Source organism: Akebia trifoliata, chromosome 16 (assembly GCF_017979445.1).
Source record: "Akebia trifoliata isolate Shusen 1 chromosome 16, ASM1797944v1, whole genome shotgun sequence".
Classification (NCBI taxonomy): Eukaryota; Viridiplantae; Streptophyta; class Magnoliopsida; order Ranunculales; family Lardizabalaceae; genus Akebia; species Akebia trifoliata.
This window is the reverse complement of record NC_141390.1, coordinates 30,948,034-31,091,368: the sequence shown is the minus strand read 5'-3', so window position 1 is coordinate 31,091,368 and position 143,335 is coordinate 30,948,034. Positions and strand designations below refer to the sequence as shown.

At 35.2% G+C, this 143,335-nt stretch overlaps 13 protein-coding genes, 1 non-coding gene and 1 pseudogene across 17 annotated transcripts in view; 7 read left to right on the top strand and 8 right to left on the bottom strand.

Moving 5' to 3' along the window:
• The window catches only part of LOC147383533 (homeobox protein knotted-1-like 1), an 11,108-nt gene extending 926 nt beyond the window's left edge, over positions 1–10,182 (top strand). The window contains exons 2-5 of the mRNA XM_086428211.1: positions 1–26; positions 115–271; positions 8,923–9,176; positions 9,751–10,182. The exon at positions 1–26 is cut by the window's left edge and continues 85 nt beyond it. Coding sequence (XP_086284337.1) covers positions 1–26; positions 115–271; positions 8,923–9,176; positions 9,751–9,915 — 602 coding nt within the window. The 3' untranslated portion in view covers positions 9,916–10,182. The remainder of the gene's footprint in view (positions 27–114; positions 272–8,922; positions 9,177–9,750) is intronic.
• A 6,398-nt stretch (positions 10,183–16,580) lies between these two features.
• Positions 16,581–17,782, bottom strand: LOC147383532 (nicotianamine synthase-like). Its single transcript, XM_086429377.1, has one exon. It carries the CDS (start codon positions 17,700–17,702, stop codon positions 16,749–16,751), a length of 954 nt encoding a protein of 317 aa, XP_086285503.1. The 5' UTR covers positions 17,703–17,782; the 3' UTR covers positions 16,581–16,748.
• Positions 17,783–27,429: 9,647 nt separating this feature from the next.
• On the bottom strand, positions 27,430–29,755 carry LOC147383531 (uncharacterized). The gene is made up of 2 exons (XM_086427304.1): positions 27,591–29,755; positions 27,430–27,499 (listed from the first exon to the last, which is right to left on the bottom strand). The coding sequence occupies exons 1-2, from the start codon at positions 29,753–29,755 to the stop codon at positions 27,430–27,432; spliced, it is 2,235 nt and encodes a 744-aa protein (XP_086283430.1).
• Positions 29,756–32,551: 2,796 nt separating this feature from the next.
• LOC147383530 (Prolyl oligopeptidase family protein) lies at positions 32,552–41,528 on the bottom strand. Its single transcript, XM_086427757.1, has 15 exons — positions 41,225–41,528; positions 39,861–40,077; positions 39,613–39,723; positions 38,610–38,655; positions 38,232–38,341; positions 37,633–38,136; positions 37,365–37,493; positions 36,166–36,465; positions 35,628–36,086; positions 35,456–35,521; positions 34,432–34,492; positions 34,187–34,336; positions 33,904–34,041; positions 33,216–33,511; positions 32,552–32,876 (listed from the first exon to the last, which is right to left on the bottom strand). Coding segments are annotated over exons 1-15 (2,877 nt in total). The 5' UTR covers positions 41,514–41,528; the 3' UTR covers positions 32,552–32,875.
• Positions 41,529–44,931: 3,403 nt separating this feature from the next.
• Positions 44,932–48,849, bottom strand: LOC147383529 (uncharacterized). The gene is made up of 2 exons (XM_086427725.1): positions 48,578–48,849; positions 44,932–45,779 (listed from the first exon to the last, which is right to left on the bottom strand). The coding sequence occupies exons 1-2, from the start codon at positions 48,645–48,647 to the stop codon at positions 45,160–45,162; spliced, it is 690 nt and encodes a 229-aa protein (XP_086283851.1). The 5' UTR covers positions 48,648–48,849; the 3' UTR covers positions 44,932–45,159.
• Positions 48,850–50,532: 1,683 nt separating this feature from the next.
• Positions 50,533–52,093, bottom strand: LOC147383528 (bZIP transcription factor 53 pseudogene; annotated as a pseudogene).
• Positions 52,094–73,386: 21,293 nt separating this feature from the next.
• LOC147383527 (uncharacterized) lies at positions 73,387–77,974 on the top strand. Of its 3 annotated transcripts, none has more exons than XM_086427930.1 (7): positions 73,387–73,710; positions 74,889–75,137; positions 75,233–75,406; positions 75,532–75,638; positions 75,776–76,095; positions 76,175–76,255; positions 76,298–77,974. In XM_086427930.1, exons 1-7 carry the CDS (start codon positions 73,531–73,533, stop codon positions 77,644–77,646), a joined length of 2,460 nt encoding a protein of 819 aa, XP_086284056.1. In that variant the 5' UTR covers positions 73,387–73,530; the 3' UTR covers positions 77,647–77,974. The 3 variants fall into 3 exon arrangements, with proteins under 3 accessions (XP_086284056.1, XP_086284057.1, XP_086284055.1); XM_086427931.1 differs by having other exon boundaries at positions 77,027–77,968; XM_086427929.1 differs by having other exon boundaries at positions 76,175–77,974.
• A 708-nt stretch (positions 77,975–78,682) lies between these two features.
• Positions 78,683–82,821, bottom strand: LOC147383526 (DNA-directed RNA polymerases II, IV and V subunit 9A). Its single transcript, XM_086427934.1, has 4 exons — positions 82,668–82,821; positions 82,465–82,540; positions 80,257–80,415; positions 78,683–78,967 (listed from the first exon to the last, which is right to left on the bottom strand). Exons 1-4 carry the CDS (start codon positions 82,694–82,696, stop codon positions 78,887–78,889), a joined length of 345 nt encoding a protein of 114 aa, XP_086284060.1. The 5' UTR covers positions 82,697–82,821; the 3' UTR covers positions 78,683–78,886.
• Positions 82,822–84,025: 1,204 nt separating this feature from the next.
• On the bottom strand, positions 84,026–86,848 carry ATOEP16-2 (Mitochondrial import inner membrane translocase subunit Tim17/Tim22/Tim23 family protein). The gene is made up of 7 exons (XM_086427932.1): positions 86,601–86,848; positions 86,485–86,536; positions 86,227–86,301; positions 85,101–85,132; positions 84,947–84,980; positions 84,473–84,540; positions 84,026–84,391 (listed from the first exon to the last, which is right to left on the bottom strand). The coding sequence occupies exons 1-7, from the start codon at positions 86,724–86,726 to the stop codon at positions 84,248–84,250; spliced, it is 531 nt and encodes a 176-aa protein (XP_086284058.1). The 5' UTR covers positions 86,727–86,848; the 3' UTR covers positions 84,026–84,247.
• A 2,792-nt stretch (positions 86,849–89,640) lies between these two features.
• LOC147383524 (uncharacterized) lies at positions 89,641–107,364 on the bottom strand. Of its 2 annotated transcripts, none has more exons than XM_086427429.1 (25): positions 107,084–107,364; positions 104,220–104,300; positions 103,990–104,089; positions 103,814–103,898; positions 103,644–103,693; positions 103,482–103,538; positions 101,735–101,814; positions 100,314–100,373; positions 98,838–98,937; positions 98,628–98,705; positions 96,244–96,311; positions 96,029–96,097; positions 95,861–95,938; positions 95,674–95,769; positions 95,030–95,100; positions 94,741–94,818; positions 94,528–94,621; positions 94,344–94,442; positions 91,992–92,245; positions 91,746–91,860; positions 91,395–91,526; positions 91,205–91,312; positions 90,949–91,055; positions 90,762–90,863; positions 89,641–90,676 (listed from the first exon to the last, which is right to left on the bottom strand). In XM_086427429.1, the coding sequence occupies exons 1-25, from the start codon at positions 107,126–107,128 to the stop codon at positions 90,181–90,183; spliced, it is 2,703 nt and encodes a 900-aa protein (XP_086283555.1). In that variant the 5' UTR covers positions 107,129–107,364; the 3' UTR covers positions 89,641–90,180. The 2 variants fall into 2 exon arrangements, with proteins under 2 accessions (XP_086283555.1, XP_086283556.1); XM_086427430.1 differs by having other exon boundaries at positions 91,992–92,209.
• Positions 107,365–117,567: 10,203 nt separating this feature from the next.
• Positions 117,568–120,752, top strand: LOC147383522 (small COPII coat GTPase SAR1A). Its single transcript, XM_086428159.1, has 3 exons — positions 117,568–117,983; positions 118,072–118,203; positions 120,185–120,752. Exons 1-3 carry the CDS (start codon positions 117,855–117,857, stop codon positions 120,503–120,505), a joined length of 582 nt encoding a protein of 193 aa, XP_086284285.1. The 5' UTR covers positions 117,568–117,854; the 3' UTR covers positions 120,506–120,752.
• LOC147383523 (small nucleolar RNA snoR83) lies at positions 119,505–119,629 on the top strand. Its single transcript, XR_015174116.1, has one exon. It is a non-coding gene; the product is annotated as a small nucleolar RNA snoR83 (small nucleolar RNA).
• A 5,439-nt stretch (positions 120,753–126,191) lies between the features above and the next one.
• On the top strand, positions 126,192–129,043 carry LOC147383521 ((-)-germacrene D synthase-like). Its single transcript, XM_086429467.1, has 6 exons — positions 126,192–126,494; positions 126,576–126,948; positions 127,038–127,097; positions 127,606–127,744; positions 127,875–128,123; positions 128,379–129,043. The coding sequence occupies exons 1-6, from the start codon at positions 126,467–126,469 to the stop codon at positions 128,499–128,501; spliced, it is 972 nt and encodes a 323-aa protein (XP_086285593.1). The 5' UTR covers positions 126,192–126,466; the 3' UTR covers positions 128,502–129,043.
• A 2,178-nt stretch (positions 129,044–131,221) lies between these two features.
• Positions 131,222–131,704, top strand: LOC147383520 (uncharacterized). The gene has a single exon (XM_086427303.1). The coding sequence runs from the start codon at positions 131,222–131,224 to the stop codon at positions 131,702–131,704; it is 483 nt and encodes a 160-aa protein (XP_086283429.1).
• A 6,493-nt stretch (positions 131,705–138,197) lies between these two features.
• LOC147383519 (acetate--CoA ligase CCL3-like) lies at positions 138,198–142,717 on the top strand. Its single transcript, XM_086427556.1, has 3 exons — positions 138,198–138,480; positions 140,305–140,895; positions 141,694–142,717. The coding sequence occupies exons 1-3, from the start codon at positions 138,265–138,267 to the stop codon at positions 142,588–142,590; spliced, it is 1,704 nt and encodes a 567-aa protein (XP_086283682.1). The 5' UTR covers positions 138,198–138,264; the 3' UTR covers positions 142,591–142,717.
• The last annotated feature ends 618 nt before the right edge of the window (positions 142,718–143,335 follow it).

The following is a 143,335-nucleotide window of genomic DNA, read 5'->3' as shown; positions in this document are numbered from 1 at the left end:
CAGATCCCGAGCTTGACAAGTTCATGGTAATCGCGAGAAAAATAGCTTTCCGAGTTGGTATTGTTGTTGTTTACTTGTTTTTGATTTATTATTTTTTTAATTTTGTTGGTGAAGGAATCGTATTGCGAGGTTTTGCTTAGATACAAAGAGGAGTTGTCTAAGCCATTTGATGAAGCGTCCACGTTCTTGAGCGAGATCGAAGCACAGCTCAGTAACCTTTGCAAAGGATCGAAGACGACTACGAAGAATGCTTCTAGGGATTACAACTCGGGTAATGTTTCTCTCTCAAGCGCATTTTATCATTTTTGTGTTAAACTTAAGCCTGTAATAATTAACTGGAGCACAGCTAAGGTTCTTGACATTTACGTACTCAGATGTATGATAGTGTCTATAGAGGCGTACGTTAAAACATTCAAGGTGTGTTTCTTCGTTCTTTGCGTAGTAGGGGACTATTAAATAGGCTTATATGCTTTGTTATTGTGACGTTGGAACTTGAGACTAGGTCTTGGTGCCTGTTGTCGTCTGTTCTATAGTATCTTTAGTTTATATTTTATCTATTTTGTTCCTGTAGATTTTTTGTGGGTATCATCAAACCCTTATTCACATAAGAGCTTAACGTCCAAGCTTCTTGTTTGGATGGCAATATTAATTAACCTGGACGAGTTAATCCCTACTTTGTTGATAATGCCTTGATTTGGGCAGTAGCAGTCACTGGCCAAGTAAAAGATCCATCCTGATTTATGTATTCTGGGATGAAGAAAGCAAATATCCAAAGATTTATATGAAGATATAAACATAAATATTTGACACGGGCACTTGGAAGTATAGATGCTATGGAATTTACATTTTAAAAATTGTTGCATTTGACCACTGGTGTGCCAGTGGACTCGTGACATTGTGTGAAATGGGAGAGTTAAATGTTAAAACATTCATTCCAGATTGTTAGCACGAAGAGGCACAAAATAACTTGTTGAAAAATTCATTCGATTTTTTTTCTTCTTATATTAATTGATTGGATAAATTTTCAGAAGATAATTTCTTCGAGCATTATATATTTGGTCTGTTTGCTAGGAAAGTTTGGTCCTTGTTTTCTTTCCTAAGAATCAAGGAAAGTCAACATCTCAAGGAATGAAGGTTAGCGTGCTGAAAAATAAATTGTGTTGTAAGTCTTGTCATTGTAGTAGTTGCGACTGTCCCATACAATGTTAATGATATACATGACTTCATTGTGTCGTTCCACCAAATTTTGTTTGAGCTTTACCAACTATTTGATGGTGGGTCATGTACTTGTACCACTTCATGACTAGTTGCAATCTAGCATGCAATAACTCTTCAAATAGAATCAAATCAAATCTGTTAAGTATATGGCTTTATTCAACGAAATTGGTGTCTAGTGACAATGGGATATTGTAAGCCTGTAACAGAAAGAAGCTAGTGGATAGCTAGCAACTTGAATCCAATCTCATATTGTTTTGTATTTTTCAATAGAACTAAACCGCTTTTGAGCTCCATATGTAGTTTGAATTGCTTCTTAGTGTGTGTCTTGTCCAGAATTGCTTGTAGGATCCTTTTCTCATCAAGAGATGTTGATTGCGCAGTTTTGGTGCTATTAACTTTCTATACGTGAATGGTCTCAAGGGACCTCTCCCCCCTTGTTTGGGAGATGTTAGGGTCCAAATGTAGGGTGCTCCCATGATTAAATAGAAACCAAACAGCTTTACATGGAAAAAGTTGATCAATGATCACCAATATAGACAGAAAGGTATACACATTGATGGACTATATGAAATCAAATGTACAGTTTAAGATCCCCAATGACAAAATGATCACTGATGTGGATATTGCAAGCTTCTATGATCCTTTTTGGTCTATGGAAACTTCACTACAACACCTTGCAGGTCACCTTCAAGCAAGAAAGCTGCTGAAGATTATTACCTGGGAATGATTTCATGAGCAACTCCGAGATTTATCAGGGATCCATGTAGGCATGCTAGAGGATCTATATAGATCGAGTAGTAATATCGGAAAATATTAAAACAATGATAATAAAAGAGAGGATCACCATGAAGGAGAGATTGATCTTAAAAGATATCAGTCGCTCCAATACCATGTTAAAGAACATCTACCCAAAATTGACTAGAGAAGCATATATGGCCTTGATGTTTCTTAGTTTAGAAAATGCCAAATGATTCTAACCTTATTGAGAAAATTATTAGTTGTTACTTATAGCCTTAATTATCTTTTCTAATGTCAAAACTTTGCGTTTGTGATGAGAAGATGAAAATGCACTGATGATGATTAAGTGTATCTCATGCACTGCGTTACTGTACATCTTATGATGTATTATATGCTAATACTTTAAAGTTGATTGGAACTGCCTAGGTTTCCATTGAGATTTTTGATGGAGTTTAATTTTACACCATCTGGTGTCTTGATAATTAATTGAGGCATATCAACCTTAAGTTTTGCATTAGGCCTTCAATATTTCTTGTGCATGATTTATTGAAAGGAAGTTTTGATAATGATAATAAAACAAACTCTATGCACTTTCAAAATTTTGTGAATTTCTCCCGTCAAAGTTGTTAATGCAGGTATATATAGCATGTGCCAACTACAAATCATTGGGATAAGGCTTCGATGATGATGTAGATGGCACGTGATCCATAGTAATAATGTGCATGAGATGCATCTTATCAATTCTAATTTGTATCTCATAATATATCTTGTAGAATTCCATGTACAACTGAGAATAGATAAAATCAGTGATAGTTGTCTTTATTTATATGGACTCTTTCCTTGCTTTGGATAGCTTTTATTTAATGTTATCCTCAATAGAGGAGCCATCCTCCTATTGGACTGTCATCTTTTTTCTTTTAATATTCTTTAGTAAGACTTAGTTAATTTTTAAATTAAATTATATAATAGAACCTTTCAAGAATAAAATATGGGGATAAAATAGTAAATGAGTAGGAATAAGTTCCATGGCCATTGACCCAGTCTTTTTCTTCATTTAAAACCTTATTAACCTTTTAATTCTGTACCTGTAGACAGTGTTGGACTTTTCTAGCTGATGTGCACATCTTTGATAACATTTCTTGGGCCCTACAAGGTCAAGCTGGACATGGGTTGCCACTGTTGACAGATCTTAGTTTTCAATGATTTCCTTTGTATTGTGAGAGTGCATGAGATTATGGAATTCTATGAATAAATGAAGATAATTACTCCCAAAAGTATGGAGATATTTAGAAAACACTGTATGGTATTGTCTTGGGAGATTTGACATGTTTTCAGTGAAGATGATCCTGTTATGGATGCTTTGGTGGTTCAAGTCTCACAGGAAAAATACTTAGCATCGATAACCATTAGGCCAAACTACCAATTGGGGCTAAACAATTATATATATCGGGGGTGATATTATGGGTTTACCCGACTTAGACCCATGAGTTGTATTCTAGGTACATTTCCTATTTCCCCTTTCTGCTTTTTTTTTATTAATAATTGTCATACTTGCTTAGCAAAAGATAAAATAAAAAGACTATGTTAGAGAAAAATATGGCTTCTTACTGTACTTGAAAAACTTGATAAAACTTTGAGTTTAGAAGCAGTTTCCATTCCGTTACAAATGGTATCTGGAAATTATCCCTTTACATGACTATCTTCTTGTGAGTTTATTTTTTAGTCGCTTATTGTTTATTTCAAGCTGGCATATGGAAATTAACTTCAGTAATTATAATAATAGGATTGATGATTTCTTAATTTCGTTGAAATTGATTGTGGTAAGCACTAAGCAATTGGATTTCATATATTATGACATCTGTTGTCAATTCCATAATGTAGGAACCTGGGTTACCTAATTCATTACTAAAATACTGAACCGCGAACTGGTTTGAATCGAACCAATTCACAGTACGGTTCGCTCTTGGATCATAAGATGTAGCAAATTTGACAAACCACTTGATTTTACATTGTATAACATTGGGAAATTTTGAACTCACTACCACTGCCATGTTAGTGTAGTGTCACCGCACCGAGAAAGGAAGTCATTTAGAAGGACTCTTTTATGTGATATTTTACACGACCTCCACATGTTGATTATATTCAAGATATCCCCTTAAAATTTCAAATTGATAGCATACCCCTTTGACTTTAGTCTTAATAAACTAATAGAAAATGACCAAGTACTCGTCTTCAACTTGTAAATAAAAAAATCTGATTTTTTTCCTTTCCAAAATCTGCCAGCTTCAACATCCTTTTATTCTACTCATCACTACAACTTGCAAATACCCTCATCTCTGTCTAGTGTCTACCCTATGAACCGAGTTCATTCTTGATTGGCGAACCACGAATCACAAACCCAAATTCGAACCGAGAGAACCCACGAATCAGGTAACATAGGTAGGAACCATGCAATTCGGGCTCTACTGCAGGTTGTAATATTTGCAGCTGAAAATTTTGGAATTTGGTTTTGTTGATACCAATCTCATTTTTGGATCTTTTATGTTTGTTGACATGTTCATTCCCCCCCCCCCCCCCCCCCAATCCATTCATTCGTTCATTTTTTTTTCTAACGTACAACAAAAGAAAAAGAAGAGGGTTTTCAATAAAACAATGTTCGCAAAAAGGCTTATTATAATCTCCCTTTCTTCTCGCTCCCACCTATGGGGTTTTCACCTTCCAGATTCCCTAATAGATTGCTAACAGAATAAGGCCCCATAATACCCTCTTTGGTGATTTGACAAAAATGGGCATACTAGGAACACCTATCCTAATGTGAACCCAACCATTACAACTGAAAGTTTCTTGGTGTTAGTGGTGCGGAAAGTACATATCTCTAGAGTCAGCATGCCGCCATGCTCCGTAATTGATGTCTGCGACGGACCTCTCTTGAGGATTTCACCCTAGTACCATTCTTTTGAGTTTTGAGTAATATCAACATAACTAAGAGTTACAAATAGTATCCCATCTAAAAATAAAGTTCTGGAAGGAGACATCTAAAAAATCCCTGCTCAACTTGGACCATAAGTACAGAAGGCCCAAGACCTTCAAAATCATAGTATGGGGCGTACTTACCTTGCTCTGGAAGACCCTGTTGTTTCTCTCTCTCCAAGTACCTCAAGCAAAGATGTCTTTTTCTAAAAGAAAAGATATTGAAGGTCCACCCTTCCAAGAGAGAAAGTGAAAGAATGAGGTAATACCCAAACCACTTGGAAGCGAGACCAGGAAAACATCCAAATATCCCTAGAGAAAGGACAATGAATTAAAATGTGATTCATAGTTCCTCCATTCCTTACATACAAAGAACAAAAAGTTTGGCATAATCCAACTGCAAGAAAATAAATTATCCAAAGTGAGAATTCTTCCTAAGGAAGCGAGCCACAAAGAGAAAGAAACCTTAGAAAGGATTAGTCTGCACCAAATAAATGAGGCCAAGAAAGGAACTTCAAGAGACGAAAGTAAACACTTGCAGAAATATTGAACATAAAATCTCTTGTTCCTTAGCCTTGAACCATTCCCCCATCTCCTGATTGTTTTCCCTAAATTGGTAAGAATCTAGGAGATCTAGGAGAGATGAGACCTCTATTAACTCCTAATCATTGAAATTTCTCTTGAATCCTATATCCCAAGAAAGAGTGCTTCCGTTTCTAACTAGACAATCCTTTACAGAACTATTCTTTTTCAAAGAATAAGCTTACAAGGAAGGGTATTGAGTTGACAGATCCAAGTCATCACACCACATGTCGTCCCAAAATCTTACCTTGCCCACACCAACCCCACTCTAAATCTAATTTCCCTTTCGAACTGATCGACGACTTTTAGAATACCTCTCTATACACCACTCACACGTGCCCCTAACTATACCGCTACACCAACCAAACCTCTTCACACCATACGTAGCCTACACTACCCTCCTCAACAAACTACTTCTCTCCTCCCCAAACCTCCAAAGGCACTCACCCAAGAGAGCTTTGTTTGTTAGTCTTAAACCTCTAATTCTCGACACTCTGTTCTTCTTGAGAGTACAAACCAACTTCCAATTCACAAGATGATGCTTTCTTCCCCCATTCTTGTCATTCCAAAGGAAATTCTTCATGATTCTTTCAATTCGGAGTTCCATTGATTTTGGTAAAGTGAAAAGAGAGGAAATAAATCGGGATGCTAGATAATGTACTATTAATCAATGTCACCTTACCCCCTTTGGATAGGTATCTAGCCTTCCAAGTGTTCAATTTCTTTTCCATCCTCTTAACAACTCCTTCCCAAATCCTCTTACTAAGGAGCCCCTAAAAGTAAACCCAAATAGAAAGAAGGAAAAAAGTCACTTCTACAAGCCAGTGAAATCAAATATGGTCATGATCTATATAAGGGTTACATTTAAGGAATGATAAAATTGGGGGTCCCACTCAAAACCAATTGGCAATGAGTGGAGAGGCTCAAGAGGTTATAAGGTGAGAGATACAAGGCAATGAGTGTCCGATGTGGGATTAAAATCAACACGCCCCTGCACGTGTGCGCCGGACTGGGACAAAGCACGTGGATATATGAACTGGGTGATGTGGAGGAGAGAAAGGCCCGTTCTGATACCATGATAAATTTGAGGGTCCAACTCAAAATCAATTGGCAATGAGTGGAGAAGCCCAAGAGCTTATAAGGAGAGAGACAAGGCAATGAGTGTTCGATGTGGGACCAAACTGATCAACAAGAAGACTCAGCTTGCTACCTTTTTTCCTTTTGGACTAGGTAGGTGTACAACGAATTGGATGTTTAAGTTTGAGAGTTGAAACAATTTCTTGAGAATCAGATGTACCAAACTTGGACCCATGAAATGGCAGGTTGTATTCACTATATGCACTTTGTGTATAGTTATATATATCTCCTTTATTGAAGTCTTAGAAAAGCCCAACTATAAAGATCATGGTGATATAAATGAGAAGGTTCTTAGGAAGATTGATTCCTCTATCCAATGGTCCAAGATATGATCTTTGCAAGAACTTCAAGGCGTGCTTCGCACCATGGATAGACAGTTTGAGAACTTTGTCAGATGGTTCAATTTTCAAACACCGTCAGTTCCTTCTCCACATCGATCTCAATTTTTGGAGAAAGAACATGATGAAGAAGATATGCTAACCCCTTTCCACCGACCTGCTGCCCCTTTGTTGGGTTAACCAACTTCAAACATTCGACTCTCTCAAAAGTAGATTTACCATAAGAAATACCTGTCCAAGAAGCATGGAAAGGGAGGCAATACTTTTTGCCAACTTGAAGTTTGTATTAATAAATATGAATTTGATTTTTGTTGGTTATGATGTATCAGATCAAGGTATCAAACCTGATCAGTCCAAAGTGCAAATAATTATTGAATGGCCGATTCCAACAAATTTGTTTGAGGTGCAAAGTTTCCATGGGGTTGCAAGTTTTTACCGAATGTTTATTATAGCTTTAGCCCTGTTATGGCTCCCTTACTGAATGTAGGAGGCAAGGGAAATTCATGTAGTCTCTCAAGGACCTATCATCATCACTTGCAATCAACCCTTTTGAAATTGTAGGAATCTCACACCATCCACAGAAGTGGTAATATGGTCTGTTCGTAGTATTGTCCTGATTCTTCACATGCATCACCTTGTTGTGCATGAGATGTCTTGTATTCTGTTGGCACTATGCAGAGTTGCGTGGGTGAAGGGGGCAGTGCCCCCGGCCCAAATATTTGGATGGTTACGAAAAGGGCAATCATGTAATATTTTCTTAAAAGTGTTTATCTTTTATTTTTGGGTGATAGGTGCATTTTAGCAACTTCTGGCGTTATAAATATAGAACTTTAGAGCTGTAAAACTTAAAGAGACAATAGTGATTGTTCTTTATCTGATCCTTGGGCATAGGCACACTGTCAAACCACGCAAATTCTTGTTTTTGTGTGACTTTTGTCCTCTTTGCTGTTTCAATTTTTTTCACACCTTTCAGCATTCTGGGGATATAAAAAAAAATGTTATCTCAAGAACTCGTGGTCGAGTTCTTTGCAACTTGGGGATAGGCTGATATATGAGAAAAAGGAGTACTGAGAAAAAGATGGTCAAATATCGGTTGAAAATGCAACCTGTCATGGGGCAAATGTGGCCCATATCATCAAATAATGGTTGGGATCTTTTGGGCAGTAGTGTGAATCTTCAACTCTATGAATGCTTGGATTATTTTGATTAATGAATTGTTAGAAATCTTCTCAGAATTTTGACTAGTTTAGAGGTTTTCTTTCGAAAATCGACAGGTTTAGATGTTCTTTCTTTCTAAACCTTGTGCGGTTTTAGAGGTTTCTCGTAAAAACATTAATCCTCTGTGTGTGAACATAACCGTATTCAGGTTTATCAGAGGTTAACACTTGGTTTGACATAACTGAGGAGCAGCTTGTCGACATGATCTCCATTAGGGCCCCAGCTCACTTGTAATCTCAGACCTTGAGACTTTTTGCAGTAGGTTTGAGACTCTTGAATGGTTATATATTCTGGAGTAGATCTGTATTTTTCATCGGGTGTAGTATTTGTAAAGTTTAGGTGATTACTGACAAAGATATGAACATCTGAACCCGAAAATAATACTGCTTTATGCACTTATTGGGCATACAAACCATGGCTGGATGAGTCCTTGTTAGGCACTACTAGTCCATAAATTTATTCTTTGTTAACAGTTGATATTGGCAAAGTTAATTATATTGGATTTATCTGAATTGGGTATCATACAAGATTAGATTTGGTTGTGTAGGTAGCCACTATTTATTTGTGTCGGGTTAAGTCTTGAATCAAGGTCCCAGAGGAATACCAACTGTTAGGCAAATTGCATTTTGCGTGAAGTAACTAGTGATTTTTTGTGTGATATTTATTTGTTAATAATCGTGATTATTTAGTTTGATTTGTGATTGTTTTAGCATGTTTTCAGATGATGCAGCTGGGTCTTCAGAAGAGGAACTAAGCTATGGGGAATTGGAAGCATCAGAAAGCCAAGAATCATCTAGTTTTTACCGTCCAGGTGATCAAGAACTAAAAGAAATGCTTTTGCGGAAATACAGCGGATATCTTAGCACTCTCAGAAAGGACTTCTTGAAGAAGAAGAAGAAAGGAAAGCTACCAAAGGATGCAAGAATGACTTTATTGGACTGGTGGAATACCCACTATAGATGGCCGTACCCCACGGTATTTATTGTGCTATCTTAGTTATCTATATCACTTTCAGCTCACTTTGGGTTCTCTATGAGTGCACGTGTTTCCTAAAACAGGTTTGGAATTTAAATTTTGGCAGTGTGCCTACGCCCACGAATCAAAATTAATTTTCTTCACTAAGAAATCAAAAGAGAATAATAAATAAAAAAAACACCCAAGGTTTTAATCCCAAATCCACGCCCTGAAATCCTTGTACACCACTCTCCCTTCTCTCAACCCTAGAAGAAGAAAACACTTGTTTTTTACAATCCTAGAGATCTCTATTTTATAAAATTGGGAGTTACTAAAATGTGTCTTATCTCCAAAAAGTAAACAAAATATGGTAAGTAACCCTTACTAAAAAACTGTTTTAGTATACAAAACAATTTTACAACAAACTTTTGATGGACCCATCAAATGGTGTGACCCAAACTTCTCAGTGTGGATAGATTAGTAAGAACCCATTAGCCGAGATTTTTTGAGCACCACTTTTCAGTATGGAATTCTGAATTCAGTTGCATGTGATGATTTTCCTTAAAATAAATGCATGATGGATTTGCTTGTACAGGAAGAGGAGAAGATGAATCTAGCAGAGGTTACGGGACTCGATCAGAAACAGATTAACAATTGGTTCATTAATCAGAGGAAGCGGCATTGGAAGCCATCCGAAGACATGCGCCTCGCGGTCATGGAGGGTGTTGGTGGTGGTGGTGGAGGGCTTGATGATACGTGAAGATGTTAACTTTGGGAGTTCATTGATCCTCTTGAACTTACTTCCATCCATATCTTATTATTCATCTCCTACTTCTGTTTCTCTTGTTGAGATACTTGAAAATATATAAATAACTCAGCTTTTTTTTCCTATTTTGGGTGGGTAAGTTCAAATTGTATTTAATACTGTATTTTTTCCTTCTTATTTCAATTGTATGGATCTTGATTACAATGTTGTTCTAATGTTATGTAAAGGAACTGAGATATTAGTTTGTGCATTCCTGCTAATGGTAGGTTGCTAATGGTAGGTTTGGTGTAAAATTTGCTTCTTTATCTTCAGTATTGGTATGAGATTCCTATATGGGACTAACAAGTAGGGTGAGCATGAAATTTAAAGAAGAAAAATAAAGTGTATTTTAGGTTGTTAGGAGTGCAATTAGTAATTAGGTGAGGTGCAAGTCCCTCATCTAAATTACCCATTATTTGTCCAGAAACTAACACTACGTTTGGATAGAGCTTCTTGACGACTTCTGCTCTTGCGGGGAGCTAGCAAACGTTTGGATAGATTTTTCCTTTGGCGTGGAGAGATTTTTGCTCTTGCGGGGAGAGGTTTTTTGCTCTTTGTGGAGAAGCTTCAAAGACCTGCTCTTCCGCGGAGAGGTTTTTTGCTCTTGCGGGGAGTGATTGAGCTTTTGCTCTTGCACGGAGAGGTGTATTCACACAGGCCCTAAGGTTTTAAAACTCAGTTTTGCTTCTCTTCTTGATGAGTTTTACGATGTGTCTTGACATTTCTCGCTTTTCTCGCGCCAAGATTTGAAAAATGAATGTGGCATTTCTAGCTCCAAGATTTGAAAAATGAATGTGGCATCTTAAATCTCGTTCAAAAAATTGACTAGTCCGTCCGGGACGTCCATGCTTGATACTGAGAAGACTCTGGCAATATGTCTCGGTTTCAAACTGAGTTTTGAAATCATGCTAGAAACACTTTCTTTGTCAACTGAGATTTACTAATGGTTGTTTGGCGCACATGATTATCACATTGGCAATCCAACACCCACAAACTTCTAGTTTTCATGAAAAAAATTAGATGATATATATATAGGAAATGTTCAGCACCAAACATTTTGGCAAAATATTTTTCAAAACATGGGTTAGAAGCTTAGGAATGAGCTGATTTTTTGTGAGGATGATCTCTACAGTGGAGAGATCATCCTCTCCAAAAATCAGCTTATTTTGAAATTTCTAACCCTAGTTTACAAATTGAATAATCTTGTACCGTCCAACTTTTGTAAATCACTTTTGATGGGGTTAGAAGTTTTGGAATAGGCTGATTTTTGATGAGGCTGATCTCCTTATCATAGAAATCATCTTCACAAAAAATCAGCTCATTCCAAAGCTTCTAACCCATGTTTTGAAAAATGTTTGACACAATATTTGGCAAACTTTAGGGCTACTGAATTGCTCCCTGTATATATATTGAGCTTCATCCATGGTGTTGAAAATGGACGGCAAAATCAAACTCTCAAATTTATGACAAAAATTCAACGGTGATAAGATAATTTTTTTTGCAAAGATCTTAAAATTTTTTCCTCGGGCTGACAACGGATTGGTTTGGTACCGAATTAGTAGCATTCCAATATCGATTCAAAATTTTCTACGCATTTACTCGATCCAATCCGAATGAATTAATGTATATATGAATCGAATCCGGTCTATTTCATCCTTAATCCAAAATCGATCTGATTTAAACATAAACCTTATTTTCCAATTATCAATGTTAAAAAAAAATTTAAAAATATAAATTTTCAAAAAATCACTTTTCAACTACAAATATAGATGAAACCAAAAAGATTAAAACGTGTTATCTATATGTATTTGTATGAAATTAAGAATAAAAAATCATTAAAATATATTTGGATCGGATTTTTTTCGGAGTGGATTTGAGTCTATCTGAATTCAAATAGAAATTGTATCGAATCTAAGATTTCAATCCAATTTTTCATATTATTTTTTTTGGATCGGATAGGTTTGGACTGATTTGAACATCGGGTATATTTTGGATCATTGCCATTGCCCTATCTGCATCACCAATAGAGATTTTTTGCTCACAAAATTTTTCGTTACAAACAATGCTCATAAACTCTCAAGTGCGTTCCATGAATAATAAATAAAGTCTCGAAAAAGATTGAACATATGTGCTGCGCAACTCCCGAGAGGCGGAGCAAGTAAGGGGCCTGACAGAACTTTGAGATAACCTTGTAATTTCAACTACCTCCCTCCTTCATTTCCTCTCACCCCCTAAACTCCCTCCAATTTTTGACTCCCCCTCAACTTTGAAGGTGACATTGTCCCTTGACTGGGCCTTCTCTCATTGACTAATTGGAAAAGACTTAAATAACCTTTTCTAACTATAGTTTGCCCCCACTACAATAAAATCCTGGCTTCGCCCTGTAACTCCCCATATCTTTAACGAACCCATAAATATTAAAGTAATTTTCTACAGAAGAAACCCAATCCTTCTATTTCTCTCTTTGAAATCTGCCAACACTCTTCATAAAAAACCTCACTTATTCGTGAAAAACATGCCTTCGATCGCTTCCTCCACGAACACCTAATACTCTCAATTATGCCCGAAACCTCTTTGAAACCATAGATTTCCCACGAAATACTTTTATCTACAACAGCATGATCAGAGCTACATTTGAATCGCAATGATCGTAGAGTGGCTTTTCTTATTTATTTCTAAATGTTGTTTGAAGACTGTTCATGCAGATGACTTCACCTTCACATTACTCTTTGGAACCCGTTCGTGGAACTCATTAATGGATTTCTATTTGAAGGTTTGGAGAAATGGGATTAGTTGGAGGAGGATTCTTGGATCAAATTGAGACACTCAGATATGGTTTCTTGAAATTTTTTGTTAGATGGGTATGAGAAATTGGGGCGGTTAGATAATGCGAGGAAGGTTTTTTATTAGATGTCATGTAGACATACTGTTTCTTGAATTACAATGGTTGTGGGTTATGCCAAAGAGTGAGGCTTCTCATCTGTTTGATAAAATTCCTAACCGAAATGTGGTTTCTTGGAGCGTTATAATTAGTGGGTATTGTATGCTAGTCGTTGTAAGGAAGCGTTGGGTAAAGCCGGATGAGATTACTTTCATTTATGTTTTATTGGCATTATAGCCATTCGGATCTTGTTCATGATGCGTTGCGAGTTGGTTCGTAGTATGGTGAAGAATTACAATGTGGCACCCACAGTTGAGCACTATGGATGTGTGGTGGATCGTCTTGGTCGTGCGTGTTTCTTGAACGATACAAAATGGATTATAGAAACTATGCCAACAGAGGCTGATCGTAATGTATTGAGAGCCCTCCTTGGTGCTTGCAGACTCCATAGTGATATTGTTCTTGGATTCATCTTGCTTTTTAAATTTTATCTTATCAACAAATTTACATTTGAAAAGGTACACAGTAGGTGTTAAGACATGAATTTACTTTCATGGTATGTGCATACGCTTTGCTGGCCTTGTACTTCACGACATGGTAATAAACAAAATAGAGTTAGAGTGCTCCATTTGTTTATTAGATGTAAAAAAAAAAAAAAACTATGCACTTCAGTGTTGTATTTCTTTCTTAATTTGTAGTGTTTTCTACCTGACAAGTAATGTATGTGTGCTCTACCCATTGATTATCCAAGCTCTGTCCATGAGCCACTTACTTTGCTCCTCCAAAACTGTTACTTTGAGGATTTGTGCTGTTTCTTTCAGATTGAGGTACTAGAGAACGAAGAATCTTTTATCTGAAAGTAAGAAATAAGTGTTACTGTTTATGAATATAGCACATAAATGGTAGGCGCCACTGATAAAGTACATTCGGGCTTTATTAAGTGATATAATAACTTACCATTGATAAGTTTTTTCCATTCTGCACCCGATTTTCATACTTGAATACATTCAAGCTTGGGGTTCATAGATTTGACATAGGAGCAGTGCTATCTTCATTCACAGAGGACTATATAAGCCTTTCAATTCTCAAAGATGCCTACACTTGATACACACTCGAGCACACGAATTTAGAAGCCAAATTCCTTTGAACCTAGATGTTGAGTTACATTAACCAATGAAGTCTTGAATTATAATTTGGATATGCATTTACTACTAAAACAGTAAAGTTGACAGATTTAGAAAAATCCAAGAGCTGTTGAGCTTGTATCAATAGCTTCAACCACCAATGGGATGCACTCACTTTCTTGTGTACTGGTTAACTTGCGGTAACAATTATCCTATTCATAACCTTTTCAACAAATGGTGAATGATGATACCACTTGAACTTTAGACCTTTCGGCTAAAGTGCTAAAGTTGATTCCAAGAAAGCAACCCAGTGACGATTACTGGTTAATGATATTATTAAAAGCTTATAATTCCATTATTACAAAAAAGAAAACGAGAAACACCCCACCCCAAAAAAAGTTGATCAAAAATCAAAGATTTTGTTGTATTTAAACCTGGATTTGAATTGGTATGGAATTAGTGTAAGATTTGTTTGGATCTATTAAATTTATTGAGAAGGTTGTCAACAACACTGAAATGAAACACATGATGGCATGCATGCATGCATGCCGAAATGAAATACACACAAAGAGTCTTGGGAAGTTACTATGATGGATGAGAAGGCTGTTAAATACTACCAATATGAAACACACATACACACACACACACACTGAAATGAAACCCACATGGCCTTGGGAAGTTATTGAGATGGGTGAGAAGGTTGCAAATAACTCTGAAATGAAACGCAGACACAGGGGCTAGTATGCACACACAGAAGTTGTAGCAAACCTTCATTGGGAACTTACATAAGTTCTCTAACTCCACACACAGAATTCGGAGTAACCCCTTCATTGAGAACTTAGATAAGTTTTCTAACTTAACACACGCAGACAAACTAGCCTTCAATGAGAAACTTCTCAAGGTCTCTTTGTTCTCACCATAGCAATCAGTGACATCATTTATCCAAGTGTCTCCTATGTTCAGCACTTATCAAAGTCATCACTCTCAATCTCACCTAGTTGTGAACATTAGACCTTAGTCACAGCTCACAACCTTGACCAAGAGAGTCTCACTGATCATGAGATCACCTTCTGTACTCGAGCTACTCATTTCACAGGTTGGCACTACCACACGCCAACAATCTACTTATCTTGGCCAGCTGAATGGGATTGCATTGTAGGTCATCTACTCCAGGAGTTGAGTAATGTTACTCAACCCCACATCTTCTCTATTAGACCACTTAGCATGAAATCAACTGGATTAGTGTTTCCGGGCCGTTGGATTCAAGATAGTTCTCTTTCATGAATTTTATGAACACAACAATCAGTGGGTTCAAATCCCATGATGAAAAATGCTCGAATTCAACAGTTAGTGGGCACTAAAGACTGGCTCGCGAAAAAAGAAAAAGAACAAAGAGAGAAACCCCACAACAACTACAATGTTTCTTTAATAGTTTTCCTACTATGTGTCCTTGAGTGAATTACAGATGAAGGACAGGTTCTACTAGTTGATAGAACAACCTTGAATGCTTGAAATGAAATTCAAAGAAAACTCATGCAGAATAGAATGCAATATTAAGGGTTGTCATTGGGATTAACAAACATGAACAACCTTGAGAAAGATGCCACTGAGGATCTAATTGAAATTCTAGTTAGACCTCACTCCTTTATTCTTATTGCTTTGCTTTTGTGCCTCCTCATACCACATTCGTTTGTCCCATTTTCTAAAGAAACTTTAGACTTCGCCAAAATATGTGATAAGATCAATAGCAGTCTTGTCAAAATTTTGTGTTTGGAGAAAAAGAGATTGAAAGTTGAAACCTCATGGAGTGTTTGATTACTTCAAGTTACTTAGATTATTTTATTTTTGAGTGCAAGTGTAAACCATCATTTTTAGATTAAATGTCTACTTCAAAAAAGGTTATTTACACTTCAACCTAATAATCCAACATGAATACTTTTTTACCCTGATGGGCTACTATCATTAGCTGCTCAATCCAATTTTGATTAAGTTTTTCTTCAGCTTGATTGCATTTTCAGTATATATTCATAAGCTATTTGGGTGATTTGATGGGTCTCCCATAACTTTTGATTCTCATCTTTGTAACTATAGGGGGTAAGTCCCTGAAACATTGTATTATTTCATTCTATCTTTGCTCAACGAAAAATAACAGATTTAATGTTGCAACCAAACACCTCCTTATGGGGAAAAAATTATCCAAAATGCTTCAGTTTAAGAAATCACAAACAAAATCTGTGTGCCCTTTAGTATTACTAACTAGTCAATTAGCTTGGCATATAAATCGTCCACAAAAAATAACAAAATCAGAAACATATGTACCAGGAGCATTACAGTTACACACATGCGATCAATGGTGCATTTTCAAACTTCTCAACCGTCCAGTTAGGTCATTAAAGTCAAAATATGAATCATGCCAAAGCAACATTTCTATAGATAGTAAATTTGTTGGTAACCTACGTGAGCAAGCTAGCTTACAAACCCATCTTCATTGTCAAATCTACACACAACACACGTTAACATGATGTAGGGTAGTTTCCATCCATCCATCCATTCAAGCATGTATGATTAAACCATTGTTTGATGATGCATTTGTGATATTTCAACACTTAGAACACTTAGAACAAGTGGGTTTTTTTATTTCTTGTGAAACTTGAGATGCAAAGACATTAAAATGGAAACATGATGCAAGTACATAATAAGTTAGACATGCATTCAAATTTTAAAAGACAATCAAAGGCTCCAATTCCCAAAACATGGATTGGAGATCATGGGTGTGAGAGAATTCAAGTAAGTTGCTCCTCAATTGCCAATTCTTCAATCATGTTCCCATGGTTAAGAAGGTTGAAGGCTTGGATCTCAGAACATTTGCTAGGTAGTAACATCGGGCCAAGCGACTGGTCTAGTGTGTGGAGAGGCATCTGATATTTCTTTGCAATGATAACCGAATTTATCACCTCATCAGTCGGATGAAAAATAGATAAAACTTCGAAGCCGCGAAGATCACAAGGATCAACAATCGGATATAGGAATCCACGGGCACCATGGGCACTTCTCATCATCAAAAGGGCCCCGGGAGCCATGTACTTCTCAAGGTGTTCAATTACTTGAATCTTCTCCTCCCTATCCATGCCGACTAGAGCCGCGAGGAAAACGACTTCATAGTCCCTTAATTCGTTTGTCACGTCCATGATGTCGGTTGTGTGAAAGAACATTCGTTTTGATAAGTCAGGATCCGATGAAACCAAGTTGAGGGCATTGGAATTGGCCAAGGGGTCGACATCATAGTTGTCAAAGACGGTGGTCCTTAGGTGATAGGAGGCCAAAACGATGGATGTGAGGGGAAGGGGACCGGAACCGATGAAAGCGACTCGGCTAGGAACACGAGTGCTATGGTTACTAAGAATGGTGAACTCAAGAAGGCTAAGTTTGAGGTAATTGGAATAGTAAGGGAAGATGTTGACATGGTGAAGAGGGTTGTCATAAGATCCCAAGAGTGTAGAGAAATGAGTCTCCAGGAGACCCTCAGCTTCTCCACAAAGTCTAATCAACTTTGAACGGATCTCTTGCACTCCTTTGCACAACTTGGTAACATCAATAGGATTTGGTGGTATGCATGTGAGTACAAGTTGGGTGAATAACATGTTGACATCTTTGGAGGGCTTGAGGCTCTCTAACTTTGAGATGTTGTCATAGATCTTACAGATTGTTTGTACTATCATCTCATCTTGGCAACCCATGTCGACACTATGAGGTTATGGAGCTTCTTGATTATAGCCCACGCAAACACCCACACCCACACCCTTTCCAAGACAAGTAAGAGACACACTCCCAACCTTCCAAGAGGCCTCTTTATTTATGGAACACAACTATGTGGGGGCCAAAGAGAGAGAAAGAATAATAAATAATGTCTTTGAGCTTAATTATTATTATTAGGAAAACAAGAAATGTTTTGAGAAGATTGATAGCTAGCTTCAAAAAGTATTCTTATATAAATATATATAAACTATCAACTTTTATGCTTAAATTTCATACTTTATAGTACACAACATTGGAAACTATGAATTAGGGTTTTGTGGACCCCACCAAGATCATAGTTTTTCTTCGAAGTTTCGTCAAACCCATGGTCTCAAAGTCGAGGCACTTAGGTCATGAGGTGCATCCCCCCATCCATTGATACTAAATTTAATTTAATTTTTTTTATTACAAAAAAAGAATGATTTGAAGCCTTGTGAATAAGACCCAATGATTTAAGCGATCATTTAAATAGAAAAAAAAATGATTTTTAATATATATTAATGTTTTTGATTCTCTTACCCCTTATGCTTTCACACCCTTACCCTTCCATGTAAAAGATACCTTTGACGCGTTGAAATATTCCACTCTTTTACTTGTAATTATCAATGTATATATATGTGGCTTATCGAGGAAGGGAGAGGGATCCTTTGTAGCGCATTTTTCTGTATCTCTCTGTAGCTCTTCTTCTACAGTCCACAAAGTATCACATTGAAAAAAATAAATTAACAATTCAGTCCTCTTGTACTCGGGATTTAAATGAAATTTGACAAAAAAACAACTTTTTGATTGGCTAGAATCAAGTATTGAAAATGGACGATCCCCTGAACTCCTAAATTGAAACGGTCAAATGAAACTTTCTTCACGATGTGCCACACCCTCAAACTTTGATAATAACTACATAGAGCTAAATATCATAGAATAGGGTTTGATGTTGGAGATCTTCTAAGTGGGGTCATCGAACGGTGATCCTGCCCTTTGATCCTATACTCTAAGGAGTTGGGTGGCTAATCAACTCCTTGGCTTATTATCACACACTTATTTCTAACCATTACCTATCCATATTTGTTCCATTCTGATAGATGATCTCTAGCCATTTGATTTGAAAGCTTTCTCATTATAGAAGGTTCAAATCCAATGAAAAGATATCACCAATCAAACAGTGGTCCAAAGATGTGCAGTTGGGTAGAGATCCTTGTACACTTTTCACATAATATCCATGGAAGTTGAAAGAGGTCTTTGTACCTTAAACACTACGCCAAAGACTTCAACAGAAACACAGTATGTTTTTATTTTTGGGTTGCAACAATCTTTGGCGTATACGGAACTATTTCTTGTTTACATATGTACCTTGTAGATGTAATCTCTAAAAAACAAATACAAATTATATGTACTTGATCTTAGCCAAATGTATGGGAAACAAATTAAAAAGTAATCTAGATTATTGCTAAGAAATCAGAAAGTTGGTTTGTTTGTCTTGTTTAACCGTCTTATATTATTATATCTTGGTAATATTATTATTTGCAACAAGAATAACAGCAAAGTCAAATCTCGGAGTTTAAATACAAAAGATTTACTTGTTAGAAGCAACGTGGCATCCAAGAAAGAGCAAGGAGAAAAAGGCGCTGAGTCTCAATAGGGACGGAAGGACTAAGGAGTTGAGTTCTAAGGAACGAAGGGTCAATGTAACATGAGGGAGAGGTTGGATAAATGGGTATAGAGTGGATAGGCGTGTTCTAACTGCCATGAAAGCTTTGACTATAAGCTCCGTCGCTTCCCTTAGGACGGATTGATGGTGAACTTCTTTTATTTCTAAATGGAAGTTAGTTCTCGATGGGCGCCATAAATTTTTTAATCGTATTTGTTGTCATGTTCATGAATGACTCAAAATATTACAATGATTTTCATTGATGGAGTCATTTCACTAGTTTGTTAGCCAAGGTTTATATTTTTTTTTATATTTGTTGTTGAATCGATTATTATAAAAAGGATTAGGATACATTCTGGGAAGAGAAGCAAATGAAAGGTTTTCATAAAAATTCTTGTCGAATTGAGAATGAAGTTTGCAAAGTCAAGTTTTTTTTTTTATTGACAGTAAATTTATATCTATTTTTACTCTCCATTCAAAAATATATATATATATATATATATATATTCTTTATTTCAGTATTATTATAATTTATGATATTTTATAATTTATGAAATCTTTATAATCATCTTTTTAACAATATTTTAATAACTGCATCCAATAATATTTATTACTAAAAGAAAATTAAATATTAAATATTATATGTAAGTTGATTTTACAATTAACAATGATGTATCAAAAGTTCAAAACTAATATAATTATTTCATAATCATAAAGGTTTCTTTCATGATGCTTCAATGTCAATTAAACAAATCATGTTACTCCATTCCATTTTATCCGGTCATGTCTTATGTTAATGAAAGTGTATTCATGCATGTTTTCACTTCTCCAATTGCGTTCTTTGGAATCTTTCCATCGATCTTTTAAAGTATTCAACTTGGTTCTTTCTTCTAATTGGATTTGTAATTAACTTTCATCGAACATATTCAAATTATTTTAATCAACTTTCTCTTAATTTATTACATGTTGGAGTTTTTACTGTATTTTATCGAATACTATTATTTCTAGTTTTATCTTTCTAGACATCTATCTCAAGATCATAATTTCATGCAATACAAATCTTCTTAGATCTATATTTGTCAAATGAAATAATTCAACAAGGGTGTAAGTAAACAAGGGGAATAATTATGACTTTCCAAAGGTAGTAAAAAATAATATTAGAAGACAAAATTGTGCCTTGCAGCAGTTGGCACGCCATCATCAATACGAAGTACAATGTCATGTCATGTCATGTAGACCCATCCATGATGTATGAAGCTGCCCCCACACAATTTTTTCATCTCAAAATCTCTCTTTTATGCTTGTTCAATTAACATATGTGTTTTTTTATAAATACCAATGTTTATATCTAGAGTCCCCCTAGCCTTTATAAAAAGTCAGTAAGGATTTCACTCTTACTAAGGGTCCCTAGGGTCACCTCTTAGCATCCAAAAACATGATCCAATGCTCCACGGTTGCAGAGGACGAAAATCTATGTATTTTACAAAAATAAAATTTATTTTTCACAATTGAATTTCATTTTTAATTAAGTTTGAGTTATGTGAAAGTTTAGTAGTCATCCCATTTTCAAAATCTTGGATGTATTTCAAATATATATATATATATATATATATATATATATATATTGAGTTTTTTTAATGAAACCTAGAGGGCTATGGTGTTGGATTTATGATATAATCCATTTGAGCAAAATGATCCTTACTAAGACTCAAAATCTTACTTTGTTAGTAAGGAAAGGGTTTCACTTATATCTAAAACTATATTTGATCTTTGGTTTTATTGCAATATATTTTTAATCCATGTATGCTGATCATATAACACTTCAAATTATTTTGTTAAATTATTATTTCTTATATCATATGTTTAAAAAAATATGGTCCACTTTTTTTTTTCTAATACTCTTTAGTCACTAATAATGGGAATCCTTCACTCTTACTTGTAACCAGTAGGATGATGCATCAATGTCAAAGATGAAGAATGGGAGCAAACAAAAAATATGTAAATCTCTAAGGTCTATCCTTCATCAAACCCTTTTCCTATATGAACTTGTTGTAGAATTTTTCGTTGTATTTTTTCAATTAATATTTTTTTCCTAATCTAAAGGGGTTCGGAAGATTTCATTGTCTTCTAGAATTCTATACAATTTTTTTTTCATTATAATATCATTCCATTATTTTGATTGGCAAAAGAGTCATGATTTTCTAACTCCCCCCATACTCTCTTGGCGTGATTGTGCATAAAATCATAGATTTTTTCCTTGGGATACACAACTGCACATCCCCATAAATATGTGCAATTGTATATCCTGGGGGGAAAATCTATGATTCTATGCACAATTACGTCAGGAGAGTTTGGGGGGAATTTGTCAGGGGCAAAGGCACAGAACCATTGATCTTTTTATTTGGGATACACAAGGAAAAAGATCAACCATTCTGTGCCCTTGCCACATCAGCCATGAACAGATCGTGTATGTTTTGCCCTGTGGATTTATCATTAGTCTAAAACAAAAGAAGATACTTCACCTGACACTTGTCTATGATGTGGGCTATGGATCAATCATGCATTGATCCATGGCCCTCACTATACAGTGAGATGTTAAGACTTCTTTTTCAGATTCTGAATAGGTAGGAACCCACATAGTGTTTTTATACTTTACAAAGCTTTTCACTTGGTGTCCTTACATAATTTGGAATGGCCAACATGAAGCTAATGATGTCGACATATCATGTCATCATCATAATAACTTACCCCTCTCAACAAATATTTAATAGCCATTCAAATAGGGAAGTGCCCCCTCTCCCTTGAAATTATTATTATTTTTTTTCTATTTCAATGGTGCAAATCAAGGTTCAAAAATCTCTTTATGTTAGTGCTTGTAAATGCTTTGTACCATTGAAGATTTAGCTCTTGTTTTGACCCTCCCTTTTTTACTTTTAGAAAATATTTTAATTCAAAATGATACCCACTAAGTAGAGTCGTCTCTCAAGATGTAGACATCCTTACATGTTGATACCTCCTTTAAAATTATCTCACTTTTCTTTGGCCACTTTCATCTCACACTCAAAAAAAGATAAAAAGAGGACTAATAAATGCGACTACTCGACATTGAGAATGGCCCTCTCCTTTTCATCCTCAAAACACTTATGGTTTGGATTTTTCTTCCACTCGTTACTTTTGATGTTATCATCTCATCTAATGGTTCAAAAAGCAGTGGTTATGGCTCAAATTATCAGCACCCAATGTTTCAAAGAAAGAAAAAAAATCACACTTTCTGAGTTGGGATTGTATGATTCGACCGAACTGAATTATGGTTCAACTCTGGTTACTTTCGGTACAATCTTTGCTTCTAAAGTTTGGGCATGTTATTTATGAACAACCCATTAATCACATACAATAAAATTTAATCAGAATCTCAATCCGAATTAGAAGGAACGTGCAAATTGAAAATTCTAAAAGAACGTTAATTGAGATAGGTGGAGGGGATGTTTGGGTTCGAGGAAATTGAAGATTGAAGAAAGGGTCTCCCTTCACTTTTAGTGTTGGACATATGGTGTTTAATGAATGGCTGAGATGGGAAGATATTTCCTTGTGATTCCCTACAATAATTTATCCCCAAGAAATATGTAGTTCTGTTCCCATCTCAAGTATCTAGCAGTGGTTTGACCCTATGTTACCCAATCTATTGCTACTAGTCCAAACCACGAACTAGTACAAATCGAATCAGTTTGCGATACAGTTCGTATTTGATACATAAAATCAAGCGAATCACAAACCACCGAATTTTAATTGGGTTAACATTTGGTTTAGTGAACCCAACAATTTGGTTCAACTAGCAAAATTATTTTTAATTGATAACGTGAACCAAATTAAATTTATTATGTTTCTTTCACTGTTCATATTTAAAATTTGGATTATTTTATTTATTTATTTTTATTTAATTTATAATTTTTTAATAATATATATGCAGAAGTGAACCAAGAAAAGAATTATCTCTAGCTACCCCTACAAACTGGGTTCATTCTAGAGTGGTGAACCACAAACCCCAAACCCAAATTCGAACTGAACAAAATGACAAACCAAGTAACCCAAGAAAAGTCCAACTGTAAATTGGGAAAGGTTTCTCCCCACTTTCCATGGATGTGTTAACTGCAAATTCTTGGCTGTTTCATCAGTTTCATTGAACCCAAATATGATGCATGTATAGTGAGTGGGGCTTTTGTTCCACATTGGACCACATTGAATGGGATGCTTCACAATGTCACCACCATCATTTTCTAACTTGAACTCTCTCTCTTAACAATATAAAGGAATCATGTTTACTCATTCAAATCTAAAGGAGAACAATATGTATTTCTCTTCCCATCTTTTATTGCTACTAGTCTGAACCACGAACTAGTACGGAGCAAATCAGTTTGATATACTGTTAGTAAAATCAAGCAAAGCACAAACCACCGAATTTTGATTGGGTTAACATTTGGTTTAGTGAACCCAACAATTTGGTTCAACTAGCAAAATTATTTTTTAATTGATAACGTGAACCAAATTAAATTTATTATGTTTCTTTCATTGTTCATATTTAAAATTTGGATTATTTTATTTACTTAATAATTTTTTAACAATATAATTGTGCGAATAACTTGTATATTTGAATTATATATATATGTGCAGAAGTGAACCAAGAAAAGAATTATCTGTAGCTACCCCTACAAACTGGGTTCATTTTAGAGTGGTGAACCACAAACCCCGAACCCGATTTCGAACTGAACAAAATGACAAACCAACCAACTAACCCAAGAAAAGTCCAACTGTAAATTGGGAAAGGTTTCTCCCCACTTTCCATGGATGTGTTAGGTGCAAATTCTTGGCTGTTTCATCCAGTTTCATTGAACCCAAATATGATGCATGTATGGTGAGTGGTGCTTTTGTTCCACATTGGACCACTTTGAATGGGATGCTTCACAATGTCACCACCATCATTTTCTTATTTGAACTCTCTCTCTCTTAACAATATAAAGGAATCATGTTTGCTCATTCAAATCTGAAGGATTGGTGAATGTGTCTTAACAGCTATGATTAATTGATATAGGTGTGTGATTAAAAATAATAATAAGTTGATTTAGACATACCCTTTAATGATTTGGTGAAAATTTGAATGCCCCTCTGTTTTCAAACTGATGACATACCACGATCTTCTTTGCGATCCTAACATAAAATTACCTAAAGATTGAAGACACGAAGATGATGACATTACAAAGAAAAATAGTGTTTGTTTTCTTCTCATGAGGTTGAAATTGAGATGTTTCACTCATTTTCTATTCTTGGATAGAAGACCATGGTCAAGAAGGTATATGACGTAGTGGAAGCTTATGAAGAAGTAGGCACTGCTTGCTTCTTGGAAAATCGTTCGAATCCACGAACAAAAAGAGTAACACACTCGAATCCACGAGCTTAGAGAATAAGATCTCAGAAAAGAAAAAAGATTCTTTATTGAATGAAGAGTTTTTTTACAATGAAAAGAAACAGCCTTTATATAGGCTGCAAAATCTACTTCTGCTGGAATTATAACTTTAGAAAAGAAATAACTAAAATAAGGAAAAATGCTAACAATTCAAAAACTATGAAAGATCTAATTAGAAGCATAAATCAAAAGTCCTAAACTTAAGCAGCAATCTAGTGAAAAGGACAACTCCAAATGGCAACTTCCGAAATTAAGCAGCACATTATTGCCAAAAATAGTAAAATGAAGGAACTTGCTCGAAAAGCATCATAGATCCTGACTAACAGCAAGAGTATTGGACAACACATTGAGTCCAAATCAGCCACCGAATTTCATGCAATATGTTCTACATCAGTCTCCCCGACTTGAAAAGAACTCGACCTCGAGTTAATTGATTGAGAAGACGACACATCAGGAGGATGATATTCAAACAAATCAGCAACATTGAATGTAGGAGAGATGGCCATATCTGTAGGAAGGTCCACGACATAGGCATTATCATTAATTTTCTGTAGAATCTGGAAAGGACCATATTTTTTGTCTCGCAGCTTGTTGTATGTGCCCGTTGGCAGCCGCCCTTTGCGCAAATAAACCATCACTAGATCCCCCTCTTGAAATACTTGAGCCCTTCTCTTTTTATCAGCAGCAGTCTTGTATTTGGCATTAGATTCCTCCAAAAAAATTTTCACCTCTTCTTGAATAGCCTTGATACGATCTGCCATATTTTCTGCTGCAATACTCAAACCAGGAAGTTTTGGCAGAGGAACCAAGTCTAAAGCATGGCGTGGAGGACAGCAATACACAATTTGGAATGGGGTCCTCCCAGTAGACCGATTTAGCATACTGTTATAAGCAAATTCAGCCTGTGCAAGAGCAAGATCCCACTGTTTTGGCTTCTCTCCAGAAATACAGCGAATTAAGTTCCCAAGAGTGCGGTTCACCACTTCCGTTTGACCATCAGACTGAGGATGACTTGTACTACTGAAATTCAGGGATGTGTCAAACCGTCTCCATAAAGTCTGCCAAAAATGACTCAAGAATTTGGTGTCCCTATCTGAAGTGATGGATTTGGGAACCCCATGCAAACGAACAACCTCTTTGAAAAACAAATTTGCCACGTGTACTGCATCTGAGGTCTTTTTGCAAGCAATAAAGTGAGCCATTTTGGAATACCTATCAACCACCACAAATACAGAATCAAATCCGCGTAGGGTTCGTGGAAGGCCCAAGACAAAGTCCATTGAAAGATCCTCCCAAGGTGCTGTTGGAATGGGCAAAGGCATGTACAGACCCGTATTTTGAGATTGGCATTTGGCAGCCTGACAAATGGGGCATCTTTTAACATGACTGCCAATGTCTCGTTTCAGTTGGGGCCAATAATACCTCTCCTCAGCAAAAGCTACTATTTTGTCACGACCCAAGTGTCCGCCCAAGCCCCCACCATGTAATTCATGAATTATCTGATCTCGTAGTGAACTCCTTGGGATGCATAATTGGTTACCTCGAAATAGATAACCCTCTTGAATATGCATTCCGTCAACGGAAGGTCCCGATTGACATTTTGCCCAAATATCCTGAAAATCTTCATCGTTTGCATACCGCTCCTTGAGACAATCAAACCCAATCACTTCAGTCCGCATTGTGACCAGTAACAATGCCCTCCTGCTTAGAGCATCAGCTACTCGGTTTAATTGACCCGCCTTATGCTTCAAAATGAAAGTGAAGCGTTGTATAAAAGAAATCCAGCGGGCATGCATCCAGTTGATGCTATTCTGGCTATTGATAAATTTCAGCGCTTGGTGGTCGCTAAATAAGACAAACTCCCTCTGCACCAGATAGTGTTCCCAAACCTTCAAGGCGCGAAAAACAGCATACAATTCCAGCTCATAAGTGGACCACTTTTGGCGAGCTTCACTGAGCTTTTCGCTGTAGAACGCAACCGGTCTGCCTTCTTGAGAAAGTACAGCACCAATGCCAACAATAGAAGCATCACACTCTACTTGAAACAACTTGTCAAAATCTGGCAGTGCTAAAATTGGGGCAGATGATAATTTCTCCTTGATCAGCGTGAAGCTCTGTTTTGCTTCCTCTCCCCAATGGAATTTTCCCTTCTTCATGCATTCAGTAATTGGCGCAACTATCCGACTAAAATCTCTGATAAACCGCCTGTAAAATGTGGCCAAACCATGAAAACTACGAACCTCGCCCACTGTTTGTGGAGTTGGCCACTCCCGAATGGCACGAATCTTTTCTTCATCAACTTTAATCCCTTCAGCACTTACCACAAATCCCAAAAACAACAAACTGCTGGTCATAAAACTACACTTCTTTAAATTGACATACAATTTATTTTGCTGCAAAGCTGTAAGTACTTCCCTCAAATGCGCAAAATGGTCAGATTTGTTTTGGCTAAATATTAATATATCATCAAAGTACACCACCACAAATTTTCCAGTGAATGGTTTTAATACCTGGTTCATGAGCCGCATGAAAGTACTAGGCGCATTGGTGAGTCCAAACGGCATCACTAACCATTCGTACAACCCCTCCTTGGTCTTAAAAGCAGTCTTCCATTCGTCTCCAGGCCTGATCCGAATCTGATGGTACCCACTTCGCAAGTCAATTTTCGACAAGACTTTGGCTCCGGCCAGCATGTCTAGCATATCTTCCAATCGAGGAATGGGGAACCTATATTTAATAGTGATCTTGTTGATTGCCCGGCTGTCGATGCACATGCGCCAAGTGCCATCTTTCTTTGGGACTAACAAGGCTGGTACAGCACTAGGACTCATGCTTTCTTGCACCAATCCCTTCTTAATCAACTCTTCTACTTGCTTTTGTAGAATCTGACTTTCTTTGGGACTCATCCGGTAATGTGGACAATTAGGTAAACTGGCTCCCGGCGTGAGATCAATCTGATGTTGTATGTCCCGCATAAGAGGTAACCCATCTGGTAGTTCTGGCGATATAATTTCTTGAAATTCCTTTAACAAAGGTTTAAGCACAGGGGGAATTTCCATAGATTCTCGGCCAAATTCTTCCCCAACTACCACAGCAAAAATCTCTCCGGATTCCTTAGTTTCCTTTATGAATTCGCTCCCATCCACTAGAAATACTGACTTGCCCTTTGACTTCGGTTCAACAATTGAAAATTCCTCTTTTATGGGCCCCAAAACGATCTTCAAGCCTCTCTTCATGAAAACATATTCATTGGCACGGCCCCTGTATGTAGCATCCACATCGAACTGCCATGGTCGTCCCAAAATCATATGGCAAGCATCCATTTCCACCACATCACACACAACTTCATCTGTATAATTCTTTCCAATTGAAAAATTAATGCGGCAGATTTCAGTTACCTTCACTTCAGCTCCCCGTTTAATCCAACCAATCTTATATGGTGAAGAGTGTTTCTCAGTTTGCAAGCCCAACTTGGTAACCATTGCTTTCGATACTATGTTTTCACTGCTGCCACTATCAATAATGACATCACAAACCCTTTTGTTCACAGTACATCTGGTTCGGAATATGTTATGCCGTTGAGATGGTTCTTCCCGTTTTGGTGCTAACAAAAGTCGTTGAACTACCAAAGAGCGTGACAGCAGCTCCCCTTCGTCACCACCCGTTACCTCTTCCTCTTCATAATTATAAGCCGCTTCATTCTCGTCCTCCTCTGTCTCAAATCTGCCATCTACTTCTGGCTCCACTAGGTTAACGGTACCTCTTTTAGGACATTGGTTGGAACGGTGTCCTGGTTGTCCACATCTATAGCACTTGTCAGACCCCGAACGAGCATAAGGGTTACGAGGTGCCACTTCTGGTGGAACAGTGTTTATTGGCCTTGTTGGACCTCCATTATTACCTGTCCCGCGAGTGGTGTTAGACACAGGTGGCTGAGTCATTGGGGCTTTACCTTTATTTACTACAGCACGGTTAGAATCAAAAGAATTTCTTGCTATGACTGTCGCCTTCGATTTGTCCAATTGAGTTTCCGCCTTAATAGCCAACGCAACGGCTTCGGTTAAGGTGTAGGCTGTTTGCATCGCGACTCGATCCTGTATAGCCCAACGTAGCCCCCCAACAAACCTAGCAACTTGTTGCGCATCTGTTTCAAGCAAGTTATTACGCGACGATAGCCTATGGAATTCCTCTAGGTAAGCTTCAACTGTTCTACTTCCCTGCTTACAATCTTGATATTGTTGAAACAGAATCTGCTCATAATCTGGAGGTAGATACCTAGATCGTAACAATCGTCTCATCTTAGTCCATTTCCGAACCATCCCCTTTCCTTGTCGCATCCGTGTAATTTGCAACTGCTCCCACCAAGCAGATGCTCCCCCCAATAGTCTGTACGCGACTAATTTCACCTTTTTATCTTCAGGAATATCCATATAATCGAAAAACCTCTCGACTAATACCAACCAATCAAGAAACCCCTCGATCCGAAGTTGACCATTAAAACTGGGCAAGTCCATCTTCATACGAAAGGTTTGTCGGTCATGTTCCCCTTGGTAACCCCTCCGATTATTCCGAAGTATGGCTTCAGCATCTTCCTCATCATCACTCAAGTTATCCTCATAGGCTAGCTGCCTACGTGGAATCTTTGGATGGCGTTCACGAACATCTTCAGCCCTCTCTCGGTAAGGTTGACGACCCGTAGGACCGTCGCCCCGCTGATTAGTCCCTGCCGTAAGCCTCGCAAGAGTCGCTTGGACCTCTTGCAATGCTTGTTGGGTCTCACGTTGTGCTTGTTGGGTCTCACGTTGGAAAATTCTGAATTCAGCCCCTGTAACCATATTGTTTTCACGGTTACCGCCGTTAAGAATTTCGCTATCATTTCGTGCATTTGTCATCTGAACATGATTTTTGCTCTGATACCAACTGACGTAGTGGAAGCTTATGAAGAAGTAGGCACTGCTTGCTTCTTGGAAAATCGTTCGAATCCACAAACCAAAAGAGTAACACACTCGAATCCACGAGCTTAGAGAATAAGATCTCAGAAAAGAAAAAAGATTCTTTATTGAATGAAGAGTTTTTTTACAATGAAAAGAAACAGCCTTTATATAGGCTGCAAAATCTACTTCTGCTGGAATTATAACTTTAGGAAAGAAATAACTAAAATAAGGAAAAATGCTAACAATTCAAAAACTATGAAAGATCTAATTAGAAGCATAAATCAAAAGTCCTAAACTTAAGCAGCAATCTAGTGAAAAGGACAACTCCAAATGGCAACTTCCGAAATTAAGCAGCACATTATTGCCAAAAATAGTAAAATGAAGGAACTTGCTCGAAAAGCATCATAGATCCTGACTAACAGCAAGAGTATTGGACAGCACATTGAGTCCAAATCAGCCACCGAATTTCATGCAATATGTTCTACATCAGTATATCATCAGTTGAAAACATAGGGGGAAATCTCAAATACAAACCAAAAATAGAGGAACATATCTAAATTACCCAGAGGAACAAAAAAAGTGTTCCAAACAACATGGTAGCAAATATTAGCTAAAACAGTAGCTTGGGTTGGGTGGTGGTGGTGGGGGTGGGGGTGGTGGTGGAGGGATGGGGTGGGGAAGCTATAAAGTGAAGCCTAGAGAACCTGTTGTTTAAAACTTACCAAAAATGGAAGGATATTAAGAGACATAATGAATAATTTTGGTGGGACTCTGAAAATTCCCAATTGACACATAATGAATAATTTTGGTGGGACTGAAAATTCCCAATTGACACTATCATTAAAAAGTAAAACACACTGTAGAAGATCGAAAAGCGATGTTACACTTGCAGCCACATGGCTACCATATGAAACATCCAATCATATCTTTATTTAGAAAAATTCCATTACAAGCTTAGCAACAGAGCTTGACTTGTATTGGTGGTAGTATGTGAAGGAAATTGGAATTGGATTGATTCCCCCACCATTGAGATTGCATGAGCCTTAACAGGGAATTTATAGGTAGCATTAGACATAAATTCCAACCAGACATTATCTATAATTCTAATTGACTAATACCCACACCCCACAAAAAAAAAAAAAAAAAAAAAGAGATTGATTATTTGTATGGTGGGGGATGTACATTTGAATTTCAACCAGACCGGAACAAAACATTGAAAGTAATGGATTCTTTTCAAATATCTTTTTAAGTGCGAAAATAATGGTTTTCCCTTAACTGAGACATTACCTCAAAGATACTGCAAAATCAAATTAATTTAGCGTTAAAAGTTAATGTCACATGTAATTAATCTTAATCTTGGATAACTAATATATTACATGTGTATTGGCTGGGATTTTCTTGGACAGTTAATTTAGAGAAGATGCAGCAAAGATTTTAATGGGAGGCTCATCTTACTTTTTTTCTCTTCTGTTGATTTATATATTCTGTAAAGGATGTCGAGCTAAGATTCGTAGCTAAGGGGTCATTTGGGTGTAGTGTGAGGAAAGGAATTTTAAAGGGTGTTGAGCTTTTTGACGGAGGTATTAGATATAGAATGGTCGGGTGACAGCAAGATTCTGAGAGGATAGGTAGTGGGGTGAGTTGTCTCTGTCTATCAAATACCCTTCTTTGTACACTTTCTCTTTGAAAAAGAATTGCTTAGTGAATGATTTGTCGTGTTAGAAATGGGAATACTTTTTCTTGGGATTTGGATTTCAGGAAGAGTTTCAATGACTGGGAGATAACAAAGCTCTCATCTCTCCTAGATCTTCTGAACTCTTTTCATTACAGGGAGAACGTTGAGGATAGGAGGGAATGGTTCAAGGCTAGGGACAAAAGATTCTCGGTTTGTTCTTTTTACAATAGTTCAAATGTCACCACTAATCCATTACCTACCTATCAACCTCCACCAACCCTGAACATGGTTTCTCACACACCATTATCATTTGATCATGTCTCTCTTATCCATCCCATCCAAGTCAAACCGCCTAATTACCCCCTTACCAGGATAATTTTTACTGACGAAAATGCCCCTCATAAAGTTCACGACCATTCCGCACAAAATTTTTTATAAATGACACAAACCAATATTTCTATTGAATTCCTTAAGAAAAATCGATTATAAATCATTTGAAATTTCTTTCTCACCTTCCATTATTTAGTTATGCCCTTGTTCCTTCAAAGGTTTCCTTTTTCATGTGACTTGCTTCTCTAGGTAGAATCTTTACTTTGGATAATCTAATTTCTCAAGGGTAGGTCACTCCAAACTTTTGCTCGTTATGCAAGAAAGATGGTGAGTCAATGAATCACATTTTAATTCAGTCCTTTTTCTCTAGATATTTGGATGTTGTTCTTGTCTCGCTTCCAAGTTGATTGGATTTTACCTTGCTCCTTTTTCGCTCTATTGGAAGGATGTACTTTCAATACCTTCTCTCTTAGAAGAAAACACCTCTGGGCTATTCTCCCTTATGCAATTGCTTGGGGTCTCTAGAAAGAGAGGAATGATAGTCTTCCAGAGTAAGGAAAGTCACCCCCATACTTTGTTTTTGGAGATTCCAGACCTTTTAAACTTTTGATCCCAGCTTAGCAAGGATTTTATACTTTCAAAGACGCATTGGTTGTATGGAGTAAGCACTGTCTACCCAATCCATGCAAAGTATCTTGATGGATAAATCGGTGTCAATGCCAATGGTCTGGTGTTCTATAGTCGGAATGTATAAAAATACACAAATTTCATAAAATTATTTTGGTAACATATGCTTCTGCGAACAATCAATCAAACATTACAGAAAACGGATCTAGACCCATGGGCAGGAAAGTCTTGGTACTCACATAGTACAGTATATATACCAAATACAAATAGAGGATTCATAAATGATGGCATCCCAGGTGTGACATCCACACTGACTGAATCAATGTTGTTGTATCATATCAAATCTGTGTTTGTAACAACGATGGCAATTTTCCGATTCAGTACCCCATGCAGTAGGTCAGCTCCAACATCTAAACGTGACAGCTCGAACATGGTGACAGGTTCAATCTACAAAAAATAGTCTATATTTTGTAAAGCTCTTATATACAAAGTATCTTTAAAATAACAATTTAGAACTCATTCTCTCTCTTTTTTTTTTTTATATGCATTTAGAACTCATTCTCACAGGAAAAGATAACTAAAAAATTAATATAACCAGATTTCACAAAACTTGGACATTTATCGTTCAACATAAATATATATTTTTTTAAGTTCTCTTACTTTTAGCAAATAGTTTACGTTTTAATGGTGACAATATTACTACATTTAATAATTTCATCAAGGATTTAACTTTATAGATGATGAAGAATGAAAGAAGTGATTGAAAAAATAATGAGGAGAAATTACCATAACAATGATCTTGGCGTGGACTGAAATTCTTCCTTCTCAGCACTACCTCCTCCACTGGCAGGAACAGCTTTGCTCTCGGAATTCTGCACAACTTCACTTGGATTGTCTTTGCAAGTGTCGAGATCTGCAATCACGTCAGAAGTGTTTACACAATACTTGTGTAGCCACCTGTCTGTTTCCCAAAGGACATGCATGATGCTCTCTCGTGCAGCATATCCGTGGCTCTCAAAGGGAAGAACCACTAAGCGGCAAAGTGCACCATGGCCTTTAAGGGCGTTGAAGAAACGGTCAGACTGCATCAATTATGAGAAAATAGTAAGTAACAAGTTCAAAACTCTTGTGGGATAACACATTTTATTGAAATTTGGAATTAAGGCAAGAGTAAGGTGACATTTTTAAGGAAATAGAATAGTCATTCAAGTTTAACATACTAAAATACGTGATATGAGCTTGAGATTTGGAGTTTTTCTTATAGGTTCTAACAAGTAAAAGACAGCATCCATTACCCTTAATTCTGTTTGGGCTTCCTTCACAAGAACCATGTATCAAGTTTAATCTGATTATTACTAATCTTGTAGCTAGTTTTTGATCAATAACCAAGATGTGCCAAAGTCCACATTCAGTAAAGAAGTTTCCAAGACAGATGACAAGAGAACCCTTACGAAAATTAAAACCATTTCTTTACCTGCATTGTTAGTGTTCCCGGATTATTGTCTTCCTCTCCGTGGATAAGTATGATTGGCTTCTTAATTTTGTTAGCTGACATGAAAGGGCTCATCTCAACGTAAGTACTAGTTGCCTCCCATAGGGTTCTGTCTTCATTCTACACCAACAATGTTGGAGAAGTTACTTGAAATTGCTAGTAAGGGTAAAAAAATTTATATACGGGGAACAAAAATAAGCCTTCAATGGTTGGAAAGCAACAATGGATTCATAGCAAATCCTTGGCCCATTATGCAGGTATGTACCTGAAAACCAAAGGGGGTGAGCGTTCTGTTGTAAGCTCCTGAGCGAGCAACTCCACAACAGAAGAGATGAGGGGCATGTGCTAGGAGGTTTGCTGTCATGAATGCCCCATAGGAATGACCCCCAACAGCAATTTTGTTTGGATGAGCCACCTAAATAAGAGTATCACCAGCAAGCCAAATCCATTAATGTATTTAGATCATAGTAGTGATATTCTCAAAAAGAAGTCTGAAGAAGAGAAGCTTACCCCTCGCCGTATAACTTCCTCAACCGCGGCCTCTGCACTTGCAACCAGCTGTTCTACATATCTATTCAACAGAGGATGGATATAAGTGTCCAAGCTTAGTTCCTGAATTTTGCAAAAACATGTTGTGGGCATGGTAGAGAAATATAGTAATTTGTCCTGATCTTTAATTATTAAACCTTTAACCCAAAGCAAACCAAAGATGAAGAAGCAAATGAGCTGAATAATAATTGATGATAGTAACTAAACATAAAACTAAGGCATTGTACAAGTATAATACATTCTATTTGGTATGCATAAAATGTAAAAAAGGATGATGTGAGAGCATCAACCACTTCAATGCAGCAACCCTCTCAACAAAAGAGGAGAGCCTACATGAGGCAAGGCATCTTCAATTATTACCTAATAATTTACTATTTTTAGAGACGAATGACTCCACTATTTGAGCAAAACCCCATATTTGCAATTTATGGTAAATTACAAAATCACCATTTGTAGTAACTTTCTGTTTTGCTATTTTTGGTAAACTTTGGAATAATTATTTTAGAAAAATATGGTTTTATTTTGGATATGTATGGTTTATAGAGTTTTGTTTAGCTTAAGGAAGTCTTATGTTATGTGTTAAGTTTGATAATAACTAGGAAAGTAGGCTAGGCTAGAGTTTTCTATGGGATTCTCTTCTCCTTTGGTTAAACATTGTTTGGAGTCAACCAACCAAAGTTCATGTTCGAGAATTTTGTAGGGTTGATCCTACGAGATCTCTGCATCAGAGGACTACAATAATGGGCATGCACCTTCATTATAAACCAGATGGGAACCTACTAGCACTTTTGAACAATGTTGTTCTAATAAAGAGATTCTTAACCATAAATCCAAAAAGGGCCCAGGGAAGATGAATTAGAAAAAATATAAACAATTTAATTGTCATTAGTCATGTGAGAATTCCTTGGGAGAACTGGTACACTTAGTTTAGAAAATGATTGTCAGAAAGCAACAACTTTATAGAAAACAAATGGATAAAAATTACCTGTCATTGGCCTCTTCGTCACCCTCACCAATGATCGGTATTGTTGGTCCAGATAAAATAGCAAACCTGCGGAACTTGGGAGCATTTGTTATATTTCCTCAGAAATATTTGAAAACAAACATTTACACAGGAATATAAATAACATACCAAACAGGAAAAAATAGAACAATACCTTCTAGCAAGCCAAAGAAGGGCTGACGTTGGACCTATGCCCGCAAACTCATTAGGAGAACCACGGACTTGTCCAGCAGCATCTTTGCTTTTGAACTCTCCAGGGTAAGACCAGACCAGACATGGAAGAGGGCCGTCTTTTGTGGGATCATAATCTGGAGGCAAATAAAGTGTGGCGGTGAGTTGGACACCATCCTTCCTCTGGTACCTAATCATCTCTTTCTGTAATGAGGCCAACTGTGGGTATGGATGGGGAAAGTTCGTAATTTGGTAAGCAATTTTATCTGGCCAACTTTGTACGTAATATTGGGTGTTTTCTGTTTTTGACTCTTTCGATGTCAGTATTTTCAGTTGATCAATGAATAAATCCCCCTCATTCTGGTCTGACATTAAAGCAACAACTGTCTCATAATACTTCTCTTTTTCGCTCTGCCATATCCGTTCTTTGGTACCTGTATTTCTGGAAGAATTTGTGTTGGTTTATTGTGAAGCCAATGTTCTGAACAAACACTATAACCAAGGACTAGTGAAACACTTACATGTCAAACAAGTCGAGGAACGGGATATTCCCTTCTGGTGTTGCACCACTTCCATTCAGTAAAATGTAAGTCTCTGCATCATTTTCCTTCTTTATTTTTGCAATAACGTAAGTACCAGCTGGTGTCCTTCGTAACATTGGAGAACCAGGATCAGAGTATACATCTTCTGATGATCTATCAAATAATATACGTGGACTCACATCTTTAAGTCCTGGAGAGATAACCCATGTTCTTGTTTGGCGTGTTTTATACCAAGATTCATAAACAAGAGCGAGGGAATCATCACACCAGGAAATACCCCTGTTAAATGAAGGGGAAAAAACAGATAAACCAAATCAAGATTCCAGGTTAAAACATGAAACAGGTGTGGAGACAGGACTGCCATAGATAATAAATCTACTCCATTTAACAAAATTTTCAGACATGGTCCTGACCTATATTACCTGGATAGTTGGTTTGCTCGGTTCGAATTTGGGTTCATGGTTTGGGGTTGGTGACTCTTGAACGAACCTGGTTCGTAGAGGTAGTTCATGGTGGATGTGTAAATCATTTATGTTAATCTCATAGAAGATGACTCGGGTCAAGGGGGCATATCATCAGCTCGGAAACAAACGGGTATCTTTAGTATTGACCAAGTCTTGGGCTTTCTAAAATAAGGGTTATCTCAAATATTGACCAAATCATGGGGACATCTCTAAAATTCACCAAAATAAGGGGTTTGTTAGGTTCACTGTTTTTGACGAACTCACTACGAACCGAACCTCGAACTCGTTCGGTTTGTACCAGTTCGCAGTTCGCTACATTAGCAAACCTGGTAACAAAGATGAAAGGGAAAGTACATTAAACAAAAAGGGAAGGTTGAAACCCAGTCACATAGGTCTTGGCCAGAAAACACTGTTTCCATAATTTCAATATTTGAACATGGATAAAACACCTTCAAATAAACTAAAATTACATACATATGACAAAAATAATATCAGGTAAAAAAATATTTTAAGTTTAACCACTATGAGTAGGTGGTTTACTACCTAAAACCTATGTCTGACAAAGCAAAGTTCTATAAACATTACACTTTTATATAGAATGGAAGCATCATAGCCAAAATATAGCTATGAAGGATCCCATTGGAGTGGTAATGCTCCCAATACCGATGCATCAAATAATTTGAAGAAACTCAAAGAGACGGAACATATACATACCCATAGCGAAGATCAAGCTTGTGGAAAACCTCTGGCTGTTCTCCATCTAGCGGGTTAGCAATCTGTGTATAAACTATATCACGTGGAGAAACTTCCACTTTTGCATCACCTCCATCTTGTGTCTCCACCCTGAAAACATCAACAAGTCAAAAAGTATAGATACTATTAAAAATTGACAATTTCGAGAGATGTACAAAATGAAATGAGCATTCCCAATTGAACTATTGGCCCCAATTATTGGGTTCATGGTCAAGCAACAATCACATACCAATAGAGTTCGGAAGGTTTATCTGATCTCCAATTGACTGAACGCATCCCTCTTCTCACACTATTAAATGCTATGGGTATATCCTCTGCAAGGGGCAAATCACAAACCTCTCTAACAAACTTCCCATCAGCTGTCCATACATCAACTTTCTTGGGGAATCTTCCACATGGCACAATAAAAGAGTAAGGCCGGTGAATCGAACTAATTAAAATGTACTTCTGATCTGGGGAAGGGTCTAGTGATGTATAGACAGCTGGCAAACCAATTTCCTTCACTGTCCCATCCAAAGAAGCTAAAACAAGTTGTGAGGTGGCATAGTAATCAAACAAATCTTCATCGTACTCATCCTTCAACAAATCCTGGAATGTTCTGACTTGGACGACAGTTTTCTGTTCATTAGATTGAATTTTAGGGCCAGATGGAACTAATGGCTTCTTCGGGGGGTCCCCACGAGATAAAGGGATGGTGCAAACCAATAAAGTAGAGTCATCCACCCAAACAAAACTGTAAAGCAGGAGAAAGAATGTATTAGAAAACTAAAAGGTGGAGAAAAGATTTACAAAACAATGACATATCCTGCGAACAACGCTTACGCTTACTTGTCAAAGACTGCATTTAGCCAGATATCCGGTGATTGAAATAAAGGTCTAGCTTTTCCTGTTTCCACATCTGCAATCCATATTCTTAGCTTATTGCTATTATTGTCCTCCTGATTCAAGGAAAGTTTCCAGATGATAAAGCAAATGCATGACAGGCAACAGAAAGAACTAAGATATCCATTTCCAATTAATAGACACAGGAAGCCTTTAATTTTATAGCATAAAAGATACTTCACCAGCACCAATAAGAGTGATCAACTAGTGCTGAAAAAAATCATATAGATAGTGCCAAAAGAGACTTACAATTTAAAAAAAAAAAAAGAAACTGTCATTGTTAATAGATATGCATTTTCCAATTTAAGGGTACTAGTCAATCACCTCATCAAATCGAATGCTAAAGGACAAATGCCGCCCATCATGTGACCTAGTTGAAAAAAAGGAAACAAAAAATGAGCACAAAAGAATGCTAAAATTGTACAGTAGCCATATAGAAGTTTATGCCATGCCAGGTAAAAGGAAAATATATTAAAACAAACAAGCAATAGTAGTTAGAATAATAACGAAACATATCAAGAAGAAGAAAAAAAGGAAACATAAGAAACACAAATCTCCACAAATAAATAACATTCACCAAATATTACTTCTGCAGTATCCAATGCTAAACCTTGCTAACAGTTCCTAAAAATTGAAAATGCAGTAACTAACCAAAAGAAAAAGGATAACGTCGTTTGAATATTTCTCTTCTCAGAACCAAGGTTTTATCAAGACCTTCTTCATACTCATATTAGTTCGCTAAGACTGATATTTTCTAAGCCAAGCTTTTTGTTCAGATAAAAAAAATTAAGAAATCTGTATCCCCTGTGTCAATTTCTTTGAAGAACACTAACAAATTTCTCCTGTTTGACACTACACTAATTCTTCACCTTAGAAAGAGAAGAGCTGGGTACAGATGATATTGCACAACAGTGGGTGACTCTTCACAATTCCATTAGGTTGTGTGAGTACCATTCAATAGTTCATTTAGGAGTTAGCTTAACAGGTCAAAGCTAATAACGATACTACAACTGCAGTAACTACTACTTATCTTTTGTATATGGGGAACAGCTTTGCCTAGATTTCTTTTCCTCTTAATGAAATTTTTTACTCCAAATATGATCATCATCTTCTACACCTTACCCAAATAATGGGTAAAAAATAAAAATAAAAATAAAAAATTGAACAACTTCATAAACTGCTGACTTGAACAAATTAGCAGGACCAAGAACATAACTACAAAGCTAAAGCTTCATAGAATTATCATGATATGGCATGAAATGTTTAGATCATTTACTAAGAGGGATACTGAAATAATGTCGAGAATTTATGAATTTTGGGAGATTACCAGCTAACAAAATTGATCTTAGCACCGTCCGGGAAACCATGTACCTCTTTCTCTGGTCCCAGAGTACCATCTTGCATTAATTGATGGATCCCGATACCCGTGTAGAATGACCTGAAGGCAAATAACAACATCATTTGTCAACAGGAGCATAATGAATGTATGTGCAACACACACACACACACACACACACACACACTTACATACACGCACACACACAAACACACAGAGATAGAGATTCCTCAACTCACATGCGACTTCTAGTATTGCATTTTCCATCAATGCGAATACCAGCAAGCTTTTCCTCTGGTCTTGCTAGTTCTGTCAATGGGGGCAAAGCTCTACGCTTGAGGAATAGAATTTTATCCCTATGAGGTGAGAATGACAATGCAGGAAGGGGTGGTGCATCTACAATATCTTTAATTTCTGGTGGAGGAAGACGATATCCACCACCCAAGGAAGAATTTTCTGAATAATTCAAAAGACGGAGAGATCATCATTATTTGATAAATGAACAATTAGTGTAGGAGATAAAACGGAAACTTTAATTATCATCAAAGGCCATTGTTATCTTTCACATTGTATACAAGAGATAAAATGGGAACTTCAAAAATCATTGAAGGCCAATTCAACATATCCATTGTTACCTTTCACATTTCAACTAGCACGGACAAAACCATGAATTAGATACTAAGAGCCCATTTGGATAGAAAGTAGCTTTGGAAGAAAGTAGTTTTATTTTGCTGTTTAAAAAGTTAAGATTTTTACTTTTTGAAAGTAGTTTTCTAAAATGAATTAGTCCATATCATATGCACCCAGGGTGGAGAATTGAAACCCTCCTCCAACACCGCAATACATGCGACGTAAGCCATAATCAAGCAATTAGCACCGAAAATATCTCCTTTTAAAATTTCCTTGGATTGCAGCTTACATGGCGTGTATTGGGGTATGGGAGGAGGGTTTCAATCCTCCACTCTGGATGCATACGATCCGCACTCAAAATGAACCAAACAAGCTTTTTAACTTTTTAACTTCCAAAATTAAGAAGTTACTTTTTCATGTGTATCCAAACGGAAAATATACAAACTATATGAATGCCCAAATAGGGTAAAAATCATAACCGTGAGCACACAACATCAAATCTGAGTACCGCTCTTGTTTCAAAGTTCTAATATATTAGTTTGGCATTCAAGGAATAATATTTTGAGAAGACTTTATTACTACCTACTGAAACAGCATAAAGCACCAAACTTTTTTAAAACAACAAACCAGGGCAAATAGATATGGATGTTATCAATCAATACTATAATCCATACCTTTAAAAAAAGTACTTATAATCAAAGACGGAAATTCAACTTCTTCAATTAATCTAACCACTCTACAGACATCCCCTTTATCAATTTATCTTCAAAATAAAAATAATTGTAATCAACAAGCATACAAACTATCAATCCCAAGCCAATATAAACAAATTGGAAGAAAACCCATATCAAATATAAGAGAAATACAAAAACCCAGATCAAAACTTCAAGAAAAATCCAGGATTTCACACTACCCAAACTACTAGATAACATTATAAACCCAAATAATTTATATATATGGTTTTTATGGGTACCTTCATCTTCAATTGGAGGAGAAGAAGCAGACCCATTTGAGCCTCCCCCACCATCTTCAGACACAACAGCGCTAACAGGGACGAGATTATGGAACCTAGAAGTAATCATGTTTCTTTTGAGGGGTTTTATTGGGATTCTCAAGTGGGTACTTAGAATCCCAGATGCATAGATTGATGAAGAGTGGTGGTTGAGTGACAGAAAAGGTGGGCAAAGAGAAGGAGGGAAAGATGAAGGAGGAGAGAAAGAGGAGAGGAGAGAGAAACGATGATAGAGTTTCTGAAGTCGCATTATAATTATAATTATTAAAAAGTGAAGTCATCCATATTACATACAATACTCTAAAAGTCGCATCTATGAAGTTGATGGGTACAGTGTACCTTGAGATAGTCACGGCTGCACACGATCTTATCCTATGCACCCCAATGTTGCAAGGGCCAATGGGAACGAAGATGCTTACGACAAACTTTAGATGATTTTTCTTTCTTTAGTGGAAAATTCTAATGTCACTCTAGGACCTACTTTGTTCTTCTTTGTGTGGTTGATATCATGACTGATGACCACATCACCAATGTCATAAAGTCATCATTCCCCAAATTGTCCTTGTCAAGCTTGGGCTTGATTCTTAAAAGAAAAAAAAAAAAAAAAAATAGTCTTCTACAACCCTCAAGCATCAATCATGGTTTTGGATGTCACAAGTTGTACCCAAGGACCATGGGTTGTTTTGTTCAAATGGATTATCACATTGGTAATCCAACCATGGTTTTAAAATTTGTTTTGACGTCTCATCCATGAACAAGATCGAGTCATCTTGGATGAGTTTTTTGATACGTTTGAGTCATCTCGTTTAACAATGAGACAAATGAATCATGATTTTAAATTCTGTCTGATATATTTGACTTGTCTATTCGTCTCGTTGGTGGACGATATCAAGATGTATTGGGTGAGTCGTCTCAATCTCAAACGATATTTAAAACCATGAATCCAACACCTCAGACCTCTAGATTTCATGGAAAAACTCATATCTAATTTCTTTTTTCTTTAAAAAAAAATATATACTTTGAGTTTGATCGAGGATTTTGAAAATGGGCAGTCATGTAACTCTTAACTTTAAAATTAAAATTCAACGGTGAAAAATATATACTTTTTTAAAAGTTCATAGAGTTTTGTCCTCTACAATGCTTTAGATCATGGTTTTGTATGCCACAACTCGAGCCTAAGGACCTTTAGTGAGGGTGAAATCCTTACCAACTTAATAAGGTTAGTTGCCTCATTTTGAAATGTCTCGTTTGAGATATCACAAAATATTGATTTCAAAGTATTTAATGTTTTAGAAATATTTGAAATATCTCAAAAAGTTATGATCAATGATCAAGATTGTCTCCATTTTCCTTCTAAGAAGCATTACCTTAAGATAGATTTTAAACATAGGTTTTAGTCAAGACTCTTATACAATAAAGTGTCATGTTCTTATAAAATAGGAATTATGTTTATGTGGCATGTTTTAATTGGAATTTAAAATACCTCGAATAATGACTTTTTAGTCAATTTGATTCAATATCTATATAATAAAATACAATTGTAGGGTCCACCTTACTACACTTTTATGGGGATAAACCTCTTATCTAACTATAGTTTTGTATGGTCCATTGTAATCACTTTACTGCTTTTCATTTTTTTACCTCTTCAATTTTATTGTCTTTCTTCTCCTACTCTTTTCTTTTTTCAATAATATCCCTCCAATTTTATTATATTTCCTCTTTTACCCCCTTTCTAATCATACATTTTTAACTTTATTATTTCATCTTTTTCACCTTTAACCTATTTTATTGTCTTTCTTAGTCCCTTCTTGATAATCACTCTCCAATTTTATTATTTTTTATCTTTTACTCTCTTAACTTTAAAAGTTTTTAATAATATCCCTCTAACTTTATTATTTCTTCATTTTTACCTCTTTAACCACACAAAAAAACACAAGTGAAGTTTAACGCATTTTTAAAGCTTATATAATTGTGTTTTAAGGGGTAAATGAATTCTTTTGAAGAAATGATCATGGAGATGTATACAAAAATATTAAAGTGAGCTAATTTTTAGTTTTGAGTTGTGTTGGAGTGACATTATTTCGATGAAAGGCATTTATGGTTTTGTACACACCTCCACGTCAGCAATGTGTCAAATGATATGAATTTAAATGCCACTCTAGGTCTAGCATTTTCCTTTAGTTTTAGTGGTGGAATTAATTGTGAGAGAAGAATAGTAAGGGGGAGAAATCATTTTCCAAAAGGTGGACGCAAGAAAACCATTTTTCCAGTCAAGAGGGAAAATATAAAACTTTTATTATCGCATCAACTTCTACTTCTCATACACCAATGGGAAAAAATAATAATAAAAGAGGAACAAAGGAAATTAACCACAATAGATCAATCACCACACATTGAATAGCGCTTACACACAAAGTCTTCGAAAAAGAAAAAAAAATCGACTAAATTCCTTCAAGATCCTGCTCCAAGAGATAATGAGTCCCAAAATAAAAAATATATATATAAATGACATCTCATGCATGAATTCTCCTTCACGTCAAAGACCTTACGGTTCCTCTCCAGCCGGATCCCCCGACACAAATGGAGGACTCATAGATGATATATCTCGGGTGTGACTTAACAGCAGCTGAATCAATCTAGTTGTATCTTATCAAACTGTGTAGTAATGATCAATGTGCTTTCACAAAGGAATAGCTTTGCTTTCGGAATCTTTCACAACATCGCCTGGACAATCTTTGCATGTATCACGATATGATGCCATGACAGAAGTGTTTACGCAATACTTGTGTGGCCACTTATCCATTTCCCAAAGGACATGCATGATGCTCTCTTGTGCAGCGTATTCGTGGCTCTCAAAGGAACAACTAAAAGGTAAAGTGCACCATGGCCTTTGAGGGCGTTGAAGAATCGGTCAGACTGCAGCAATTATAAGAAAAGAAAGAAAGCAAAAAAAAACAGTAATAGTGCCTGAACCAGGAATTTTTCCAATTGTTGAGTCGCATAAGGAAATGAATAATGATTTTATGACGCCCCCCTCTGATATACGCCCCCATCAATGAACCATAGAGCATTTGCCTCAGGATAATCTACGGTTCTGTGATGGGGGCATATGTCAGAGGGAGGGCGTCAGATTATCACGACTTAAGGAAATTTTCTTGCTGTAGAACCATCACAATTTTCTGGACAAAGGCATTTATAATCCAAGTGAAAAGAGGGTCTTTATTTTTTGTTTCAGTTTGATTTTGGTTGGTCCTCTTCGAGTAGAGATTTTCCATAATTTATGCCAGATGGCTTAGTTAAGAAGCAAAAGTGAACAAGTTTATGTGCAATGGACATCAGTCGATGCAAGTATGCAAGTTCCAATATCCATCTTCACCCACTTACCTACCAACTCGCAGATAACCCTTTTCCCTTCCCCTACCCCCACTCGAGAATTTACATTGCCACACCAAATTCAGGGAAATGTAGTCATAAAATGGAGAATGGCAGGCATCATAGACTCGTAAGCCAGTCGCTAGTATTCACTCATAAATTTAAGGAACACTGCTGCAAACCAATGTCCTCAAAATTTCAGAGAGAGACCTTCCCAAACCTAGTGCACCCACATTGTTGGGTGAAATATAGAAATGGATACATTTGTACTTCAATGACATTACGTCCGAAATCAGTGGAATAATTAAAAGGGGCCAATCATATCATGTAGATTTATAAGAGATGGTCAATCCCAACTCCCAAGTCCACGTCTTTACCGCGAGTGAATAAGTAACAGAGACAGCAAAGCCATACACATACACTTGACTGGTCACAACTAGGAGATGAGTCAAAACAACCTACTGTATTACATTCAATTAATATCAAGTTTAATTACAGAAAGGAAAAAGAACCATTAAGTAACCTCAATATATTACCTCCTCGTAAGAATCTTCAGAGCTTTCATATGCAGGAGTTTCATAAATTGTGCTTGCTTCTTGACCAAACTGGAGTAAGTAGTGAACTCCATTGACCACATCGTACACCATTAATCCAATCCTACCTCCAACCCAACTTCCCAAATGGCTTCCCACAAGATAACCCAACCTCCCAAGCCGTTGCTCCCCAAGGAACCCTCCTGCATAGGCCCCGAACAAAGTTCCAGTGCCCCTCAGGAACCCCTCAGTCAAAGTACCTCCATAGTAAATTGCTTCGAAAAAGTCCCATCCCGAAGAAATAATGGGGCCTATGATGCGTCTGGCTTGTCGTGAAGCCAGCTTTGCCGCCTTCGCGGCTTCCTTCTGTGCCTGCTTGGCTGCAGCCTTGACATCCAGACCCTGTGACAAAGCGTCAGCCAAGGCAGTTTCTAATGCACGGTGCCTTACTCCCTCAACGTGAGATGCTCTGATGTTGTAGAAATAGAGCTTTACACCCTCCTTAACTGCACATGCAACGCTTCCACTGCTCATATCAAAGCAGTTTAGTAGTGTAAACTGCCCACTTTTGGACGCAGCCTCTTCTCCAACCAGTTGTCGGCATTTTTCAGCTGCAAAGAGTAAAGTATAAGCACAAATTTCTTTTATAAGCTTCAAGCATAGAGAATCAAAGAACAATGTTTGAATATACATGTGAAAGATCCATTATTATCCTTATGAGTTCTCGCATCAACTTCTTGATTCACAAATTCACGTCTTCTTGAGCTCACAGATCCACTGAAAAGTGGAGTGAGTTCCTCTTATTGTCATCAAATGGAGCTCTACATCAGTCCTTGATGTTATGGGTTCAATCCCGACCCACTTATCCAGCACCAACTGTAGACAACACCTGATTGCAAAAATTAGCTATTTCCATACACTTAAGTGACAATCTACATATCTGTTAGTTGGTTAATATATTATGGAACCACCTTTATCATGGTTTAAAATCTCTGTAAAATCAAATCTAGAGTTTTCTTCCCTTGAAGATTTTTTTTTTCTGATCAGTAGCTTCCCTTTAAGATTCACCTCCTTTCTGAGACAAATCATCCTCCAATATCCTTAAAAATTCGAAGCTTCTCATCCAATTTTCAGCCCAATTGTAAGAATGTCAAAGCGGTGTTCACTAAGCGTGTGATGTATGCACCTTGAGGTGAGACGTAAACAGAAGTCCTCGAAGCATGTCCTAAGAGGCATAACCAGTGAGGTGAACCCCAAGCCCATATAACTATTTATAATTATTTTATTTATTCTACTAATCGCGTACATTTTATTTTATATATAGGTTTAAGTGTTAAGGTGGTTTTTGATCCCAGGTCTGGGGTATGACAATGCACAGACTTTTACCACCTCACTGAGGTAGTACCTTCTACTAACATCCTACATCTTTTTCATTTATTATAGTTTTTTTCAAATGGTGGGACCATGAGGTTCATGCCCCATGCAACTTGAGGGTCCAACACATCGTTTCATGTCTCCATCTTTTAAAACACTATTCAAAGATACCTTACTTACTAGTGTCGATAGATAACAAGAAAAAAATTGTTCTACCAAATATAAACAAAAAACATAAAAAGCACTCAATTGTCATGTAAATTATCTTCAAACTTATACTATAGTAAAGAATTTGCATGGCTCACTCATTAAAAGAAAGAAGAAAAAGAAAAGAATCATTATCCGATAAAGGAGAGTAGTTGAATGATTATACCATCAAATATGCTTGTGACTAGCATATTTTTGAAGTCACGAAATGATTACATATTATATATGACAACCTATTTATTTCATTGTAAGTATTTCTACAATGTACTATACTATATTATTCAAGCAAACAGAATTGAATGGAGGAACAAGATCAGTTCAGCAGACCCCGAACTTTTGGGAGAAAGCTTTGATGATAACTGTTATTCAAGCACAAGATCTTACACAAAATGATGTGTAACCATATTTCCGAGCTTCATCCAATTCAGTCAAAACCTGATATATGGTGCACTAAAGAATCACAAGTTTTACTGACTAATGACAATAACCATGGCATGAACAAATGCTGATACATGAGCATCTATCACTCGATGCACCCATGCAATGCCACATCAAACCTCTCAACAGAAGAAGTAGAGAAGTTCTAGAAGGAATCTCAAGAAGATTTTCTTTTTTACTACCTTTTTTTATGGTAGATCCCATATTTAGTATTTATAGTTAGTCATGGAAGTTACTATATAAAGTAAATTCCTATTTTGGTATTATTATAGTAAACTTTACGTTGGAAAGGAATGGAATCTTTGATAGGAAGGAAAGAGTTCTTTATCCGAAGAACCGATGTTGTATTGAAAGAGGCAATGAGCAATTATTAATTTAGAAAATTTGGGTTTTATTTGGACAACCCAAATTAATTAAGGGTCATTGCTTGAAGCTATGAAATTGAATTGAGTTGGCTTATCTTCTCATTTGGTTAGTCTTTGTGCAGAGGATCAAACCCTAGTTGATGGTTGCATCAAAGAGCAATCTTTAGAGAAGAGAAAGTAAACATAATGAGGTTAGAGCATAGATTGACAAAGCTCTTCTAACTCCCAAAGCACAGGTCCATAAACCGAGACTACATGCAAGCTAGCTAAAATAATCCTGATGTTAATTTGCATTCAATCACATTCCCCCCCGACCCAACCCCTTTCGTTGTATATTCAATCACATACCATGATCCTCAACGACACTCACAAGGAAAAAATTGATAAATATTAACAAGCACGTAATTCTAGATTAGTCACCAAGAATAGCTGCACTTCTAGGGCATGATTTTAAAACATGTTTTGATGTCTCGTCTCGGATGAGATATCTGATTATTTGAGTAGTCTCGGATGAGGTTTAAAAAAAAAAAAAAAAAGCCTTAGGATTAGAATAAACTATGTCTTTGAGAGACGACTTGTCTCTCGGACTTGAATTAAAACCATGTTCTAGGGTGATACTCTCAGGTCTTTTACAAAATGCTTCTACTCCTCAAATCAATAAGATCCCCAAATGTATGGAATTATACAATAAATAGATTTTTCACTAATATTCAAGTTCTTCACAAACCACAAGAGTCCAATAATCACTCACTAGTCATTTAAATTTAAGCAAACCCACAAAGAAACAAAAAGATAACCATAAAAAAAAATTAACACAAGAGGAACAGTGGAGATCGATAGATTAAGCTAATTCAATAGTGTAGCAAACAGATCAGAACAACAGTTTGAAATGATTTACAGAACAAAAAGAGTAGATTTTGAAAAAAAAAACTTAAAATTCCAAGCAATAGTAAAAAAAAGTTGTGATTTTTCTTATAGATTCATAGAAAACTTGGGGAGATAAGTGGGATTGATTAGATAGATACCAGTGATGCTGAGAACAATGACGCCTGCAATGAAGAGAAGAAGCTGAATCCTCTTTTTCTGCAAATCCATGGCTTCTCAAGAGAGCTTGGAAATCCCAACCCTAAGTCCTAAAATTTACTTCTTCTTTGTCCAGAATTATGGTTGGAAATGGAAATATTAGTCTAGAAAGAAAGAGGAATCTGATTCAAAGCGAGTAATTTTAAAGAGCTCTCTAAGTCTCGCCTTAGTTAAAGACGCGTTTTAACAGAAAAGACGACCAAATTGGAGTGTCAAGTGTGTACTTTTGGGAAAATTACTTAAGGCACCCTCCTCTAATTATTTGAGAGATGAATCGAATGGTCACCTTTGGCTTTGATCTAGTGGTCTAGATTACTTTTGACAATCGTCCAAGTAAATGAATCAATATTGATATTTGAACATCAATCATTGAGATCAACTTTGTTACAATTGTTGATCTCGACGTTTCAACATGAACCATCAAGATCAACAGTAGATGGTTTCAGCTCTCTAGTCTCTACCTCTACTTTGGTGGCTAAGGCAGATTCAATGAAGACTCAGACCTTGACCCTAAGTGGTGGCCGAGGAGAACAAACATACGAGGGCCCATTTGAACAAGAAATCCTAAAATTACCCGTTTTAAGTCATCAAAAAGTTTGTATTAGAAGAACATTAAAGCTTAATATACTGATAATGACTTACTAGATGGATTGCACATTGGGCTGGATTATGTACACCCACTTTTTTTTTTCTTTTGCTGCATTCACCCATTATCCCTACCAAAACCCCATCTCCTTCTTCTTAGTATTTCTCACTTTCTCATTTTTCTTCTTCTTTGAACATACTTAAGTTTCAACTAGGATTCATCTCCTCCTCCTTATTATTTCTCACTTTTCTTTTCTTCTTCTTCTTATTTGAACCTACTTAAATTTCAACTAGGGTTTGTCGTACAAGAAGTAATGCCCTTAGAACTTGTAAAATAAGATTGTGTAAATTTTCAGTATAGCTTCCTACTGAATGAAAAATATTATATTTTTTTTAAGGTGGTTGTGATGAGTAATTTAGCAACATTAATTGGATCTTTAAAAAAAATTTAACTATCATGATTCATGCGAGACTCAAAAGATTCTCTCTATGCGAGTGGTTGCAAAGGACCAATAATAAATCAAAAGATGATCTATCGACCCAATTGATCAAGTGATTCATGGTGTGAGGATAGAATGCCCTCCACCGCGACTAGCCAAAACAAGAATCCCACCTTGGATGGAACCTTTCCGTATTGTGTAGAGCTTATTGGGTTTTACTTGGTGAACAATTAGAACAACAAGAATGCAGGCCACCATACATATGTAGGCATCCACGACATACATCTCCACCATTGCCACAGTTTTCTCAGTAAGATGTTTAGTGCAAGCCAATTATAGTCAGATTTGGGTGCATTACAACATTTACATTCTATAGTTCTCCAATCCAATGGTGAAATTATTTATTTCACCACATATCAAAAAAGACAAAATCCAACAATAATGAACTCCAAGCATGGTTTCAAAACTCGTTTGAGTATCCGGCATGGATGAGATGGACGGACAAGTTAATTTTTTCGGACGAGATTTATAACCCCATGTTCATTTTTGAATGAGACGTCTCAAATGTATTGAAAAACTCATCCAAGACGACTCAGTATCTGGCACAGACGAGACCAGACGCGAAACCGAGTTTTAAAACCACGACTCCAAGGGTCCTAATAATAGAAGAGTATTGGCTTGCCCAGAGTCACCTTCCCTGTACAGTGGTGGCACAAGCTATAAGGTTTTAACATATCTAAACCTGTAGGAACCTGTTTCGAAAACATTTTGCTGATCAAAGTAGATAATTAAAGTAAGAAAAACATTAACAAACAAATATGTCCCAAACATGAGCTTGAGAGTCAATCTAATTGTTTAACATCCATACCACGCAAACCCATGAATATCAAACATGAATCCACCAAAAAAAAAAAAACCCTACATTATTTCCATTTCAAGACAATCATCCATAGACCACTAAAAAAACTAACATATCAGCTGAAGATACAATATAAACTAGACACCAAACACTAACATCTAGATGAACAACACAAACACATAGATGCCAAAAAAAAGAAAAAACCAACAACATGAAGACTCCCAAAGAAGAGACTTATCACAATACAGCTAAGAGATTCAACACTGAAACATGTTTGCTGAAGCCATGATTGGATGGGATGGGCAAGGAAGCTGCCATGGTTTCATCAAAGGATCCGGCATTTCAGGGATGTCCATGGAAAACCCGCTAACCTCCTCCACGATATGGAGGACAGAGTTCAACGACTGTAGTCTATTGCCTAATTCAGTAACCCCAGCCCTCAAAATGTTGTTCTCTGATTCAACATTGATGTAGAGCTGTGTATTGGCATTAACCTGTTTCAAGATCTCATTGTTTTCTTTTTGCAATTGGGCTACTTGGTTTAGCAGATCATCCAAGTGTTGTTGCTTCCTCATCCGTGAACGCTTGGCAGATTCTCTGTTTGAGAGCATTCTTCGCTTCTTTCGCTCATCAAAAACCACATTTTGTGGGTCTCCGTCGGAGCTCGAGCTTACATTTTGCACCAACGACATACTTATTTCCCGGAGTTCGAAATTATTCCAAGATGATTATAATTGGATTTAGATTGGGGTTTATTAGGGTTGAACAAAATTAAGTAAAACAAGTGATGATAACTTGCTCAGGAGACCACATAAAACCAGTAGAGGAACACAACTGAGAATGATTGGAGAAGACAGTATCCACGCAGAAGAGTCGCGTAGCCCATAAAGATTAGAGAAGGGTTTGTCAAAGAAACTTCATTACCATTACCACAACCCCCCAATTACAATCCACAGAGAAATCACAGAATCTGTAACACAATTGGGAGTATAAAACCCAAGCTGTGAATCTGATATCAAAACCAGAAAGGTTTCACCAAAGTATGATGAGAAAACCCAGATTTGCCCACAAAAAATCTAGATTTTAGAATTAGGGTTTTCCTTCCAAGCACGAAAACTGCAGGAGAACTTGATTGAAACCAAATGTTCACGAAAAATCAAATTTTGAGAACTGGAATTTTCTAAAATCAGCAGAATCAAAGACAAAACAGCTCAAAACATCAGAGAACAACAAGATTTCAGAATTGGGTTTCTCGAAAATGAGGAAATTTAACAGAAAAATTGGGGAAAACAATCAACCCCCAATCAAACGAAAATTCCTCAATGGCTTTTGATCTAAACAACAATCTACCCACGAAATCAAAGAAACCCACCGATCGAACAAATCAAAAAGCAAAGAAATTTATCAGAGAACCAAAAAAAAAGTTACACAGAAGATACTTATCTTACAATCTCCTCCGAACGCAAAAGCCTGAAAAACGAAGAACCCAAGAAAGAAAGAAGCTTAAAAAGAAAGAAAAGCTAAGAGGGTTTACGCAAGAAGTAAAGGAAACCGACGGAGTAGGAAAGAAGGGTTTCAGATATCGAAATTGGGGTTTTTATAGAAGAAAAGGTGGGGACTTTAGGGACTTTTATAATATTTTTCAACAAGTTGAGAAATTTGAAGGAATATGGCCCCCAATATGAGTGGTTGGGTGGAGACCTGAAGAGGTAATGTTAGCCAACTCACCTATATCTAGTACAGCTGTGTAATATTAAGATATGAGACCTAATTAAAAATATTTTAATTAGTATTTTTGAATTTTCGAAATTAGCTTCTTTTTTTTTTTTTTGGAAGTAAGAGATGTTCAAAATTAGGTCTCTAAATTAACAGATATGAGACCTAATAAAAAAACATTTTAATCAGTATATTTGGATTTCTGAAATTATATATTATTTTAAATAATGATTTTCTAACTAGAAGGTCTTCATTCGGTAAATACTCGGCCGATGTGAAATGGACAGGAAATCATAGATTTGTTTCCTCATAATACAAAAATACAAATCCTCACAAAAATTTGTATCTCGAGAAAACATATATATGATTTCATGCCCATAACTAAGTGAAGACTTTCTAATTAGAATATCAAAATCAGGTGTCCGTGGGACTTTGCCTAATTTATGATGCAATCTTATCCATCAAAACTAATTCTTGAATGTCATGCCCCGTCCAATACCTTGTCACGTGACATCATTTAAGTAGTCACATTGGGACATTTAAAAATATTTTAAATGCATTTTATACAAAATCCCATTTTTTTTGGAAAGTAATTGTGGATGAGGCAGACCCCCTTACTTGGCAATTGATCTAAAAATATTGAGTCATGATAATCTGACTACCCCACTTGGCATACTCAATCAACTCCCCTGACGTGACATGTGTGAGAACCATATATATGTACTTTTTGGGATACAGAACTGCACATCCCCATAAAAGTGCAGTTGATTGAGTTTTTCACGAGGAGTAGTCAAATTATCACAATTCAAAAATCTTACATCATTGCATCCTCCAAAATTTTGTGATAAATAATCTCTAGAATTCTCTTTCCATATATAATCCAAATCAGATAAGATTAATAATTATGACTTTGAATAATTCAACAAATTCTAGGGTTGTAAGTTTTTTAAGGCTTGTTCGTTTGGGATTATTTGGCTTTTCGAACTTTTAAGCAAAAAAAAACCTGCAAGTTGATGTTCGTTTGGGCTTTATAGGCTTATTGAGCTTCAAATTAAACTCTAAAATGACTTTTCTTTGAAGTCAACTTTGAGATGCTTCGTGAATGAGCTTTTGTGAAAAACTAAAAACAAAAACAGCTTTAACTGAAATGATTGAACCACCGTTCATCTTTAAACAATATTCCACCAAGTTAAGGTGAATAAAGAAAAAAATAAAATACATAATAAATAATTATAATAATTATAAAATTAAAACTAAATAATAATAATAATACCTATATTATTATAAAATAAATAATAATAATTTTAAAACTAAATAATAATAAATAAATAAATAAATAAATTTATATTATTATTTTATTAGAGTAATGAGAAAAGAAAAGATAATAGTAATTATAAAACTAAAAATAATTAATAATAATAAAAATCTATATTATTATAAAATAATAATAATAATAAAAAAATTTATATCAAATATTTTATTAGAGTAATGAGAAAAGAAAAGATAATTAAAAAATAAATAATATGAAGCTTATTTTTCTAATATTTTAACAATTATAAAAAATAATTAATAATTAAAAAATAAATTAATTAAAATTTGAAAAAAATAAGAATATATCTTCAACATTAATTGGGGATTATGTGTTTGTATGAATTTTTGTATATGTAAGGGTAATTTGATAATTATATGTTTGTATTAATATTTTTTGTCTTCTTATGTCAAAAATATATCATTTGATAGTTTTTGTACATATAAGGGCAAATTGATAAATTTTTTAGAAGCCACCAACTAGAAGCTATCAAATAAACATCAATTTTAGGTTCCTTTACAGAGCCCAATATTTTTCAACTTCTCTAATGAATAATTTTTTCCTAAAAACAACTTCCCAAACTCTAAGCTTCTGCTTCTCCCAAGCATAGAAGCCTGCAGTTGAAGTTGCAAGCTATAAAGAACAGACCCTTAAATTCTTCCAAAACTTTATAGTAAATCCATGAGAAGTTATAAAGTCCCGCAATGCTAACTGTAACAATAGCATCACAAAAGGAAATAAAGCTACAAGAGAGTTGTTGAGATCAATCGTTATCATGCTAGCAAATTTAGCAAATTGGATAAGAACAAGAATTTGGTTATTTGAGTTGTTACAACAACCCTAGTTTTTTGAGTCGTGATTTTCTAACTTGAAAATTTTCATTATGTTTGTACGGGACTAACGAGAAACGACATAAAATCATAGATCTTTTTCTTCGGGATACACAGACAAAAGATCCACGATTATGTTCCCTTGCCATGTAAGCTAAGTACAAACCAAGTGAAAATTTTCGAGTCAGAAAATCACTAGCCTAATTTTTATCCAAGTGCATGGTCATAAATAATTTTTTTTTCAGAGCCGTGTTGGAGTAACATTGAAATTGACATCGTTTCACACATTGGTGTGCATTGAACCATAGATGCTTCTCACTTGGATCTCGATGAAAATCATCTATGATTTTGTACACATACACATTAGCAATGTGTGAAACGATGTAAATTTCAATGTTACTTAGCATTTTCCTATTTTTTAACATTGCATTGAGAAATCATAAGAACTTAGACTTACATGGGCTAATTTTAGATGATAATCAAATTATAGGAAATAATTAGGATTGTCAATCAGGGTTGATAACTTTGGATCTAGACCAAGGATTTGGGTTTCGCTATCTTATTGGATCAACCATGTCCCGATAAAATGTGAGAATTAATGTAAATTATATTACATATTTTATTTAAATATAGGGAGTTTATTTAGATTTTGTATATCAATCAGATTTTATCGATCATAATGTTATTGGACTAGATTCCTAATACAGGAATCGGATAAAAATCTAATAATCTTAAATGGGTCAAATCCGATATCCAGTCCAACCTTATTAGATCAATCTCATATCAATCCCAATCCAATCAGGCATCTATCCATTCACAATCCCATATATATATATATATATATATATATATTCTATCAAGGACCCAATTGGCCAAGACAACAAACAAGCAAATCTACGCTACATTTGATCTGTCGTGATATTTTGGATGCTTTGAAAGACAATTTGTTTTTAAATACATGAGTCGTGATGATTTGACGTACACCCCCATCATAGAACCGTAGATCATTTTCCTCGGGATACATAAGAAAAGATTTATGATTCTGCATATCCCAATAAGACAACAAACCAGCAAAATCTACGCTACATTTGATCCGTCATGATATTTTAGATGATTTGAAAGACAATTTGTTCATAGATAGATGAGTCGTGATAATCTGACGCCCCCCTATGACGTACACTCCCATCACACAACCGTAGATCATTTGCCTCGGGATACACAAGAAAAGATTTATGATTCTAAATATCCCAAGACAAATAATCTATGGTTCTACGATGTAGGGGGTGGCGTTAGGTGGGACATACATTTGTAACATGTGAACGACACGAGTACGATGGACGGCTCCTTTTACTTTATGACAGAAGTAATCAACAAATACCATACGTTGAAATCCTTGTTAATAATGGCCGACCATTGATTTATGGTGTTGTTTTTAAATGCATGAATGAGCGTGTTCAGATGTTTTTAGTATTAAAAATTACAAATTTGTGGACACTTTTTTTTTTTTTTTTGTTTTTTTGTTTTATTAGAATCATATTGGTAGGCCGCGAGCAATAAGAGTTTAATTACTAGCTAATTCTTGTCTTCTTTGCCACCAATGACCAACATTGTTTTTGGTTGTGTTAGGCCACCACAATCTAATTTAATTGATTTTCTTTCGACATAAAAGATAAAATTCCCACCCAATTAGGTCAGATTAATGAGTAGAGACAAGAATAAAATAAAATTAATAATTAGAAGATGACAAAGATGAAAATGAAAAATAAAATTCAGGCTTATTTGAAACTCGAAGTCTCGATAGTTGACAAAACTCTCACAATGAACTCCTATGTTTGGTTGTCCACATGAACGTTATTCGTAATTGATATTAATTTAAATTATATTAATTAATATTATATATTAAAATGATGGTAAACTAATTTATATGAATTATTAATGTGGAAATGAAGAATCCTATCGATTTTCTGCTTTTCACCTGAGCGGAAAAATTAGTTTGTGAGAATATTTTCTTAGTGATTTTTATATGAATTGTGAAATTCATTTTCAAATTTTCTTCTCCCTTAACTTTTTTTTTTTAAAAGAATAATGCTGACGTGATCTCAAGATTGGACTTCATATCGCACACACCTGACATGAAAGTGTATGGGAACCCTAGATATTTTTTCGAGGTACAAGAAAAAAAGCATATATGACTCCTATCCACTTTCATGTTAAGATGTGCAATATGAGGTCAATCTTGAGGTCACTGCGGCGTGACACTTTTTCTTTTTTTCATTGTGAGTTTTAGTTGGGATCATTATAAGTGATGTATGTAATCCAATAACGACTAATGAAAAAGGATCGACACAGTCAAACGTTTGAAGTAGACATAAAACCAACCCACTTTGAAGATATCTAGAGATTTGGACTATTTTTCAAACCTTGTTTGGCAACGACGGAGAGCTCACATCCACATTTATGGATTTCATTTATTCAAAATTTTGGTACTCAAATTGATTTAACTCCTAATTTTCTCATATACATTTTAAAATTGAAATAAAATCAAAGAGAAGGATAAAGAATAATGCTGAAGTGACCTTAAGATTGATCTCAATTCACACTTTGTTGACATGTTGGTGTGTATAGAATCATTAATACTTTTCATCGAGTCACGAGTGAAAAGCATCTATGATTTTGTGCCCACCTCCACATCAGTAAAGTGTGAATTGAAGACACTCCAATACGACTCAACAATAAAAATTAAAAAAAAAATAGTTTAATTGTTCAATGAGTCATGTTGGAGTGACTTTAACACTCACTCCATTTCACACTTTGCTGATGTGGAGATTTACAGAGAACCATAGATGCATTTCACTCGCATCGTGATGAAAAGAATCTATGATTCCATACACACATCACAGCAACAAAGTGGGAAATTGAGTGAATTTTAAAGTCACTCCAGCATTTTATTTTCCTTGTTCAAATCAAACTAGTCAAAGAGACCTTAAACTAGATTAGGTTTGGGATTTGCAACTAACTTCACTTAATTAAATGGGTACATTGTGTCTAAAAGGATTTTTTATTTATTAGAAAAATGGGTGCAGAGTTGTGATGCTCTTGAAAATTGATTATTGGTTAATGGGTTCAATCAATTTTGATTATTGAATCAATGAGCTTCTTTTGAAACAAGTTGGTGCTTTGTTTGTTTAATCACTAAGAAGCACGTTTGTCCATTAAATGCATTATTTGTATATTGGTGTCACCTTGACTTCTTTATGGCTCGTGACTTGTATTTTAATGGTGTTAGTCAAGTAGATCTGCCTCTTTTATTTTAAAAATACCAAAAAAGTTGCTGAGGGGCCAAAATGATGAACATTGCCATCAAGAAGAACCACCCTTAGAAGCTTCAGAGCAATGTTTTAATAGCCGAATCAATTATAGGACCACAAATTTGTCAAATTGATGAGATCGTGATTTGAATCATGGTTCGATTTGGTTCGACTAATTTACATTTATTGGATACTTTTAAAAGTGCGAGAATTGTTCGCTTAGTTTAACCATAGAACTGGTCCTATAATCGATTCGGCTCTTAAAACATTGACCATTTTACTCTACTCTATTTTGGTCCATAGACCCATGTTTTATCTAACCCTTATGGCCCAAGTGTAAGAAAGAAAAAAAAATGTAGAATCTAATGGGTCGAAAATTTGAAGCTCATTGTTGTACATAAGTTCAGTAAGAGATGGGCCAAACAAGCCATGGACTCAGAGCCCAGAAAGTGCTATATGGCAGACTTCATATAACATTGAGATGGGTTTTTCTTGTTATTATATTATGTGCTAATGGGCTTGGGTCTGGTCAGTAATGTCTTTGGATCAGGGTAGAAATAGACTTGAACCTGGCCCAAAAGATGACTTAAAAAACTTGGCTTCAGCTTGGGCCCATAGTAACAAAAATCGGCGATTTTTTGAAAAGGTCGCGCTTAAAATGTGACTCGCATCCTTAACGATAAAACTGTATGAAAAACACACAACTTTTTCCTGTGTAACAAAAATCGCCGACTCCCCTCCCCCCTTTTTTTTTTCACAGGGACAAAATTTTAAACATTTTCTCTCTTTTTTTGAAATGTGGGATTTTATGCATAATAGAATTTGATCATTCATAAATGTAAAATATATGGGATTTAATGATAATAACTTGATTTTATGAATTTTCATTAGATATATATTTTTTTCTTAACTTTTAATATATATTTTTATCGTTTATATTCATCATTTTTTTTCAGCTTTTTTCTCATTTTTAACTTTTTTTCCGAAGTTTTCCCGTGCCGATTTAAATCCCTACTCTGACTTTGTGACTATGCATGGGCTATAGTAGCCTATTTTCATACTAATATGGGTATACCTTGGCCCAGTGTAGCCCAAACCAAGTCCATCAACAACACTCCTCTAATGCACTATACTGGATCCACAAATGTCAGATTAGAAAACCTAGTCTAACCTATACAGAGAAACTTAGGTTTGTGACTTAAATAAGTGACTTTAAACTTTAAAGGGTCTCTCATAGATTTTTCAGAACTATATTTAATCAAATTAAGTTTATTGTGATCCCAGCTTAGCCACCAATGGGCCTAATATCTTTGATTGCAATCCACCTTTCATTTTGAGTTAAAAGGTTAAATCCAAACCCAAACAGTAGAAAGCCCATCAGATCAATACCCGATTTGGACCCAATATGCTTTCAATTGCATCAAAGCCCAATTCTATCAGAAGTTATATTTGTATATATTGGCCGAAATAAATCGATGCACATAGATTGGTCATGAGTGGGGTGACAAAAGCATGATCAATGTGGTGGGGACGAAGAAGGCATATAGTACACATTTTGTACCCGTTGTGTAAATGTCTTGTATTTTGTTGGTGGTATGTTGAGTTGTGGAGTTCCCACTATCTGGTCAACGGGTTTGAGTGATCAAATTTTTTGGGGGTTACAAAAAAGCAATTGTGTAATATTCTCTTAAGGGAGATAGACACATTTCTCTCTATTCCCGATTTTTTAAATAAAGATCTTTAGAGTTGTAAAACTTGAATGAAAATAGTGATTGTTCGTATTTATTATTGTTCAAAATTGCACCATAATGGAATTCAGGTCTATACCAGAACTGTGAAAAAATGAAACAACAAAGAGAACCAAAAATTCACAAAACACAAGGATTTACGTGGTTCAACATTGTACCTACGCCCATGGATCAGATCAAAAGCAATTATTATTTTCTCATGTTTTACAATTCTAGAGATTTCTATTCCCCCCCCCCCCCCCCCCCAACCACCACCACAAAAAAATAAATAAATAAATAAAAATAAACCCTTAAGAAAATATTACACAATTACCCTTTTTGTCACCCTAAGGTCTGGATCTCCACTCCCAAGCCCTTAACTTCCCTTGCAACTTTGCGTGGTGCCAACAGAATGCAAGACATTTACACAATAAGTACCATAATATCAGATTAGGGAGGAAGATCGGAATTAGAGATTGAAAGAAAGACAAGGATATGGGACCACGTGAGTATAAAACAAATAATTATCTATTTTAGTTCCATCATCACCTATAATAGATTTGAATCTCAAACTGATATTAAATTTTTTTTTTCTTCTTATTGTTGAAGATTTTGGCACAAATTAAGACAGTTAAATTTTAAAATACATGCAGTTAGCCATCTAACTATTTCTCAACAAACACTAAAAAATTAGTGGAATATTGAAAAGGCAAGATAATGATATATGGGCCATCACCATTGCCCACAATCCATTTTCTCAAGAGTTAAAAGTACAAAAAAAAAAATAATAAAAAATGTCAAAGAGAAGCCGTGCAAAGTTTTTCCTTTGGTGACCCCTTTGGCATCACTAATTCCTACTCAATGCTCTGAAGAATGGAACCTTTTTGTTAGAGTGGGTGGTTGAAAAATTGGAAAATTTAGACTCTCTAAGTCCCACCACCCATACTTTATTTTGATTAGAAAGCAACAAGAGCTCTATGAGAAAAATCACAAGTTGGATTTTCTATTTTTGTTTCATGAATCAAGTGAATCACTCATTACCAAGTTATTGGGGGAGTTTAAAGAGTCTATTTTGACGACTATGTTGTTATATTTCAAACCAACAATCATTTAGGGTCTATTTGATTGTTGGAAAATCAATTTTCCTAGAAAATATTATTAGTTTCTTTTATGAAGAATTTGATTTTCAAACACTCTTATCTTAAGGAGTCTTTTTTTTTTTTCGGAGTATTGACCGGACTGGGCCAAAGCATGTGGAGATATGAACTGGATGACGTGGAAGAGAGAAAGGCCCACTCTGATACCATGAACAAATTACTCCAAAAGATCCATCTGTTGGAGAAGGGGAGAACTATAAATATAAGAGAGTCACGGGACTTAATTAAGTATGACACACCTAAGAGTGGACGAAAATATACACTCAACAATGTGGGAGAGTGAGAACTTGAAACTGACTTTCTCACATTCACAACCACTCAATTCTTATCGATGTTCTTTCTCAATCTAATTTTTCGTGTGCAATCACAATCGACAAACTATTTGCATATGACTTTTCCCACATATATTCTAATAATCAAACAAAATCTTAGGATTTGTATGATTGAAAAACATAAATTCGTCAGAAAATAGATTTTCTCTTAAAATGTTTGCCCATGTTTGATTGCACCTAGGAAAATGTCAAAATGAAGGTTGGTTTTTAGTTTTGTGGATGTGAATGATCATGACAGAATATCATTAAGAATTTCACATCATCATGGGAAAATCATTTTCTTCTTGGAGAATACTTGTCAAGATTATGGAGGCCAAATTCTCGTGACTTATTCATCGTCCACGTATCTCTTTAGGATTCGACATCATAGTCCTTTCAACCAACAATAACTCGGGTCATCTACAACTCAACAATCAATTCAATAAAAGTCCTCTACGCATTCACTTGCCCGTGTGGGACCTAATCGGATTATCTTCTCATTTACTAATGTCAATCACCTCGAAACCACTCACTCAAGTTGATGTCTTGCAAGCATTAATTTTCAATTCAAACATTCGCATGCTTATATATTCATAATTAGATTTCTATATAAATCAAGATGCGGAATAACAAATCATACCCTATATCGAATGTTTTAAGATCAACCTAGATTAATAGCCAATATTTCAAGAAGGATATCAACATGATGGGTAGTTACTTGTAACTGTCGCAACTGCCATTAATCTATATACTTCTTTGATTTAAGCTCTTTTTATTAGTGATCTTTAATCTCTAGATTCACCTTTTCTTCCATGATCTTTCTTTATTGGATTGTGTACCTTTCTTGATGGAATTGCGATATTCAAGTAAGTTTGACAAACACCACCTTGTTGTCCAAACAAACAATTTGAAAACTTCATTAAAGAAAACAATTTCATAATCTGATTTACAACCTAAATCTCGAGGAGTAAGCGATTCAAAAAATACCAAGAAAAAAAAGATTTTTCCATAAATTATACAATCATACACTTGATGTGACCAATATCTCATGCAAAAAAAGTTAAGGCAAGTGAATGAGGTAAGATAATGTCTTTTACATTTTTATATGGCCAAGTAATCATTTTGTTTGACCAAAATGTACATTTTATTTCTTTAGGTGCGTTTGACCTTGTTGGCACCAAAAGCAGCTCTAGTTAGAAAAGAATCTGTTATATGTAGGATTCTAAATGATCATAAAGTGATTGAATGATCTGATACCATTCATGGTCCAGGAGAAGGTGTGCTTTGAATCCTTTTCATTAACAAAACCAACGTCCATGTACATGAAGTCAAGTCATTTTCTCTTAGAAAGACCGAATCATATTTATATTTATTAGACTTAAATCTAAAGAAATCCTAGTAAGACTTCATGCATCACTCACCTTTTTTTTTTACGATTTGGACCTACCACTCCTGATTTTGCTAAATATATAAAATACCCCTGGTTTTTTTTCAAATTGAAGACATATCCCCTTGACCACAGCCTTCACTGAGAGACTCATAGATGCATGCCCTCTTCTTCAACCTCCTGCTATAAAGTTTTGATTAGTTTCACCCACCGATCTTCAATCTTTTGACGAGAAAGAGAAAAAATAGACCCTTAATTATTTTTTTTGAGAGCTTCTATTGCCTTACCAACTTTTACTTAAAGCACCTCAAGATATGTGTGAATTATTTGTTTGTCATTTGAATTGGAGTGCTCTCAATAACATTTGGTGTGGCAATAGAAACAATATTTTATTTTATTTTATTTTTTTGGAAATCTTATTTTGTTGAAGGAGATGGAATCTTGAAATTCAAGATGGGTAGTAGTTGTTCCTACTCCCAAGGTTGAAGACAACACGTTTTTGGAGTTAAAAAATGAGTATTTTAGAATCACCCAACTATCAAATTGATGATATTAGGTTTACCCTCTTCCAAAATGCAAGATTAGGTTTACCCTCCTTGATAGTAAGTTAATGTTGAGTTTTCTTGATAATTTAACGGTAAAATTTTGATTCATTTTTTTTCAAAATTCTCTTCAAATACTTAAATTACTAAATCAAAATTTTACTGTCAAATCATTAAGAAAAAATGTTGACTTACAATCAGAGGGTATTTCTAAAACACTAAAAAAAAAAAAAAAAAAAAAGACTAATGATAATCTGACGTTCTTTTTTCAAACACTCCCTGACTTGATAGTTATAGAACCATAAATCTTTTTCTTGTGTATCCCAAAGCAAAGGATATACGGCTCTATAATGGGGGTGTACAAGGGCATTTGAAAAAAAAACGTTAGATTATCATGACTCAAAAAAAAAAAAAAACTCTAGGATTGGACAAAAAGATGAAAGATAATCACATTTAGATCATTTAATATTAATCCTTACCAGGACTACAATTAAAGGCGAAAACACATAATATCTCAAATATTTCCCAAAACTCATATGAGTACATCTCAATCACTCTAAATTTTGTGTAAATGTCATTATGACCCCACTAAGATTTGCATGACTCACCTTAAGCATTAAAAACTGGTCTTGAGTAAAAATTGTGAGGGACCCTACTGAGATTTCCCTTGAATTAAAAATTAGAAAGAAACCCTAATCAAGAATTAAATATCAGCAAAATCTTAACAAGATTTGAGAATGACTAAGGACTTTATGATGGGATTGGAACTGTCTTGGTCATCCTTCCACCATAGTTGAAGAAGAAAGGGTGGTGATGATGTCAAGTTATTTTCAATGGTTTTGAGAATTGTGAGGCTAGAAGACAATCTTTATCAAAGCTTTCACAATCTCAAAAGAGATGAGTTAGTGATTATTACAAGCATGCATTTAATAGTCAGAAATGACTTTATATTGGTGACGAAAGCAATGGAAATTAAACGAGAGAGTGGCAGGCGGAACCATATCTCTCTTTAGAGTTACTAGGAATCCACTTTTGAGTTTTATTGAGATCAGCCAACCCACGTGTGGTTTTCAAGTCTTCCAGGGGTTTATTATCCATTCCTATTAAAGATGATGTCATCTTTTAAGTGGTATAGTGGATTAGAATATCTGAATGATCTTGTGTGTAGCTGACACAACAAAACCTTGTGTATTATCCATCATTCAGCTCCATTGAATTGATAATAGAATCTTGTCATAGTGACTCGACCTCGATTTTTCTCTAATGTATAACACTTGTATGTCGAGAAAAAGCATCTATGGCTTTTAGCACACTCAAGTATACTCTGAGTACAACTTCAAGACTTATTTGAAGTCTCTTTAGAATTTTTCTATGACTTTTTTTTTTTGCACCAAGGGTTAGTTGAGATGGTAAGATACGATTGAATTTGCTCCCCAAATCGTGACTTTGAGTCGTTAAATGTCTCTCCACGTAAAATGGTTACGTACTTGTTGTGACAAGTGACAGGGTGGGATGGTGCATGCAGCCCCAGGTAACTAGTCTCCCCTAAGGTAGAAAAATAAAAAAACAAACAAACAAACAAACAAAACAAAACGGATTCATGTTTAACTAGTTCAAAATCATTGGGATAATACTATTGATGATAACGATGATAAGATATTCTACCTATAAAATTTCTTTTGAATAAAATCATGCAAAAGTGACATGTCAACTGTTGAATTTGATGAAGGGCTATATGATTGTGCATGAAAAATTATGGGTGGAAAACTGGATTTTCAGTATAATGTATATTTAAGGCTTATGATTGTGCGTTTTTCTTAAGAATCTTGATAATATGGCTCACCACGTGGCATACTCAATTCACTCCCTGACATTGACAAGTTCGGGAATCGTAGATTTGTATGCCTTAGGATACATGGCTCCCTCAGGATACCTTTTTTTTATTTATGAAAAAGTGAAATTGTGTATCCCGAGGCATACAAATCTATGGTTCTCGAACTTGTCATGTCAAATAGTCGATTGAGTATATACCACAGGACCAGTCATATTATCATGACTCTTTTCTTAAATTTCACTTTCTCACACAATGCAACTGTCCTCAAGTCAAAAAAAAATGTTCTTCCACATGTTATTTCCCTCACAATTAATCCTATTCGAAAGTTTAAAAAAGGTTTAAAAAAATTTATGAACTTTTTCATTTAATATTTTCTTGGGTGGAATCAAATAAGTTCATTTTCTTGAAAAATTTATGCTCCCATGAGCAGAAATTCATTTTTCCTTGAAAATGAATTTTCCATAATTGTTAAAACCCTTTCAACAAGCCATGTTGGTTTAATTCAAGACGATGAGAGAATGCTTGAATCCAATAGGTATTAATCATCAATCTGATTGATTTTAGGTGGCAATTGATTGGTAATCCAAAAAATATTTGCCATGTGGAGTGCAATAATGACCAGGTGTTGGGTAACTACACAAATCCTTGTTGTACAGAGTCCACACTCTTGTCATGTAATAACCATCATGACTAATCATCTCAATTATTAGCTTCAGATGATTACTAATGACCCAAAAGTCAAGTAAGTTTTCGAAAAAGTAATCAGATCATCTCTTAGAATCGCACTTTGCCACGTCATCATATGGTGGGCCATGATTTGTTGAAACCTCGTCTCATTCATGGACGCGAGTATTTTAACTCTTTATAATTATTTAATTACTAATATATTTATATATAAATAATTATAAATTTTGTTCATAAGATAGGTTAGAAGATGCTAAATGACAAGATCACATATTGTTTAAATAATAAATATTTAAATTTAAAAAAAATATTTTTAATCAATAAATACAAAATTCATATTGAATCTGTCGAGTTTCACTTACTCGACAAAGATTTTCAAATATTGTTCAAATCGTCTCAATTGTCAAACGAGATAGTCTTGAATTTGGCCGAATCATGTCATTCTCAGATGAGATTTGAAATCATGATGTGTGCGTGTGACATGGTATCAAACCTTATCCTAAGTTAGGGAAAGCATAAATCCAATAGAAAAATACTTTGTTGACTAGTTAATCTATGAAGTTTCACGAAATTTGAAATACTCGAAAAAAAAAAAAAAAAAAAGATTTGGATTGTAAAATTGAGAGTTCAATGGTCATTCATTTTGAAGTCTTATTATGGAAAAGAAAAATATAACTTCTTTTTAAATCTAAAATTTAGATCATAAATTTTAGAGGGTTGAGATGTTATTTTGACTCACTAAAAATCTCATAATATAACAATTTAAATATGAATTATGTTCAGGAGACAATGTTGGGAAACAAAATTTGTCCAATATGCTTAAAAGTTTTGAATTAAGTTGATTTTTTATGAGGATGATCTCTATCTCTATGATAAGGAAATCATTCTAAAAAAAAAATCAGCTAAACCTAGAACTTTTAACTCCATCTTGTCATTTTTTTTTTATAATTAATTTGTAAATCACTTTTGATGGGGTTAACAGTTTAAGAGTGGGATGGTTTTTTGTGAGGATAATCTCCTTACCATAGATATCATCCTCACAGAAAATCAATCTAATATGAGACTTTTAAGTCATATAAAACAAATTTCGTCTCTCAATGTTGTTCGTCAGACACTGCCCATATATAAAACCTAATTATAAGGATTTACTCTATGAATGAGCATCAATAAAATACATAGGGATATGTATAAATTTTGATAATTGCATCATCATGCATTTTCTTAGTCACCTGATCATGATAAAATAATTAAATTATTGTGAGTAACAAATCCTAAAGGGTCCACATTTCCATATAATTCTTCGCTTGGTAATGTACTTGTGGTATAATAAATAAAATGACTTTCCCATGTGGCATACTCAATCGACTCCCCTGATGTGACATGTGTCAGAATCGTAGGTTTGTTCTCTTCAAGATATACGTCTGCATATATTTATAGGGATGTGCAATGTTGATCTCGAGGAGTACAGCTCTACGGTTCTAGCACATGTTAAGTCAGGGGAGTCGATTGAATATGCCACATGGGAGAATCATTTAATCATTATTCAATAAAATAATTCAAGACAATCATAGTAATCAAAGAATACGATATTCTAACTAGAAAATCTTCACTCGATTGATATGTTATGAACATGGAATCATAGATATATTTTCTCGGGATGCATAAATACGCATTTTTTATGAAGATATATATTGGGGTATCCCGAGGAAATAGATCTACCAAGTTCATTCGGTCATTTTGGTCGAAAAAAAAAAAAAAAAAAATTTAAATTGGAATGGAGGCGTGGTACGTCGGCCCTCTCCAAGAGGAATAATTTTTCGGACACTATTAAATTAAGTCAATGCTCCACGTGGGAATCATGACGCAAACACGCGTGCGTGACGCAAATGTTGGAGACGCCCACATTACGAGCCGCCATCTCTTATCCAATGAAATAAATACACGTGGACAATGGCTTCGTCTTCAAATTGAAGAAGCCAGTCTGTTATGATTATTTAAATCATATAATAATAATAATGAGGGATTCGCCGTTAACAAGGGATCTTTTAAATTAATTTTTTTTTTAAAGTCACGTGTCCTTATAAATATATGTTGAGTGATTTATCCGGCAGATCTATCTGTTGTAATTTTATTTTTATTACAAATCTCCCTTACTTTATCAAATTTGTTGTGACAACAAACCTTACTTTATGAATCAGGCTAAAATGACTCACTTAATAAAATTTCAAATATTACTAAGGAATATTCGATCCAGACGGATTATCAAATAAAAAATCCAATACCACATCTTTCTAGAATTCATGTAAAAACTTGGATTCAGCATAAAAAAAAAAAAATAAATCTTTTTGAACTTGATCTTAGGATTTGAAATGGGTGGCAAACAAACTCCCAAATTTAAAACTAAAATGCAATGGTAAAAATTTTTATAAAAAAATCTATATGTTTGTTTTTTGAGTTTTTAAAATTTTGTCTTTTATAACCCTCTTCAATCGGATCATGTTTTTGGATGCCACAAATTAATGTTGTTAGAATCTACGCCAAGTTATGTTAAGTAACAAATTAATCTTCTAAGTTTGAATTTTATGACGTGAATGCCTACTCCAAGGTTTGTTGGGTGACAAACTTGATAAAGTGAGGTTTGGTGGGTAACAAACTTCGTAAAGTTAGGTTCCCTTGGAGTTGTCAGAAAATGCGACAATTAGGTCTGTCGAGTAAATCTCTCATATATGTTTATTAAAGAGAGTTGTTATTGGCACCCCAACTTTTACTTATTACATCCCAATTAAAAATAAAGAAATTAAGTGCATGGTTGAGAATAAGAAAAAAGTTGGGGTTCCAATAAAAACTCTCTTGCATTTTTTTGCTAGACTAGATTTCTATTTTGAAACATGATAATTTGACTTACTCACATGGGATACTCAATCGAAACCCTTGACGTGATAGATTTGGGAATCATAGATCTACTCTCCTCAGGATACAAAACTACGGTTCCCCATAAAAGGTGTAGTTTTGTATCTCGAGGAGAGCATATCTATGATTCCCAAGCTTATCACATTAGGGAGGGTCAATTAAGTATGCCACGTGGGTAAGTCAGATTGTCACGACTCTTTTGTTTTTTATATTTAGGATTTTATACGAGCCTAAATGTAATTGTAAACAACTATTGAAATTGTTTGAATAAGTGTTACAATGTTTTGTATTGTTGAGATAGTAATTCAAGCCAAACCTTAGTAACATCCTAATAGTGTGTTATAATCTTTAATTGGGGTGCGATACATAATTTGGGAATTTGAAATGTAATAAGTAAAAGTTGGGGTGCCAATAACAGCTCTCTTATTAAATGGGGATATTTTTGGTCATAAAATTGTTGAGTGCATTTCCAACAATTTATTACATTTTGAAAATGATTTTTTAAATTTTGAAAAAAAAAAAAAAAGTTATTAAATCATGTTTTAGTGGAACAAATTATTACTAAGTTGATATCTTGTATATAATATATTATTTTTGAGAAAGAAAAAAAAATATAATGATTTTTAAATATTTTTTCCCATTTAATTCTTCAGAACCATAACCAATAGATACCCGTGATTCTTGGTTGTTCCAGTTTCGATTTCACTTATTTTAGAAAAGGAATCATAATCAGTAAAAATATGGTGGTATGGTTCTAATTTTCTTAGGAACCAAACCAGTACCAACCCATTGACACCCCTAGGCTTTAGGGCACATATTAACAAAACCTTTATTAAATTAGATACAAATAGGTGGTGTTAGTCTATTAAGTGAATCTTTTGGAACAATGCTAGAGTGATTGCACCAAACACTGCGTTCAACACACATGAAGGTGTGTTCAGAATCATAGATGCTTTTCACTCGAATCTTGAGGGAAAACATTCATATCAAGGTGTGTTCGACACACATGATGGGTCTGAGCACACCTCCACGTCAACTTGATCAATATCGTAAGAAGTTACTTAAGTATTATTTAATTTTTTTGAGCATAGGAAAATTAATTCAAGATTTCACAAAATATTGATTTGACCAATTGTAAGATGTATTGAAGACTTCCCTAATGTGGGCATTTTTGTAAAAATTGTGGATGCCCTCTATACACTTGGTATGAGTCCGATTTTGAAGTAGGCAACCCATTCATAATTTTGAAGGAACCCTCGTTGTTACAAGACATGGCATTTTAAATTTATTTCATACCCCTACATTTTGCCAATATTTGAAATACCTCAGTGGAAATGCCAAGTGTAATCTAATGGAGAAGGTTCCTTCAAAATTTTGAAGTGGCCTGCCTACTTCAAAGTTTTTTCCCACTTGGTATTTGATCAATCTAGACTTACTAACGCCATATTTCTATGTTGGAAGGTTATATATGCCTTACTAACTTTTATGTACATGGGCACAAAATTTGTCAATGTTAGAAAAAGCAATTGTTTGTTTTCTACTCATTCCGACCGAAAAAACTTTGAAGAAACTCTTTTTTTTGGATTACACGTAGCATCTTCAAGGAGGTATTTCAAAAATTGATAAAAAAGTAGGGATGTGAATTAAATACAGAAAATCACGTGTCATACTGCGAAGAGGATTCCTTCAAAAAATTTAAGTCGGTTGCCTACTTCAAAGTCTGACTCCATTTTGCTAAGTCTGACTTTGAAGAGAGCCACCCGCTTCAAAATTTGAAGAAACCCTCCTCGTTATAAGACATGTGGCATTTAGAATTTATTTCACCCCTACGTTTCCACCATTGAAGTGAAAATGGTAAGACAATTGAGACTTAGAAAAGGATGTAGAGTTGCATTGCTTAGTTTTATTGGTTAATAAAGATTTCTAAGTGGTAATTATTTTAAATGAAATAAAAAAAAATATTAAAAAATAAATTGATATGTAAAACAATCATCCTTTCTACATTGGTATCATTTTCACTTGTTGTACAATGGATTTATATTATAATATCAATAATAATTTTTTGATGCCTCTAATGTATAATGGGAAAAAATCATAGATTCTTTCCTCGATATACACAACAATGCATATTTATGGGGATATACAATTGTATACCCTAAGGGACAAATCTATGGTTCTAACCCATGCCACGTCAAGGGATGCATGTCAGAGGGGGAAGTCAGAAAATCACGACTCTCATAATAATGGTCTATGGTAAAGTCACGATTAATTAGAATAAATGTCAATGTTAAGTCTCAATAAAAATGAGTGGAAGATCTAAAAGATGTGTATGCATGAAACTACTAAAGGCAAATATGAATTTTATTTTTTTTTTAATAGCATAATATGTGACTCTCACTACGTGAAAACTAGAAAATTCGACAGGTCAAAGTCCATTAATTTTGAAAATAGAATTTTGACAGTTCATGGTCATTGAAATTTTTTATGCTACCCATGCAGACACCTTAGTTTGTCGAATTTTATAAAATTTGACAGCCTTGGACTGTCGAATACGATCTTCTTTTTTTTCACATTGTGTCTGGATATAGTGGAATGGATCATAGGATTCATTAGCAACAACGAAATTTTCAGATAAAACTTCAATGATGATGATGATTGGTTAATGAAACTATAAGGTGGATATATTTGAAGATATTATTATGGTGGATGGATAAAATAGAAACTAAGGTGGTGCTAACAGGTTGATCTTGATATATAATGCCAATGGGAAGCAATAGAACAAGCTTCGACGTGGAGTGGAGTTGAGGATGGAAACCAAGCTCCAATCCGAAATGATGGCTTTTTACGTAAATCCTTGATCCATTTCCTAAAATCCTAGCCTTCCATCTAACAAGAAATTCAAAGATTATAACGACACCCTTGTTGCATGAAGAATGATAAAACACACCTAAAATTTACTAAAATTGATCTATTTTCATTAATGGCAATCCAATTTGCATTAATCAATAACGTATGGTGCAACTTTAGTAAAAATATCCAGAATGATGACACCGGTTATATCGACAAACAATAAATAATGCACGTCGGGCACTTCAACATTTTAAGTTCAATCATGCATAAAGATGGAGTCGTGACTCTCTTGAGTTTGTAACTTCTAACCCTTAAAATTAAGGATCGACGTACAAAATAGAGAATCATTTCTAAAGTATTACATGACAAAGATGTATCTATCAAGCTAAAAGCAAGGGAAAAAAAAAATTACAAGAAATCTACGAAACCAACTACGAAGAAAGTTACGAGCAGTAGGTAAGACCTACCATGTGAGGTGAATGTTGAAGATTAGGTAAACCAAAAGATATTAAGATGGATTTGTAATATTAGACATCTACATTATGATTTGAGATTTGTGTTTAAGATATGTACATTGTTCTTGACCATGAATTATGAGAACAATTTACATGGTTCATGCACCCACTTCTCATAACTTATTTTTGTGATGAAAAAAGATTATTTATCCTTTTAATTTCTAATTTAGGATGACTCAAATTTGTTTTATTTGATAAATGCATTAATTAACATGCATGTTATAATTAAACAAGTGGATAATAAGTCAACAACCACACTGTCATATTGAGATGAGTCTGACTTTGAAGCGGGCAGTACGCTTCAAAATTTGAAGAAACCCTCTTCATTACAAGACACATGGCGCTTAGAATTTATTTTACACTCCTATATTTCCATCAAAATTTGAAATACCTCGTTGAAAATGTGAGGTGTAATCCAATGGAGAAGGCTCCTTCAAAAGTTTTTTTCCTATTGGGATGCCAATAAATATTTTGCATAATTATCCATTTCACCCACGAAGCAATCTTGACTCAAAGATTTAGGGTTGGTTAAATGAATTATGTTCATTTAGCGGACTATGTACAAACCAAGTCTACTCTTACTGAAAGTAATTTTAAACATTCCTATTTTGATTAAAAAGTTATTTATTATTTTTTTATTACATAAAGGTTGATTAAAAAAATTGGCAACCCTGAATTATTTCTTAACAATTGCAAGCACAACAAAGGCCAACTCTAGATTATTAGTTTAAGGGAAAAAAAAATGAAAAAACACGACAGAAATAAAATAATATTATCAATTACCACCCATGTTACTGATCGGAGGTCCCATGCAACAAATGTGAGCATACCTAATTGCAAGCACATAGAAAACAATTGTCGTGAAGTTGAAACGGAAACATTCTAGATTATAGTTTAAGTGAAAATTTTAATTATACGAAGACAAAAATAAAATCTTAATATCTACTATAATTGTTGTGAAGTTGAGACCAATATATTTCGTAAGCATTTTTAATATTAAATCTGACTACGTGAAAATTGAAAATTTTGACAGATCAAGGCCCATGAATTTTAGAAATTGAATTTCAACAGTCAATGACCAGTAAAAAATTTTATGTTCCCTAATTTGACAGTTTAGAATCGTCAAATTTCTCTCATCCTCCATTAATTTGATAGTTTCGACCTATTGAAAAAAAAAAAAAAAAAATCGACAACAAAAATTTTGACATCTTGATCTGTTAAATATGACCTTTTTTTCATGTTGTGTCTCTTCTTCCATCTAATTTCAAAAACTTCCATAGATGACAAATAAATAATGCATCCGCAATTAAGGAGAAAACCGAGAAAACTACATGGTTTGAATGATCGTAACCATCTCATGAATTTTGTTATCTATCTTAAATTATCCATCTAATAATGGAGGGTTGATGCACTATTTATTTTTATTTTATTTTTTTCTCTTTTCCCTCTTGGATTCTTTCATACTTAATTTATACTCATTTTCATAAAAATAAAATACTAAGGTGAAAATAAGTTGCCTATTTTCCCACCAAACCCAATCATTCTAATAAGACAAAAAACCGAAACAAAAACAGAAAGAAAGTGAGATCCCATATATGAAGAAGAGGTACCAAAAGAAAAAAAGATAACATGAAACAGAAGTAACCTTACTAAAATACTTCAACTGTATTGGGATTCCACACGTGCCAACTCACGTCACTATTATCAATGATGTCCTGCATATGATTGCGTTGTCATTCAAACCACCGTCACCCCCAAAGATTTAGAGGAAATTTTTTTTTTTTTGAGTTTTAGACGTCAAAATCATCTATATTTTTTACTGTTATTTTAGTCTGTATTATCGGTTTCGAGTCTACTCTGTTTACACAATGTTTCCAACTATATAGCTTGTTGTAGTTTATCCGAAAAACGTGTTTCTAGAGCTGACAAACATGGTTCAGGGATTAAGGAAACAGGGGAGCTTCTTTGGGAAAAATAAAGTTGGTGATTTTGATGTTGTTCCTCCTACAGATGCTTCAGGGAATCCTCTGCTTAGCTCTGATAATGCAGAGGAAAATGGGTCTGGAGTTGATCCTAAAAGGATCAAATTGTCGGTGTTTAATCAAGAAGAGGTAAAGAGTTTATCTTGTACGAGATTTTTGAATTTTTTTTTTCGATGTTTTTTGTTAGACTAGTTGTTGAATGGTGTTGTGGGTATCTTTGTTTCTTGTTTATGATTCGAAATTGATCAGATTTCTTGAGTCTCTAGTTAAGATTTTGATTCATTTCGAAAATACTTATTGATCTTTGCATGGGTTTTTCAGAAAGATCTGTTTTTTTTTTTTTTTTTTATTAGTTCTAATTTCAATCTTTGATGGATTTTGTTTGGGTTTTTAAGGTTGATCTCTATCTTTCTTGGGTTTTCTTGTACCTGATCAACAAGAGACACAGAGTTTCTCTTCTTCTGTTTTTATTCAAATTTCTGTAATTTTTGGGGTTTTTTTAGACTAGTCCTTGAATGCTGTTGTGGATTTATTTGTTTCTTCTTGTTTATTTGAAGTTGATGAGATTGCATGTGTGTTTTGTTCATGTTGATAGATTTTAATAAAGATCGGTTAATCTGTGCTTGGGGTTTTTCAGAAAGCTATGATCCTGAGCAGTTCTGGTTTCAATCTTTCATGGGTTTTGCTTGGTTTCAGTCCATTTTTTAGTGTTTCTTGTAGACTAGTAGAATGGTTTCTTGTGGTTCTTTGTTTCATGTAGAAGCTTTTGTTTGTAGATGAATAGTAAAAAATAATTTTATTGGTTAACATTTAGCGATGGTACATGAAAAACCGACTTTATTACTCAAATATAACGTCGGATTATAACCGACGTTATAGCCCTGCTTTTAAGTCCTCGTGGGTTGATTTAACATCGGTCTTTTAACCGACGTTAGAGGCTACGTTAAAAGAAAATAATGTCGGTTATAGGCCTTTTTTCCTCTAGTGTTGGTTTTGATAGTATCTGTTAATCTGTGATTGGATTTTTCATGAAGATGTGATTTTTAGCAGTTTTGGTTTCAAACTTTCATGTATTCTGTTTGGGCACCGAAGAAGCTTTTATTTTTAGTAGTTTTGGTCATGGTTTAAAATATCGTATCAATTTAATGCTTCTGTTAATGAAAAAATCAATACAATATCGGCCAATACATTCCCAAAACATTCAATGTTTCGTATCGATCTTGGCCTATACCAATATGTATCAACCAATACATTCTGATATTTTAAACCATGGTTTTGGTCTCTCTCAATTTTCTTTGGTTTTGTAGGTTGGTGGAAGTCTTGTCGATATCTCTCAGGAAGTTAGTCCCCTTGGTTTAATACTGCCCAAAACCCAGTCTTTTATAGACCTTTTAGAGACAAGTTTGTCTCAGGGATGGAAGACAACTTCTCCCACTGAGACTACTGGAACTCGGAAGTTGAAATCAAGGACCGCTGATTCTGTCGCCCAATCGATGGCCGAAAAGATGAAAGCTTCAAACTTCTATGCATCGTATCTCAAAATCGGCACTTGGGAGGTATTTCTTCACTTTTATGCAACTTGCATGAGCAATGAATTAAAAATGAAAATTTAAATTTGTTTCTCAAATTGAATATTGGAAATCTTTTGCAGAGAGTATCTAAATATGAAGGAGACTTGACAGTTAAATGTTACTTTGCCAAGCGTAAACTTGTGTGGGAGGTGTTAGATGATAGCTTGAAGAGTAAGATTGAGATCCAATGGTCTGATATTTGTGGAATCAAAGCAATGTTTCCCAAAAATCAAAATGGGATTTTAGAACTTGAGGTCATCCATTAATTCCCTTAATCTTTCCTACTTAGTGAAAATGCATTTGGAATTGATTTGTTTCTAAAACTGAAATCTTCATTTGAACTTGCATTTAATGCGAAAAATAATTTGATCTCTTTCAGTTGCGACATGCACCTTCGTTCTACCGAGAATTGTGTCCACAGCCCCGAAAGCATACTGTTTGGCATCCTACATCAGATTTTACAGATGGCCAAGCTATTAGATACAGGTAAGGGGAAAAAAAATGCTACTTATAAATTCGGACTTGTAGTAGTTGTCTGGATTTCTTTTTTGTTGCTTTGGTAGGCCATCTCGACTGCTATGGTTTCGGTGCTAATGTATTTGGTTGCGATCCTCATTCTTCAGGAGGCATCATCTTCAATTCGCCGAAGGAACCTTTGAGAAACACTATGAAAAACTTCTACATTACGATAATCGATTGTTCATGTTAAGCCAGAGACCTTCCCCTACCTTAAACCCTCCGCACTTCAATTTCAAACCCTATGGGTACCAAGATTTATCTTTCCAATATAAGGGACTTCAACAAGAAGTCGAACCCAGGATGCAATATCCTCCCTCCTTCAGTCCCCAGAGGCCTACTTTAGCTCCTTCACATCGAGTTCAGGCGTTCGAACAAACAAACAGACCACCAATTAATCCTACCAATTCAAACTCAATGAAGTCAGGTAATTATTAATTCAGTAACTTCATTATTGTTTTCCAAAACAAGAGAAGTGATACTATCTACTTTTTGACATTTTATAGTTATGGAATTGCCCCCTATCGAAGGGAATGGTGGTAACCATGGCATCGATCGTCATGGGAATAGGCACACAACACAGGGAGGTCAATTTCAAGAACTACCCACATTTGCTTCAGCACAGGGAGGTCAATTTCAAGAACAACCCACATTGGCTTCAGCCAACCGACTCATGAGAAATGATGTTAATATGCACACAACACAGGGAGGACAATTTCAAGAACAACCCACATTTGCTTCAGCCAACCGAGTCATGAGAAATGATGTTAACATGCACACAACACAGGGAGGTCAATTTCAAGAACAATCCACATTTGCTTCAGCCAACCCAGTCATGAGAAATGATGTTAACATGCACACAACACAGGGAGGTCAATTTCAAGAACAATCCACATTTGCTTCAGCCAACCGAGTCATGAGAAATGATGTTAACATGCACACAACACAGGGAGGACAATTTCAAGAACAACCCACATTTGCTTCAGCCAACCAAGTCATGAGAAATGATGTTAACATACACACAACACAGGGAGGTCAATTTCAAGAACAACCCACATTTTCTTCAGCCAACCCAGTCATGAGAAATGATGTTAACATATACACAACACAGGGAGGACAATTTCAAGAACAACCCACATTTGCTTCAGCCAACCAAGTCATGAGAAATGATGTTAACATGCACACAACACAGGGAGGTCAATTTCAAGAACAATCCACATTTGCTTCAGCCAACCCAGTCATGAGAAATGATGTTAACATGCACACAACAAAGGGAGGTCAATTTCAAGAACAACCCACATTTGCTTCAGCCAACCCAATCATGAGAAATGATGTTAACAAGCACACAACACAGGGAGTTCAATTTCAAGAACTACCCACATTTGCTTCAGCCAACCCAGTCATGAGAAATGATGTTAACATGCACATAACACAGGGAGATCATCAATTTCAAGAACTACCCTCATTTGCTTCAGCCAACCAACTCGGCAGTCCTTTCCTTCCTCAACACGGATCTTGTGATCTATTATTACCTTCTGGAGGCGAACAAGGGGGGGTTCAGTCAAAGAATTGGAAACTAAGTGAGATTGCCAATCACTTGCTAAATGATTCAAATCCATCAGTTTACGAAAGTGAGCAACGTCTCTTGGCAAGCGTGAAATCGATGCATTCCCTCCTTGAGGGATCAAATGAGGGAACCCCCACTGACAACACACAATACTGTCACAATTTCAACGCTATCAGTTCTATGGAGTCGAGGAGCACTAATCCATTAAATTGTAATAGTGAATTATTGTGCCAACAGCCGGTTCAAATGGAATCAAGGAGCACCAATCCATTAAATAGTAATGGCGAATTATCATTCCAACCTCCAGTCGATTGGTTGCCACCTTCAGGATCTAATGCGGATTTCTCAATGAATCCTTCCAAATTCTTTTTTGATCCAACTTTGAACGGCTTTGGAGGTCTGATGGGGTGAGTCTTCAATGAAGACGAGGTTGAAGCATGAAGAGGAAAGAAGGATGATCTGAAAGAGTGGTTGATTGTAAATATTTTCATGGTTTGGCATTTTTCTTTATGTCTGATGATCTGATAGAGTGGATGATTGTAAATATGTCGGATGATAGCCGAATTAGTTCTTAATTTCCATTTTGCCGAGATAGAAATTGGCTTTGTTTGCATAGATTCAAACAGTTTCAGTTTGTAAGTTGAAGAGAAATCCTTATGTTGTTCTCTTTATGTGAATATTGGAATGAGCAGTATTGTTCAATTTACATGATTTTCAAACCTGGTATCTTGTCTCAGCTTATCCCCTCAAAGACCAAGTTTACTTGTCAGAATCATCTCATTTCGATTTTTTTATAATAATTTTATATTTAAACAATAATTATTTTTATATATTAAAATGTGAATAAATAGAACAACTTCAACTATTAAAATTTGACTATTTTTATATTAAAAATAACTAAACCCAATTGATTCAACATAATTTTCATAAGCTAGGCTCATCTTACTTAGATGATTCAATGTGATGGATAATTCACATTATCTTGCCAAGGATGACTCACCGTCTGGATGAGTTTTAAAACCATGCTCCCTATAGTTACTACTAGTCTTTATAAATAGCTGCTTAAGTCCGAATGCCCTTACGCTTGATACAATTGAGCCTTCTAGTCCACTAACATTGCTTGGTGCCCGGTTTGGCTAGTGTTGCTTTGAATTGATGCACAACTAAATAAAGAAATAAATTGCCCAAACCTAAATTCATGTAGGTTGCATTGAACTGAACCGACAGATAAACTCCAATCAATTGTCTTTGTTAATGTGACATTGGCACTAGATTTCACAATTAAGAATGTATAGAAATGGAGCATTTTGAGCCATATTGGTTATCTAGTTAATTAAAGATTTATGCATCCCAAGGGCACCAATTTTTATTTTTAATTTTTCCTTTTTTGATAGGCAAAGTAAGACAACATATAAAACCAGAGCTGGTACTTCAGAAACCATGGAGATAAGACAGAAAATGCAGAGCTTTTAGCTGATTATAAATGGATATCTGCTTTTAGCTGTAAGAAAGGAATTTAACAACACACACCAAATTAACCAACATTTTCGCCCTACAGAAGAAAAACTGGCATTGTATTACAAACAAAACCTAACTGTTCCTCTTGATATTCTTTTGAGTTTCCATCCATCCTACTTCGTTCAAGCATCAATCAATCCCTCCAACGGTGACCACAATTAGGGTTGCAACAAACGAAGAACAGTGTCATTCCTTCTTCCCCTCTAGCAGTAGCCTGCACATTTATTCACAACCTTAGATTAGTGAGCAGACTAGAAATTTGTCAACATGAATTAAGACTCAAGACTGGATTAGTGCCACTTTAAGATTATAACAATATACTTGGATCTAACGATACCATGTAACAGTTTTGGCACATAGATACAAACAGGATAAAGAGGACAGTAAAATATCTTGAGAATTTGATGACAATCCATGACCCAAGAACTAACATCAGTTTTAGGACCTGACTCATCCACGATTACTGAGATGAATAAGGTACTACTTGGGTATGTTCCACAGAATCTTGTTTAACAATTAAGTGTAGTTAACAATGCAATTTGTTATATTCGGAGATTGAACATGCATTCAGTAAGCTAGTAAAAAAGTTCATATGGTCTATGTATGGACACAATGGTTCATAGAAACAATAGAAATAAGCCATACATAATGCACCATGTAAGCAGAAAGGGGTTCTCGATGAATACAATCAGCAGTCTAAAACAGGATAAAAAATATTGTTTTAAAAAAAAAATTAATATAACCAAACTCTATTTCTCCCTGCAAGCTGAAAAACAAAGCACACATATATTTCCAACACAAATACATTGGAACGTGAGTGAGATGGAAACTTCAATCATTACAAGTTAGTTTGTTAATATCCTTAATTCTCACATACTCTTGGTTGTCAACAAAGGAAGCTCTAACCAACCTATAACTGAGAGGGGACTGGCAGGTTTGAGTTTTGATTTGATGGAGAGTATGTAGGCTTTCTTTTATCTAGGAAATTGGCAACTACGATTCAAGCTTCCTATGTCCACTATGGCTAAAAATGAATCTACCAGTACTAGTTAACATTTGTGGAACTATGGAACATAAATGATAAGGTGTGCTTAAGAAACCTGTGTTTTTCAACATGTAGAGCACGTGGAATGTTTTACTTGTTTTTTGAATTATTTGGTTGATCCATGTACATGGGTTTCAATAATAATTTTGGATTTAGGATTCATAAAAACAACATAAACACTACAACCATGACAGTATCAATGTTAGACAAACTATGCAGTAGCTAACATGGTACAGAGTCCTACCACAATTGGGTCAAGGGAAGCTAATCCAAGAGATGTAGAACGATTCTTTTATATGGTCAAACAGGGCCTAAGGTTTTCGTTTAATTAATTTCTTTGAATGTTATGTGACAATTGGCTGGAATAGTCTGGTGAAGGCCGAGAGCAGTAGTCTTAACCAACGATTGTTCACACAACAAATCAAATGCATAAAATGTAAGCAGAAGTACAAATAGACCTGGAAAAACACAGCTTCTCCGTGATTGCATTGAGTGCATCGAACAGATTTAGTACGGGGAAGAGTTGGATCAGCAGCTACATCCTGCAAGACCTGAGTGCGTTCACCAACAGAGTGATGTATCTCATTTCGGTAGACACAATTGTTGTCAGCAACCTCCTACATTATTAAAAAATTATACTTCATCAGAAACTCTTTCCTTTTTCCATTTTTTTTCTCTCGTTGTGGGTAGGAATTGTTTGAGATAGTCAAAACATGCTACAAGTCATCTTCAAAAATCATGGCCCATCCACTCCAAAGGTTACAAGAGGTGGCTCCCATTCACTAGGATGGACTACATCATAAAATCCACTTTAAAATTGAACCAAGCATGCAAAAATATTTCTTACATTACAATAAATTTACTTTCTTACTGTAACTAACATACCAATCTAGAGAGACAATTCATCATCGAGAGTGAAAAATAAATTGGGTTTTGTTTGGTAGGTGTACAACGCCGTATTGAAACAATTTTTGAACTTTATGATACAGCAGAAAAGGATTATGCATAATACGACACAGTGCCAAACATTTGTGCATTAGGATAGAACTGAAAGAAATTTAAGGAAGTTAAGAAAATGAATCGAACTGAGGAAGAACGCATCTTTGTAAATTGATTGAGATCAGATGGTACATCAAGATTTGATTTTTACCAGCAAACATGAGATTTCCAAGTTAAACACACTAAATGAATCCTATTCCTCCATTCAATTCTGTCAAAATGTCTTTTTGATATTGAAAGTGTTCATATCCACTTTCATTGTCTCAATCCATGTTCTCTTGAGTCTTCCTCTAATTCTTTTAGCACATTCAACTTGCATAATCCTTCCATCTAGAGCTGTAATTGGCCTTCCTTGAAGATGCCCAAACCATCTCAATCAATTTTCTCTTACTTAATTGCCTATTGGAGCTAAGAGAACCTATTCTTCAAAGAATAACAGTTGTATCCTAGAAATATATTAAGCAACACAATTTCCAAACCATAAGAGAATAAATGTTACAAACGTGAGAATTAAAATATATAAAACTAGAAAACTAATAATTACTTTATTGATATGACCACGTCGAGAGGGTCGAACCTTCTTACATCTTGCCTCTTCAAGGTTGCCTCTTCGGGGGGAGCAGGGCAAAGCTTCCTACAAGATTTCTCCCAAATATTTCTTCTCTTCTCCCCTAACCTAAATCCCTAAACCCTTATCTATAGCTTATTTCCCAAAAGATAAGATTAGAAAGTAAATCCATCTCATCTAATCAAATCTTCAAGAAACCTAATCAAACACAACTTAATGGTAAAAAAAAAACTTTGAAGAGCTCATCCCGCTTCAAAATTTCAGTTGAACCCTCTCCTACAGAATACAAGTGGTGTCTCTAAGGAGGTATCTAAAATATAAACAAACAAAAGTAGGGGCGTGAAATAAACATAGAAAGCTACATGTTGTGTTATGAGGAGGGTTCCTCCAAATTTTTGAAGCATCCTGGCCGCTTCAAAGCCGGACTCCAACTTAATCCTAAATTTTATTCAACTACTAAATAGGGGTCATAACATTCCTTTGAAAATTCATTGTAGGATATTCAAATCTATCATTTCTTCAAGTCTTGGTGTCTTTGAATCACCACCTGGATGCAATGTAGTTTTCAAATGTTAGTGAAAGTAAAGGTGACTGCTTTGAGGGGGGTTTTCCCCTAATAATCGTTTCGATGGGATTTTCCTCCATCCTTTGTCTTTGCTTTGATACCCTTTGTTACGAACCTAATAATTAAAATTATAAAAATACAAAACTAATTATTATTTTATTGATATGACCATGTTCATACATTTTACCTCTTCGAGGGGATAAGGCTTCCTACAAGATTCTCTCAAATATTTATTCTCTTCTCCCCTAACCAAAATCCCTAAATCCTTAATTATTTAAAAGGTAAATCTATCTCCTCTAATCAAATCTTCTAACATCTTAATCAAACATAATTTAATCCATTTATTCCACTACTAAATAGGAACGATAATATAAATTTACAAAAAAAAAAAAAAAAAACCTAAAATCATGAACTAAAACTATTGCAACAAAGAAATAACAAACATTCAAATAAACCCAAAATCTTCAAACATCAAAGATTTAGGGTTTAACACTTGAGGAACATAGAAAGAAGCTATAAATAGGAAGAAGAGACCTGATGATCGCAATTGCGACAGGCGTAGAGTAAGATCTTCTGCTCCTTGTCTTCCTTTGGGTAGAGAATGTTGTTGCTGTAAAACCAAAACCACCACACAAAAAAAAATGGAGATTTAGAAGTTTGTATGTATGACTATGTGTACATGTATGAATGTATGTATATATGTTATGTTTGCATGTATATATGGATTGATGGAGAACCATTCGCGGCAAAACTTCATGGTACTCATTTTGAACAAATTGGAGCAGTTTCGAGTTGCAGACTTTAGTTTCACGCTCTGATTTGCGATGTTCCCATTTGTTTTCTTTCCCTCTCTTTTTTAGGTGTAATTTATACATACCCCTCCAATTTTTTGTGAATATTTGAGATACCCCTTTATTTTATTAAACTTACGACATACTCCTTGACCAGAGCCTTCCATAAAATGACCTAAAAGCCCCTTCATATGTATTCTACCGACATTGTCAAATTTTCCCACATCACTCAATCCCTAGAGAAGAAAATAAATTTAGTAACCTCTTCAGTTTTACCTTTGAGCCTTATGTCCCAAAGTAATAACTATTTTATTGATATGATCATAGTGTTGCGCTATGTTTTGTATTATGTTGTGCTATGTAGAGTAGTGTTGTGTACATGTTTTGTGTTCTGTAGTGCTATGTAGAGTTGTGAGACAAGCCCTGCTCGAAATTTTTAAGGGGTATGAAAATGGTAATTGTGTAATATTTTCTTAAAAATTTTTTATTTTAGGGAAGATTTACATGTTTTAGTAATTCTCGAATTTGTAAATAGAAATCTTTAATATTGTAAAACGGATAAGAAAATAATGATTGTTCTTGTTCTTTGGATGTAGGCACAGTGTCCAACAATATAAATTCTTACGTGCAATTTTATCTCTTTTGTGGGGGTAGAACATCCTTACTACATCTTACCTCTTGGAGTGGCAAAGCCTTCTACATGATTTCTCGCAAATATTCCTTCTCTTCTCCTTAACCTAAATCTCTAAACCCTTATCTATTGTCTATTATTGAAAGATAAAATTCAAAGATTAATCTATCACTCCTTAAACCCTTACTTAGTGTACTTCCTAAAATATAAGATTAGAAGGTATATAAGTCTATCAAGTCTAATCGAATCTTTCGAGAATCTTAATGAAATACAACTTAATCCCTTTTTATAGGGAGTTTATTTAACTACTACATAGGCATATGGTGATATACTCTGTACCCTTTTGGATTTTATTATGTTTAGCTTTGTTATTCCCTCGATTTGATTCACATTCCTCAAAATGTGGGATCTCCTTTTAGAATCACATACACAGGTAATTTTCCATGTTTAGTTTGAATAAAAGAGACCCACAATAACTGCCCCCACAAGTTCAAATCGACATGATGGTTTTAAATCTCATCCGATACGTCTTGGTATCATCCACCAACGAGAAAGATAGACAAGTCAAAAGTATTGGATGAGATTTAAAATCACAGTTGATTTTTCCCACTGCTGAACAAGACGACTCAAACATATTGGAAAAAACTAGTCCGATACGAGACATCAAAACGAGTTTCAAAACCATAATCAACCACCTTATTTTTAAGTTTTTAAAAAGTACCACTCGTGATGGACAAAGAGCTTAGGAAAGGGGGGTACAAAGGGGAAGCACATTTGTTGCAAAAGCTACTAAGCCAAGGTTCCATGGATAGAGGAGACAGTGTCCACCTTGAACAAGTACCCCTATTGATAAAGCCAAAAAGAAAAAAAGACAGAAAAATTCCGAGCTAAGGATCTAGAATATTCCAGAGAGAAGATTTGCTGCAGCAGAGAGAGCAGCTCCAGTGATGGCACATTGTGCAATCTGCTCGTGCGAGGTGTCGTCCAAGGTCAGTGCCAAAGCCGCTCCCGTTATAGCCCCTGCAACCGCACTGTTTTTCTGCACCAATCATCATCATCAATGGTAAGAACGACAATGAGAAACAAATGGAGAATATTGGAAGAAAACAAATATTGTTACCCAATCATGAGCTCCCCGAGCTTCCTTTAGACTATATGTGAGACCCGAATACATCCCTGCAACAAGTCCTGCAGCAAAAGACCTCCTTTTTAGCTACCTATCACCATAGTTCTCCAACATGGGTACCCATCAATGGTCGAATACCTTACGTAAGGGGCCCTATCTCAGCAAACAATCAAGGCCATCCAATCAGTGGGTCACCTCCAACATGAGGCGGTAATCCAAATATCATACTCACTGGTGGTGGTGGTGCTGTTGATGGATAGTTAATAGTCCTCTGGCCCATAGATCAATTGGTTGCACTACAACCATCAGGGCACATGGTTGATTACCCCAACCACCACCATCCCCTAACCAGATTTGTGCCATTAGGATTGTTTTGTTGGATATAGCCACCATTGAGTGATCTAAATTGTGATCAAAGTTCATCTAGCAGAATACTAAACAATAGAAAAATCAGGTTTATTGGATTACCCCATTGGAGAGACTCTTTCCCTGTGTTTTTCACCTGTGCAAACAGAGTACTTAATTATATTAGTGCCTTACTACGTACACTATCCCCCGCCGCCCCCTCCCCAAACAAAACAAAGAAAACACACACACACACACAAAGTTATCAGACACTTACCATTGCTTCAAGAGACTTTCTGCTTGTTTCTCCTGCAGACACGTGCCAAATGTGAGATTCATCATTCAAAATAGAAGTTTTTTTTTTTTTTTTTTTGTGTGTGTGTGTGTGCGGGGATACTCTGCATGATTGCATAAGAGATGGATCTAGACTTGTGGAAGGGAGGAATAGGATTCATTAAGTACCGGTCTGGTAGCTCACATTATCGTTTTCCTTGAGACCCAGTTTGGTAACTCACTTTTTGTAGGAGTTGTGATGAATGCATGCGGTCTGTACGCGGTTGACGTGGCAAGGGCATGCGGTTGACGTGGCAAGGGCATAGAAGCATAGATCTTTTTCTTTGGGACACACAAGGAAAAGATCTGCGGTTCTATGCCCTTGCCACATCAGCCGCGTATGATTTACGGCTCACATTCATCATTATTCTTTTTGTACTGCAAATATATATTATTATTTTTTGGCACTTGAGGACTGATTTAATGGCTCACATTCGATAAATCACTTAGTACCTTGATGGAAGAATTTCTTTCTAAACACCCCTAATTTTTCTACAATAACTTAATAATAGATTTAGTCAACTTTATCTTTCTTAATGCCCCTCCACCCCCAAAAGGTGAGATCAATGATTCAAATTGTGAAGATGGACAATTCAAACCATTGAGATCAACCCTTGTTCCAATCATTAAGATAAGCTTTTTACAACCATTGGGTTCAACGGTCAATCTCGACATTTGACCATGAATCATTGAGATCAATGATTAAAGGGGAATGCTAACGTCCAAGACCTCATGGCAACGTTAGCACTGTCTAACACCTTCTTCTTCTTTTTTCAATAATACCCCTCCCCATTTTATTTTTGATGAAAAAAAGATAAGGGTATGATAGTCTTTTACACAATAAATACATTTAGTAAGTTGGTATTAATTGTGAAAGCATTTCATACACGCACAAAAATATATATATATATATATATATTTAAATACTCACAACATTTATCAGGTAAACAATAAATGTAAAAGATGAATGCACCCTAGTCTTTTTCACTCCAAGAAGAAATGGGAGAGGAATATTATTGAAAAATGTGAAGAAGAGAACTTTTAAATTTAATTGAGATCAAAATGAATACCTTTGAAATTTGGCAATTGATGCTTCTTGGTACCTGGGATATCCGACACTCCTCCACTGGAATCAAACCCAGCACCTGTAAACACAATATCAATGATGTTAAAAGGTTGATTGGTCCATCCCTAGTCGCCATCTCAGTTAGTGTCCAACGTCGTTGCACCCCATAAAATCCTACTTAGAATTTCATGACTCATGATATGATAGTAATTTCGAGAAATAACATAGGTATTTTCGTCAAACGCTCTTATATCAATCATACCTTCAACAGCGATGAAGTAGGCCTCTCGAGAGACAGCCTGAATTGCTCCAATCTGTAAAAGAAAACTGTTAAAGGAATTGAGAGAGAGAGAGAGAGAATGTGTGTTCCGAAAGTACCCCTGCAGCCTTAACGAAGCTCTCAGCGATGCGGTTAACGAGGGGATGGCCGAGATCGAAGAAGCAATCCTTGTCGAAGCTACGAATCTCGTCGATTAGAGATCTAGTTTCCAAATTACTACTCATCTTCTCTTGCTTTGATTTGAAAACGAAAAACAGAAAATTGTATATTTATATCAAAATGGAGATGATAGAGTTGCAGAGCTAAGAGAGAGAGAAGAGCAACTCGGTTGAAGAGTTCCAAGGAGGACCGAGGCGTTACCACGTGTGTTCAAGTCCTTCCGTGTAGGACGCCGTACGTGGCGACTCTTTAGGTTTATGAGTACCACGTGTCATTATCCTCAACTATGGGTTTGAGCTTCTCCATCAAACAAAATTTTATTTTTGAGTGACGTGGCATGTGAGAGACACAACATGGAATCGTTAAAAGAGAGATTCTATTGCCACATCAATTTTTATTATGATCTTTGCTAATTGACATCATTTGAATTGAGTAAAAGTTGGTGTGGCAATAGAAGCACTCTCTTGTTAAATGTGTACGCAATTGTATAAGTTTTTACTTTTAATAACAATCAAAAAATTTTAAAGAAATCTTTCTATTATTCTTTTCAAAATGACTAAAATAAATATTAAAATCAAAATCTATTACCTTAATAGTGCTCACATCCAAAATATCTATATTTATATATATATAGGGTCGGGTTCCTGCAACACACATTGCGACACACATATAGACAACGTGTTTGTCTTATATGGGCAAAAATGTTTGGAATGGGCTGATTTTTTGTGAGGATGATCTTTGTGATGAGGGATCATCCTGGCAAAAAATCATCTCATTCCAAAACTTGTAACCCCATCAAAATTGATTTACAAAAATTGGACGGTCTATAATTTTTCAACAAAAATTGGACGGTCTAGAAGTTTCATAATAAGCTGATTTTTGGCAAAGATGATCTCCTCACCACAAAGATCATCCTCACAAAAAATCAGCCCATTCCAAATATTTTTGCCCATATAAGACAAAACACGTTGTCTATATGTGTGTTGAAATGGTTGTCGTTTGAACCTGACCCATATATATATATATATATGGTCACGTTCCGCATACCCCTGTTACGACTCACATTGCGACACACCATTTTGTCTTATATGGATAAAAATGTTTAGAATGGGCTGATTTTTTGTGAGGATGATCTCTATGGTGAGGAGATCATCTTTGGCAAAAATCAGCTCATTATGAAACTTCTAGACCGTCCAATTTTTGTAAATCAATTTTGATGGGGTTAGAAGTTTTGGAATGGGATGATTTTTTTGTCAAGATGATCCCCTCATCACAGAGATCATCCTCACAAAAAATCAGCCTATTCCAAACATTTTTGCCCATATAAGACAAAACGGTGTGTCGCAATGTGAGTCGTAATAGGAGTCATAATAACGCTGTCCATATATATATGGGAAATGTTTTACCACACACTTTAACAAACGTTTTTTGTCCTACATGGGTTAGAAGTTTTGGAATGGGCTGATTTTTGGTGAGGATGATCTCTATGATTAGAAGATCATCCTCCCAAAAATCAGCCCATTCTGAAATGTTTAGCCCCATGTTTACAAGTTGAAAAATTGTGGACCGTCTATTTTTGTAAATCATTTTTGATGGGATTAGAAGTTTTGGAATGAGCTGATTTTTGGTGAGGATGATCTCCTCACCATAGAGATCATCCTCACCAAAAATCAGCTCATTCCGAAACTTCTAATCCATGTAAGACAAAACGCGTTTGTTAAAGTGTGTGGTAAAACTTAGGGTGCCGAACGGGACCCTATATATATATATATATATATGAGTGGGGTTCCTGACACATAAAATTACTCATAAAGCTACAGCGTTTTTGTTTTATATGATTAAAAAGTTTTAAAATAGACTGATTTTTTGTGAGGATGATCTTTGTGGTGAGGGGATCATCCTTGCAAAAAATCATTTCATTCCAAAACTTCTAACCCCATCAAAAGTGATTTACAAAAATTGGACTGTCTAAATTTTCAACTTGTAAACAGGGGGCTAGAAGTTTCATAATGGGCTGATTTTTGGCAAAGATAATCTCCTCACTATAGAGATCATCCTCACAAAAAATCAGCCCATTCGAAACATTTTTGCCCATATAAGACAAAACACGTTGTAGCTTTATGAGTATACGGATCCTAATCCTATATATATAATCATTTTCATCAGTTTAGAAAATGAATTTTAGAAAGACGGGTTGTGCCGTAGTGACCTCAAAAGATTGAATATCATCTCACTTTACTTTCCTGACTTGGACGTGTGCAGGTCCCACCATCTCGACAAAACGACTGAATTGATGGACTCGTCTAAACTCGTTCTGGCAAAGAATTACATCCTATATCTTTCTTTTTGGGATACACAAGGAAAAAGATCATCAAGATTGTTAGTTTATCATTAATCAACAAATTATGAATCTAACTCCTCGTGATTGACAAAACGTGCAGGGAAAATGTTTAAGGAAAAAATTTAATGATTTCGTAACTCAACCAGACAGGGTGACTCAAAAACTCAACTAACATGTACCTTGTAAGAATGTAGATCTTTCCCTTGGGATACACAATTGCATGTCCTCCCAAAAAAACATGTGCAATTGCGTATCCCAAGAAAAAAAATCTTAAGATTCTTGCATCTACCACATCAGTGAGTTTTTGAGTTAACCTGTCAAGCAGAAATACAAAAGCAGGGCTGCTGAGAAACATTGACACTGAGCTGAGGTGGAGGTGTGCACAGAATCATTTGACGCTTTACCTTGAGATACGAGCGAAAATCATCAACAGTTCTATGCACACCTCCACATTAGCTCAGTGTTGAACGCAGTGTCATCCAGTCACTCTAGACTCGTATTTTCCTTTTTGATGCTATAAATGAAGATTGTCCGTGCAAGAGACCATAAAAATTATAAATGGAACAGTTGAGGACAAACGAAGGTAAAAATCTTCATTTTTAAAATTTAGTTAGTTAGAGGACCCGACAGACAAGAACTTGGCATACCAGACACTAAAATAAGGTTACATTGATAATTTTCTTTTAGAGGGGATTAATTCCCCCATATGTTACTCCTGAAACCATCCCTCCACATCATTTGATCCCATCTGCAAATAATTCCCATAAACCCCAGGAAATACAGGAAAAAAATACAAACATCGGGTCAGATATTGATATGCCTTGGCTCACATTGAAAAAGGCAATAAAAGCATTTAAGAAAGATAATGTTTCACAGACAACATTGTTTTACTATTTTCTTTTCTAGTTTTCAGGGCCGCATCAGATGATCAAACACGGTGGTAAGTTGAATCCACATCACCAGAGATCGAATTGCTTCGATTGCAGTGGCACACTCACTTGTTCAGTTGTTCCTCCCATTCCACCAATGGAAAACCTGAACCAGAAGCCACTCCATGTTGGTTTCCTGATTAAACGAGTCTCTCACTCCTTTTGAAGCAATGGAACGCTTATGTTGATAACCACCTAATCTCCTTGCCTCCGAATAGGAATCAAATGTAATTTAAAGATGAAACCAAGTCACCGTACTGAATATGGTTCCGAACCAGTAACACTGGTACCATTTACAACCACCTCCAATGAGGAGTTGTTAGCATTTGGGGGCATCAGTAGACAGTCCTCTCCATCTGATTGTCTAGAGCCCTTTGTATTAGGTAAACAATCAGAACAGCTTCTTGGCACTGCAGGTTCTTTCTCACCATGGGTTTCTTCATCCAAATTGCATTTCATGTCAGGGCAGTGAGTAATACTGTGCACAGTGGTTGCTTCCTTACTGGGTGATGCTGCATCGCCGCACATTGAACAGGCTGCAACAACGCTGTCGCTCACTGCTTTATCCAACCTCTGCTTCTTTGTGAGCTCAAGATCCTCATTACAAGATTTCCGTTTTGACTTTGGGGAGGAGTCTGTTGCTTTTGCATCTCCATTGGAAGTTTCTGACTGACTCCTAGATGGGATATCATGGTCTTCATCATCATCGTCGTCATCATAGTCAACTAATCTGCCAGATCCTGGTCTACAAAATAAAGATGCACATATATAGCATAGCAGAATGATATTCTAAAAGATGCCGCTCAAATCGTGTATATTGGATATAATACCTTAATGATGAGTAGCTGAAACTGGCTCCATTGGGTAAAACAGGTTGAGCTTGTTGGTTATGGCTTACTGATGACCTAGCAGACGCACTATCTTCTTCATCACTGACCAAGTATCAGGGTTCAGCGGTCACAAAAACTCACTTGGAAACCATATATATCATCATGGATCCAAAAACATGGTACAAACCTGCCATTGAAGTAGTCGTCCTCTTCTTTCTCAAGAGTGCACTCATTGATGCATTTTCTTGGGTCAACCAAATCTATAGTGCCTTTTTTTATGCAGTTCTCCAGGGACTGATAAAAGAAACAATTGTCAGCGGTTCTAGTGTTAAACTTGATATTGCCTCCTTTTTATGCCTCACGCGTGCGTGCGTGCTTGCGCGTGTGTGTGTGTGTGTGTGTGTGTGTGAGAGAGAGAGAGAGAGAGAGAGAAGAGGAGAGACCTGCTCATATTTAACTTTTAGTCCATGGATAGTCGATAGGCACTCAAATTCAGCTAATTGTTTCCAGAAAGAATCGATTATATATGTAATTAAAGTGCTACGATTTTCCTGCACAAAACAATTAAACATCAGGTCAACATCTGGCTGTACTCTTAATGCAGGAAAAGATAGGTGTAAGAGAGATGGGTACCTTCCGGATATACTCAAAAAGTTCTAGGACTGCAGAGTTCAGCAGGTTGTAACGATTGCCATTAGCAACAAAAGCCTCAACAATTGGTTTAAGAAGGTTGTTCTTGACAATGTGAAGTAGAAGCTGATCATCCTGAAAATAAAGGAGTATACAAAAACATTTTTTTTTTGGGAAGGTTATACAACAACATTTCCCGTGTTGAATAAGCAGTCCAAATAATTGCTATTCCTATTGATGCAAAAGGTCAAAGAAAGAGAGAAACACTGCTTTTTTTTACTACTGGTCCAATGACTAGTAGTAAAAAGCTAGAAAGGCCAACTATTGTCGAAAGGATAGAATCAATTCACTCACGTTGCAGGAAATAATGGTGCGCATAAATCGAACAGCGGCAACCACTAAGTACTTTTCTCTTCTGCGCGTGAGAAACAAGACTTTTTCTATTACATTATTATAAAGGAAGTTGGACCTGCAATCAAGAAGGGGACAAGCAAAAAATAATAAATAACACACATTGTTATATGATCAACAAAAAAGAACGAAAGCCAAGTGCAATCTCAAGTTAAATGTCTAATTGGCCAGCACGAACTAGAAAATTACTTTATCCTGTAAGGATGGTGATGAACACAAAAGCATAGTAGCTCACAGATGTTTGACAAGATTTCAGGCTTTGTGACACCAAGATTTTCCACCCTTCCACCCGCGCATGATGATTTCCCAGTTGATTGATGAATGCCTTTCGAAGAGCATGATAATGTTATCACATCTATCAACTGATCCAAGTGCTTCTCATAGAAAATCTCTATAATTGTGTCTCTCTGCAATGAGGAAATGTGTGCCATATGTTCAATGCGCTACATACAGAGGAAATTTTCTCAAAAGCATATCATATCAAAAAGTAAAGATGGGTATATTCTTACAGGCCAAGTTCAGCGGTAAGTTTCCCAACAATTCATACCAGAAAACATTACCAAATACAAATGAACATTCAATGTTTCTACCTGCATAAATAAACTTGAATAGGTTGCAGGCACCACATGCGCAAATAACAAATGGACAATAAGAAACCTAAAGCATATAATTTATCTAATGCAATAAATTAACCTTCGCTATAAGGCACATAACAAAAGTGGTAGGGAATCAGATAAAGGGATATCTATCAACAAGTATCATACCCCATTACAATGCCATAGCAAAATCATAAGTGAAGTATAAGAATATAGGAAAAATCTACAAAATGCGAGAAGATGAATAAACCAAGAAGCAATATTTTTTTTATTGTTTTTTTATAAATCCCAAGAAGCAATAATTACAATCCTGTTTAGACATGCCAGTCAAATGTTCAAATTTCAGAGAAAATGGCTCTAAGCTCTCAATGGAACTATTGCAGCCAGGATTTTGTCTTAGGGGGGGCAACTAAGATTTTTGTGGGGGCAATAGCAGGTTTCTTTATCCGCCGCTGATACTATCACAGTAGATCATAAATCCTTGTACATTTTAAAAATTCTCGTGAGGGCAAGTGCCTCCATTGCCCCCACTGTATATTTGCCCCTGATTGCAGCAAGCAAAGACCGAGATGAGAGAAATCCGCTCTCCGCGAGTCTAGAAATCAGATCAATTTCCCAATAATCCAAACATGAAAGCAATCCTATTAGATAGGCTAAAGGTCAAAAATCAAGCTCAATATGTGCACAAATACAATAGTCTTGGAATGGGCTTACAAGCAGGAAGTGATCCTTATCATTTTCGTTTTATAACTCAAGGCCATGGGTATAAAGATGCTGATGATAGTAGTCCATATCATTCCTCTATAAATATATTAAGTTGGAAGAGAAGTTTCCGCTTGTAGTCAGCCCTAATGCCAACCAGCTGTTACTAAAAATGCTCAATCTGCTAACAACCATTTACCCCAAAAGACTGATCTTATGGGGAAGGCACAACTATGAATATAAGAGGGTCACGGGTCAAACTGGGGCACGATCCGTGAGCACGTGATACTCAGGAGTGGAGGTGGATAGCACAACACTAAACACAATCATCTTCATATCATGTAAACAGACTTTTCATTCTTATTTCAACAATTTATTACACAAGAAGTTGTTCTCAATTATTGATTAGTTAAAAGCCTATTACAAAAGCTAGTTGTTTAGGATGTACATTTTTTTTTAACCCCAAGGGGTTGGCATAGTGGCAAGGCGATCCTTGATAAGGTCCTCAGGAAGGATAGGTCTAAGTGTTTGAAACCCCACGAAGCAATGAATTCCTTAGGGCCACCCTCCAGATTCCAGTTGACCCTCAACTCAACCAGATGACATAGGACTTTCCGAGGGGGTGGTAGATGTCATATTTAGGAGATAAAAGTTACCCATTTGTTTGCAAAATGTATTTAAACTAAGGCCCTATAGTTCCTTAGAAAATCTTTCACGTAAAATGAACTTTTTTTTTCATTGAAAACTTCAGAAATAGAACTTTTCTTTGGAAAGTATGCCTTCACCCTTTCTGAAAACATAAAAATTATCTAAGGAGTTTTTCAGCAAAAATAAAAATAAAAGGAAAAGAGATTCCCCACTTTGGTACGTCATTCACTGAAAACTTTTCAAGAAAAAATTTCTAGGTGTTACCATACAAGGCATATATGCATTTAAATGTCGGGGTTTTGCTTGGTCAAATGAGAAAATACACTGTACCGTCTGATACATGTGCTATGGTACTGATATATTGTTCCTTAATTAATAGCCATTTCAGTACAGCTTCCATAGAACAGAATGTAATTCTGCTATTACTTTGTCTATCCTGTTCATTAAATGATATTTAAAAAAAAAAAGTGAACAATTGGTGGACAATTTGTGTAAAGCAAAGATGTTCTAAGATAATTGGTGAACAATTTGTGTAATTAAACACAATTAGTCATGAAATAAGATAACTAAGGCAAATAATGAATGGATGGAGCACCTGTGGTCCTGACAATGTGTACGAGTCCAATAAAATGCGAATAATTTCAAGAAACTGGCAATGCATGTCCTCTCCGAAATCTGTTATCACACCTTTAACCTGTATATAGACCATCACATTTCATTCATCCATTTGTATTACTTCCTTAACTAATATAAGGTAACAGGTTCTATAACTTGCATACCAGAAGTCCGAGAAGAGCGCTGCCTTCCTGTCGAGTGACATAAGCCCTCAAAAGGTTGGGATCTTGATTCAGGAAAAGAATAAGAATGTCTGTCCTGCATCCCAGTAGATGACCAGATTACCATTAAGACGTATCATATGTCAAGTATGACACACAGACACAAAGATAAACTAAAATAATGGAATAACCTAAAGATTAATGGATGACCAATACCCTGTAAATATAAGCCTTTTATCTTGACTCTGCAATGCATCAGTGATGATGTCAAAGATGCCTTCATTCATGAGATCCCTATTAGAAAATAATAACTTTATCATGCAGATAACAATTAATTAACCATCAAGATAATTGATGGGACTATCAAAATATAAAGTTCTGCACTAAATTGAATCTGACAAATTCCACAGTAAAACTTCAGCATCAAGAAACTTTGAAATCCAAACATCACTTCCAACCATTGAAGGGGTATCTAGATCAAAGCAACAATCCCATCATCACATACCTAAATAGTCGCTGTTGTTGGACCAGCTGTGGGCTCTTACTTAAATTACAAAACTCATGCAAGAAAAGCACCTGTTTCATCAACAACATTATACAGATCAATCTTCACAAGGGGCCACATCACATAACAAAAATAACGAAAACGCAGAGCTGAAACACTAGTGCTTCTACAACCACACAGTTTACATACCACTGCACATATCACCCTTCATTTTACAGATAATGAATTGAAAGTCATATTTACTCCAACATCTATGCCTCACCCCAAATGTTGGGAGTCAAACTTATTACTAATTTATGTCTTGTATATGTATATTTGTAGTTTAGACATTCTACCTTGTGAAACCATGTTGTTCAAGAAGGTTCCCGAGTGTTTTTTCAAGAGTAGGCAGCAGCCCAACTAAGCCTGCCTATGATCGAATTCATGTTCGAAGATGAGCCTCAAGATAGATTGATAGAGATGAATGGAAAGATATGATTCATGTTGACAATCTCAGTAATTGAGTTAATGCATAGAAGGGATAAGGTGCATTTATTGCAACATGAAACATGGATGCATCTATTGATTTTTATACTCCATATTGAAAGTTGTACGACATGGCCATGACTTAGGAAAAAAAATTTATAAAGATCGTGAAAATTTACCAAATTCTTCTTTGATTCTGCAGAAATGGTGGATGATCTCATCCTTGCAAACAACTCTTGAATAAAAGTGTTGTCATCTTTTAACAAAGAAACTACCTACAATGAAGTAACATATTGCATATTAGGCTGACAAGGGGGTTAAAATGCATAACTCAACTGTTTGAAGGATCCAAGTTGAGAATCTCACTATGGCATTATTTGCATGAATGATGGAATTTAGATTAGCAGTCGTAGGCTCATCCAATATTCTTGGTAAAATGACATCCTAAACATGTTAAAATAAAATAAGAACACTATAGCAATTGCAAATGAAAAATAATTGAGAACTCCAACGCTTAAATAAAATCCTTCAAACCTTTAAATAGCCAACTTTGTATGTTTGGTGAATCTTCGACAAGACTATGGGATCTTTAATAGGGATGGCCTACAGAAAATAAAAAGGAGACTTAAACAATTTTTCAGCATTCGAAGAAATAAGAACTATAGTTCCCACAATTACATTCACAATCAGTACAAAACTAAAGAAAAGGAAACAGTATGCGTATATAAACAGGTACATTTGTATAATACCTCCTTAAAGATCACGTGCTCCTTTAGGAAAGCACGATGATGTTGGACATGATAAACCTCAGAATCATCTGCAGAACAATTACAACTTTACATTAAAGCAGAAAGTATTGGATCATCATATTATGCAACAACAAATAAAAATAAATATTGGCTAGGCTACTTGCATTATTCCCATGAGCACCCACATGATAAATCATATTAAGAAATTTGCATCTTCCTAAATAAACATTCGCAACTTAAGCATTGCAAATTAGTAAGAGTCAAGCCCAATTAAATTCATCATCATTGAAGCCCCAACCCTATTATACTGCATCGACTAAACGAATCCTCTCCCCCATTCAATTCTATCTAAATCCACGTCTCCCATTAATTCAAGCATGTTCATGTCTTCAGTTAGTATTCCTTAGAACCATCCCAGGCCCACAAAAACCCACATCAAGCAGTCTCTCTATTTTAAAAAGACAGATTTCCACGGCTTTTAATATGGATGGAGGATTTTGTGGGGATTGCTTCCTTTCGTGATCTATTGGAGCATTTGGAAGAGAAACAAAATGATCTTTGAGTGGAAGGAAAGCCTTCTTATGGAAGTTATCCCCAAAACATTAGCTTCTGTCTTTGCTTGCTCTAAATTGTATCCAGAGTTCAAGGGACTTCTCTTTGAGGATTTTGTTTTCAGGTGGGTAAACACCATGACTTAATGAAGATTAAATTTGTTTTTCTGATTTTGTGTGTTTGTGTTAGGAAAGTCTTTCCGACCTTTAGCTTGGTATGTGTACCCTTTCTAACATAGAATCTTATACTTACCAAAAGGAATTATACTGGCTCTCAAGTCTCAATAACTAAATCCATATCCTCTTCAGTCTTCCTCTAGCTATTTTAGAAGTTTCAACCTGCATGCTCATTCTCATTTTGTGTTGTATCTAAACACCTTGCAAATGATCAAACTATTTCAGTCAAACCTCCCTTAGTTTAAAACCCACTAGATCTACTACATTTTCACAACTTTCGCTCCCTTACGAAATTAGCTTTTCCTAATCATTCCCCTCATTCATCGCAGCAAATCTCAAGAAGCACTCGAAAAGCAAATCTCCACTTTATCCACCAAGGTTTAATTCTATGGAAAACGACCTCACAAATCTCTCCATCGTTATGGATAAAAGAAGGATAAAGAAAATTGTTGCCTCAGGGAGTTAAAAAAAATTAAAAAGAGTTAGATGAAATCAATATGCATTTGGGTGTACAAAAAAGTATAAACACAGACTATATAGGAACTTTTATGCTTGCAATTTTTCACAAGTGAATATAACCCCGTAAAAACACTGAGGAACACAGTGCAAAAACTTTTGTTATGCAAAATTCTCCTGAGATCTAGTCAAGTTCTCCTTGCTGATGAACATCTTATCCAGCAGGAAGGCACACATTGTAGGAAACCAGGTGTGAGTCCACATGCCTGTATCCCCCTATAAATCTGATGTTACCAATCAAATATTTCTAGGATATGTCTGCTAGCAGGGATAGTGACAAACGATTTGCCAAGAAAACTATTTCTCATGAGATGGATTGTACAAGTTTGAATGCGAATGAAAAAGCGGATTCTGGCAGGAAAAAAAAACTGATAAGGGACTGCGGTTAACATAAGAGAGTCGACCCCATTTTCTAACCACATGGGAAATTACTTTTTATCCGTTTGGCTTGTAGGACTCGTGTCATTAGCAAGACTTGTCAACCTTCTACATATGGCTTGGGAGAACGAACACACTACAACACTACTGTCACTAGGGCAGAGGTTGACCTCTCAGTTTTGACCATTTGACTTGGGTTGTGTAAAAATTGGCTTCCGACATTATTTGATTTCCCAGTAAAATGCTGGAAAAAAAAATGCATAATTTCACTTTTCCTAGGAAAATGGATTTCCCAGAATACTCCCAAAAAACAAGCAGACCCACCTTTAATGTTGATCTTCTAGGGATGGATGCTGCCATTGATAACTTTTTTCTACATGAACTTGGGCCACATTGGGTGCAGAAAAAAAATAGAAGTTATAGGCAACAAACTGGCAGGTGCCATCTAGCTTAGTTGGTCAAGTCTATGGGTGATGATAGCATAGACCTTGTATTAATTCCCATTAGCACAGAGTTATTGATCTCATTAAAAACAGGCTTACCAATATCAATAAAAATAAAATAAAATAAAAATAAATAAATAAAAACAGGCTTACCAAGAATAATAATAATAATAATAAAACACCAAACCGACAGTAGTTCCCATTCAAATCACCACACTAATATTTTACTAAAGTACCAAAGAATATAATATGCAGATAACGTCAATGAAATATGCGACAAAAAGTAACAGCTTTTGAAATGAACAGTAAAAAAGCCTACATTCAAGACATCCGATAATATCCATGATGAATTCGTCCTTCAACATTTTCTCAAAGATGTGAGGGCTATTAAGTAAAACTGCAGACAAATAAAATACAAGAAGTCAATTAGTATTCAAAAACAGATTCAGAAAAAAATAAATAAATAAAGATACTGATAAATTTTTGATATAAAATAAGAACAGAGAAGTTAAAAAATACAAGCACTGACTGATCCCCTTGACTAATTTGGATATCATGTGAAGACCATCAATGTTTCCCAAGTCTTCACAGATTCTGAACAGATCCATCAGCTTTGGGAAGAAATCTTGCTGCACAAACGAAGATAAAAAATTGTCCAGTAACATTTTAACCAATAATTCACGATAAGAGAAAAATGAAGACAGTAAAAATGGTACAAAAAGAGCATGTCATGTATAACAACTTAACCATCTCATTCAAAACCTAAATAAATGAGAACTTGACAACTAAAGAGTTCATCTTCTGTATAGACTTTCGAGATGAAACTAGCTTACACACTTCAAGAAAGAGTATATGATCATCTCACAAGGGGAAGGTGCGGCTACTCAATGGATAAGTGTCAAGTATCACATGCTTAACAAAATTTTAGAGTACTTACATCAGTATGGACATATGCATAATTCAAATACTAATGGAATATATCACATACAAACATTTTAAAACATTAAATAGCATAGGAAAATTCTAGTGTCACTGTCACACAGTGTCCACCAGACTACCAAGATAGGAAAAACTTCCCAGGGATTCTCCAAGAAAACTAATCCCTAGGAAATCTGTATTTCTCTTCCTATCTCACCCATTCGTTGGCCACTGGGTGTCCTATGCTGGTGGACCTAGAAAGTTCCAATAGCATAAAGCATTGGTGAAATAGAAAAATACTGCATTTGGATAGTAAGAGATGGTGCAAAGAGTTAGTATGATTTTTTATTTTATTTTTTTAGCTAAGCAAGCAAGGGTTTAGTGGTTAATGGAGGTGAAAGTGGGTTTAGTGGTTAATCTCCAGATAATATAGTTAATTCTTTTTTAATATCCTTCATGATACAATGAAACTTCATGGCCATAATCACTTGGCGTCACAGTAAGTATATATGCATGCATTAACCATATATGGATTCCTAAATACCTAGATGATCATCACATTGTTTTTTGATAAATTATAATCATCACAAATTTGAAGTTGCCAGCTTGCTAAGTTGGTTAAGATATCATAACTTGTGTTCAAAACCCAAATTCACCTTCTAATTACTAACCACTAAATCGCTTGCTTATCAAAAAAAAAATGTCAAAAATTTGAAATGTGGCTTCTAAAGCAGAAAGATTTGCAATCAGTTCTCAAATTCCTTGTTTTGTAAACACAAGGAAACAACTGTCCACAGTACCAGGCATGCATATAAGAAGACTTCCTTTTATCAGTCATAAAAAGAAGACTTCTAACTATCATAAAGATTTTTTTTTTTTTTTGAGATGTAAAAATATAAACACTACACTGAAAGACATTTGAGTCACTTCATCAAAAATAAATGGTTGAGATAGGAGAATACTCCTAAGGATTCCCTAGAAAAATTTACCCCAGTGCTAAGGAATTAATTTCTAAACTATTCAATTGATTTTCTTCAAAGAAAAATATAAGAATCGTTTAAGTTCATAAAATCAATAAGAAGCTTACATCATGTAAGATCAGCTCTATCACACGCATCTGATCAGCAAATCCACACTCCAGTACAGTCTGCAGCATTTAATCTTGTTAAGAAAATAATAATCTCTAAAGGTGCCCTCAAAGCTAAAAATAATTGACAATGTGAAGTTATACCAATTCCAGACTTCATACAAGAAATTAAACACTAAAAGTGGGTTTATTAAGAAAATCTTGTTTGATCCATCTTAGCAAGCAATTAAATTATACAAAAAAAAAAAATGGTATTCCTTATAAGCATAACAATCAGACCTTACATACGTATGAGCGTGGTTCCTCACGGAGAAAATTTAACAGACATGGACTTGAGTTAACAGGTTCAATTAAGAATTGGTAGTCAAAATAAAATGACCACGACAACACAGAAATCTTCAATGACAAGTGCCTATAAAAACATGAGTTATAGTAATAAGAAACTACATGAAACTTCTGATTTCTGAAATGTTAACAACCAATTGATGAAACATATATAGACTCAGAAAAGAAATAATCTGGGTTAGGTTTGGTTAGATTTATGCTTCGAAATTAACAACAATTGTAATTAGTCTCTGAATTCGTTTTTTAATTATAGAAAAGAAGAATAATGTTAACAAGAAAAGCATATTTAAATTTTAACTAGCATATCAAAATTCGAAAAGACATTCAACTTCTTGAGGACACTATTAACACACTTGAGCTTTAATGTCTCCATAAATTCCAGAAAAAGCTGACAGTAGAGAGTTTATATCGATGGTAAATGATCGCTATGACTCAGAACAGCTTTTCCAGGCAGAAAGTGTGGGTAAAATACAGAACCGTCCAACTAATAATAAATAAACAAAAAAATAGTGCATTAACAGGGATAAGAACCAACTCTTCTTTGAACAACTAGTACTCAATCATAGGGAAATCCATCAGGCTATTTTCACATCCAGTTTTGCATCATAAATTCTTAAATAAGCCAAATATAAATACATCATTGACATAGATAAAGCAAGCAGCATTCAAAATATCAGACAAAATCCAATCAACGATACAAGATGTTAAAAAACATAAGTTGAACTGCCAATAGATTTCATGTGCAAGCTTGTAACTAAAATTCAATCACTATTCTTTTAATTAGAAGATTCAATCAATACTCACAAGATACCTCGGCTTAAATGAAAGTAAGCACCTGGTTAGGTAATAAACCAAAATATCTGGAAATCATATATCTTTAATGATGATCATCATATAAGGCCAACATCAAACACAAGGGTTGACATATAGGCTGGCAACATTTCCAGATGCAACAGGAAAAAAAAAACATATTCGATAACTATATTAGTAATGCTGCATTGAATAGATTAAAGAGTAATTAACCAAATCATAGAATCAAAAAGGCAGGAAAAAGATGGGGAGATGGCAGTTCAGACCTTCAGTATCAAAGGAAGAGTAGATAGCTCAACAGCTGGCAACTCCCTCAACTCACTAGTAACAGAATGAAATGTTTCATCTGCAGAAAAGAAAAGGAGAAAATAATTAGAAAGAAAATAAAATATGCACGTAGCAGTAGAGTAGAGGGTAAAAGAATTAACAGGATGAGATTGTTAATAATGAAAAAAAAAACGAAAAGATCATTAAAACCAGAATCTTCCTTGCAAAAACTAATCAGTACAAAAGATTGTTTAAAAGAATTGAAATCATGGTACTCAATTTCCCCATATTTTGACCAAAACCAAATAGAAAATTGAATTGGAATAGAAATTCCATTCTTCTAACCCTTTTTGGTTCATGTAGACCTATTTTAGTATATGAATACTGGAAATGTTGCTTAGTCAAAATATTTCAAATAAACTAAATTACAGATGTCTTAGTGTCATTCATTTCCTCCTCTAATCCATGTGAACCCACTTCTCTCAACCAATATGGTAAAAAAATGGCCATTTTTTTGGAATCTTGGAAGAAAGCAAACAATTGCAAATATAAGTAATACAGATGTTAAACCTTGGGTGTGCTTTGTCCAACTGAAGGTAAGCTTATTCTTTTCATCTATATCATTTTTTTCACTGTTGCTAGAAACAAGATTCGCATACAACTTTTAGAAGTCTTTTTTTTTTATAGGTTTAATAGTGAAGGCTGGGCTGTGATACCATGTCATTGATTTTACCACGGACTTCACCACCTCACCAGGTAGTACCTTCACAAGTATTGTGGAGATGCAGGGTATTGATCCCCATACCTCTCGCAAAAAATATAACTTAAAAAACTTATAGTATATTCAAAACAGATTAAAAAAATTAAAACAATAAAAAATGATAGGTGTTTGTGATATTTACGATGCTAATATGTTAATAGTAAAAAAAATTTGTGGATATCACAGGATTCCTCCATCCCCTTTTGGGATGGGACCGACTAGTCTTTGTAGTAAGCCCTAACCCCACAAAAGTTTCCTAACGTGTAACAAGGTAAATCAGAAGGCCACCAAGTTTCGAACACATGACCAAAGGGTGCAAACCCCTATCACTAGTTTTACTGTTGAGCCAATCCCCTGGGGGATAATATTAAATATTAAATATATGAGGCACATAACTTCTTTTTTTTGCCTAATGTAATGTTTAAATAGAATTTAAGTATCATTATTTAAATTCCTAGCAGAGGTAAATGTTTCATAAAGTGTCGATGTGCCAAAATGTATATCGAGAAGACAAAGCTAAAAAAAAAAAAGTCAAATTTGAACATGACACCACTGCATCAATGGACATTAGGTTTTGAATCTTAATCATCAAATTATCGTCTTACAATCTAATAAGCCCAAGTACGATGACATGCAAAATACAGGTGTTACACGTGCAAGATCATTGATAAATATAGATTATTTAGAACAACCAAGGAAATTTATTATTTTTCGTAGCAATTTCCTCCTAGCTAGCGACAACTAATAATGATATTCAATAGAAGTATAATTTACAGTTTTACACTTCACCAATTCTATCATGTTCACCCACATCTTCAGCTCAATCTGTAATAGGGTAGATAATGGATAGAATCCTGAGCAGGTAAAGTTCTCTTAGCCATCTTCATGCATGTGATTAGCATTGCAATTCAAATTTTCATTCGTATGTCAATACGTCACTCCAACATGCAAACTAATGAAGTGTCCACGCAAAAAATAAAATTTACCAATGGCCTGTGATGTCTCCAGTGTTCCTGTCGCCGTACGAGGACCAATCTCAAGATCTACAGAGAAATCCAGAAATTCAAGATTCACTGAATGAAATGAATGTCGCAAGAGGTCTATACTGGTAGTCCGACATTTAAGTAAAACATAAGGCAGATACTTACCACTTAGAGTGTTAAAGTGCAGGTTTCTCTGCGTACTACAGATATGGTCCCTACAAAACAACACATGCGGAGAGAAAATAATCAAACAACAATAATTGAACTCAACTCAAGTCACAAAATAAAAATAAAAGAAAAACTGTTAAAAGAAAAAGATGATAAGTGGGTGTCACCATATATAAGAGCACCCTGTGGCCTCTTGAAAGCTGAGAGCTACTTCTGTAGAGTATTCTGAATCGCGCCATGATATTATTGTATCTGGAAATATCAAGAAATTACCGTATCTGCTAAAGCATTGTGTACAAAAACTAGACAACAGTAACATGATCAGATGACAAGCGGTAAATACCTTCTTGCCTTCGATAGATCTCATCAGATCTGATATGATGTGCGAGTAATGTTTGATTGTCTTCTTCATCAATTACAAACAAACTAAGATCTTCTGATCTCTGTGTTAACACATTCACATTCAGATAAACATTTTATTAGAATTTTGAGCCATTTAATTTTTTATTTCAAAAAAGAAATTGCATCAATTAGGAAAATGAATAATACTAAAGATCAGAAATAAGGAAAAACCTCCAAGGAATCAACCGAAATATGCCCCGTTCCCCTGTCATCCCACTTCCCATCATCATTCAAACGATAGACCTTAACACGCTGAAAATTCAGAAACGTTGTTAGGTAAATCATTTCTACTAACCACTGGCTGCACACACAGATGTTATAATATAGCTCTCAAGTGTTAAGAACAGAGCTTGCAGTCCAAAATATAGGCAGGCACCAATAAGCCACAGAAAACTCCCAACTGCTACATAAAATAGCCATGTAGACATAGTATTAGCTAGTTTGAGTAGTTAATAAACTACCCTCATGTATGGTACAAATACAATAATAAGCTAAGACGCATAATGAGTGGCATTTAACTACATGGAACCCCCAAATTGTTAAATGTAACGACCACAGAAAAACTAAAAGCACATAATGAGATATCAGCATCATAATCTAAAACTTAAGCTATAACCTTCAACTTGCATAATGAGATATCATTATCAACTTTCCCTTAGTTTATCACTTATTCCTGCTCTTTTTGCTCACTCTGTCACGCCCAACTTATGAACACAAGGATACAATATTTTTTAAATGTTAAGCAATGGGGTGAAGACCTTCAATGTCCTAAGCGCGAGTCATGAACACCTTCTGAAAGGGAAGTTATATAAATTAATAAAATAAGGATTAGTGTTGTCAACGGATGCTTATCGATTCGGATACAACAATATCCGAATTCAAATCAGAAATTTTTATTTGATAACCGAATTTGAATTTGAATCCGACGGATGTTCTAAAACTCCGCCCGAATTCGAATCCAATTATCCTATTGGATATCGGATAATATCCGTTTAGAATTCGAATAATTTTTATTTAAAAAAAAAACATAATTTTTCCTTATAAAATTGATTTTCCATTATATATATATAAAACCTATTAAATATTCTACTATTTATAAAATAAATAACATATGTTATATTATTTATATAAAAAATAAATAAAATAAAATGATATATATTATATATTATTTCGAATCAGATAATATCATATTCGAAATGTTAATATCCGAATCCATATCTGATTAGGATTCAAATATATAAAACTATCCGAATCCGATATTAGTAATTTTCGGATAATATCCGATTTTTCGAATTCAAATTTTCGACTATCCATTAACACCCCTAATAAGGATCATGTATTGGGGATGCTCTTGCGGTTCCATAATTGCCTTTCCCTCACCTTATTACCTATTATTTTTATGAATGCACTCATTTCAAATTTTATCTTTCTTAGTCTTTCCACTTATCCATCTCAACATCGGCATCTCTGTCATGCTCAATCTATAAACATGTTGCTTATTGATCACCCAGCATTCAATTCCACTAGTTTTATTGTCATATAAAATTTTCCTTTAATTTGATCAGTGACCACATTGCACACCAAAAGCATTAAAAAAATATAACATGAGTATAACTTAGCATAATTACCATATGCCCTGTCTTAACCAATTTAAACATAAACCTTACTCAACTAGAGCAATGTGTCTTGTCAAGGCAAATGCATTCAAGAATTCCCTTATCACCTCTACCCATGTCATAATTTTGGGCCTTCAACTTATATTAAAGCACTACTCATTAGAGACATCATTGGTCTTCATTGTGCATGCTCAAACCATTTCAACCAACCTCTCTTATTACACCCCATATTAGGGCATATACCTAGATGCCCTCAAATAAGATAAAATTTTTAACTTTGAATTTCCTAGTTTTTCCATAGATCTATCTCAACATCTACATCTATATTACATCTGCTTTGAATGTGTTGTTCCCTAAATGCCAAACATTCTTCTATTTGTTCTTTCTTGCATAGTCACCAAAGTCGCCAACTTTATAAAAAAAAATCATGATTTTAAAGGCTAGCGATTAAATCACAATTTTTTGAAAAAGTCGCAATTTAATCCCGACTTTTTGAAAAAATTGTGATTTTTTTTTTTTTTTTGCTGAGCAAACTATTTTAAAAGGGTTTTTTCAAAGACTGATTATTCTTAAGTTTAAAATAGGATTTGATGATATAAATGATAACATCACTTAGTAGAAAAATATATATCTATATATATTGTCTTAACACTATTTTGATTTTCTCCCGATTTTTTCCTTTTTTCAACTTTTTCCCTTGCAGACTTATTCCCAAACCCCAACTTGGTGACTATACTTTCTTGGATATAAGATGAGATTGTGAACCACCAATGTATAGGCTTTCTACTTTCCACCAACTCATGAACTACAAATAATGCAACAAAGACAGAGAAATTGGTAAGCATATCAAGTGTCTAATGTAATTCCTGTATCCATGGTCAATTAAAAAGGTCCCCCCAAAGTACACTAGACATCTAAGAAGAAAATTATCTGCAAAGGAATTTTGCATCGAAACATATTCAGTTGAGCCCACTACGGAAGTTTGTCACTCTTGGTTGTCGATGCTGCCCATACTAACATACATAGATGATAGATCCCAGTTCATCCTCGCATGAAAAATTGACTCTACCAGACAAAGTTGACTAGAATTTATAAGAGAAAAGTGTTCGGAAGCAGCAATCAACAAAGTAAACTGTATAAAAAAATTAATATAATTTATATCCAGGAGAAGATTTTTTGCTTTGAAACTGTCCAGATCGAATAAACTCTGAGATACAAAAAAAGGAAAAAATATATATATTCTTGCAGAAATTTACACCACCAATAGACCAAAACAATGATTTGAGTTCATCGATCTCATGCTTCAAATAAAAGAACACAAACAGAATAGTCCTCAAACTTCGATCATAGGGCACCAATTAAAGCCACGAAAGTAGAAACATTGAGCGTCTAACTATAGCAATATCGAAAAACACTTACTTGCATAGAATTCGCAGATGAATGAGCTTTCCCTTGTGCACCCATCACTAATTCTATCTTTATCTCCAAAAATTTGCTAAGATTGAGAGGAGACAAGTTCACGGAGAATAAATTTACGTTTTCTACGATGAATGATAGGGGGATAAAGGGAGATTTGAGTTTCCGAGATCAATAGAAACCCTAACCACCATTAACGTCGCAGAGCACCCCACACTGTCTTCTTCGCTCTTGCTCGCGCTCTTTCTTTCTCTCCCCTTTCTCTACTTTTCTATGACTTTCCCCGCCCTTCTACTGAAATTCCTGATAAATGTATAGCAATTGAGTATAATTCCTATAATACCCTTATCTCCTCTGTTTTACTACAAGAACGCCAATCATTGAGTCATCTCGTTTAAGTAAAAAAAAAAAAAAGTGCAATTTTAATTAGACTTAAAACTATTTACTAATATAGATGAAATTATGGTTTTTTTAATATAAAATTAAATGTATTAGAAAATCCTGAGTCAGGATATCATATTTCTATTTAGATAATAATATTTGAATCGTTAAAAAAATAATTATTTTATCAAAAATTCATGACTCAATTAAGTTTTATTAATGAGTCGTGATCTAGAACGGTGTCCCATCCCCATATCAACCTACGGTGTCTACGTGGCATGTGTTTATTGGAGATTAAACATATCAAACTACATGCGATTAGAAAAACAACTTGGTTAGGAGCCCCATATGTTATAAACTCCAACCAAACACATTCCACATAAACACCATTCATATGTAACATATACAACATCGTATGTGATCCTGAGTCTTAATGAATTTGATTAATGTTTTTGAAATATCAAATGAGTATTACGGGATCTTGAACAAGTCAATGTGAAGGAAAATTTACATTGAAGAGCTCCCCCATTCATGAACTATACTGATTTATCTTAATCTAGAATGTTTTTTTAAAATCATGAAAACCATTCCTTGACCTCCTTCTAAAAATGATTTTAATAAAAAATGTTCATTCCACTGCCTCAATTAGGTTAGATGCACAAAACCCCTATTCATCATGTCATATCCCAAACATTCAAGATAAGTTAAAAGAATCATATTCCTCCATTCTAGTATGTTTAGAGTCACATATTTAATTATTAAAATAATTTTCATATATGTTTTCATTATATAATGTCCACTTCATTTTGTGTCGTTTTCTAAATTTTTTTTAAAAAAACTTACTTAATATTTCTTCTAACTTGGATTGTATTTGACTTTAGTTGAATTGTCCAAATAATCTTAGTTGATTTTCTTTTAGATTATTATTTATTATACCTCACCATACATTTTTTCTATATGCATTTAGACAATCTAATATTGTTTTAATCCTTCTTGCTCTATATCTTCATTTTTGTAGCTCCACGTCCTCATTACTGTTATGTTCAATTTATTAATTTGATGCTCCTTAACATAAAGAAATCATTGTTATTTATATAATTTTCCTTTTCTTATTCACTATGCACCAAAATACACACTCGCGAAGTGCCACTTTAAATGTCCAACTCCAATTTTATGAGATATCATATTTCTCAATTTCTTCATTCTTATATGTATAGTAGACTTAAGATAATGTAAAATTTGAAATATTTCTAGCCTATCAAGTTTAACGGACATTCCACCCTTAGGATGTCTGTGCTAAATTTTATACTTCACATGCTAAGAGTTGGATTTATAATAGGGCACTTATCCTCATAAAAATGTTATAGTTAAAAGATTTATAAGCTATTTTGATAGATAACAACAATGGATATTATTGTCCCCACAAAAAAATTCCACTCTTAGTTGTCCCCATTTAGGCAAAATCCTAGTTCTGCAACATACTAGATATCGGTTCTATTTATTTTTATAATCCCTACATTTCATTTCTCTTCCATTAATGATTTCTTGACTCAAAATTTTTAACTCGGTCTGTACTCAACTGATGTGGCAAAGGGCATAAAGCCGTTGATTTTTTTCTTATATATCTAGAAGAAAAAGATCAATAATATTCTATGCCCTTATCACGTAAGCTGTGTATAGATCGAATGAAAAATTTTGAATCAGAAAATCACGACTCTTTCTATTCACAAATCTATTTTTTATATGGACTCCCTCCCTATACTTAACTATCTCCAATATATAATAATTATGATAAGTATAAATTTATGCAAATGTTTTATCAAGGTTTACTAACACATTTTCGATCTTTCTTAGTTTAAGATAAATCGTCAAGGTGTTCTTATTTAAAAGGAAAATGTTGAAATGACACAAACGAAAATATAAAAGTGATAAAAATGATGTGATGATGGCATGCACATAATCTAAATATGCGCGACACAACATCATTTTGTCACCTGTGTGGCTCTGATTGTGTCACCCCATCACGATTCTAGCTAAAATCAAAACTTTCACATCATACCAGACGTGTGTGTTGTATAGCTTGTGAAGTATTATTGCATGGGAGACGAAGAAAGGGAAAATAGCTTCTACTTTTTCTCATCTAGGGAAAGGGTATTTGGGTCATTTCCTGAATGTGTAGAGTGAGGTTAGCCAACAGATTTGACCTTAGTGGAATTTTACATACACGTGGCAATCACTGGGAGGAAGGATAGATTGAGTGGAGATGTTTTCAGTTGAATGGCTACACGTTTCTGGTCGGTTCTCAGTGTAATATCTTTTACTCTATTTCCTGTTTGTTATTATTGTTCCGGTAGTACTTTAGATACAATGCACCTCATCATCAGCCGTACAATTAGGAAAAAAAACAGAAAAAGCCGAAATATGTCTTTTGTGATTATCTAATAGTGGCCATTTTGAAGGTTAGCGTTTAGATGGTACTTTACTAAAATGTCAGCGGAGTTATAATAGCAAAACCTTTTTCCAAAACGCTCAAAATATTTAATTTGGTCAACATTCCACACATAACACATATGCAACACGTGAAATGATTAAACTGTACGGCCAAGAGCCCAAGAGTGAATCAATAAAATTTCTTGAAAACCATTTATTAGAATAATTTTCTATTTTTAGTTTTTTTTTTTTTTTCAAAAAGGTTTAAAGTACAAATTTTGGATTTAACATGAGTACTTTGAAGAAAAAAATCCAAAATAAATAAAATTAAAACTTAAATTTTTATACAAAATGGTTGGATTTTTTTTTTTTTTGAAAAGTTACTTAAAGAACCCTCGCGCAGAAGGGAATTTTTTTAAATAGTTCATGCATTGAAAACGATTGCTTAATCGGACATTTAGTAAACTTTTTTATTTCTAAATGGTCCCTAGACCTTGTCTCCCACATTTCTCATGATAGAATGTCATAATCGTTTGAATTTATCATTTTCATCCAAAAATTAAATTTTTGACATCTTAATCAAGTTTCGAAGACTCCATTCTGTTAGAAAAGATTTAAGAAAGAAGAAGTCGTTTTCAAGGGTTTTTCAAATATTTTGAAGATGTGTGTAAAAAACTAGGGTCTTTTCATTTTTTTTTTCTTAATTTTTTGATGAAAATCGATAAAAAATGGTTCTTTTGGATTGGAATCATCTAAACAAGTTGTTATCTAAAATTTTTAGTTGATGCTTTCATTTACTTTAGTAAAAAAAACTCAAAAATTGAATGGGTGGCTTTTCCCAGTGTCGAGTTCACCACTTTTTATTTAATAAGTGATGAACTCGACAATAATTAAAAAATGTTGAATTCAACAGTAAATAAAAAGTGGTGACCTCGATAGTAAATATTGGTAAGTTCGACGATATAATTTTTAAACTCAACACTAAATAAAAAAACGTTTAGTACAACAATTAAATTTGTAAACTCAATAATACGAGGTACCATTTAGAAAGAAAAAGTTTACTAAGTGTCTTATTAAGCTACCGCACAAAACTTAGGGATTATTTAGAAATAAACCCTTCTGCGAAGGTCCTTTAAATAATTTTTCCAAAAAAATTTCCTTAAAAACGTACTTTATTTCCTTCTTATGTTAAAAATGATTTCCTCCTCCTAATATTAATCTCCCACAATTACCTTCACTCTCAAAATTAAAAAGGAAAATTACCTGAAGGACTTGATAGTCCATATAGTAAATTTTTTATTTCTTAATGGTCTCTCATTAGTTGTCGAACCATCAACTTTTTATTTATTGTCAAGTTCAACATTTTTATTGTTAAGTTTAACATTTTTTATTATTGCATTAGATGATATATATTTTTTTAAATGTTGAACTCAACAATAAAAATTCGCGAACTCACCCTTTTTTGTTTTTTGACCTTTTCTACATGAAAATATCAAGTAAAAAACTTGACTCAACAACTTGTTTAGATGATTTCAAACCAAAAGAACCAACACTGATCAATTTTCATCCAAAAACGAATTAAAATTTTGAAAAAATCATAATTTTTTACATACGTCTTCAAAATGCTTGAAAATTGCTTCTTCTGCATTCTCATATCCTATGCGTCGAAATGTATTCTTCAAAACTCAACCAGGATGCTGGAAATTCAATTTTCTAGATGAAAACAATAAGTTAAAACGAGTAAGGCACATTTTACGTTTCAATTGTGAGAAATATGAGGAGTAAGGTTTGAGGACTAATCTAGGAGGATTTATGTCTGTCATGTAGTCCACTTTCCAAAGCTTTTTGAATCGTCGAATTTCGAGTTCGCATGACAAAGTTATGCCCTATTTACTCTATGTAGTAGATCTTGCTGGATCAAGGATTGACTAGAAAGAATATATATATATATATATATGGGGACGGTTCGAGGGACGTTTTGGAAACTGCCTTGGAAACCCATGACTAATAGTCGTCGGATATTAGGAAAATAATGGCTTGGATTTCTAATTGGAAACAGTTGGAGTGAAATTGCAGTTTAAAAAAAGAGTCTATGCATTTTCAATAAACTCCCTCTATTTTTCATTACATTAAAAGTAAATCCCTGTTTTATCTCAAAACTCCGATTTCTTTCTCTCAAGTATGTTCTCTCTACAGAAAACATAACAGTTTCATAAACTCCATCAAACCCTTCTCTCTCACAAAGCTCTCAATAGGAAACCCCCTTCATAAGAAAATGTGGGATGCTAAGAACATGATGTGTGTAGTAGATCCCCGCCATGGCCGTTATCTCACGGCCTCAGCGATGTTCAGGGGTAAGATGAGCACCAAAAAGGTGCGTGAGCAGATGATAAATGTGCAGAACAAGAACTCTTCTTACTTTGTGGAGTGGATCCCCAACAATTTGAAGTCAAGTGTGTGTGATATCTCACCCACCGAACCGAAGATGGCATCTGTAGACGCGTGATTTCGTCATTATGATGACTACATCTACAATGATTTGGAGTCGCCACCATTCAAGTTGGAAGTGGGTGTGAATGGTCACCCGGGGTACATTTTCCAAAAGATGAGATTTTTGGCATTTTAGTGACTCACAATGGATAAGGGGTAGTCAAACCTCGAGATTTGGGTAAGCGGCTCGGTTGAAGAAAAGGGAAGGTGTTAGGCACCCTTTCCTCCCCGCCACGTGGCGGTAACCTCAAATAACTCGATCATTTTTTATTTTTAAAAGAAGGTGAAAAAAATGTGCCACGTGGGTGCATATGTTCCCTAAGTAGGGATTCATTTTCGGCTTGATCATAGGGTCATTTCATTAATGGAAATGACCCTTATGAACCTTAGCCTTGGGGCCCAATCATCAAAAGGGGTAAAATAAAATAGAAGAAGGGGGTGTTAGAAGAGGGAAAGAGTAGAAGGTTAGAGAAAGAGAGGGGGTGTGCTTCAAACCCACCTTGTATCTTGTTTCTTCTTTTCTTCTTCTTGCTTGAGTCTTCTCGAGTCCTTAGTATAATATGAGAGTATGAGAATGGGAAGAAGTGATTAGAGAGAGTAGGGATTTCTTTTGTTTTAGTGAGACTTGTAGAGGATTTGTGTGAAAGAGTTGGTAAACTTGGTGAGAATTGATGATGGTTGTTAGTAGAGAGAGTGTTGGGGAGAAGTTTTGTAATGAGAAGTTGGGGGCCATTTTTGGGAAGAGGATGAGGGTATTTATAGATGTTTAGGAGTTATTTTAGGGATATAATGGGGTGAAGTGAAGAAAATGGGTAGAATGGTTATGAGTTTGAGAGAGAAGTGGGTGTAATTTAGAGGAGATTGGAGGGTATTTAGGTAAGGGGGGTTAAATGGGTGAGTTTTGACCCAAATGGTTTGGATCCTACCCAACCCATTTGGGTGGAGTGTTTGGTGAGGTGAATTTAAGATGGTGGTTGTGATTTGATTTAAGAGCATGGAGGATTTAAATGGGTGGTTGATGATATTTTGGGAGGGTGAGGGAGATGATGCCATGTGTTAAGGTGGGTGGAAATGAAGGGTTGGGATAGGTTGATGGGAGAGGTTGAGTGTTTGACTTGAGAGGATGGTGTAGGTTTAGGTTGTAGATGTAGGTTTTGTAGGGAATGATGAGAGTAGATTAGGGGAGGTATAGGTTAGGGGTGTGGGTAGATGTGTTTGATTTGAGAGAAAAGGTGATGGGTTGATGTGTGGGTAGATGGGATTTAAAGCAAATTAATGGGGTAGGTGGTTGGGTGAGGGAGGTGAGATGGGGTGATGACATGTGTCATCTCTTGATGATAAAAGAGTGATTGGTTGATGTGGGTTGTGGTTTATGGGTTAGGGTTGTGGGTTGGATAATGAATTGGATATGGTTAATGATTTGTGGGCTTTGTAGTGTTGGGCTTGGGTTTTAGAAATGGTTTTGGGTTACGGAGGCGGAGCGGTGATAGTAGAGGAGGGGTAGGCATCCCAAGTCTCACATTTTTAATTTTTTAATTTTTAGATTTTAGTTTGATCAAAAATGCCACGTGTTGGCGAATCGGGCTTTTTAGGCCCGTTGGTGAAATTTATCAAAAATTTGACGTTTTTTATTTTGGAAGCGGAGCGGTGAATATGGGGAAAGCGTAAGGTTGGCCGAGTCTTTTTGGTGGCCTCCTAAACCATTGAGAGGTCTTAGGGGCCTCGGTTTGGTAAAAATGTTATTTTTCAACGATTTGGGCCCTTAAGGCCCGTTGGCATATTTATTTGGAAAATCTGTATTTTTGGGCCCTTTCGAGAAGTGGCCCGTTCAAATTGAGGTGTCTACAGCATCAACATTTATTGGGAACTCAACATCAATCCAAGAGATGTTCAGGAGGGTAAGTGAGCAGTTCACGGCTATGTTTACTCGTTTGGCAAGAAGTTGTTGATTTGTTGCAACTTACTCATTATCGTGGCTTAAAAACAAGGGTGAGAGAGAGAGAGAGAGAACTAGTTCATTTTCGATTGATGGAGTCGAAAACGAAGGATGTTTTCTGTCGAGAGCAAAACGAAGGGTGGTTTCTTATCTATGAGAGAAATTCGTTTGAAATAGAGAGTGAGTTGAAAAAAAAAAAAGAAAAGAGGGAGTTTTTTTATAAAATCCTAAAACTCCGTCTCTTATTTGGAAGAGACGTTTGAGTGCATCTCAGCCGTTGTTTCGACAAAATCTAACGGCCCTCATATATATATATACACTAAATAGACTATTAAGAAAAACCCTAAAACTTAATGACTAACTAGAAAGAAATCTCTCTGCCAAGTTCCTTCAAGTTATTTTCCCTTTAAATAATCATAAATACAAAGAAAATTCAAATTTCTAACAATTTATGAGGGAATGATCAAAGTGTTTGTGTGAGAACAATAAGTAATGTAATATTAGTACATGCAAGTAACCTCTAGAGATGGGAATATGGGATTGTTCTAGCATTGACAAATAGAAGAACATGGAAATGGAGAATTTGCCACAAAATGGGGGTGTAGGCGGTAGGGGCGCAACTTGGTCCGGTTCAAACCGACAACCAAACCAAATTGATAGCTTTGGAGTGATTTGGTTTTGGGTTAAGAAAATGGTGAATCAATCAATTTGGTTCAGTTCTCAATTCAATGTGGAAGGTACTTGACTTAAAATGGCTGTCGAACCTCTATGTACTTGACTTAAAATGGTTGTCGAACCTCTATATGCAAACATGTCTAGTTCAATGCACGATGCATACTTCAACCAAGTGACTATAGAACATAACTACAGCCACAGCTTTTCTTCTTCAGGTCATGTTGGTATTGGTGACAATGTAAACATATTAAAGTGATCCACCACCTTTATAACTTGTTTGGCCGAAGAAACCTTCCAAACTATTCTTTGATTAGGAACAATGGATAGGAATCTAGGTACTTACAACCAAATGAAGCAACTGTTGCACATTGAAACAACTGCTAAATAAAGGATTTCTAACTCCCAACCCCAACTATCCAACTTTTCATAAAACCCATTGTGAAACAACTATATAAGCCCATTGAGAAACAATAGTGAAATCGTAATTAGAAGAGTTTAACAAATAATAATAGTAATCAACTAAGCCCATTTTTAACCGCAAGAGGGTGGCACAATGGCAATTTTGGATCCAATAAGCAGTGAGAGTCCGTAGGTTGTGAGTTTGATACCTAGTATGAGAAATATTTCCTTGGGACCACTCGGGAGGGCGCTCCCTCACTTACCCGGAGCATATGATGTGTGGGCGTTGCATGTGCCTAGGGAGGGACCCATATACCATGGCTTTTCCGATCCCCCTAGTCGGCCGAAAGTTCGGACACCCTCGTAAAAAAAAAAAAAAAAACAATGATAATAATGATCAACCACAATAAAATTGTGAAAAGTAGGACTATGGAGTTTAAGGAGAATTAAATTTACCATAGTATGTTCCGGAACCATGCATACTATTTCCTTAACACTACATTGTGGATCCCAAGTCAAGTTGACGAAAAGAGTAGTCAGTAAAAGTAAATATGAACTCACTTTCAATAAGAGAAGACGGAGAGATGAATACTCCTAACAAAGAAAACTCTAAAATGAAGAACCACTCATGTCCACTCAAACAGCTCAACTCTGAGACTTTTAAAGCTTGTAATAACACTTTTCGTTCTCTTCCCACCGCAGGAGGCGGGGGTTTTCTTTTTCTTTCTATCAGTTTCAAATAAAAATAGATATTGATCTGGACCTATGCCTATTACCCAAGATTACTATTCAACGCAAGAAAAAGGCGCAAGATTCATTAAGCCAACCCAAAATATTTGGGATAAGGCTTCGATGATAATAGGCAACAAGTACTTTAGCATAACAATGATTATTTTGTTGGAAAAGCTCCAACCTTCAACCTAAGTATACAAAATAATTGAAGAAAAAAAAACCAACTACAACACAAAATAAATTTACGTGACCAGGAAAAAAAACACAAAGTCACATCAATTCCACTATGTTCAAAGGCCAAGATGATCAAAATCAAAATGTTTCTCCATATCCCTAACAAATTAGGGTTAACAACATATTAATAAATAAAAATTAGGAGAACAACCAGATTTGATTAACAATACCTCCTTGTTGGCCAATAACATCAAGCTCCACAAACCACGACATATGTTAATTCCTAAAATGTGAACGTACGAAATTACAGGATTTTCAAGTTACAAGATCATAGGTTTAAAATGACAAACTTGTTGGTTTGTATGGTGGCGATCTCACTAAAAATAGTAAAAATTGCGAGATAGTCGCTTGATGCCTACAAGATTGTCACTTAAAACTTACGAAATTGTAAGCTTAAAATTTTCGATAGCGTTACCGTTCATGTTTTGATAATTAAAGTGAATAGTGACTCAAAATCGTAAATTCGTCAAAAGTTGGTTACGTTTCGGTAATAAAAATGAACAATGAGTTGGAATCGTAAATTTGTAAAAAGTTGGTCACGTTTTGGTAAATATCTCAGTAATCAATATTTCTTTTGTTAAAATTTGAGATATTCTATTGCCACAACAATTTTTACTAAGAGCACTCCAAGTCACGTTATATCATAAAGATTGAGTCCCGTTCAGCAACAAACATTTTGGCAAAACATTTTTCAAACCATGGGTTAGAGGTTTTGGAATGGGCTGATTTTTGGTGTGGATGATCTCCACGGTGAGGAGATCATCCTCACCAAAAATCAGCCCATTCCAAAACTTCTAGCCTCATGTTTATAAGTTGAAAAATCATTTTTGATGGGGTTAGAAGTTTTGGAATTGGCTGATTTTTGGTGATGATGATCTCCTCATCGTAGACATCATACTCACCAAAAATCAACTCATCCCAAAACCTCTAACCCATGTTTTGAAAATGTTTTGCCAAAATGTTTGTTGCTGAACCTTTCCCCATAAAGATTAGTACAAATATTGGAGTGCCTTTAGATAAAATTGGTGTGGCAACAGAATCTATAAAATAAAATAAAATTTTATTTAAGAAAACCTTACGACATGCTGTACATGGACCTTCGAAAGGAAAAAAATAACACTTTTCTTTTATCACTTGACACGTGTGCGTATCACAATACCATCGGTCTTTTAACAGCTAGCTTGCTATTGGATTCCGGTTACCCAGTCTGTCGCAGCTTCGCACTATACATCAAACAGCCGAAGAATCACGGGTGCAGCCGGTAACAGAATCCAGATCACACCACATAACAAGCAGCTCTGAAACAGCAGGAATCTCTCTCTCTCTCTAGGGTTTGCTTCCTCTCTATTTCTTCGATTTTCGGTGAATCGATCACCATATTATGAACATTGAAGATCTGTGATCAACAGATCTGATCAATTTCTACCAAAATCTCTATAATTTTTGGAGGATTCTGCGTGATTTGTTCGGATCAGAGTCAGATCCTCGTCGAGAATCATGTTTCTTCTCGATTGGTTTTACGGCGTTTTAGCATCGCTTGGTTTATGGCAGAAGGAAGCCAAGATCTTATTTTTAGGTCTCGATAATGCTGGAAAGACAACATTGCTCCACATGTTGAAAGATGAGGTTCGTTTGTTTGCTTTCTTGGCCTTTTGTTAGTTAAAATTGCGATGTTCATAATCGATTTTTGTTTAAAATCTTGGATTATTTTCAGAGATTAGTTCAACATCAACCGACACAGTATCCGACTTCAGAGGAGTTGAGTATTGGAAAAATTAAGTTCAAAGCTTTTGATTTGGGAGGGCATCAGATTGCTCGTAGAGTCTGGAAAGATTACTATGCCAAGGTAGGTTTTCCGTTGATTTTGGTCTGGTTTGTTTGGATGGATATAAGGTATCTGTTGGAAATGGATTTGTTTTTATTTGAATTTGGCCTATTTATGTTATTGATATAAGGATTCTGCTTTGATCTGTCTTCAATTGGTGCAAATTGACAGATTTTCTGTTAATTTAAATATATAATAAGTGTTTTTCCCCCTAATTGTCTTAATTTGCAATTAAAGGTTGTCAATTGGATTCTATATTGATGGTATTGTTTTGGTGGTAGATGATCAAAAATAGATTCAACTACTTGAGGAATACTTGGGGAAAAAAATTCAAAATTAAAGATCCAGAGTGTTGGGATACTTTCTTGGAATTGAATTTGATAGATCTAGAAAAGGGATCTTCACCTCTCAAAACATGCTAGATCTTCTCAAAGAGATTGAAAATTATAGTTCCAAACCTGCGGACAATCCATATTGTTCTATGGAAAATGGTGTTTTTGAGTTGTTTTGATTCAAATTGTTGTTAATTTAGTTGAGATTCAATATTCAAGGTCCGACAAATATGTACTATAATAACACTTTTTACCATATTTTTTGCACATGAAGTAGTTCAACTTAATCGATTCAAGCATATTGAAGTGGATCGCCGCTTCATTAGGGAAAAATTTAGAGTTAGTCAATTGGCATACCATACATCAAACAAAGCTTCAACTGGCATGTATTTTGACTAAATGAGCCAGAAAAGCTTTTCCATTTGAGGTTCTTTGCAAGTTGGTCATGATTGATATTTCTTTGCTCTGATTAAAGAGGGAGTATTGTGAAATGTAGTTTAGTCCTACTGTTGCATCATCGATGATTAATTATATCTGTGAGGGTATTATTGCCAAAAATTTATATATTTTGTTCAAGTCAAACCAAATAGAGTCGTGCAAAGACTCAAATGATATTTATCCTTTCTCTTCTTCTCCCTTTCTATAAACCCCAAATCTTTGTGCAGCATATTTCGACTATAAGTTGAGCCAAAATTTGTTGTACCATTTGATTTTTTTATTGCTCTTCACATCCTCATAATGGAGACAAGCTTCTTGAGTTTGATTATGCAAGTCTATTTTTCCACTTTTTTTTTTTAGGTATGTTGCAGTATCACAATATTATGCCCTTTTGGATGAATTGCACATCCATGTCAATACATATTGAATGACTCTTGGCTCTGGCTGCTTGTTCCTATATTAGTCACTACTTGGGTATTGAATTTTTAAAAGAGAAAAAAAAAAAAAAAATACACACACATATATGTAAATCGTTGACATTGCGCCTTCATAATCCCAGACAAACTTCTTTTAGTGCTTGTCTGATTCATGGAAGGCCAAAAATAATGATGGAAGTTTCGCTGATAGCACCTTCTTGTTTTCCAGAAAGTGTTCTAATAGTAGCTTGCCATACATACACCTATTTGTCATTCAACTCCTACTTGTTCAGAAGTAAATGTATACAATCAACTATTTGGGGTAGGCAATTATTGTCCAATTGTCTCAACTATCTATAATTTAGTCACAAATATTTGCAATATGAGTGGCATCTAAATTACATACCAATCTTGATGCCTAACAATTATGCATAGTAGGTCTCACTAAGCTGTATTAAAATTTTCAAAGCAGATCACTAATTGATATTATATCTATATTTCAAAACATCACAAAATATGAAATATTTACTGTCTCAAGATTCATTGGGCTTCTATTGTTTTCTCAAATGCACACCATAAATCATAAAATGAGCCAGAAAGTGTTTAAAAAAAAAAAACATGTTAACCCTAGAACGAGAGGTGTCCAACGTTAGAATCTAAAACAATTGAAGCAATTGTTTCCTTTTTGTCATTTTCTTGCTTTGTTGGGCCCTAACAATGTTACCATTTTATCTGCTATTCTTTTGTCAATTCAACTACTAAAAATCTGATCTTTTGTTTTTGTTTTGGGTTGGGGGGGTTGGGTCTGGGAAACAGGTGGATGCAGTGGTGTACCTGGTGGATGCCTATGACAAGGAGAGATTTGCAGAGTCTAAGAAGGAGTTGGATGCTCTGCTATCAGACGAGTCCCTCGCCAATGTTCCGTTCCTTGTGTTGGGAAACAAGATCGATATCCCATATGCAGCATCCGAGGATGAGCTACGCTACCATTTGGGGCTGACCAACTTCACAACTGGCAAAGGAAAGGTGAATCTTACAGATTCAAATGTCCGGCCCCTTGAGGTATTCATGTGCAGTATCGTTCGCAAGATGGGGTATGGCGATGGCTTTAAATGGGTCTCTCAGTACATCAAATAGGCAGACAATTAGCCACTCATCGTGGTATTGCATTGAAGCAGTTCTCTACGTCTTTCTGCCGCAGTCTTCTTCTCTCTACACTTAACGGGAACTATTATTTGTTTTGATTGGTGTTGAAAGAGAACCACAACAACGGCAGTATATTTATTTGAATTATATCATGTAATGTGAAATGTTAGGCTCTGCTTCTGATATCACTGCTGAAGAAGATTATGGTTCTCGTTATTGCCACGTTTTAGGATTTTCATTTCTGGTTTCCTCTCTCTTACAATCTTGTTAGTGCTGTTGATTGGTAAAGTAGTTTACAGAGTAATAATGGGAAATGTAGTGTTGATCAAAATATTGAGAAATTTGAATCATTTTATACTCCTCGGAGTCCCATTTGAATAATCTTGACGACCTCTACTGACCCGGGCAATTCTATAAACTGTGAAGGTGAATTCAGTTGGCTCATGGACTGTTGGGGTTCCATACCAAAGTTATCTTTCTCTATGCTATTGTTCTCAATTAAGACTAGATATTATTGTGGCACCTATTGTTTATACCTTAAAAAATCATTACAGGATTAATTCGAGTATGAATTGAAATATTCATCAAATAGTTCGTTTAAAAATTTGATCAAAAGTTGAATGATTAAGGTATAATTTGAGGTCAAACACCCTAGAAAACTTTTAGTGCCAATTGGTTGAGTTTGGACCCCAAAATTTGTCTTAGTATTAGAGCGGGTCTTTCTCTCTGCCATGTCACTCAATTCATATCTTCACATTACTTGGCCAAGAGTCGGCCCACACCTTTTGGCCCACATGTGTGGGGGCACATCGGACACACATTGCCTTGTCTCTCTCCTTATAAGCTCCTGGGCCTCTCCACTCATTGTCAATTGGTTTTTAGCTGGACCCTCTGTGTTTCACGTCTTTACCTAATTAATGGAATTTACACTAATCGGAAAAATAAATAACTAAATAAAATAATCTCGGTCTCAAATCAAACCTAAATCAAGACTAAGTTGGCATTATAACTCATAAAGTATACACTACCCTGATATAAAAAGACTTTCGTTTATAGGTGGATTTGAAAATAATCAATCCCTTTGTATCATTAAGTGGGGATAGGGGTTAAGAGTTTGTTTACTATGCCAATGCAGTAGCTCAATTCAAGGATTGAACATCGGGTCAAAGAGCTGAAAAACAAAGTAAAGAGGCAACTATTTGCTGCTGCAAATGAGCCCTTGCAAGAAATGAATTTGATCGTCAAGATCCAACAACTTGGTATCATGCCTACCACTTCAAAAAAGGGATTGAAGCGGGTTACAAGGGATGCATAATGCTCAAGTTAATCACAATGATGATGATTTTGATCTCTCTTCCTTTGCTTTTCAGTTCTGCCTGTTGTGACAATCTGGCTATAACATGGTTTCAAAACTCGTCTGAGATTTAGACGTATCACCCGAGTTGTCTGGGTATCAAGTATGGACGAGATGGATGGTCAATGTATCGGACGAGATTTAAAACCCCACGTTCATTTTTCTTATTGTTGAACAAGACATCTCAACCATATCGGAAAACTCGTCTGAGACGACTCAAATTTTCCATGTTACATGTATGTGGGTGTGTGATTATGCTTAATTCTTCCCAAACATTCTTGCCAAGCCATGTAAATTATTTTATTTACAATTCTTGCACAATATTTTCTACCAGATTAGTGTGGTGAAACAGATATACTTGGAAAGTTCAAAGGTTATAATGGTAAGTTCGATGTGAACTTAACTTGCGATGTGCAGGGAATGCCAAGTCTATACGAAGCCACTCATGTTAGAATATTAGATTGTGTTAGTGTTGTATTGTATTGTAGAGAGGTGAGGGAGTGGGGACAAATGGAACATGTAATTAGTTGAAAATATAAGGGTGTCTCAAAGTTCTGTGGGGGCAATTGCCCCCACCAGCTCCTTACTAGCTCCGCCCTGAGGATTAGTTGGGTGCTCTAAGAGGTCCGATTAAAAATAAATAAATAAATAAAGCGAGGCTCAAGTGTCTAGGGATTTCCCAGAAAAATCTTCTCTCTAAAAAATTTATGTTAATCCTTAGATTACAAGAAATGACTTCTAAAAAAAAATTGTGAATTTATTTTTCTTCTTATCTGCGGTTCGATGAAAAATGTCAAAAACTCTTTGAAGTTGGATTGGAAAAATCGAAAAATTTCACGAGTGAGAAGAATTTGTAATGGCCTCTATAGGATGGATGATGACAGTTTTGGCTTCAACTTACAGAATATCTCGAGGGATCATTTACAGACCACATGCAAATCATCTGGAGTTTCCTTTTGAGGAAGAATGAAAGTATTTTGTTAAACTCTGCAGTCACATCAGTTTTCCTCACCACATAAACATGGGAGGTGGCGTGAATAAAGAGTCATGATGAATGCACATGGTCATGGTATGTGACTGATGTGACAAGGGCATAAAATCATAAAAAATTATTAATGATTGTGTCCTTGCCACGTCAGCCACTTACCCTATCACGTATCATGACTACGTGCATTCATTATCACTCGCCAAGGAAAGATCTAATAAGTCACACTTTCTTTCCAAATTAGGTGTTGTTTGTTAAACTGAAAAAAATAAGTGTTGAATAGCATTAAGCGTTGAAACTTATAAGCGTTAAATTTAAGTGCTGAAAAAGTTATTTGTTTAGATGCAGAATCATGTTTATTACACATTACTGAAATTGGTAAATTATCTTTTTTACCCTTATAATCGTATTATACATTGTTTGCATGTTTCAAATGTTTATTTCTTATTAAATATAATAAAATATATTATTTTTTATAAAATTAAAATACAATTTCTTTTTAAATAATAAGTAATACTCAAATTTTCAATTTATAAATAATAATTTTTATTTCTAAAAACTCACAAATTTCAAATTAAAAACAATAATGTCATACAAGTCACCAAAATTTGAAATCAACATTAAAAGAACTTAATTTGGGGTGAATAATTTTCGATGAAAATGAAAGATGTGTAATTATAAAAACACCCCACGAATTAAGAAGGGCAACCCACACTATAGCCAATTTTTTTGTCTTATATGGGTTAAAGTATTTGAAATGAACCAAGTTTTGGTGAGAATGATCTATATATTCTAGAGATCATACTCACCAAAAATTAGCCTATTCTAAAACTTCTAACCACGTTAAAACTAGTTTTCAAAAAAAAAAAAAATGATTTACGATTCTTGAACTTGTTTTGATGGTTTTAGAAGTTTCGAGATGAGCTGATTTTTGATGAGGATGATCTCCTCATTGTAGAGATCATCCTCACCAAAAATCAACTCATTCCAGGACTTTTAACCTATATAAGACAAAATAATTTGGTCATGGTGTGGATTTATTAATTTCTGGGGTGCTTATATACTTATCTATAAGATATAAAAGGCAATATCCTTTTAAGTATAAAGACATACTTGTCTGTGCCTAAAAAAGAAAAGTGCATCAAAATAGTGCTGAATTTTTTTTTAGCAATAAACGTTAAAAAATAACGCAAATAAACATCACCTTAGTAAGACTTCCGATCTTACTAATCCATGGGCCCGCATGGATTACCACATTGACCATCCAACACTACATATTTCTAGATTGAATAATGATTTTCTGACACCCCTTCTAACATGTGCCCCTCATGCCCTTATCACAGAACGGTAGATCATTTGCCTGGGATACATAAGAAAAATTTAATGATTATGCATATCCCAAGGCAAATGATCTATGGTTTTATGATGGGGGCGTAGAGGGAAGTGTGTGTTGGAGGGGTGGGGGGCATCATAAAATCATTTCATTTCTAATTTTCATGAAAAACCTCGGATTAAAAATGTCCAAAAAAAAAAAAAACCCCCTTTTTTGAGTTTAATCCAAAAAATGGACCGCTACTGAACTCCTAAATTCAAAATTAAAATTCAATAGTAAATTAAAATTTTTTTTTCAAAGTTATTAGAATTTTGTCTTCTACACCTATTGCAGCGATGAAACTTTCCTTACTATATACATATGATCACTCGACTTGAAAGAATTATTTTTTTGGTGCAGAGATTTTTTACGCATAGATTTCACAAGATTTAGGATCAACAAATCACATGAGGCCGCACATGCATATAAAGCATCTCCAATTTACAAAACTACTCATGTTAGGCTCTACGTGTCACGTAGTGGAGAGTCTGTGAGATCAGTGAGGAAAAGGTTTGTGAGCAAAAAAAATTCTCCTCCTGAAAAGTTAAAAATAGTGACCTAAAGATATTTTTGAAATAGTTCTAACCCTGCTTTGACTCTCTCATGCCTATACTGACCCCAATCTCTGGTTACTAAGATCATGGTTTAAACTATCGAAATGCACCCATCGATACGAATCGATATCGGCCAAGATCGATACGAAACATTGACTATTTTGAAAATATATCAACCGATACCGTACCAATTTTTTCATTAATCAAAACATTTATCAATATGATATTTTAAATCATGAGTAAGATCGCGAGGGCAATTGGATTTAACTTTCTTATCTGGAAGAATCTTTAAAAAAAAAAAAAAAAATCTATATCCTTTACCTTCTTAAAAGGTAAATAAGAGCTTATATTTTTCTTCCATTTTTTAATTTCTTATTCTTTCAAAAATTAATTTAATTAGTTATCGAGGTGTCTATAATCTAAGAAGCTATATAAAGCTAAAATTGCTCCAAAACACGCCTTTGGGATTAAAACTTTGAAACATATTAGTCTTATTAAGTTTGTAAGATTTGAAATCTTACCAAGGGTCGTTGGGCCCATATGGATTATCACATTAAAAATCCAACATTGCAGCCTTCTAGATTTTGTGAAAGAACTCATATTAAAAATAGTCATTTTTGAGTTTTATCCAAAGTGTTTCCATTATTTATTTTTTATTCTTTAAAGAATTAATTTAATTTATTAGTTATTGATGTGTCTCTGTTCATGGCAGCTATATAAAGCTAAAATTTCCACAAAACACGTATGTCTATGTAGTTAAAACTTTGAAATAGGTTACCCTTATTAACTAAGTAAGATTTGAAATCTTACTAAGGGTCGTTGACTCCACATAGATTGTCACATTAAAAATCCAACACCCCAATCTTACAGATTTTATAGAAAAACTTAAATTAAAAAAAAAATCTTTATGTGAATTTGATCCAAGGTGTTAAAATGAACAGTTACAAAACTCCCAAATTTAAACAGTGAAGGAAACTATGTGGCACCAGATCATGTTTTTGGATGCTAAAAGATGACGCGAAGGAAAATTTTCTTATTGAAGTTGATAAGAAAAGTGTTCAATAAAGAAATTGTTTTTTTTTTTCTAAAACTTTAAACTTTAAGAGAAATTTATCATGCAGACCTCACTATTACATTTTTTTATTACAGAAACTCCATTGGAGAGAGAATGTATGTTGAGAGAAGAGATGATATAATAAGTATTTGATATAAAGAACTGAAGGCATTATCGGTATTTAATCTTTAAAAATGATTTGAGTCACATTTCAAAGTTTGTTGAGTAACAAATTTGATAGGTTCCTGAGTAAATCTCTCAACTTTAAATTGATGAGATATTTTTAATCCAAGTTCACATATTAAAACGACTCCAATATAAATTGGTATCATTTTTTTCACACACACAACACAAAAAAATTGTTCAAAAATATATTTGCTTGTGCCTAATTTTCTGTTGGTGTTAGCTGTACCAGCAGAAGGGATTGTACACCAAGGAGCGGATGCAAGTCTAGTTTGATGGTTTTTTTATTCAATTATTTCTTAATTTTTTTCTCGGCAATTTTGTTTTTGTACCGTTAAATTTTCATGACCAACTTGTTTTAGGGATTCTATGAGGGGATTTTTAATATTTTGAGAGTGAGATTGAGAGATTGTAACCCTGGTTTTCAAGGATATAGTTCTTCGACCGTGCATGGATGCAAACAATCTTTGTGAACCATGTAATTAATGTGTCGTGCTCTTTCTATTTTGATTTGCAATTCTTGCACATGATTTTTTACTAGATAAGTATGGTGAAACAGATATATATGGCAAATTCAAAGACGTTAATGGTAAGTTTGATGCCAACTTAACTTGTGACATACGAGGCATGCTAAGTCTATACGAAGCCGCTCATCTCAGCATACATGAAGAAGATATATTGGAGGAGGCCCTTGTTTTCACTATACAACATCTAAACTCCATAATGGGTCATCTAAGCTCTCCTCTTGCATCCCAACTAGCACATGCCCTCGATATACCTTTCCACAAGGGCTACCCAAGGTTGGAGGCAAGGCACTACATCTCTATGTACCAGCAAGATGAATCACCAAATGAATTCCTACTAGAGCTTACAAAGTTGGATTTCAATATACTACAAATGTTGCACATGAGTGAGATATGTCATCTTTCAAGGTAACTTTCTATAGAGATATAATCTTGAAAAGGAGAAGGATTCATGTGTTTCTCTACAAATTGTTGAAGTTTTAAGGTCTATTATACAGGTGGTGGAAAGATACTGGCATCGTGTCGAAGCTACCATGTGAGAGATCAATTGGTGGAAGGTTACTATTGGATACTGGTGATCTACTTTGAGCCACAATCACAATGTGAAAAAGCCCAAATTTGACGGACCAAGTGGTCGATTTGGCGTTGAATATTTCATTGTCAAATTTTTTTTTTTCGACGGGTCGCATCTGTCAAATTAATGAAGGATGAGAGAAATTTAACAGCTCTAAGCCGTCAAATCTGGGAACATCAAGAATTTTGATGGTCCTAGACCGTCAAAATTCAATTTCTAAAATTCGTGGACCTTGGCCCGTCAATTTTTTCGGTAGAATTTTTCAGTTTTCACATAGTGAATATTCATTGGAAAGAATATTTATGGCCAAATTAGCTGGCATTTTAACAGTAATTGATGACATTAACGATGTATATGGCACATTAGAGGAGCTCAAACTATTTACTGATGCAATCCAAAGGTTCAAGTTCTGAACCCGTCTTATCTCCATAAATGGTTAATCTTTTATACATTGAAACAAAATTAATATTAACGAGGTATTTAATATTCAGGTGGGATGTTGGATCCATGGATGACCAGCTACCGGAATACATGAAAGTGTCTTTCACTCTTCTTAATATTTTGAATGAATTTGAAGAGGAGATGATCAAAGAAGAACAAGCCTATGGCTTCAATTGCTTAAAAGAACAAGTATGATTTACAATTGGGTTTTTCGTAACTTCTTTTACTTGTGTGGATATTTATAATTTCTTCAAAATAACATCTTCACTTCATAAATGCTGTAATGGTCTTGAAATGTTCTGATTTTTGTTTGTCACAGATGAAAACTCTGGTTAGAGGTTTCCTCGAGGAAGCCAAATTCTTTAACGCAAACCAAGTGCCAACGCTCGAAGAGTACTTGAAGATCTCATTAATTACTACAACCTACTCTTTGTTTACTGTGGCATCATTCCTAGACATGGGGGGAGTTGCAACAAAGGAGGCTTTTGACTGGGCTAGTAGCGGAACTACTCTTGTTAGATCATCTTCCATGATATTTCAACTCCTTGACGACATCGAGTCTCATAAGGTATGGTAAATTTGGTTTAAAACAGACCTAGGATGTTAAATTATATGTATTTCGACTGACATAGTGGATTAGGCATTGATGATTGACTTAGATTGCTCACACGTGCCCACCCACCCACACAAGAACAATGGTGGACGTTGCGATCATGAAATCATCGATCAAATTACGAAAGCATTAAAAGATAAAAGAAAATGCACAAAAACCAACCACTTAATATGTTGTCCATGGTTATATTTATGTTGCCAATGTTTGAAGTTCGAGCAAGAAAGAGGACATGTCGCTTCAAGTGTGGAATGCTACATGGAAGAGCATGGAGTTTCAAGCAGGAGGCACACATATGTCTTCGGAAGATTGTCAAAGACACATGGAAGGACATAAATCAAGAGTGCCTAAATCCCACATCCATGCCCATGCCTCTCCTTAAGCAAGTTGTTAATCTAGCATGAGGAGCCGAAGCCATTACCTTCATGGAGATGGATTTACCGATTCAAAAAGGTCAAACCAAAGAGAACATAGCCTCATTACTTGTAAATCCTATACCCTTATGAGTTTTGATGATGGATTTGGTTTTGATTGGATAAGTGGACAAGCTAGCTAAGATTGAAAGAGCTATATGTTATAAATTAAGGAGTGTGTGAGGGACTTTTTGTTCAAAGAAAAGCCACTCACACAAAACTTAATGGGGGGAATGTCGTAAATTAAGGACGCCCTCAATACACTTGGATTTGTGTGATTAGTTGATCCAGGATTTTGTGAAATGGTGGATTGACTTCTTGTGAGCAATTTTTTTATTTATTTTATTTTTCTGAGTGTCTACCTTTTTAGCAATGTAAGGTTATTGTTTGAGTTTTGTTACACCAAAATTGGTTAAAGAAAAGAATAATGATAAACTGGCACTGCCCCTCTGACATACACCTCCTAATATATGTAATTGTGTATCTCGATGAAAAATATATATGATTTGATTCATGCTATTTCAGGAGGTGTATGCCAGAGGAGGGGTGTTAGAATATCACGACTCTAAAGAAAAATATTTTATTTAATTTATAGGTTTTTTAGAGTGGTGGTGAATGCATGCGGTCTTGATACTTGGTTGGCGTGGCAAAGGCACAAAATCATAAATCATTTCATCAGGATACATAAGGAAAAGATGTGTGATTATGTGCCCTTGCCACATCAGCCACGTACCAAGACACCATGCATTCATCATTATTGTTTTTTATCCCAACAATGAGCGTGTGTGTGTGTGTGAAGAAAAATAAAGGTCAATTAGACAACTGGTCCCTCTTTTTATGTGTGTGTGTGTGTGTGTGTGTGTGTGTTTTTTTTTTTTTTGAGAAGGAAATTGATTTCTTAGATTGTTAGCTTCCCACGTGAATGCATCTAATCCGCCATGTAAGTCAATGTTGAGAATTTTGGAAAAGAAATTATTGAAAATTGGATTTTTCTTATAAAACATTTGAAAAAGTTTATTTTGTGGCGTGCGTGCCTTGGCTAATGCTTTGGCTTAGATTGTAAAAGACGCGTATATTGTCAAGCGAATCTATACGTGGAATGGAATCTTAAAACATATCATTTGACAGGTGTAGATAATATTCTTCCTAATCAGATACGTGGTGGGCCCCATCTGTGGCGGCTACTCACCTTGGGAAGTCCCTGACACGGACGCAACGAAGAAAAACTAACTAAGGTGACATAGATAAACCCTGCTTTTGGGATAAACTTTGTGTTTGGTCGAGGGTCGAAACTAGATTGTAATGAAAATGACTTAAATACCCTTATTTTCAAGTCCTTGTCAAAGTCTCTAATTTATTCCCTCAACGATATTCAATTTCTAAGAAAAAATTTATTATCGTTATCCATCTCAAGATTCTATTACTTTCAATCTTCAAATTCTAAAGAATCGTGATAAACTAACTTGAAAAGGATCAATTGCATAAAACTATAGATATTTTCTCTCACATGCCAGTTGAGTGAATCTTAGGAAAAAAAAAAATTCTATAGCTTCGTGCACATGCCAGTTGAGTGAATTTTGAATTTTTTTAAAAAATTAGTTTATTACGACTCAACTTTAAAAATACTAGAAGACACCATGTGCAAATGCATATATATCAAAAAGGTTTATTTGTATTTAAAACATTGATTAAAGAGTTTTTGAATATTATATAGTAAAAATGGATATTTTTATAATTTTAAAAATTAATTGGATTTTCATAGATTTGTGCATTGCAATTTTTTAATTTTTAATCATAATAACCCTAATTATATTAAGTTTGAATGTAAAGGTGGGATGTTTATGGGATCTAAAATTTGGTGTTGAACAACCTCTATTCCACTTTCTCTCATTATAATAGTAAAGAAGAGGGCTTTTTAAAAAGTTGAACATGATGGATATTTTGGATATATATACATAGATGTAAGATTTATTTCTTTACAAGAGGTTGAAGAGTTAGAAAAAGATAATTGATAAAAGATCAAGTTGATAGGTAATAATAATAATAATAATAAACAACCTGGAAGTTGAAGAATGGGAAGACAATGATTTTGTATATTTTCTAGAGGTTGACTACAAGGGCATTTGAGTCATTTTGTACTAGTCTCTCAAAGAAACCTTGGTCAAGGGATAGAATATAATCAACTTGAAACACGAGGGGTTATCTCGTAGTTACCAAAATCAGACGGGTTATCTACTTATTATCTTTAAATCATCGAGATTTTTTGTGGTGCAGTGATGGTGGTGCTGGCCTGGGCCCCACATATCGTAGTGGGAGTTGAGTGGAAAGTTTAATAATGCGGTATAAACACGGAGACAGCAAAATAACCGTGTTTTCAACATTACCCACTCATCAGTCATCACAATGAAAAACCAATCTTTCAGTCTTACAATCAATCCTTTCACGCCACGTGTCCCTTAAGACTACTATTACTCATTATAGTTTGACTTTGACCACTCTCACCACTACTGCAGTGCAGTCCAACTTCTCTATTATCCCAAAACTATATAAACCAAGGCCCTCCACAACCACAACTCAAACCATAAACGATAAACCAAACAAACAGAAGAAGACCAACAACAAACAAGGAAGGAAGGAATTTCGATGGGCAACTATGCGTCTTGTGTTCTCAAATCCTCCAAAACCACAGCCACAGCAAAGCTTTTTGATTCTCAAGGATATCTCCAGCGGCTTGAATTACCAGTACAAGCCGCCGAGCTGATGCTCGAAGCGCCTGGATGCGTTGTAACGCCAATTGAAGAGTTTCGAAAGACTCGACTGATTCTGGCTTTAAGAGCTGATGAGGAATTGCAAGGTGGGAAGTTTTACATGATGATGCCTTCAGAGAGGGTTTATTGTAAAATTTCAGCATCGGAGATGGAGCTAATTGATGCCGCGTGTCGAAATAAGGGGATGCCACGTGGGGCTAAGGTATTTCCCACGGTGACTGACAGTGAGGGAGAGAAGGGAGAAGGGAGTGTTAAGCTTTTAGGGGAGGGTGATACCGGTTTTCCCGGTCACAGGTTGAGGAATAACAGGCAGTGGAGGCCCATGCTTGAGCCCATCTTTGAAGGGGCTAGAGATTGAGATTTTGAGATTCAATTTGTTTTTTTTTTTTTTTTTCAGGTCTAGTTTCTAGAATGCGCCTGTGATTATTTTGCTTAACATGCGCACCATTCATAAATGTATAAAGAGCAAGCTTTTAATAGATGTTTACATGGAAACGAATGTTCTTTTACAATTATGTCCAGCCCACAACAAAAACTGCATACATCGTTGCAGACATTGATGACGTGGTATATAGAACCATAGATGCTTTTCATTGAGATACTAGTGAGAAGCATCTATGGTTATGTGCACACCAATGTCCCAAACGATGTTAATTTCAATGTTACTCTAGCATGACCTGTTTGTTTATGATGATCATTAGATCATTCATTTCTCGAGATGCATGTATTATCATTTATAATGATGATGATTTCTTGTGATTTGTACATTTGAGCTGATTGAGTCTTCTCTTGTGTATTCTGTCTTCGCTCTACGATATTGGTACGATATTTGTCTAGTAGACTCTGATGATTAAGTTAGTAAATTAAAAGACACAAGATAATTATTATATTTAAGAACGTGTGAAAGTAATCTATATAATAAAACACAACCGTAGTGTCCATTTTGTTATAATTTTATGGAGGATAAACATCCCCTCCAACTATCATCAGTGCGATCCACATTACTTGTATTGCTTTTTTTCCTTTCACCCCCTTTAATTTTATTATCTTTATTTTCGACGCTCATCTTTGACAATAATATACCTCCCAATTTCATTACCTTTCCTTTTTTTTTTTTTTTTTATAACCCCCTTAACCCAATTTATTATCTTTCCTCATCTCTTTTTTTTTTCTTAATAATATACCTTTTCAACTTTATTATTTTTCTTTTTTTATCTTTTTTACATCAAAGATTTTTTATAATATCCCTCAAACTTTATTATTTTTTTCGCTTTACCCCATTAACCTTATAAATGATGCTTGTGCTGTAGGCATGGCCAAACTATCTAATAAAATACAACAGTAAATCCCACTTAACTAAAGTTTTGTGGGGATATGTGTCCTACTCAAACTATAATTGTTGTATTGTCTTTCTTATTCACTCATTCAACTTTAATGTCTTTCCCTTTTAATCAATTTTTAATGATACTCTTCTAATTTTACTATCTTTCCTCTTTTACCCTTTTAACACATTTTATTGTCTTCATCTTCTCCCCTTTATAAATAATATTTCTATAATTTTTTTATTTTTTATTTTTAATTTATAATCTCAAAGATTATTTTTAATAATACCTTTTCAACTTTATTATTTTTTCACTTTTACCCCTCATGCTATAAGCTTGGGCGAACTCTAGCTAATTAATAAAGATTGAACCAATTCTTTTAATGTGTTTTCCCTTGTATTTGTTAAAAATGGATGCTGTTAACTTTTTATTGTGTTAAATAAAATATTTACATATGAAGCTCCTGATAAGATATAATTTGGATTTTTGAATATAACTTCATCAAGGACTTTCTTTAGAAAGAAGTACCACTTATTCATTGAAAAGTATTTAAACTATAATATCTACTTTATGTTGAGTTGGGGATAAGTCCAAGGTGACAATATTCGTTAAAAGAAGTGAATATATGATTTACAGAGATAATTCGACAAAAAGTTTTTGACAAAGTAAAGTAAAGTTGTAGATGTGTAATCTTCGGCCTATTTTGCATAATGGAAGTGGATCATATTTCATAATGAGTAATGGTATTTTGGAAGGGCAGGGGGGAGGGCAGTCAATTTTTCGGATTCATATTGGAGGAAAATCAAACCAATAAGAATCGGATAGATCACTTGTTAAAACAAATTTTATTGAATTTCAATAGTAAGTTTCAAATTTGACGCAATGGATATCAAAACAAGTTAAAATTGGATCAAATGAATATAGGAACTTCATATATTTAAATAAAATATAGAATATAATTTACGTATTCTTTTAGATATTATTGGAACAGGTCAAACGATCAATATATATAAGGGATTGTTGTAATTTTAACTAAAAAAATTAACTATTTTAGCCATTTTAAAATACAAAGTGATTATAACTATTTTGGTATATTAAAAATGTCTTTTTTACCTTTTCAATTATTTTGGGTATATTCAACACATGAGTGATGAGTGTTTAATTTGTTTTCTAAAAGTTTTAGCCCCACATCGACCATAAGAAGGATTTATTGTATCCGTATATAGTATCTTGATTTACTTGTATTGTAAGTTAAAAAGAATAAGTAGAGGCCACGTACGCACGGAGGCCTAAGAGAAAAACACAAGGTTCTATCGGAATTTGGATTCATTGACAACATGCACGTAGGAGAGGAGGGCGAGGGCGGGGGCGGGGGCGGGGGCGGGGGGGGGGGGGGGCGGGGGCGGCTATTCTTCAATGATGAGTGATGTGAGTGTACGTTTGGTGCGATTGTTGTACCCTGGGGGGTCGATACTCTTAAGGACAGTGATATATCATGCTTCAATCAAATTTTTAATTTTGTTCATTATATTATTAGTTGTATCAACAATTTTACAATAAGAATAATATAAATTATCAAATTGAATCCTTATTAGAACCCAAATCCACGATTCTAATTCCTAAATTACTTGGCTAAATTCAAAGATTATGGTTGTTGAGTGAGATAGTTTTAGAATTCATGGAATGTGTATGTTGACTTTGTTTTTTGTTAGGTAAAATAGGGGTGCTATCCTTTCAATTAACCCTGCCGCCTAACCTACAAAAACTGTTAAGCTGATGACCAATGGTATGACGCCATGTGTGTTAAATGAATAAAAGTGATTGGTCAGCTTGAGAAAATTCGAGAGGAGTTTAAATGCTTAATTTTTAATAATTTTTCAATACACATGGCGTCGTGCCATTAGCTCATTACTTTAGCACATAACTTTCAAAACATCAAATCTCTCTTCCTCATCCAATCCCAAAGCCATTTGAATTTGTCCACCTCCCCCTCCCTGCTAATAATTAAATAAAAAAAAAAAAATTATAATAAATAATTGGGCTTGATCCAAGGTTTTGATAATGGATAATTGCAAATTGCATTAGAATAAAAATCTATTAGTAATTTTTTTTATATCCAAAGTTCTTAAAATTTTATTACAAGGTCTTGTATCATAAGGGGAGTATAAAAAAACTTGAAACTTAAAACCATTCATACCAAAATCGAATCGAATCCAATTCTTACTCGAGTCGAACATAAATCAAATTGATTTTGTTCAGCTTCGATCTTGAATTTGCAAACCCGAATCAAACTCAGAATTGCATTGAAATAAAAATTGAACATAATCCCAAATCACTTACTGCATAAAAATTATAATTTTTTTTTTTGAATATCTAAGCATACCTTATATATATATAAACTGGGTATCCTTATAGACAGCGCGGATCAAGCCTATATTTAGGCTTTGCCTAGTTCATAGACCATGATCTTGTCCAAGGATTAGTCTTGAGGCACGTGCAATGTCTGCACATCCCATGCACCAAGTAAGTGAGGATACGTCCTTGAGGAATTAATACTTATAATGGATATCGAACTCACGACCTAGGGGCATTAAACTCTTAATTTTTTTTTTTTCTATTTTTATAACTTATAAAATTGACAATAATATTTTATAACATTAAATAGTTACCAGACTAAACATTAAAGAAAGAAAAATGTTTCCATCTTTGGTAGTTTGTATGATGTTTCCATCTTTGGTAGTTTGTATGATTGGCAACACACTACTTTTTAGTAATTAATAGATATCAATAAGAAACGAAATTTCTTTCTATCTTTACTGTTTATAAAGCAGGTAGCGAAGTAAATATTTTATAGTAATAAATACTTACCAATTAGGAAAGAAAAGTAACTTAAATAATTGATATATAAGATAAGGTTAAAAGTTAGGGTGGTACCATTAAAAAAATATAGGATACATTGAAGATTTATCAAAAGGGCTATATGCCTCTTTGGCCTCGGTCTTCTTTGATAGATTAATATAAAATGACTTGAATACCCTTATCTTTAACTTGAAATAAAAAAGTCCTTGAATTTCTCTATTCAAAACCAATCATCTTCAACATCTTGAGGAAAATTTTAGATGTAGTCTTCAACCAAAAAATCAATCTACTTTAATTTGTAAACTTCAAGAACAAGATAAGATTTTTTAAATAGAAGATGATTTAATTTTTTTAATTGAAAATTCTAGGATTTTCAACAAGGGATTAATGTGAGGATGAAAATGGGTTAAATAGATTAAAATCGATTAACTATAAATGTTGAAGCGCTTCAAAATGAATGATTTCAGGAAGAAAGATTAAGGATTGTTTTATTCCAATTTAGAAATGAAGGTATTTAAATTAGTTTTTCTTAGTTAGAAAAAGAAAAAAAAATGGTCAAAGGGGACATATCGATGGTTTGAAAATAAATATCTAAAATATTTACCAAAATGTGGAGGAGTGTTTTAATCAAACCAAAAAATTGAGAAGAGGAGAGAGGACCACATATTGAAAATAAATAGGCTCCACCTCTGTGCCTATGTGGCACATTTTGGTGGGAGTTTAACACACAACTACTCTACTAACCAAGTCATTTTCTACATGGCATGCAATCTTAAATCTTCAATTAAAACGTGTCACATAAGCATTATATGTTGTGCTAGGAATGGTACACCACTCGGAATCCATACTCTTTTCTAAGAGAGTTGCTCTAGGCACCCCAACTTTTACTCATTACATCCCAATTTCATAAATTATTTACCATACCCTAATTATAGATAAAAACGTATCATTCAAACATTACAAAGCATTAAACAACTTCAGTAATTGTTTACAATTAGGATTAGGCCCATATAAAATCCTAAATCTTGTAGAGGAGAAAAAGAAAGAAAGAGAGAGTTTCTATTGGCACCCCAACTCTTATTTATTCTATTTTTCTTATTTTAATAGGGGTTAAATAAGTAAAAGTTGGGGTGCCACAAATATTAGTAGGAACAGATATTCAAAAGGGTGATTGGGAGTGTAATAAGTAAAAGTTGGGTGTCAATAGTAGCACTCAAATACTATTAGAAACGTTCATATGTGTGACTTGAAAGTTAGGGCAAATTACCGATTCGTATGCTAAATATGATGAAATTACAAGTTTGTACACTGTTCATTTTAAATTCCAAAATGTGTTTTTATTAGAGGAGAATGTCACTTTTTTACTAGTGAAATCTTTACTTTTATATTACGTACCTACTTAGATCAGATCACAAAAATAATAAAAGATGAATAAAAAGATAGAGATTGATTTCGTTCGAAGGAAATCGGACCTCCTAAATCATCAGTTCAAGATGGTGTATCTTCAATCCAATTAAGAACTAAATATCTTTTTTCTATCCATTTTTATTAATCTCACAATAAATTTAAATACAGAGAAACACTACCTTAACTACCTACTATCCTATTCATTTAAGGAACTATCCTATAACTGTAATTCTTACACAATCCGTAACTACTCTTACATGTTACATACCCATACAATCACATGTTACATATATATTACATAAGACTCCTTAACTAATTGAAATTCTAAAATATTTACAATAAAATATAGTAAGTTATATCAAATCTTGATACAAAAGGATAATTTTTAGACACATAACAGTTTCCATCGAACTCGCTTGAAAAACATGTTTTGGGCATTGAAATGAATAATATACCAAAATTGGAATTTTTACAAAAGTGAAGTAAGTTTTTTGGAAATATTTCTTGGAAGTACCTCTCAAAAATTGCTATTGGCACCCCAACTTTTCTGTATTTTATTGACTTTGCCAATGTCACCTACTTCACATGTAAATCATTAAGAATGAGCGTCACAATCTGACGCCGCCTTTGACATATACCCATATCACATAATCGTAGATTATTTGTCTTGGGATACACAAGAAAAAAGATTTATGATTATACGAATCTCGAGACAAATAATTTAAAGTTTTGTGTAATGAGGGCGTATGTCAGTGGGGGCGTCAGTAATTTATTATTCTAAAAGAATTAGCCCGCATTTTTTTTGTTAGAGTTAGCAAAAGTTGGTGTGGAAATAGCAGCTCTCTTTCCTTATGACAGCTTTTATTTTGGCTTTAGGCGAGTGTGTCCAAAATAAGAAATTCCACGTGGCAGTGTGTAGTGTCAATCTCTGTACAGAGACGTTTACGTTACGAAGTTTTCGAGGTAAATCCTCGCTGCTGAGTCACACTAATCTCTAGAAAATCTATGTTGTTCGTCTTATCGTAAGCCCTAAAACCGTCGATTGATGGAGAACCTCAACCTTGACCCAGGGATATCTTTCCATCTAAGCCTTAAGTTGGACACACTCCATCAAACGTAGTTAGAACCTAGGATTTCCTTATTTGATATCTCTTTCTTGATCCAAGTGTCCCATCCTATTTGTAACTTACGTCACTTAGGCCGACAGAGACAAAAGCTTTGGCTCAGTCCCTTCTATAAATAACAGTCTGATCTGAGAAGGCCGTATTCAAAGATAGAGAGAGAGAGAGAGAGAGAGAGAGGGAGAGGGAGAGAGAGTTGCAGGTCATTAATGGCGGTTGCAGGAGATATAGACGATTTGCCGAAGAACGAGGCAAACTACACAGCTCTAACACCGCTATGGTTTCTGGAGAGAGCCGCTTTGGTTCATCCACAGAGGAAATCGATCGTTCATGGATCTCTACACTATACCTGGATCCAGACTTACCAGCGATGTCGTCGCTTCGCTTCTGCACTTTCGAACCACTCGATTGGTGTAGGAAGCACTGTAAGTTTGATTTGAAATCTCAGATTAATTTTCTATGTTTTTGGTTCTGTTTTGGTAATTTTATTTACGAGGTTAATTACGGTGATTTTGTTGCGGAATTCTATGTTGATCGATTATTTGTTTTTAATTGAGGATTTGAGCTTTGAATCTGGTCAAATGATCTTGATTTAGAAATCTGAAAGCGAATCTCCTGGTCTCTCTCGGACGAGTAATCTCATCTTGATTGAGTCAAACCTTCTGTTTTAAATTAGTTAGAGAGATATAATTGGGCGTCATCTTTTTGGCTAAAATTTCCACAAGAAAAGATAATCAGAAGAGACGTCATAAATTGACGCGGTAAATAGTACGTGGATGACGTGTCAGGGACACGGATGGCGTGGCATAAGAACCGTACATCTATACTCTTCGGGAAACACAACTGCTCATCCACGTACTAGATTTAACATTAGTCTCAAGAAGAAGGGCCACTTTAAAAATAGGGTTTGTTAACGTGTTAAGATGTACGTACACCTTGGAAATAAGCATTTAGGGTATTTTTTACCCGAAAAGATGATTTGAGGGCATTTTAGGTACTAAAAAAAACCTTTTTGATGTGTACGTAATGTATTTTAACGTGTGCCCTTAGGGCACATGTTACAAGCGCCTTAAAATTAAGAGTCCTAGTAAAATGACTTGCTAGGTGTCATACTCAATCAACTCATTGACGTGGACAAGTTTGGAAATCGTAGATGTGTATGCCTCGAGATACAAGGCTCCCTCGAGATATTTCTTTTATATGAGGAAGTGCAACTGTTTATACTGAGGTGTACAGATCTACGATTCCCAAACTTGTCACATCAGTAAGTCGATTGAGTATTGCCACCCGGTGAGTCATTTTATCAGGACTATAAAACTAATGGAGTTGTGATAATCAGACGCCCCCCTCTGACATATGCCCCCATCAGATCATTTGCCTCCGGATACAATAGAAAAGGTTTATGGGTTGCGTATCCTAAGGCAAATGATCTACGATTCTATGATGGGGTCGTAGGTTAGAGGGGGGCATTAGAAAATCATTCGTCAAACCAATATTGGGAATCAATCCATTTGCTACACTAACTAATTTTAGTTTTACTAAATTACCCTTTCCTCACCTCTTTTAACTTGCCCAATTTTTTCAATAGTGATTACTATCCATTTCAACGATTTGTAATAGTGAATAATAAATAGAGAATTATATATTCATAATTTTAAAGATTTAGACGTAATTTTTTTATCTATTCCGACTATTTATGATAACAAATTACAAATGGATAATGACATCATACTCATAATTTTGAAGATCTAATTATAACATTTTATCCAAATGTCCATTTTGCGATTATAATATATGTATGCCTTTTGGGTATTTTTGAAAGATATTTCCATGTAGAGCTAGAAAATTTTGAATCATTGAGATCAACTCTTGCAGTTCGATCTCGATGTTTGAAGTATCGATCTCAACACTTAAAACATAGACCTCGATTCAAAAATTTTGAGTTTGACAGTGAATAAATATTCTCACAATATCCCAAAATACACATGTTATAACGGTGAAATGGATACTCGGATCAAACATTACACCATTGTAATATAGACATTTGGTTTTTCAAAAATATCTATCCATCGTTGAGTTCGAAAATTTTGAATTGTCAAGGTCTTTGAAGTGTTGAGATCAACATATAAAATGTCGAGATTAATGCTTCACACAAGAAGTTCAATTAATTGCCTTTAGTTTTGTGCTTTTCTTAATTCAATCAGAGATAATTGGTGATGAAATCTTCCTTTCCTGTTATATTCTGGCAGGTAGCCATAATTGCGCCAAATATTCCGGCCCTTTATGAAGCTCACTTTGGAGTTCCAATGGCTGGAGCTGTATTGAACACTGTTAACGTTCGCCTAAATGCACCTACTACTGCTTTCCTCCTAGAGCACTCATCGGCTGCAGTTGTAATGGTGGACCAAGAATTCTTCTCCTTAGCAGAGGAAGCTTTGAAGATCATGGAAGACAAAAACAATAGAAATTTTAAACCTCCACTTTTGATTGTCATAGGTGATCAACATTGTGACCCGAAATCACTCAAATATGCTCTAGAAAAAGGGGCAATTGAGTATGATAAGTTTTTGGAAACTGGTGACCCTGAATTTGCTTGGAAACCACCTATGGATGAGTGGCAGAGTATTGCTTTGGGTTATACTTCTGGGACAACCTCTAGCCCAAAGGGGGTGGTTTTGAGCCATCGAGGGGCATATCTCATGTCTCTGAGTTGTGCTTTTATATGGGGGTTGACTGAAGGGGCTGTATACCTCTGGACTCTTCCCATGTTCCACTGCAATGGTTGGTGTTACACTTGGTCACTTGCAGCTCTATGTGGAACAAGCATATGTCTTCGTCAGGTATGTATTTTAATGGATCCAAAGAAATTTCATTTTCTGCATTTATGGAAGAAGTCTTTCTCATGCCATTATGCCAGTAACCTCTGTTTTTTATTCTTTCTGTGTAAGCTCGATTTACACTTTAAGTAGAAATAGCCAAATTTATTATCAACATGAACTTGAAGCATAGGCCGCCACCCTTCCACTCAAAACTGAAGAAATATACTTGAGTATAATTACAGCTAACATCGTCAATAAAATTGATCTCAACTCAAGAGGAACACTTCTCTTATCAACTAAAATAGAGAAAGAAGAAAATCCGCTTCCATAGAAAGAAGAATTTGGTGCAAAATTTTGGCTCTAAAAGGCCAAGAATTTTTTTTTTATGTGTTCAAAGAGTCTAAGAAACCATTGGAAGATACATGCTTTGTCTGAATATATAGTTGAAGATAAAAAGAGTGGAATGAAGAAATAGGATTCATGTGGTCAAGGCTAGTATTTGGGCTATAAGGTGAAGAGATGATGTGCGAAGATATCATCACTTCACCTTGGGGTTTAGTTTTTGCGAAATTGAATGTGGATTGATATCTATGTTTGATTGAATCATATTACATGCATGTTTTTTGAAGGCTAAAGGGTCTAGTTTGTGTTAGTTGGACACTTTCGAATCTGATTTTTGGGGATCATTGGAGTTTAACAGTCCCAACCCACCATTTATCTATATGTCATTTTCTTGATCTATCAAATGTGTTTAATAACTATTTGGTTTATGTTACATAAGATAATTCTCTTTCTCGGGAAATATTTGCATGTTTGCAGGTAACACCCAAGGCTGTTTACTCAGCCATAGCCAACCTAGGAGTGACCCACTTCTGTGCTGCACCAGTGGTCCTCAACAGTATAGTCAATGCCCCACCAGAGCAAATTATCCAACCTCTTCCCCGAATTGTCAATGTGAATACTGCTGGAGCAGCACCACCTCCTTCTCTTCTGGAAGCCATGTCTCAACGCGGGTTCCACATGACCCACACTTACGGCCTCTCTGAGACCTATGGTCCCTCCACCGTGTGTGCATGGAAGCCCGAATGGGACATATTACCCCCTGATACTCAAGCCCGCCTAAATTCTCGACAGGGTGTCCGCTACATTGGATTGGAGGGTCTCGATGTAATCGACACCCAGACCACAAAACCTGTCCCCGCTGATGGTACCACCATTGGGGAGATCGTAATGCGTGGGAATCTAGTGATGAAGGGATATTTAAAGAATCCGAAAGCAAACAAGGAGACCTTTGCAAATGGGTGGTTTCATTCTGGAGACCTTGGTGTGAAGCATCCAGATGGGTATATAGAGGTCAAAGACAGGTCCAAGGACATAATTATCTCTGGGGGTGAAAACATCAGTACTTTGGAGATAGAAAGCACTCTATACCGACACCCGGCTGTGTTAGAGACTTCGGTAGTGGCAAGACCAGACGAGAAGTGGGGGGAGTCACCATGTGCCTTTGTGACATTGAAACCAGGGGTGGATGGATCTAAAGAACAGGAACTTGCCGAAGATATCATGAAGTTTTGCCGATCAAAGATGCCGGCTTATTGGGTTCCTAAGTCGGTGGTGTTTGGGCCTTTGCCGAAGACAGCGACGGGGAAGATACAAAAGCACTTGTTGAGGGCAAAGGCCAAAGAGATGGGACCTATTAAGATGAGCAGATTATAATCCAGCATAAAATTAGGTGAGAGGAATCATTGCAATAAGTTCGTTTTCTTGTGCTCTGTAGTAGAGTAGTGAAATGTTATCTGTGGATTTTTCAGCTTTCTAGCGAAATAAATCATTGTTTAGATTATGGATGCCGATCTCGAATAATGATGATGATGGATTCAAAAATGAAAATCTACATAATTGGTTGGGGGAAACTTCAAACTAGTTTTCGCTCAATTGAATGAAATAGAGTTCATAAAGATAATTTCAGTTGTCCCTAGTGGGTCGATAGCTTTGGCTCTTCATCTTCTTTCTCTTCTCTTGGATACCAAATCATAATATGCCTGCGCCTTTAATTGGGAGACTATGTTCGCTACTATATTTTTTCACTTCCACTTCGTAGCTGAGACACTAGAATTAGATGGTGAGGGACAAAGTGGTACGAATGATTGTTCTACCAAAGTGTGCGCAAGTGCGATTATGTTTTCTTTATGACTAATGATTTCGGACTTGAGAATTTTCACTTAGGTCTGACATGGCAAGAGTAGAACTGTTGATTTTCCTTGTGTATCCTGAAGAATCCCAAAGAATGATTGTTCTACCAAAGCGTGCACGAGTGCGATTATGTTTTCTTTATGGCTTATGATTTTTTGACTCGAGAATTTTCACTTAGGTCTGACATGGCAAGGATAGAGCCATTGATTTTTCCTTGTGTATCCCAAAGAATCCATGTTAGAACCGAGTTAGATCTAACTCATTGGCC

Excerpts from the sequence above, each read along its gene's own strand:
- LOC147383530 (XM_086427757.1), bottom strand. The coding sequence starts at position 41,513 with ATGCGACTTCAGAAACTCTATCATCGTTTCTCTCTCCTCTCCTCTTTC. Across the intron at positions 36,087-36,165 it reads TTCCTCGACTTGTTTGACAT|AAATACAGGTACCAAAGAAC; the intron begins GTAAGTGTTTCA and ends AAATTCTTCCAG. Across the intron at positions 34,493-35,455 it reads GACGAAGAGGCCAATGACAG|ATATGTAGAACAGCTGGTTG; the intron begins GTAATTTTTATC and ends TCTGTTGAATAG.
- LOC147383527 (XM_086427929.1), top strand. The coding sequence starts at position 73,531 with ATGGTTCAGGGATTAAGGAAACAGGGGAGCTTCTTTGGGAAAAATAAA. Across the intron at positions 75,407-75,531 it reads ATGGGATTTTAGAACTTGAG|TTGCGACATGCACCTTCGTT; the intron begins GTCATCCATTAA and ends GATCTCTTTCAG. Across the intron at positions 75,639-75,775 it reads GGCCAAGCTATTAGATACAG|GAGGCATCATCTTCAATTCG; the intron begins GTAAGGGGAAAA and ends CTCATTCTTCAG.
- ATOEP16-2 (XM_086427932.1), bottom strand. The coding sequence starts at position 86,726 with ATGAGTAGTAATTTGGAAACTAGATCTCTAATCGACGAGATTCGTAGC. Across the intron at positions 86,537-86,600 it reads GCTTCGTTAAGGCTGCAGGG|ATTGGAGCAATTCAGGCTGT; the intron begins GTACTTTCGGAA and ends TTTCTTTTACAG. Across the intron at positions 84,981-85,100 it reads GAAAGTCTCTTGAAGCAATG|GTGAAAAACACAGGGAAAGA; the intron begins GTAAGTGTCTGA and ends CTGTTTGCACAG.
- LOC147383524 (XM_086427429.1), bottom strand. The coding sequence starts at position 107,128 with ATGGGTGCACAAGGGAAAGCTCATTCATCTGCGAATTCTATGCAA. Across the intron at positions 98,706-98,837 it reads CAAATTAGTCAAGGGGATCA|TTTTACTTAATAGCCCTCAC; the intron begins GTCAGTGCTTGT and ends ATTTGTCTGCAG. Across the intron at positions 95,770-95,860 it reads TTCATGCAAATAATGCCATA|GTAGTTTCTTTGTTAAAAGA; the intron begins GTGAGATTCTCA and ends ACTTCATTGTAG.
- LOC147383529 (XM_086427725.1), bottom strand. The coding sequence starts at position 48,647 with ATGGATTTGCAGAAAAAGAGGATTCAGCTTCTTCTCTTCATTGCAGGC. Across the intron at positions 45,780-48,577 it reads CATTGTTCTCAGCATCACTG|CTGAAAAATGCCGACAACTG; the intron begins GTATCTATCTAA and ends TACTCTTTGCAG.
- LOC147383522 (XM_086428159.1), top strand. The coding sequence starts at position 117,855 with ATGTTTCTTCTCGATTGGTTTTACGGCGTTTTAGCATCGCTTGGTTTA. Across the intron at positions 117,984-118,071 it reads TCCACATGTTGAAAGATGAG|AGATTAGTTCAACATCAACC; the intron begins GTTCGTTTGTTT and ends GATTATTTTCAG. Across the intron at positions 118,204-120,184 it reads GGAAAGATTACTATGCCAAG|GTGGATGCAGTGGTGTACCT; the intron begins GTAGGTTTTCCG and ends TCTGGGAAACAG.
- LOC147383519 (XM_086427556.1), top strand. The coding sequence starts at position 138,265 with ATGGCGGTTGCAGGAGATATAGACGATTTGCCGAAGAACGAGGCAAAC. Across the intron at positions 138,481-140,304 it reads CGATTGGTGTAGGAAGCACT|GTAGCCATAATTGCGCCAAA; the intron begins GTAAGTTTGATT and ends ATATTCTGGCAG. Across the intron at positions 140,896-141,693 it reads CAAGCATATGTCTTCGTCAG|GTAACACCCAAGGCTGTTTA; the intron begins GTATGTATTTTA and ends GCATGTTTGCAG.
- LOC147383531 (XM_086427304.1), bottom strand. The coding sequence starts at position 29,755 with ATGACAAATGCACGAAATGATAGCGAAATTCTTAACGGCGGTAACCGT. Across the intron at positions 27,500-27,590 it reads AAGATCACTATTAAATATAG|ATTCGGATCAGGCCTGGAGA; the intron begins GTTCCCCATTCC and ends GGGTACCATCAG.
- LOC147383526 (XM_086427934.1), bottom strand. The coding sequence starts at position 82,696 with ATGAGTACCATGAAGTTTTGCCGCGAATG. Across the intron at positions 82,541-82,667 it reads ATGAAGTTTTGCCGCGAATG|CAACAACATTCTCTACCCAA; the intron begins GTTCTCCATCAA and ends TTGGTTTTACAG. Across the intron at positions 78,968-80,256 it reads GAGAAGCTGTGTTTTTCCAG|GCTACTGCTAGAGGGGAAGA; the intron begins GTCTATTTGTAC and ends ATAAATGTGCAG.
- LOC147383521 (XM_086429467.1), top strand. The coding sequence starts at position 126,467 with ATGGATGCAAACAATCTTTGTGAACCAT. Across the intron at positions 126,495-126,575 it reads AAACAATCTTTGTGAACCAT|ATATATATGGCAAATTCAAA; the intron begins GTAATTAATGTG and ends ATGGTGAAACAG. Across the intron at positions 128,124-128,378 it reads ACGACATCGAGTCTCATAAG|TTCGAGCAAGAAAGAGGACA; the intron begins GTATGGTAAATT and ends CAATGTTTGAAG.
- LOC147383520 (XM_086427303.1), top strand. The coding sequence starts at position 131,222 with ATGGGCAACTATGCGTCTTGTGTTCTCAAATCCTCCAAAACCACAGCC.
- LOC147383532 (XM_086429377.1), bottom strand. The coding sequence starts at position 17,702 with ATGGGTTGCCAAGATGAGATGATAGTACAAACAATCTGTAAGATCTAT.